The sequence below is a fragment of the Medicago sativa genome, chromosome 8 (genome assembly GCF_051527215.1).
Source record: "Medicago sativa cultivar Bolivia chromosome 8, Bolivia_mono, whole genome shotgun sequence".
NCBI lineage: Eukaryota > Viridiplantae > Streptophyta > Magnoliopsida > Fabales > Fabaceae > Medicago > Medicago sativa.
This window is the reverse complement of record NC_140756.1, coordinates 35,101,746-35,208,675: the sequence shown is the minus strand read 5'-3', so window position 1 is coordinate 35,208,675 and position 106,930 is coordinate 35,101,746. Positions and strand designations below refer to the sequence as shown.

At 34.2% G+C, this 106,930-nt stretch overlaps 10 protein-coding genes and 1 pseudogene across 11 annotated transcripts; 2 read left to right on the top strand and 9 right to left on the bottom strand.

Moving 5' to 3' along the window:
- Positions 1-4,299: 4,299 nt before the first annotated feature.
- On the bottom strand, positions 4,300-5,583 carry LOC146898762 (uncharacterized). Its single transcript, XM_085736612.1, has 2 exons — positions 4,818-5,583; positions 4,300-4,661 (listed from the first exon to the last, which is right to left on the bottom strand). The coding sequence occupies exons 1-2, from the start codon at positions 5,581-5,583 to the stop codon at positions 4,300-4,302; spliced, it is 1,128 nt and encodes a 375-aa protein (XP_085592738.1).
- A 13,374-nt stretch (positions 5,584-18,957) lies between these two features.
- Positions 18,958-25,680, bottom strand: LOC146898761 (uncharacterized). Of its 2 annotated transcripts, none has more exons than XM_085732091.1 (12): positions 25,473-25,680; positions 23,309-23,803; positions 21,792-21,879; positions 21,416-21,507; positions 21,201-21,319; positions 20,984-21,099; positions 20,781-20,908; positions 20,604-20,690; positions 19,719-19,779; positions 19,592-19,632; positions 19,389-19,509; positions 18,958-19,286 (listed from the first exon to the last, which is right to left on the bottom strand). In XM_085732091.1, exons 2-12 carry the CDS (start codon positions 23,662-23,664, stop codon positions 19,227-19,229), a joined length of 1,269 nt encoding a protein of 422 aa, XP_085588217.1. In that variant the 5' UTR covers positions 23,665-23,803; positions 25,473-25,680; the 3' UTR covers positions 18,958-19,226. The 2 variants fall into 2 exon arrangements, with proteins under 2 accessions (XP_085588217.1, XP_085588215.1); XM_085732089.1 differs by having other exon boundaries at positions 21,201-21,324; positions 21,418-21,507.
- Positions 25,681-28,556: 2,876 nt separating this feature from the next.
- LOC146898760 (non-specific lipid transfer protein GPI-anchored 14-like) lies at positions 28,557-29,984 on the bottom strand. The gene is made up of 3 exons (XM_085734439.1): positions 29,592-29,984; positions 29,281-29,382; positions 28,557-28,857 (listed from the first exon to the last, which is right to left on the bottom strand). Exons 1-3 carry the CDS (start codon positions 29,929-29,931, stop codon positions 28,712-28,714), a joined length of 588 nt encoding a protein of 195 aa, XP_085590565.1. The 5' UTR covers positions 29,932-29,984; the 3' UTR covers positions 28,557-28,711.
- Positions 29,985-33,574: 3,590 nt separating this feature from the next.
- On the top strand, positions 33,575-34,255 carry LOC146898759 (uncharacterized). Its single transcript, XM_085734913.1, has one exon. The coding sequence runs from the start codon at positions 33,655-33,657 to the stop codon at positions 34,078-34,080; it is 426 nt and encodes a 141-aa protein (XP_085591039.1). The 5' UTR covers positions 33,575-33,654; the 3' UTR covers positions 34,081-34,255.
- Positions 34,256-37,136: 2,881 nt separating this feature from the next.
- Positions 37,137-37,911, bottom strand: LOC146898758 (uncharacterized). The gene is made up of 2 exons (XM_085736611.1): positions 37,709-37,911; positions 37,137-37,437 (listed from the first exon to the last, which is right to left on the bottom strand). Exons 1-2 carry the CDS (start codon positions 37,909-37,911, stop codon positions 37,137-37,139), a joined length of 504 nt encoding a protein of 167 aa, XP_085592737.1.
- A 2,486-nt stretch (positions 37,912-40,397) lies between these two features.
- On the bottom strand, positions 40,398-42,337 carry LOC146898757 (F-box/LRR-repeat protein 16-like; annotated as a pseudogene).
- Positions 42,338-66,027: 23,690 nt separating this feature from the next.
- Positions 66,028-70,693, top strand: SWI1 (SWITCH1). The gene is made up of 8 exons (XM_085733311.1): positions 66,028-66,081; positions 67,018-67,123; positions 67,385-67,485; positions 67,626-68,341; positions 68,478-68,861; positions 68,964-69,081; positions 69,219-69,302; positions 69,734-70,693. Exons 2-8 carry the CDS (start codon positions 67,084-67,086, stop codon positions 70,343-70,345), a joined length of 2,055 nt encoding a protein of 684 aa, XP_085589437.1. The 5' UTR covers positions 66,028-66,081; positions 67,018-67,083; the 3' UTR covers positions 70,346-70,693.
- Positions 70,694-73,012: 2,319 nt separating this feature from the next.
- Positions 73,013-76,678, bottom strand: LOC146898755 (uncharacterized). Its single transcript, XM_085734822.1, has 6 exons — positions 76,519-76,678; positions 75,464-75,656; positions 75,263-75,347; positions 75,067-75,121; positions 73,659-73,797; positions 73,013-73,447 (listed from the first exon to the last, which is right to left on the bottom strand). The coding sequence occupies exons 2-6, from the start codon at positions 75,638-75,640 to the stop codon at positions 73,346-73,348; spliced, it is 558 nt and encodes a 185-aa protein (XP_085590948.1). The 5' UTR covers positions 75,641-75,656; positions 76,519-76,678; the 3' UTR covers positions 73,013-73,345.
- Positions 76,679-79,160: 2,482 nt separating this feature from the next.
- On the bottom strand, positions 79,161-79,890 carry LOC146898754 (uncharacterized). Its single transcript, XM_085736610.1, has 2 exons — positions 79,782-79,890; positions 79,161-79,648 (listed from the first exon to the last, which is right to left on the bottom strand). The coding sequence occupies exons 1-2, from the start codon at positions 79,888-79,890 to the stop codon at positions 79,161-79,163; spliced, it is 597 nt and encodes a 198-aa protein (XP_085592736.1).
- A 101-nt stretch (positions 79,891-79,991) lies between these two features.
- Positions 79,992-81,236, bottom strand: LOC146898753 (uncharacterized). The gene is given in 1 exon segment (XM_085736609.1): positions 79,992-81,236. A coding segment is annotated over 1 exon segment (1,245 nt).
- Positions 81,237-99,047: 17,811 nt separating this feature from the next.
- On the bottom strand, positions 99,048-99,997 carry LOC146898752 (uncharacterized). Its single transcript, XM_085733683.1, has 2 exons — positions 99,757-99,997; positions 99,048-99,447 (listed from the first exon to the last, which is right to left on the bottom strand). The coding sequence occupies exons 1-2, from the start codon at positions 99,859-99,861 to the stop codon at positions 99,220-99,222; spliced, it is 333 nt and encodes a 110-aa protein (XP_085589809.1). The 5' UTR covers positions 99,862-99,997; the 3' UTR covers positions 99,048-99,219.
- Positions 99,998-106,930: the final 6,933 nt, after the last annotated feature.

Genomic DNA, 106,930 nt, shown 5'->3' with positions numbered 1-106,930 from the left:
CCAAAAACCATACCAAATCCCAAACCCAAATCAAAAAAACCTTTGCTTAAGTTCTGCACAATGTTTGTGATATCCCTCATAGCCAGTTACCTGAAACAGGCATGAAATGAGAAATGTTTTCTATTGCTATACCAGAGGAAGGGTATTAAATAGTCTATTGCTATACCAGAGGAAGATTATTGAATAGGATTGAAGTTCAAGAAATCTCTGTCCAAAGAGTTTTACACCACTAATTGTGGTTGCCTTGTGTGCAAAGTTATGGCCAGTTTGGAAGAACCTAGGAAGATTGGGTATCACCTAAATATGAAAGGGATTTTATGAATTATCTTTTTCCTTTATAGAAGATGCTAACAGTGTTAGATCTGCCGGATCTTGGAACTTAAACCCTGAATTGCTTAAGCTATTTGCATGGACCAAAGAATTTAACCGAAGTATCCAACACAACACTTTAGCTCAAGTATAAATGTACATATATGGCTTATCACATGAATATTGGCGTCTTAAAATCTTATTTTCCATAGATAGTAGTGTAGGGACTGCTTTTTGTTCAGATGCAACTACCAGTAAGCCAAATTTTTATAGAACCGCTGGCCACTTTGTTAGGGCATTTGTTGATATAGATCTCACATTTGAATTGAAATACAAGGTGCTAGTGGAAATAAAACGCTATGTTTTTTTTGTTGAACTTGATTATGATAATTTGCCAGATTTTTATAGCAATTGTAGGATTATTGGACACAATATTAAGAAATGCAGAAGAACTAATAAGAAGGATCATGTAAGAAGACAAGAAAAGCCTGCTATGAAAGAATGGGTTGAAAAGCAAAAGAATGTTGAAATCATCAATATTGAGGAAGAAATCCATCAAGATGGTGCATTGGAGAAGGAAAATCAGGAAAAATATAACTTAGCAAGCAAGGAAGTAGAAGTAGAGAATTTGAATACTGATCTGAACAAGACACCTGTTATGAAATGTGTAAAATGAATATTCTCATTTCTCATGAATGTGAAAGAGTTTACAAGAGGTATTTATAGGAAGAAAGTAAAGTACAACCATCCTATGAACAAGCTAATCCAAGTACAAACTCAATTGTAAAGCTAGCTAACTTCAGACTCTAGTGATTAGAAGCTGTGACTTCAGACTCTAGTGATCAGAAGCTGTAACTTCAGACTCAGGTGATCAGAAGCTGTAACTTCAGACTCTAGTGATCAGAAGCTGTAACTTCAGACTCTGGTGATCAGAAGCTATGTAACGGCATTATTGTCTTCCTCCTTATTCTCTAATAGTCCCCCACAAGCTGGGACATGGTAAATGTCAAGCATTCCCAGCTTGGACAATAAAATATGAAATGGTTGAGGAAGGAGTGGTTTAGTGAAGAAATCTGCCAATTGTTCTTTGGAAGAAACTGGTAGCAACTTCATGATTCCTGCTTGCAATTTTTCCCTAACCAAGTGACAGTCTATCTCAAGGTGCTTTGTCCTTTCATGAAAAACTGGATTAACATCTATATGTAAAGCACTCTGATTATCACAATAGAGCACAGGAGGTTTAATGAGTGAAACATGAAGATCTTTGAGCAGATACAAAAGCCACTGCAGTTCACATGTTGCTGCACCCAAAGCTCTATACTCAGCTTCTGATGAGGATCTTGAAACAGTCAATTGCTTCTTAGTCCTCCATGAAATGAGAGAGTTGCCAAGAAAGAAGCATTGACCAGAGATTGATCTTCTGGAATCTATGCACCCTGCCCAGTTAGCATCTGAAAACCCTGAGAGACATAGAGAAGAAGCTCTAGGGAAGAAGAGGCCTTGACCTAGGCATTTCTTCAGATATCTGAGAACTCTAGTAGCTGCAGCAAAATGTTTCTCTGTTGGAGAAGAAAGAAATTGGCTGAGTCGTTGAGTAGCAAAGGTGATATATGGCCTTGTATTGGTGAGATATATCAGCCTACCAATCAGTCTTCTATAGGAGGGGACATCATTGTAATGTGCACTATTGTCTTGATGAAGCTTACATGCAGGTTCAGAAGGTGTAGATACAGGTTTGCAAGCTAAATGACTTGTATCAGTGAGAAGGTCAAGACAATATTTCCTTTGACACAATGAGATGCCTGTGGAAGAATGTGCCACCTCCAAAGCAAGAAAGTATTTTAGTTGCCCAAGATCTTTAATCTTGAATGCAGAATGCAAGATGGATTTGATGTGTTGAAACTCAAGCAATGAATCACCAGCAATTATCACATCATCAACATACACTAACATAACTGTGAAAGTAGTGGCAGTTTTCTTGATAAACAATGAATGATCAGAGGTTGATTGTTTATATTGATGGGCAAGAAGTAATGAAGTGAGTTTTTCATACCACTTTCTGCTTGCCTGCTTGAGACCATAGAGAGACTTCTGTAATTTGCAGACTTGATTTGGTTTAGAGGTAATGACACCTTGAGGAACAGTCATATATACATCTTCCTGCAAGTCTCCATGGAGAAATGCATTATTCACATTAAGTTGATGTATATGCCAGTTGTTGATAGCTGATAAAGCAATAACAGTTCTGACTGTGGTGAGCTTGGCAACCGGTGAATAAGTATCAAAATAGTCCAGTCCCTCAACTTGATTGTATCCTTTGGCAACCAATCTTGCTTTGTATCTCTCAATAGTACCATTTGCATGATGTTTGATCTTGTATATCCACCTACATCCTATTGGTTTGATGTGTGGTGGTAAATCCACCAGTTTCCAAGTGCCAGTATTCTCAAGAGCTGCAAGTTCAGCCTGCATGGCCTGCTGCCAACAAATGTGTTTGCTTGCCTCATCATATGTGGTTGGCTCAATGTGTGAATCAATGGATTGAGAAAAAGCACAATGAGAAGGAGACACATTACTATAAGAAAGGGAATCATAAATGGGATATTTAACAGTGGCAGATAAAGCATGAAATGAACCACAAGTATTATTGCAGATATAGTCTTGTAAATGAGATGGAGGGTGACTAGTTCTAGTAGATTTTCTGAGAATAGGTGGTGAAATAGGAGTGGTAGGTGGTATAGAGTCATCATGTGGTGGGTCAGGGTCAATAATAGGTGGTGGTGGAGATGAGGAAGTAGGAGGTATAGGGTTGCTTACAGTGCAAGTATCAGAAGAAAAATAGGTCCAGTTAGTAGTTATGGACAAAGGGTTGGATGGATAGGGTAAAATGTGTTCATGAAATTGAACATGTCTAGATATATGAATCTCCCTTGAGTGAATATCTAAAAGAACTGAACCTTTGAAACCAATAGAGTAACCCAGAAAAACACATTTTTTGGCTCTAGCAGATAGTTTGGATCTGTGTGTTTGAAAAATAGAGGAGTAGCATAAAGAACCAAAAACTTTGAATGACTTAATATCAGGGAGTTTATTACGAAGAATGTGGTATGGTGATTTGTTGTGGAGATTAGGGGAAGTTACTCTGTTGATGATAAAGGTAGCATACAAAAGGGCATATGACCAGTATGGAGCAGGTAGTTTGGATTGATATAAAAGAGCTCTACCTACATTGAGGATGTGTTGATGCTTCCTCTCAACCCTACCATTCTGTTGGGGGGTCTCAACACATGACCTATGATGTATGATGCCCTTAGAGGCATAGAAAGAATGAAGTAAAAATTCAGGCCCATTGTTTGGCCTGATGGCTTTAGGGGTTATATGAAACTGGTTTTCAACAAGAGAAATGAAGTTTTTAACATGTTGAGAAACTTCAGACTTAGATTTTAAAAGCACAATCCAAACGTATCTACTGAAATCATCAAGAACAGTAAGAAAATATCTATGATTATGAATAGAATGAGTGGAAATGGGACCCCAAATATCAAAATGCAGAAGCTCAAACTTTCTGGAAGCTACAGATACACTAGAAGGAAAAGACAATTTCTTTTGTTTGGCAAAATGACATATATCACATGTGGCATTGTGATCAAAAGTGAGAGTGGGATACAATTGAGACATATGAATGAGTCTTTTGGGTGAAACATGCCCTAATCTAAAGTGCCACAATGCAGATGAAGGTATGGTTAAATTGGTATGGGTGGAAATGTGATTAACAGACAAACTATTGCACAAAGGCTTATTAAAAGAATCTAAATCTAATCTATATAGACCTTCAATCTGTTCACCCAAACCAATCATCTTCTGGGAGTGAAGATCCTGTAACAAACACTTTTTGTCATGAAAGTTGGCATAGCAATTCAAAGACTCACATATTTTAGAGATAGAAATCAAGTTCATAGTGAATGATGATGAATACAAGACATTTTCAAGCTAAAATTGAGGTGAAAAATGGATAGTTCCAGCATATTGAACTAAAACTGAGGTTCCATTGGGCAAATTAACAGGTTTAGGATCAATTTTGTGATAAGATGTGAACCAGTGTGCAGAGGAAGTGATATGTTCATTGGCTCCTGAATCTAAAATCCATATATCAGACTTAGCAGAAATAGAACAAGAGAATATGGATGATATACCTGACAAGGGAGAAGAGCTGATTTGATTGGCACTGGCAGAAGGTGTGGATGATGAAGGCAACAAATTCACTTGCTGAAGCAAACTTACAAGCTGATCATACTTCTCTTGTGAGATATTGGCATTGGATGAAGATTCTTCATTGCAACTTCCTGATGGTGCTTCATTTGTTTCAAAACTACTTGAAGCATTAATAGAAGGAGTTTGTCGTTGGAAATTATTTGGATATCCATGCTTGGCATAGCAATAATCCACAGTGTGATTGCTTCTTCCACAAAAGGTGCACTAGCGTGGAGGCCTTGAACTAGATGAATGACCTCTCCCTCTGCCAGATGAATAATCTGATTTGTTACGAGAATTAGATGCATTGATCAAAGAAATGGATGCATCAATGCTTGGAGATGCTGAATTATTGTTGCTTTCTTCCTGAATCACCAAAGCATAAACTCTATTGATAGTAGGAAGAGGATCCATCATGAGGATCTGAGTTTTAATAACTCCAAATTTATCATTCAATTCAGTGAGAAACTGGATGATTTGATCTTCTTGTGTGTAATTACGTGCTTCTCTCATAGCAGCACAACGACAAGGATGAAGACAAGTACAATGAGGCATATGCCTATGAGAATTCAGCTCCTCCCATAGAGTACACATCTCTGTGAAGTACTCTAAAACAGATTTTGAACCTTGTTTCAAGCTATTGATATTGGAACGAAGTGTAGCAATTCGAATCCTATCAGCTTTTGCAAAACGATCCTTAAGATCTAACCACACATCAATGGCGGTTTCATGAAAAACCAAAGTCTGAGCAATTGGCGGAGAAACAGAGTTGATGATCCATGACTGTATGAGATGATTGCACTGTTCCCATGCACTACGATTCAAATCCTCTTCATCAGGTACTTCCATGGAACCGTCAACAAACTTCAATTTGTTTTTCGCGCCTAAAGCTCGAATCATGGAGCGACTCCATGAGAGATAATTGGATCCATCCAAGAGAGGAGTAATCTGAACAGAATTCGGACCTTCGCTTGGATGCACATAGAACACAGATTCAGTATCAACTTGATTTTCGCGAGGCATGATTGAAACGAGACGAGACGAGATCAAAGCAAGAAAATGCAAAGAAATAGCAAGGATTCACGAAGGAATCAAAGAATATGCAGAAAAAGGTTGCAAAAAATCAATGGTGAAAGGTTGAAGATGAAGAAGAAGAGTTGTTGTAACTAACTTTGTAACAAACTTTCGTCATGAGGATGAGAGAGAGAAAGGCTCTAGATACCATGTTATGAAAGGCTCATGAATGTGAAAGAGTTTACAAGAGGTATTTATAGGAAGAAAGTAAAGTACAATCATCCTATGAAGAAGCTAATCCAAGTACAAACTCAATTGTAAAACTAGTTAACTTCAGGCTCTAGTGATCAGAAGCTGTAACTTTAGACTCTGGTGATCAGAAGCTGTAACTTCAGACTCTGGTGATCAGAAGCTATGTAACGACATTATTGTCTTCCTCCTTATTCTCTAATAACACCTGCAGGATCCAAGAATATGGATCTTGTAGTTGACCTAAATGAAGAGATATACAACAATGAAGTTGTCAAAGATGGAAATGATGAGGAAAGCTCAAATGTTACTCAGTTTGTTGAAGCTACTCAATACGAGGAGAATTCATCACAACGTTCCAATGACAAAGTTCTAGTGAAAAAACAAAGTATCCCACAAAGAAGACAATATGACATGCAATTTTTATACCAATCATGGGATAATACTGCAGATATGAAGGAGAATAACCCAATGTCGAGGCTTTGAAAGCACACCAAAAAAGTATTGATGAGAAAATTACAAAAGAAATTCAACAAAATTATATGCCCACCAGGAGTATCAGAATCTGATAAACATCTTCGATTGTTTCTCTACTCATTAAGTGGACAGGTGGAAGATTGGTTGGACGCGCTTTCAAATGACACCATTGCTACTTGAGACCAATTGAAGAGACAAGTCCTTTATCGTTTCTTTCCAAACACAAAAAATGATAAAGTACAATAAAGCCCAATCATGTGTTATGCCACTATAAATGATTTTTCAAAAAAACAAATATGATTATATACCAATTCAGCCTTTCAAGTGGTTCTCACTAGAGCTGTCATAACGGGTCGGCTCATATGGACCGGCTCGTTTAGCTCAAATAATTATAGGGTTTGGGCCGTAAATATTGAGCCCAAATTTTTATAGGGCTTTTTAGCTCGGCGCTAAAAAGCCTGGTATCCGTTAGGGTTAGCCCGCATAAAAAAATACTATAAATTATATGTATTTTTCAAATAATTATTTAGTTATTTGATTATAAAAGTAAAAAATAAAAGTGAAAATTCAATGAATTAACACACAAATATAAAAGTAATTTAAAATTATATTTACTCGTTTCATTATTTATAATTATAAAGATCAAATATATAAATATTTATAACCATGACGTATGTTGTTTATTTAAAATTGCTTTCCTCACAATTTTAGTTTACGACGTTTGTACGAAAATGTCTACAATTTATTTTTGTGCTAGGCATTATTTAAATATATTAAAAATATTATTTATAAGAAATTTTATAGGAGTATTTTATAGTACTTTTTTATATAAAAAATGTAATTTTTAATACAGGCCGGGCTCGGGTAGTATATTTCAAGCCCGTTTTTCAACCGGGTTTTTTGTCCCGTCCCGATAAAAGCCCGAAGCCCGTTAGGGGGAACGGGCCGGCTAACCCGTTTCGACAGCTCTAGTTCTTACAATCCATATCTTACTTTATCAGTTTAGTTTTTCATTTGTACCAACCAGCAAGGAAATACCTCAGCAAGAAACAGAAACAACATGTAATATCTTGTCCCAATAAAAAAAAGGATACAAAGTGACTTCTCATATTTCTGGCCCAAATTTATCTTGTTCGACTTAGATATTAGTCGAATATCAAACAAAAAAAATGTAGGGAATCATCACCTAAATAATAAAAAAGATCTATGCAAAGTGACTTCTCATATTTCTAGCCCAAATTTCTTAGAAAAAATTTAACGAAGGTTTCATCATTTGTTCCAGTTAGCAGTCCAGTTTGAAGGTCAAACCTGGATGAGTAGATTGCACATGAGGTTTCACCCGAACAAAGATAAATTTTTATATAAAAAAACGGTGTGGAAAAAAGAAATAATCTTTATTACAGTGACTTTTGGGCCAAAAATCTTATATCCAAAATTGTGGTGGGCCATAGATTTAGTATTACTTTTCCCACCCTGCTGCCTTCTCGAGCGCTAGGGATGGGAATAGGCCAGGCCGACCTACAGGGGCCTACGGCCTAGCCTACGACAGGCCAGACTTTTTTCTTAAATAGAGAAGGCCTAGGCTTTTTTTAAGCCTATTTAGCTTAAAAGGTCAGGCCACAGGCCTCTGAAAAAGCCTCTTAAGCCTATTAGGCCGGTCTATTTAAGTAATATGAATAATATTATTTATTATTATATTATATTTTGTACTTTGAATTAAAATATAAATTTGTAAACTTTTTCAATAATTTAAGCTTTACTAGTATACATAAATTTTTTGCATATATAAATGTATTATTATAAACTAGAATAGAAATATGATACAATATATAGTCGAAATCCTTAAAACCTCGTGTTGATTATCAAAAGAAAGTTTAATCTAATTGAATTATTAGTTTGCTAGTCCATTTAAACTTAGATCACATTGCTTATTTAAAGATGTTAATAAGATATAGGCTTTTAAAGAGGCTAGCAGGACGTATCAGACTTTCAGAAGGTCAGGCTCACGCCTAAAAAGTAGGCCTATGACAGGCCGCAGGCCAGGCTTAGGCTTATAAAAAATATGGCAGGCCAGGCTTAGGCCTTATAAAGCCTAGCTCGGCCTAGCCTATTCCCATCCCTATCGAGCGCCCTGCAAAATTTTCAAAAATACCCCTGGTCCGGATTATACAATCCGGACCAGATTGTTAGTGATATCCGGAAAACAAAATCCGGACCAGATGTTATGCGTTTTTTTGTGTCTTTCTTTGCTGTCAAGGGTCTTTGTTGACCGTTATATGAACCCCACACAAGCTACAATGCTATTGCAGGGTTCATATGAACGGTCAACAATGACCATGACACCACCGACACCCCTAAAAAACTAAAAACATTTGAAGAAAATGGAAGAAAAGAGGTGAAGTGACGAATGAAGGTATTTGTTGAAGATGGAAGCCTATTTATAGCCTAAAACAAGTCCTAGGTCATTAATACAGTCAGTGAAAACGTGTTAGTGGTTGTAACCGTCCAAACCCACATTAATGGCTCTGAATCTTTCCGGATTTTACATTCCGGAACGTCATTAGCCCTACAGGAAGTGCCAACTTTTCCCTCGTTCACCATTATCACATGAATCCGAAAAATATATTCCGAAAAACATATGTGCATTTCGGATTTTATATTCCGGAATGCATCAGTCATGGCCGGTGGTCTGCACCACATGTTTTTGTCGGCGGTCAGGTCAAACAAACGCGTTTTACCACATTTTTTGACTGCAATTATGGCCTCCCAACCGTTTTTGACCACCCCTCCCTATAAATAGCCTTCCAAACCCCACCATTTCTCACACCATCCTCTCCCACCCTCTCCTCCTCTTCTTCCTTCTACAACCATGGTTTTCTATCGTTGGCCTTTCATAGATAAGGGCCTCATTGAAAACTTTCAGGGTTTGTATGAACGGTCAATGAGGATGGAACCGCGCTGCAACGAAGTGCAGTTCATCTGTGGGTCATGTGGGTCAGTGTGGTTCTTAGCTTGGCCTGCCTGGGCGTAAGTTTGAGCACCCCCACCTCCCTTAGGGGCATTGTTTTCTTCTTCCCGCCCTCCTCCTCCCTCCTCCTCCGGTTTTCCTCCAATAGGCAAACTACTGGTATGTCCTATCACATACCAGTGGTTAGGCTCTTAGGAGATTAGAATTAGGTTCTTCAGAGATTAGAAATAGATTTAGGATCTTATGTAATAAGCTTAAAAAGCTTGAAAATTATTGTAATGTATTGTTCATATATTAATAAAATGAATTGCTTTTATGTTTGTGTCTTTTTATTTTTGTTTTTTATTTTATTCGCATTTTATTTTACGAATTGTAAAGCTTAAAATTGCAAAAGTTCTGGTAAAACATTATTCCGGATTTTCAAATCTGGAAACGTCTGCAAAATTCTAACAATACAATCCGGAAAACGAAATTCGGACCATGGGTAAAATTGGAAAAAAAAAGGGCGCGCGAAGAAAGACATAGGGTGGGAAAAGTAATAGTCTTAGTTATTTACATCTGGAAATTTACCCTGTACCCATACCATTATACTTTCACCCCTACAATTTAAAAAAATAAATAAAACATAAATCCAATTTTGCCCTTATTGCCATTTAACATGTTCCACCTTCATTTTACATCCCCACTTTTAAAATTTCTGGATTCAATATGAATTCACCCCACATGCCCTTACATATCTCTCGAAAAACTTTAATATACATATTTTTTAGCACACAACAAAGGACCTTCCAACACCTGAATGCCCCAACTTAGGTCACAAGCTTGCGTTACCAAACCCGGCACTTTAATGTACATTTCCGATTAGCTATTTAATTTGGGAAAACTCATTGACATTTCCCTTTGTTGAATTTTCCAGATTTCAGGTAACACGTATTGATCCTTCGAAAAAAATATAACTCATTGTTCCATCTCACCCAAATCTTAGACTTTCAGTTTCTCAAATTTTCTAGATTTGGATGTTTCCTGCATAGATGTAGGATAAGGCTCCGATGAGCCAACATCAATTCTCTTCATTTTTGCTATTTGTTTATTGAGAATGAGAGGTTCTTTGATTAATTTTATGAGCAAATTAGGTTAATCAGAAAGTGGCCATGACAAGCTTGTCGTTTTTTCTTTTGATCCCAGTTTACATGGAATAGGCCAAACCCAAACTCACATGTTTCTTTCTCTCCTCTTTTAATTTAATTTAATTAAATTAAATTTTGTGTGCATTGCATTTTAGTGTCATTAATCATCAACAAAAATGAATGGATAAATTCAGGGCCGGCCCAGGGGAGGTGCAAACAGCTCTATAGAGCTGGGCCTCCCAAATTTTTGGGCCGATTTTTTTTTTTAATACATAATGCACTGAAAATACTAATATATACACATAACATTGAATCTTTAACACTACTGAAGGCGTGTCCCCGCGAAAATGCACGGTAGAGTTAAGTCTGGTGTCCGTAGTTCAACTCACTGGGGTGGCAGATGTTCATATTTCTTTATTTTGTATTTTTTCCAGCATGCATGATAGGGTCTTTTTGGGCATAGTTTAAATAGATTTGAGGTTTATATGTCCTCAATACACTCTCTTCTTCTTCTAATTCTGTTCAACTAACATATTTACAAATAAAAGAATGACCTTTGTCGTATAAAATCACAAAGTTCTAGCAACAAACATTATAATTATTTTCTAAAAATAAAATAAAAATAACATTGTAATTTTTTTCTCTCTTGTAAAAATATTGTATTTTTTTAGGGGCCTATTTTTACTAAGAGAACTGGGCCTCCAATTTTACAAGAACGACCTTGGATAAATTAAAGCTTGCCAAGTCATTTAATCTTAACTCTCTACATATGAATGAAACAATATTTTTCAAATAGAAAGGAACAAAACAATATACACCAGGACGATGTCCGTTGATTGCGATTGTCGGGAAGAAACTTCAACCAAAAACTTATGGATTGCAGTTTCGGATAACAATCTTCAAAACTGGAAAGAACGATTCCGGTAATCAAGGCAATACCGGAAAATTTTCCAGTACACGCTCATACTCTCTCTCTCTTTTATTTTTTTTATTTCCTATACGAATAGAACAGGGCTTGGAACAAATGAGAATGAATGAAGAATTTTACTATATATAAAAGGGTAAAATGGGTACTTTGAGTAAAATGTTGGGGTGAGGGTATAAATGTAAGAGTGTAAATTTCCTTTACATCTCTAGGGTTTGCCATATATTCATTTACATCTACTAGATTGCCGACCCGTGCGTCGCACGGGTCTTATAAGCTGAACGATTAAATATATAATTGCATGATAACTAAATACAAAGATGAAAAATATAGGTTTTTTTGGAAATATTTTACTTTCAATACTACATACGACAGTAAGAATTCTTGAAATGTCTTAAAACAACATATATTCGATGGATACCTATCGAATATTTCGAGACACTTCTTCATAGATGACGTTGGACATCTCATCTGTATCCTCATCATCTTCGTCAGTTATCAGTATCTTCTGCCCTTCTCTAAATGTAACTCTGTAAACAACCACATATAACTGTCCATGTGAAACGACAGACGGTGGAAGGTATACACCAACGTGTCCTAGTGACTGCCCTTGGTTCTTGTTAATATTTATATGACTTTACACATATTATGATACCAATGTGCAATCAATGTCATACGATGTAGTATTTGTATTACTTTATATACATCTTAGCATTAGTTTACATACTTTGCATATATCACAAAATGATTCATCAAGTATAGTTGGACTATGTTACACGTTTTATATGGCTGCTTGTGTGGTTGTATTTTTTTTTTTTCTTTTCAAACAACATTTCATCATCCTTATTGGTTTGTAACATGGGTCTTTAAAAAGTCAAATGCATTGCCACCTATTAAATTGGTGATTACTAAGCATTCTGTCAAAATGGTTTTGTCAACCGTGACTTATATAACAAAATGACTATACCCCTCTAGCTGGATTTTTTTTTCTTGTAAAGCCATGTTTTTTGTAAACAAAAAAAATGCTTTGGCCATTGTTCGAAATTCTTTATATCTAATTGATATTAACATAAGATCTAGTTATGGATATATCATGGTTTAATATTTGCCTTAACTAAAATCTTTTGATATCACTAATTTTGATATTAATTAGTTTTCACTCTAAACTACAATAATAACTGCAGAAAAATAACAACGGAAAATTACGGTTCGATACATTGCAAAATCCATACATAGTTCATAAACGGTGCATCGCACAGTGACATAACCAAAACATTGAAAGGTACACAATGAACTGAAACTAAAATAACATGCAGAAATGGAAAATTGACAAAAAAAGTAATCAAAGACATCATCACTTGACCAAGGTGTAGTAGAGAATCGCATTATAACCCAAATGACTTGTTCCAAGCCTTATGCCCTGAACAATGTATAGTCGCCGTGCATTGCGGAACAGCCTCCAATCACCTCCAAACCTAACTTCCTTACAGTCATATGTAAATTCCAGTTTCGACGACAAAAAAATGTCCATAATCGTCAATCAAACATGTATCTTTACAGTCCTTGTGGATGATGGCATCAGAAGCCAGCATATGCAAAAGTCTGACGAAAAAAAAAAACATAAGAAATAAACCATGAACAGAAATATAAACAAAGATTATGGGACCTTTCAAGCAAATCAAAGCAAGTAAGCTCTCAAACTCACGTAAAGTCATTTTTTGATACAAAGACGTGATGCTAAGTGAATTTAGAATGAGAATGGCAAGCCTTTCGATAGCACCGCGCCTATATTTATAGTTAGATGACATACTTTATTTGTTGGTGCATGGGAATATCCATGGATAGAGAATAATAGTAGTGCTGAATTAAATGTTGTGAAGAGGGAAAGGGAAAATCAAATGTGCAATCATGATATTTTGAAGAGTACTACGCCATTCTTATTCCATTTAAGCAAGACTATTGATTAAATTAGCTTCAATATCAGCAAATTCCCAAGTTTTTCTAGTTTCAGTGCACTATGATTAATTGTTTACAGCAAAACACAAAATTAATATATACATCTGCAAGAGGAATAAAATCAGGAGAAGATTTTTTTATTTTTATAAAGTTTATGCTGAAAATACAACTTTATTTACGTCACTGCAGCATTAAGTTTTGAACAGGTGAAAGCTTCAGGCACACAAACATGCAAAAGCAAACAACCAAGGACAGTGAAATGTAAAAATCCAACTACATAACAGCCGTCAGATTAGCTTCAACAATGTAAAATAGATTCAACTACATACACACAGCCATCAAATTAGCTTTCTCATTTCTTCCCACGGAGTTTGGCACCAAGAGCGCTCTCTCCAACTTGCCAATTATCTGCTGATTTGGAATGGCTTTACCGGACTCGTACTACTGGATCACTTGAGGCTTCTCATTGATAATTTGACCAAGTTGTGCCTGAGTAAGCTTCTTGTCCATCCTGAGCAAGTTTTGACTGAAATATAAATCATTCTAATGGCAAAAAACAATTTACTGTAATTGAATAGTTCCATATGCTTAGTTCAATTGGATGAGATATTATAAGTGTCCGAACGCAACACTTCACTACCTTAATACGAGTAGAGTTCCAATTTGCCTGGCACGTATATATAATGATAGAAAGAAGTGTAGAGAGCCATGCTTTGGAAACAGCTTGAGGTGTGATGAGTGAGTTTCTGATTAGGTCTGCATGGGATACACAAAAGGTCGTAGTTAATAGCTGCCAAAGCAAAAATTTGAATTTCAAATATAACCATGTATTGAAAGCAAGCGAGCCATAGGGAACTACAATCATCAGAAAATTATTTTGAATTTCAAATAGCAGCCAAATACTTTGGAGCCAAATTATTTTAGGGTTAAGTCATTAGCATTAATTGCTGCTAATTTGGCTCCAAATCTTTAGGGTTAACTTGTTGTCAGACCTAATAAGCTTTAAGAGTAAGTGATAAGTGATGATAGGCAATTATTTACACTAGATCGCCGACCCGTGCGCCGCACGGGTCTTATGAGCTGAAATATGTTGATACTCGCTAAAATGTAATATTTTGGAATGGAACTTAAATAATTAAACTACATAAAGAACAATTATCAAAGTCACAAAATGTATCGTTTGGTCAAATATCATATCGCCAACCAAGAATGTTACAACAAAATACATTATAGTAGGTATTACACATTTCGAAATACTTCTTCATAGACGACGTTAGACGGGGGTACACGGGAAACTTTAGTATTAATTAAATTAAAAATAAAATATTTTATATTTAAATTTATTTGATGAAATTTAAGATAAGATAAGTAAGTATATTATAAACTTGAAATATCAAACACATCATATCAAAATAAGATAATTTTTAAGCTCCATATTGGTGTTCAAAGTTGAAAATACCTAATGCATATAAATTGGAAGGGAGAAAGAATGATCCAAAAGCACAACCGAGAAAATCAAATATACATAATAATCACATATGGGAATATTTATTTATTTATTACATAATAATCACATATGAGAAAATTAAATACATAATAATCAAATACTTATGAGCTGGAAAAGAATTTTATATGGCTTTAAGTCTTTGGAAAACGTTTGGGACAATATTTATTTATTCCGTAGATTAACATGATAGGGAGTGGATCCTCTCCAGTGGAGATACCTCCAGTTTTCTACAGTGTTTAACTATCCACCTTTGATTATACTCTCTCTCCTTTTTATTGTTACAAAAAAATATTCAAACACGCCCACTGTACCATTAATAACATATGGGAATGTGAACAGCCGCAATCATTTATTTTCGTAGTGTTTACAAAGCAAGCAAAAGGCAGTGGGAAATTAAGTTAAACCGATCCCTCTACTGCCTAGTGAAATAAACCTAATGGGCCATTATTTTTATTAAGCGTGAGAATATGTTTAGCCATACCCATTGCATCGGTAGACTATATAATAACACTACTAAATAACTAAATTAAATATACACCTCATATCTCATTAAAAAGAAGTTTATTTAGAGTAAATTTGATTTAATATACAATTGTATATTAGAAGGAATACCTTTTTTTTTTTTATCTTTTCCGAGATGATCTTAACATAATACTCCACTAAACAGAAGATAAAAATTATTGCTTAAGTTTTTTTTTTTTTTTTTTTAAGAATTAAGAAAAAAAAGAAGAGTGACTCTACAGGTTAATTATTGCTTAAGTTTTTTTTTTAAGTGCATTATACCTATAAACTAAAGTTTAAATTGCGACGTCTTTTCAGCGACACAATGTCATTGGTTTTACACATACAAAGATATAAACAACTTCTAATATTAAGGTTTAATAACTTTGCTGAAAATTGTATCAGTTTTTGTTTGTCCACAATCATTACCAAACGTATCCATGAATTTAGAAACTTATCCATGTTCTATATGCACTTGTTTCTTTATACGTTCCACTAAACAATTATGTGAACAAACCATAAAACAATTGACTTAGATAAGTAGCATTCTGCTCACATGTTGGGGTATTGCTCTCAAGATATTGTTAATTAGCATTCTGTGGGTAAATAAAAGTTCAAGCATACAAAAGGCATTGGTCATGATTCGTTTAATTATACACATATCAATGCATTACCCACAGTTAAACATTACATGTATATAATACGATGATTACTTCTTCTATCTTGAAAAAACGCAAAGGAGAATATAATAACCCGGTATTGCTTTACTCTCGAGTCTCAAATGTCATTAGAGGTATAACAGATAGGTAATATAATTGCACAAACCAATTCATTTCAGGATTTTATTGATGAAAAAGATTTTTATCAATGGCCAAATCATATATGCTGGGATTACATAATATGCAGGCTAGATTATATAAAACAATAAAGAAAACAGCGTTGCTGGATTAAAGCAAAACAAATACTTCATTTCATTGAATTTTAGCGATAACTGATAGGTGCCATAACTCATAAACGATTGACAGAAAATGGGTTGTTAAAAACGAAACAATTTTAAAACATCAAAGGACCTGAGACATCAACAGAAGGAAACAACAATCAGACGTGAGGGAATATGTTGTTATAAAACGAAAAAAGATGGGAGATTGAAAATGTTAAGATCAAGCAATGAAACGACAGCAACATCTCAATGTTACGTCCAGCCATGGGAGATTGAAAATAGAGTTGAAATTAAGAGGCAGAATGGAAGTTGAATATAGGATGCATTCTACATATTCCATGCATATCTATCTATCTATATATAGAGGCGTCTGGAAGAGATAAGTGTGCAGAGTTTAAATTTGCCTATTTTCCATGTGGCCATTAAATGGATTGTATTAACTGCATTTAGGATACCAAGCATACAGAATTTTGAGAATATACATGCGAGGAAACCAAACGGTTGTTGTAACACGGTAATTAAACCACAACAATAGGCAATATTATACACATGTGTAAATTCGAATTTCAAATAGTAGGCAATTTGGAGGGAGAAAAATTAGGGCAACAAAATCAGTAGTTAATGCAGGTCATTAGAGGGAAAATTCTAGGTTAAGTAATAGCAATACGTAATAAGCATTAAGAATAAGGGATTTAAAAAGACTAGCAAGGGTTCGTATATATCTGTCGACAGCCTAAAGAATCTCATATGACGGGGAGTTCAACAGCAGAAAGAATATCATTTGGCAGATAGTCAACAAAGCTGCTGAAGATCTAAATCAGATTTCGTGATGATGCACACCCTTGATAGTGTTCGAAACATAGCTCACAAAGTAATATTTATTACTCCAAAGAAGCGTTCAACTATTTATATATTATCCAATAATCACATTTATAAATAATATTTTAAGGAAAAAGGAAGAAATTGATATGAGAAATAGAGATATTTGAACATTATAGACTTGGAAGATCATTATTACAACTTCATGGTTTAGATGAAAAGTCCAACTGTCCATTTTCTTTCTAAACAGTAAGATATCTTATCTATCATATGGTGAGAGAAAATGGTAGAATTTTGCATAAAATGCTGCAAAACCCCTTAACAAAGAGGAATGAAAAGATTCATGCAAGTCAAGAAATTAGCAAATCGATTCACAAGTTTAACTCGAAAAGCACTGAAAACACACATAAAGGCGGATAGCCAAATTAATATTTTGTCAGATAAAGCAAGGAAATACCTAAAGTGGCCTAAAATACCAACCACAGCCGTAGTCATCCCTGCAAAGTATGTATATGTATCACCAACAAAAATTGAAGATGGATACCTAGAACGAGAACAACAGTGAACTGCTCTCAGAGTCTAAGTCATATGTGAGTATAGGGAAATGGCTGCACCAAGTAAATGGAGAATGCATGTGCTAGCTTATATTCCGGATCAGTTGACGCTCCAATTTGCATAATATTGTGTATCAGAATCTGCAGATCCACAGTATGAATCATTTTCTAGGACCAAAATATATCATATTCACTTTTACAAGCTTTTCGACTTACAGCATATGTAATAACCACTGTCTGTCCAAGATCAGGTTTTTCAATTTAATTTTATTGTTGTTGAAAGTTGTATTATTGGTCCTTCATGTATTCTTCCTAATTCCCTTGCAATCTTCCTTCTTTTTTTTTTCTACTGCTACGTCTAAAATCAGGTTGACAAAACAATCCAAATTTATTGCTAGCATTGCTACTTTTGTAACTTCTGAATTACTTCGTTATTTCTGAGACCAGGTTTGAAATTCTCCTTATCGAACTTCTATTGCTACTATCTGCCAACGTTTAAAATTAGAGAGTAACAAATCCTCCTAATTAAACGGGAATACAGACCGTGTTATATATTACCCGTGATATTCATCACGTAGACATGTTATTAACAGAAGTCAGGTTCACTGGGAACCTTCTTTCGAAGGAGTCTATAAAGTTAACGTTGAATCGGTCGCATGATCATATCACTAGTAGTTCGCGTTGTGGATGACTTATTTGTGAGTGTCAAGAGACTTATTTGTGAGTGTCAAGAAAAATTAATCAAATACTTATACAACAACGTAGACATAGCATTCTCTCAAAAAAAAAAAAAAAACATAGACATAACATTATTTGTGCTAAAATGTGTGTGCTCCATATTATCAAGTTGACTTGCAAAATGAATTTATCTCATTCCATTTTTGAAACGGATACCTTGTTAGTGGCGACTTCTGAAAATAGAAGATCAACCTCTATTTCTTAAACCTCTCTTCGAAAAGAGTTTCTCAATCTTCTCTGAGCATTTGATAGGAACACCTCAATTCTACTTTCAATTCTACTAAATAAGTGTACCATGATCCATGGGACAGTTTTGAATGTGAGTCAGACTACTGAAAGCTATATCTTATTCCTGTTTGACTGCTGAAAATGAAAATGCATTTCTCTTGTGATTGTGCCTGATACCCCAACTTGGAAATATCATAGTCAAAATAAATTGATATATTTATTCCCACACCAAATGCATGATTGAGCAGGTTGTACTCCTCTTGACCTTTTCAATTTACCTTCAAAATTATGACCGTCATGGTCATACGGAATCACTGGCCACATGTCTTGCCTCAATCAATTCTGTTATGTCAAGTCTATTTTCTCATATGATGTTTTGAATTATAACACATGATTGAAATATGATAAAGTAAATAATACTATTACTAGGGTGTTACAAGACTAATGATCATATAAAATTTAAAGGTTACTAGGTTATTTGACAACTCCAGACGTTTGTGTATTTGTTGAAGTTGCGATATTTAGCATGCAACATTCAAGTAACAAAATAAATTCCTATATCCAATTACAGTAAAAATGATTTTTCTACAAAAATGATTATACAACAATTCAGCCTCTCAAGTGGTTCTCATGATCCATATCTTACTTTATCAGATTAGTTTTTCATTTGTACCAACCAGCAAGGAAATACCTCAGCAAGAAACAGAAACAGCATGCAATCCCCTGTTCCGAAAAAGAAGAAAAAATGATACAAGTTCAACTTAGATATTAGTCGAATTGAAAACCAAAAAGGTAAAAATAAACAGGAAAGCGGGGAATCATCACCTGAAATATAAGTAGATATATACAAAGTGACTTCTCAGATTTCTGGCCTAAATTTCTTAGAAAGAAGTTAACGAGGGTTCCATCATTTGTTCCGGTCAGCAACCCAGTTTGAGGGTCAAACCTGAATGAGTAGATTACAAATGAGGTTTCGACCAAACAAGATGCATGAAATAAACATTAGGTTACATCCATGCGAAGCCTACCTTGGCAGACGATGACGTGGACATGGAATGTAGCCAGAAAGCTGGAGGAAAATGTATATTCTATGTTAGAAAACATGTTCAGAAGAGATTCAATTTATCGAAAATGGAGATTTCGTTAGTGTCAAACCTGGGGGAGCGACAAGAGAAAGTTCAAAACTTGAGGTAGGAAGAAAATCAAGAGTGTTTCACTGAAGCAAAAAATTGAAAGAGATATCAAAACCAGATTAACACAAATCAAACCAGTATGCAACACACTTTAGAATTCAAAATACCAGTTCATATTAGCTTGATCTCATTTTCTATCTTATGTTCTTGGAAATAACAATTAGAAAATATGAATTACAACATTCCACAACAATATTACACATTATACCAAGATGAAAACTGATCTAAATATTAAAATAATGATTGCAACTTCAAAATTATGCAGTAAAGAAACACATTATAAAAACAGATCAAACAAACAAAAAGCAGAATCAAATGTTTTTTTGGACTTTCAAAAGAAAAAATATAATTTGGGAAAATATAGAATGTACTAGTGTTCCTCTACAGACTTCCATTTGCGTGAAGGTAAGAAAGTTCAGATCTGATTATCGGACCGAAGATTCGCTGTCACGCCAAATAGTCTACTACAATTGGAGAATCCAAAATCGACAGTCTATTTGCAAAGTATGGACTTGGGAGATCATTATTTTAAGTTCATGGTTTAAAAGTTCGTGGTTGAGAAGAAAATTGTAGACTTGGAAGATTATTATTACAACTTCATGGGCGAGATAAAAAATCCAACTGTCCATTTTCTAAACAGTAAGGTATCTTATCTATCGTAGGGAGAGAGAAAATGGTAGAACTTTGCATAAAATGCTGCAAAATCCCTTAACAAAGAGGAATGAAAAGATTCATACAAGTAAAGAAATTAGAAAATTGATTCACAAGTTTTTACTCGAAAAGCACTGAAAACACACATAAAGCGGATAGCCAAATTAATATTTTGTCAGATAAAGCAAGGAAATACCTAAAGTGGCCTAAAATACCAACCACAGCCATAGTCATCCCTGCAAAGTATGTATATGTATCACCAACAAAAACTGAAGATGGATACCTAGAACGAGAACAACAGACTGTCAGCGAACTACTCTCAGTCATATGTGAATATAAGGAAATAAAATGATAGAGATACACTATTAAATACCAATTGTAAGAAAGTAAAGCCAAAGAGGTAGCTAGCAATGGCTGCACCAAGTAAATGGAGAATGCATGTGCTAGCTTATATTCTGGATCAGTTGACGCTCCAATTTGCATAATATTGTGTATCAGAATCTGCAGATCCACAGTATGAATCATTTTCTAGGACCAAAATATATCATATTCACTTTTACAAGCTTTTCGACTTACAGCATATGTAATAACCACTGTTTGTCCAACTTCAAGTCCATTTAGTCCAGCATGTATATTGATTGAATTTGTGCAGAAAACAGCCAATAGTCCCATATATAGTTTATATATCCATCCTGCGTCGTTAAAAAAAAAAAAAAAAAGGTCAAGGTAGTGAGATTTTGTTGTAATCAGTATGTCTTCAAGCGTCATTTGCATAGAGGTATCGAAAACTTACCAAGATCCAAAATCTCTAAGCCGATGTGTGGTACAAGTGGTTTTGGTATAACTATGGTTGTGTGTCCAGCATATGCCATTAACAAAGGGAGTGCAGCAATTGATGGAAGTAGTAATTTTCTGTTCTTTACATTGACATTAAATCAAAAAAGAAACTATTCTATTAGTTGATATGAACAAATCCTAGAAGAAAATAACAAAAACTTGTATACTCACACTCTCCAAGGGACATCAAGGACATCATCAACAAATCCAAGCAATGTCATGAAACAGACGCATGCTAAAGCAGCATTGTACTCTACTAGCCACTGCAAAATCATAATTTCTGACATATATAAATGCTCCATTATTCTATTGATATCATTCTCAAGATATATTGTACTGAGCATGGTTTTAAATTGTGGTACGTAACTGATATTGCGGGCGCAATATAAAGGATTTTGAGGTCTCTGAAACCCCAATTTCAACTGCATTGGTCGAATTTTGTTGCCATATAAAAGTTTGCAGAATAACCACAACCGCAATTTAAAACCATGTTACCAAGTAGTTTGATTTCCATACTTGTTGTTTGTAACTTACAAAATATACTTACGTTGGAATCTGCTGTGAAGTTGAAATACTGAAATAAGATTGCAACAACCAAGAAGACAATACCAACAACTATACCCAATGACTCAGGCCTGCATTCAAAAATGCAGCACAGTCAAAACTTAGTACCAAAAATTTATTTAGTTGAATAGAATTCTATTTCTTGCTACGCATGCATGGCATACATAAACCATATTCACCCTAGCTTAAGTTTTGTTCTCTGATTGAACTTTTTTACTTCAATTTCATAACTTTTACTGAAGAAGATTAATAATATTTCTCCTACTCTCTTCAACTTAATATTTTAACCAAAGGAGATACCCTTTCTTCTACAGTACACCTGAGTGTCTCAATCTCTATGTGCCATGAGTTTCAAGCATATTAGTTGATGATTAAATTAAACCATCAGTTATTGTGACAAGCACGTTCTTATTATTATATGTAAGAAATTAAAATCTAAAATGAAGATGCCACATTCAAGAATTCCAATGATAAAGGGAAAATATAATCATATCAATTCAACGACTCAGTAAAAAAAGTATTCTAACTTCTAAGTGAACAATCTGTATGACTATAATTTACATACCCATGCTTACAGAATTATCAAATAGCATAATTGGTCGGGTAAATAGTAACATCACAAATGTTTTACAATACATGTATCAGAATTCAAAGTTCAAGGAGAGAGAACCCCAAAACGGGAAAGTTTTATTAAAGTGACACTAATGGTCATGTTTTAACTGTCCCAGAGGATATTTAAACTCAGTACCTTGAGGTTACAATGCTAAGCTCTTACCACTGAGAGAACCCCAGACTAATAATCAACATAAAAAAAATCCAAAAGGATATGATGAACAGTTGGTGAAAACAAGCATATGATCAAAAGAGGAGCTTAAACCTCCACATGGAGTTTTCATAAACCTCATATTTTAGTACAGCAATCTCTAAAGTGAAGGAGCACCTATACTTAGGCTTGTTTGGATTGACTTATATGATCTTATCTACTAACATAAGCACTTGTGAGAGTTTATGGAACTAATTTATGACATTTCCATGGGTTTTTTTGAGCTTATTTGCATAAGATCTCCAAAATAACTTCTGAAAACATTATGACTTTATTTTATGTCGTTATAATAGTAGCTCATACATAAATATTTACTAGATACATGCTTATAGCATATTTTAGTTGTTCATTTTGCTTTTGTAAAAAAAAAAAAAAAACAAAGTTGTTTATCCAAACAGGGTCTAAACAAATAAATAGATGCACACTCAATTATAAAAGAGAAAATATACATAAATATAAAACTGAAATTTTGATCTTAACTGAACCTAAAGCCAACCGAAATGCTGAATTTTCAATACATTGAAAACAACAACGATAAAAAAAATGCAGCTAACACATGATTATTAAAAAAAAAAAAAAAGGAAGACCCATATCTTAACTAAAATCTAAGACATACCCACTTCATTAATCAATACAATTAACACAAAAACGATGTAAAGAATTGTAGAAAGACTTACACTTTAATATTACCCTGAGGAGTGCCCTTCTTATTAATATCATAGCCAAAGAGACTCCGTTTAAGAACGTATCTAGAAGCAACAGGGATCATTCTTACAGTAACAAAGAACCCGGCAAGACTCAATCCAGCATTGATGATGATGGATTTTCGAAGGTGGGAATCGATGGTGAAATGGAAAAAGATGAGGTAGAAGTAAGGGATGGAAAAGAGAGAGAGCTTGAAAAGAAAACCCCATTTGGGAGGCACAATTGGTGGGTCGGTGGTTTGTTGTTGTAGAGGTTTGTGCTGTGTGGTGGTTTGTTTTGGATCGGGAGAAGGTTCTGTTGGAGAGATGAGTCTCTTTCGTGTTCCCATCGTTTTTTTTTTCTTCGGAGGTTGTTGTGTCCTGTGTAACCTTAATTGGAGATTTGCATATACTGTTACCAGTGTTTAAAAACCGGTCGGTGGAACCGGTTGAAATCGGTTAACTCAGTTAGTTCGGTTGAATATATGCCTGTAACAGAGAGAAACAGATATCAGCAAAAAAACAAGTGCCTAACCATTGAATATAAACCTAAGGCTGGCCCTGCGTAGGTGCAACCAGGCTCACTGCACAGGGCTTCACAAGATAAGGGGTCTCAAAATTATTTTGCCTTATAGCCCGGCCGAATCATAATCATATCATAATATTAGACAGCAGAAGGAAAACAAAAAAAAAAAAAATGTAAGCACACGTTTTTAGTCCAGCCCAATCAAAAGATCAGGCACTATTGTGTTTCCATTTGGAATTGATTTACTACAGGCAATCCTCCTCCCTATAACTTAAATTTTTTCGATGTGGGACAAGTTATATTTTTTTAGAAAGAATAACCACTGCAGTTAGACTCTTAAAGTTATATAGCTAAATGCATCTTTTTCTTCACTGCTTTTTTTTTTTTTGTTTTTTTGACGCATTTTACTTCACTACTTAGAATGTCCTGAAAACATAAAACCGTAATTAATAACACACATGCTAGAGAACAAATTGAACAAACCAAGAATCTCTTTTGATTTGAGATTTTAAATACCTACCCGGAAAATAAAATATTGGGTTTGATTGTGTAAAGTGTGGTGATTAGAGGAAGTGAAGAAACTTGTAGGTGAATAGTTAGTTACAAGGATAACTATTTTGATAGTTTTTTTTTTTGAATCAGCAAAATTTATTAAGCAATCTAACCATACAAGAAGTATAAGCTCGTGCAAAGAGGAAACAGCAAGAGATGGGCCGGACCAAAACAAGTCCTCCCAGAATACACCCAAATTGCCAAAACAAAGCCAAGAACGATGTCATTGAAGCAAAAAAAGCGCCGGAACACTACACAAAAACACTGCCTCTAGAGACTAAACTGCATCACTCCCAATCCGAAAAGAAAAATGAAACAACAGCAGGCAGCAAGATAAAACTCCACTCCCCTCCACCAAATCAATCACAAACCAAGCCATAATTCCCAAGGCCACAAAGCAAAACAACAATCAAGGCCACCTATTACTCACCACTACCTTATTAGACAATCTTTTGGATTCAAACACCATTCCTAATACAAACACGTTGGAACTTTTAGTCTACTCAAACTCCAACGCCAATAGAGCACTTTGATTTCCTCTACCATGTCCTCCACTTTTCTCAACTCATTTTTAAAAATAATCCCATTTCTAGATTGCCAAATCACCCAAATTGTTGCATGCCAAATTAACCAAAAACCCGAGCGAAATTTCTTATTCCTCCCCTACAAGTTCCAACACTCCCAATGAACAAACAAGTTCGGAGGATTAATGAAAGTGAAGCCCAGCCATTTCATTACCTCCACCCAAATGGCACTTGTCACCTCACAATGGAGAAAATGATGGTTTGACACCTCCTCAGCTTTATCGCACAAAATACATGCAATCAATACAAAATAAGTCACAGATAAGCTAGCTTATAGCTTATTGTACTAGCTTATAAGCTTGTTTGATAAAATTCGATGTGCTTGGTAACAAGCTTTTCTCATTAGCTTATTGCTTTTCTTCATAAACTCAATTGTAAATTATGAAATTATGAATAACATACTAATAACGCCAGAAAAATTAGAAATGAATTAGGTTAACTCTATGCTAATTGCATTGGTGCTAAACAATTTCACAAGTGAATTTTGATTACTAACCTGAAACGCACGGACGAATTGAATTGGTGAGATCCGAATCGGTCACGAAGATTTGGATCTGAGAGTGTTTTTGCTGTTTCTTCCACTTGCAGCAAAGCAAGCATTGTTAATGGAATGAATGAATGCAATTTTGAGAATCCATGAAACAAGCGTTCACTCTGGCTCTGCTGCAGTAAGACGTAGAGAAGATGCAATGCAAGCAAAGAGCAGATCAAATATACGTTCACAAAATAAAATAAAATGAATATTGCTCTTTCCACTTTTCATTTTGCTCATTCTCGCCCCGATTTTCCCTAAATAACCCCGGCGTGAGTTAACTCAACTCACGCTCGGTACCCAGCGTGACTTAAATTTTAACGTGGGTTGCGATCCTTTCCTGTGTGGTTCGTCATTTCTAGAGCCCTGGACATAGTGTGACTTAACTCATGCTGAGGTGCCAACATGAGTTAACTCACGATGAGTGTGAGTTAACTTGCGTGGGGGGTCAGCGTTTGAATTTTAGCACCAATTTTGTTTTTTTTTTGTCCTTATGCTTGTTACATAAGTTATTTATAATTTTCTCCTTTGTAATTTTTTATTTTATAGACATAGTGATGGTTGAAAATGTGCAAAATGATGGTGTTTAGCTGAAACCAGCAATCATTGAAGCTTCTGTTGATATCAAACCTTCATTGAAGCTTCATTGATGCAAATCTTCCATTGAAGCTTACGTTGAAGCGAAACCAACCGGTGTTTCCAAGCTTCGTGATAATGAAGTAAACACTGCGTCATTTTTTTTCACTAAGGATAAATGGTGAGTGCGAGATGATTTGCTTGATTGGGTTCATCAACAAGCGGCAAAGTCAGGATTTATTATATCTATAGATAAATCCAATATAAATAATCCAATGTTGACATGACAATGTGAAAAGAGTGGTGTATACAAAGTTTACAAACCACCAAAGACAATGAAGAAATTGAAACTTGAAGGCACGAGCTCAAGCAAATGTGATTGTCCGATTAGGATGTGTGGTTACTTTAAGAATAAGACAAATGAATGGTGGTTGGCCATTCTTAATGGAGTTCACAACCATGAGTTGGATCCAAGGTTAGACAGCCACCTTCTTGCGGGTAGACTACGAGAGAAGGAGAAGAAAAAAGTTGTTGACATGACAAAGAGCTTAGCGTTGCCTCAGAATATTTTGATAGATTTGAAAGAAAAATATAAAGAAAGTTTAACGAATATAAAACAAGTGTAGAATGCACATTGCAGATATAGAAAGTCAATAAGGAGAAACAAGATGGAGATGCAATACTTGGTTGCGAAGTTGGAGAAGCATAAATATGTCTATTTCACAAGAACAAATTGTGAAGAAAAAAAAAACACTCTTGCAGACATATTTTCTGCTCATCCGAAGTCTATTAATTTGCTCAACACTTTTCCGACCGTTTTGGTCATGGATTCCACTTATAAAACCAACTTGTACATAATGCCATTATTTGAGACAGTTGGTGTTACCTCTACCTACAAGACATATTATGTTGCTTTTGCTTTTCTTACCTCTGAAAAAGAGGGTAACTTTACTTGTGTTCTAGAGATGTTGGTTGGTCTGTTGTCCTCAAAACTCAATATGCCTAAGGCGATTGTCATTGACAGGGACACTGCTCTGAAGAATGTTGTTGCCAAAGTTCTCCTTGAAACTGCCGCTTTACTTTGTCATTTTCATATTGAGAGAAATGTAAGAGCGAAATGCATCACGGAATAAGTCAAACCGAAACAGAAGGATGTAAAAGTTGACGGGAAAGAAGTTAAGGAAGTTAAAGAGGTGAAGGGAAGTGACATAGTTAACAACATCATGAGAGCTTGGGATGATGTGGTTGAATCTCCTACAAATGATTCATTTGCAAATGCGGTAATGCGATTTCGAGATGTATGAAAAAATTCTCAAAGTTCCTTGACTATGTTGAAACTACAATATTGAACACCGATAAGGAAAAATTGTGAGGGCATGGACAAATGGCGTATTGCATCTAGGCTGCAGAACCACCAACCAGATTGAATCGGCTCATGGAAAGTTGAAAAATATTTGAGAAATTGTGTGGGAGATTCGGCAACATGTTGGGGTGCTGTCTGAGATACAAGCAAGTTTTGGGAGGAGTCGTACAGTCTTAGAACACAGATACAAAGACAACTTTTTATAATATGAGTTGGAGGGTTTTCACATTGAGTTTTATCTTTAAGGAAGCAAAACGCTCCAAGACAACCGACATTGTTAAGAAAAATTGTGATTGTGTGATTAAGACATCATATGGGTTGCCTTTTGTGTGTACTCTTGCAATAAAGATCCGAAAAAAATTTCATATTCAATTGGATGAGATAGATCCTCATTGACAAAGGTTACATGTATGTGAAGAAGAAGTTGAAGATGATTTTTCTATGATGAGGGATATAGTGAGTATTCAGAAACGTCTAAAAAAAGTCCCTTACAAAATGAAACTTCGCATCAAAGAGTTAATGCGTCAGCTAGCATTTCCAGAAGACACAATGTTGTCTCCACCTCCAAGAAAGGTGGCAACCAAGGGTGCAAAGATCATGAGACCTTACATTGAAAATATTGTGAATGTTACAGGGGATGGTATACCGAGTTATAGCTAGACACATGGGAATGGATGAGGAAAATCATGTATTGATTTGTAGTGCACTTATTCATGAGTTGAAAGCTAATAAAAGTGATTATTTTTCTGATATTTGGTTCGGAGAAGCATTTTCAATATATAATCAATGGTTTACACCCTCCCACAAATAGTGGTGGAATTGCATACTAGGAGAAGTGATTGACATTACCAGACATAGGTCACATTGTTGCAATTTGTTGCAATAGAGTTGTTGTGATGTTGACAAGTCTCGAAATAAGTATTTGTGAAACTTTTTTCTCAATATGAGGTGTTTCATCACTTAACCCACACACGCATCATGTTGTTTATAGATTATAGGTCATTGATGACTTGGATTGAATCATTTAATGTTGTTATGTTAGCATAGTAATCAAGGGCCACCTTTGAAGAAATGTGTCAAATCCTCACTAAACAAGTGTCCATGAACCATTTTAAAAAACAAAAACAAAATTACACCATACTAGTTGTGATAACTTTTACAAAATGAAAACTTCAATGGTACGTATGTAGTATGTACCAAGAAAAGAGAACAATCTTCAAGGGGGAAAGTGTTTGGAAATGATAATCAATATTCACATTGGTATTCAAATGAAAAAGTTTCCAGCAGCATAACCAAATAAAAACCAAACTAAAACCCCAATAGACAAAACGTCTAAACCAATCAATCTCTTCTCTTTTCTGAATGCATCATTCTTCTGTGTAGTACTTCTTGCTTGGTTGCTTGCTCCATCTACAGCCACATAACATGAATGACACTCTTATTAGCAAAAAATCACAATTAGGGACTGCTGCCCCCACAATTTTATTATTTGTCATTGAATAATCTTATTTTTTATAAAGTTGTTTCCTCTAAAAATTATTGAATATTTTTTTTATAAAGTTGTTTCCTCTAAAATTATTGAGAAATAAATTATTGCATATTTGTTTGGTCACATATACATAAAGAATTTTTTTTTTTATAAAACAGAGAACTATATTTTAAACAGTGTTGAAAATGAAAAAAAAAAATATAAAACAATTTTATAATAGGAAGACATCTAGAGATTATGTATATATAAATTGTAGAGGTTGATGTATTTTCAATTATTTAGTGTATAATAATTAATTTTGTAATCTTAATTTTTTTATAATGATAATAAGCGAAGTTTCATACCTGATGGACTAGGTGCAGCACTTGGACTAATATTGCTGGAGCCATTGTTTAATTGATAAAAAACTTGAGCCTCAGCTGATTTGGGATCCATGTGCAGCAGCTCTAATTCAAAAATTAACAAGAAAAAACCTTTAATGTTATGTTATATCCCATGATCAGTTCTCTTGAGCTTAACTCAGTTGGTAGAAACAATACATAATATATGCAAGGTCCGAGTTCAAACCCCGACTACTAAAAAAAAATCCCATAATCAATTTGACTCATTTCTATATCATAAAAGTATGAAATAAAGTAACATAGAAAAACTTTACCAGGACATTTAGAGATATTGGCAGGGGCATTACAAACTGTTGGAAGATTCAAAGCCAAAGTAACATTAATAACTATACCACCCAAATCAGGATCATTACGATCTTTGATAATTACACACAAACATTTTTTGTTTGTTTTCAGAAGTGTCTTGAGACCATCACAACAATCTGGTGCTGGAGTTTTTCCTTCACCTTCAACATAGGGGAGACATGATGCTAGCCCTGTCAATTGAGCTGTGCATTCTTGTTTGTCTTTGGATGAATCTGACATTCCAATCCCAATTATCATTGATGCTAGTAGTAGAAAATGAGTCATGGCTTTTGTGTTTTGGTAGAACATTTTTGTGTGTGTGGGGATATGTGAAAAAGTGGGAGAGTTAAGTTGTTGAAAGTAATGTGAGATTGGAAGTACTTAAATAAATATTTGTGGAGCAGTATATGTTGTTGGTGAAGAATGTTGGAATATCTTGCATAAGCTATTGTGTAATGTGCATGGTGGAGCCGTATATGTTGTTGGTAAAGAATGTTATTTGTGGAGTAGTGTACATGTATTGTTTTTTTAGCATTGGATCAATAAGTCGCAACATATTATATTTCGTCAAATGGTAAGATTTATTAATCTAACGGTGGAAACAAGTTATTGTGTAATGCAAGACCAATATTAGTTTTGCATTATATATTTTTTTTTGAATCATTACTTTTGCATATTGAATTGGCCATTGTAAAATTTTATAGTTTCTACTTTCTAGACAAACAAAAGTTATGTAAATTTGTATTCTATGTACCACAAAGAGATTAATTGTCAATTTTTTACCTTTTTTTTTCCGAGGGATTTGTCAATTTTTTAGCTATGCATTTAATCAAATCACATCATAGTACCACTTTTATAAATTAATTTCTAAAATATCTTCATAAATATTTATATGTTGTGATTTGATTTGAGGCATGTGTGAAAATATTTTACACCGTCAGTGTGTACAAATTAAATTCATACCACAAATACTTCATACTAAAGACGTATCTGTCTAACAATTGTTGATGTTTGGCATCGTTAATGTTTTATTTTATAAGAAAATATTTAAATGAGTTTAGTATCGGGGACTACTAGGTTAGAACATGCCACAAAATTCAGAGAAACATATGTACGTATATATTACCCACCACCAAAATTCTCACAATATCAAGAATTGAATTCACAACTTTTGTGAGATATTAATCAACTTCTCAATCGTTTCAACCTTTGTAAGCATCTTGTAAGCAAGTCTGGCATGTGATTACATTCGATGTCGGTACGTATTTACGTGTAAGTATAAGTGTCGAATTCAATATCATATATTTGTCATCATTACTTATGCGGTGTTATCTAACTAAAGAAAACAATCTGGCTATGAATTAGGGTGTTTTTTTTTCTTCAATTGAAATTGAAAATGGAAAAGGGAAAGAAAGTAATGGTGTGAACAAAAATGGAAAAGTGCACTAACTGAGTGGGTCACTTCACCAAACCCACTAACAGAAGCAGAGGATATAACAAACAAATTATGGAAAATGATAATTGTAGCTTCCCGTGACATGCATCCATGATGCAAGTGGCTACAAATCGTGACATCATATTACCATCTAATGACTAATTCAGACAAAATTGATCTTCATTCATGTATATGTTTTTTTTTCCTCTATAAATATATCAACTTTTCGTTATAATTCCTTTAAAAAAATTCTTAAACTTTTAGTTATTATAAAAAAAAATTATCACTACTTTTGATTCCTATTTTAAAGTCAATTTTTGTACTTTTTTAATAATAAAATTGTCCATAAATGTGTAGAATATTGTAAAAATCACTATAAAAAAAATTAGTATTTTTTAACAAAACATAAATTAAATATGAATTTTTAACCGTCAAAAATATAAAAATTCATATTTAATTCATTTTTTGTTAAAAAAACTATTTTTTTTAGAGATTCTTATAATATTATAAATTTTTATGCAAAATTTTATTAAAAAATATGAATTTTACATGAGTTTACATTAAAGAATGACCAAAAGTGACGATAAAAAGTTTTGAATGACTAAAAGTTGAATTTTTTTTTAGAGGAAATAAAACGAAAAAAATAACATATTTATAGAGACCAAAAACATATTTAACTCTAAATCATAAACTTTCATTCAAAATTTATAGCCATTTAGAAGCAATTATGTTTTCGACAAAAAAAGAAATTGTGTTTCTTTTAAACTGTCATTTAAGTTGTTGAAAGTGTTATTTTTTTAGGAGTTTTATTTTTCATTTTGAAAATATACCATGAGACTTAATTATTTTAAAAGTTATCGTGAGAATAAAGGACGAAGAGAAAGGGGTGAGCAACATAATATTGCGACAACAAACAAGTTAAGATTGAGGCAGGTTAGCAGTCCGGAGGAGGGAGAGGTAGAATGTTGGTAGGCTCCGTCTCCCGTGCCAATCTTCAAGAAACAAGGCCGCTATGGTGTGGGGATGTGTCTTAGAGGGGGTGAAAGGAGAGTACATAAGCGCAAAAACATGGTATACGGGTTTACCACAATCTCATAAGGCAAAGCAAGAGGATTGAAAAAAGTGATAAAGTGACTTGATAGTAGGGGTTTATTTAAAATGTCCGTCGAACTTGATTGTAAGGAAGTGATTGACGATATTTTCTAGTAAACTCAATACCAATTCCATGTTTGAAACTATTCTTGATATACAAAGCTTCACTTAGATCTTTTCAAAACTTTAAAATAAGTTTCATTAAAAGACAAACAAATAATATTGTTCATTTGTTAATTAGAGCCACATTATATTATGTTAGTTCTCATATTCATGAGTAGATGACTATTTAGGAATTCTTTTTCTTTTTTGTTTCAATTACCTTTGAGAGAGTAAGATCACACACTACAAAGTAGTGAATGCGTGCGTAAACTCTTTAGGATTAATGACCCTAAGACTGCATAGCGCCTTAACTCACGTGTGAATCTGGTGCAACATAACAGCTGGAGGGGCTTAAACACACCCCACAAACTCATCGCTTAAATGGGTACCATTTAACCAATTCCTGAATAACTGATTGATACTTTAATCCAACAAGATAAATAGTGGGTATTCGAAGAATATTAAATACCACTAACATTCTGCAATCAAAACCAGGTTACTAAATTACTGTTGTTCTGTGTAATAGACTTAACTTGTAAAAATTCTCAGCATTTATTTATTATTTTATTTTCTATTTTAAAATAAGTAATGTCAATTGTCTAGTTGGAACAACAACCCTATAAATACCATACCCATTTATCACTTTATTATTCAATAACCATAGTAATATACTTGCCAAAATTGTCATTCAAACATCCTAGTCCAAAGGGATGTTCTTAACTATTTTCGTTTCTTAAGACAATACAATAATTTAAAGGGAAATGCTAACCGGTGTCCCCGGGGCACTTATTAAGGATATGAAAACGGAAATTATATACACCCTCCGGTCACAAATATAAGCAAAAATTCATGTTTTAGATACATTTAATAAATGATGTATGTGGTCTTCATTGTAGACAACATACATCATTTATTGAATGAATCTAAAATATGAATTTTTGCTTATATTTGTAACCGGAGGGTGTAGTAGTTAATGCATTGAAATTGTGTAATTAATTTATAATAAAGTCAAAAACAGTTTCCTTTTATAGTATGCTTAACCAGTGCCCGGAAACACCGGTTAGCGGGATCCTAATTTAAATCTAATCTTTCATTATTTTCAACATATTATTTTCCGGTCATCACACTTCATTTTATATATGGACCTGCTAAGCAATTCAATCTGAGTCTCTTAAAATAAAATAAAAACAAAAAACTAGAGTCTAGACTCTAGAGAGGTGCATAGATTTGAGGAAAAGACGACAGGTATATATAGAATCAAACAAATAGTGACGCGCGTCAATTTTGAAACCAAATAAATGACATAATAATATCACCACCATTCACAAATTTTGCCTCAAATTCAACTTATTCAAATAATCACTTAATCTCATTCACATATTCACAAACACACAGAGAAAAATATGGGAGTGGTAATAATCGACGGCACCACCGTGCGAGATTTCATCGCCGACGACACACATTTCACAAACAGCGTCAACGAACAATTCACCTCTCTCGATCTCAACAACGACGGTGTTCTATCACGCGCCGAGCTTCGCAAAGCTTTTGAATCCATGAGACTAATCGAATCTCATTTCGGCATCGATGTGACAACCCCGCCAGAGCAGCTCACGCGCCTCTACGACTCCGTTTTCGACACTTTCGACGGTGATGGAAGCGGAAGTGTTGATCGTGAAGAGTTTAAGAATGAGATGAAGAAGATTATGCTTGCTATTGCTGATGGATTAGGTTCTTCGCCTATTCAAATGGTTCTTGAAGATGATGATGAGATGAATCTTTTGAAGAAAGCTGCTGATCTTGAAGCTTCTAAAAACGCTGCCGTTTGATCATCATGATCATTCAATGTCGTTTTATATGTTGTGATCATTGTCGTTTTGGTAACCTTTGCTGTATTTGATTTTCTTTTTGCTTTGGATCATTTTATGTTTTTAATTTTTTTTATACTCAAATTTTCCATCTTATACAGCTAAAGATTTTGGACTAGAAACACATTTCTGATACTTACTTACAATCATTTAAATGAATCTCAGTTAAGTTAGCGTGTGTTTGGTTGTCCGGTAAAAAGAATGGATTTTGATAAAAATGATTATGTAGAATTGATTTTGGTTAAAAACAGTTGACTTCAAATAATTTGCGTTTGGGATACATTTACGTAGAAGTGAATTGAACTATAAATGTGTTACAACCGCTAGCTTCAAGTATAATCAATTATGGAGGCTGAATCAATTATATCAGACAACAATCAAACATTCTAGGATCAATTCTACATTTAATTCTGATTCCTCTGGATGTGAAATCAAACACAGACTTATTTTAATGCTATTATGTTCAATGCAAAGATTCTGCACGACACATAATTTTAAAAGTGAAAGTAAAACAGATGTTAGTGTTTTAAAAACAAATTATAAGGAAACTTTAAACTCATTTATTGTTTATCTTATGCCATGAAATCAAATGAATTACTTTTTCAAAATGAAAAACTCTCTCTCAGCAGAACAGTAATGTAATGTTACCAACCTAGGATATGACCAGTTGACCACCACACTATCATATCTGAACCTACACAATCTTAGTTACAAGACACAATCTGAGAGATGAAAAAGCACTTGCTCTAGAAGCTCTATAGTCAATTGCTATCAACTTAAGACCATATCAGTGAGTCAAGAATCAGTATAACCATAGTTGTAAATTTTTCTTGTAAATCCAATAGTACAAGGAACTCATGGCTATCCATCACTCAATGTGCATGTGTACAATTCTCTTGCCCATTTAATGAAAAACAGACATGAACAAGGATATGTTAAGTATCTTTTTGCTTAAGACTTGTGACTTTTACTTCTAATTATGAGTATTTCATGAATTTTTAGTAGATTATTTCATTTTTCAGCAATTAGGTGCATGTCAACATTTTCAGAGGGATATATCTGATCATGATTACAGAGACATATGATATGAGCTACTATCGTGAATTGTATACAAATAATGCAATAATCCATAACCACTAATAGATGATACTATGTAACTAAACTTGTACATTTCTGGCAAAAGGTATGCATGGCTTATCATATGAAACCATATTGAAACCAAGCTACAACTACTGCCTACAAAACATGGAGATCAAATTAAGCATCAAGCAATATAATTTCTCCAAACCTTAATACAAACTGGTTCAAGATTCTACCCTTGATTATATCTCCAAACCTCTCACCATCCTTCTGTTCATACTTTAACTAGACCAGATTATGCTAAAAGATGTGTTTACTCAAGTTGGTGAATGTGTTAGACATTAGTTATACATTCATACAAACTTGGCACTCACAAATTAAGAAATTAAAATACTAACATTAATAATTTCAGCACAAAGAACGGTAACATCAACAAATTTGGCACTTACAAATTCACAATCACATATTACATTGAAGATGTAATTTTAAATAATCAAAAGTAGTATCTTAAATAAACATTTTTTAGTATTGGAAAATCACCTTGATAATGAGCTATGAAGCACGGATACGGACACTGACACGCCAACACCGCTAATAATTTGAGAAAATCACATAATTCAGTGATTAAATGGGCCATTGTCGTGTCGGTGTCACGAGTCTAACACTGGGACACGTCTAATCCGAGAAATGTTCGTGCTTCACCTCATAAAATTAGAACTATATTATTATTAAAAACCAAATTTGTTTTTGATAATTGATATCATACATATTGATTGCACCAGAAGAATGATTATAATGAACAACTCAATTATTTTCCCGATTAGTTGTCATGAGATATGATTTCAACTTGAATAACTAATTAATATTATGAAAACTATTAGAGCTCAGCATGTGCTAGGAGTTTGAAGTACATAAAATAAAAAACACCTAACTGAGAAAGGTTTTACAGAAAAATAAATAGATCACAAAAGAAAAAGGATTGAAATCAAATAGCCATATGAAACTCCAGAAAGCATTAGATTCCAACAAAATGATTTAGCCTCCTGCCAAATTCTTTCACATTCACAAACTTCCCCTAATGTAGCATGACTCAAAATTCAGTAAAACCAAACCAGAGTTGCATTAGCATCATTAATTCCCATTAAGCACCAGTTTACGTTGAATTCCTGCCATCATATGTCAAAGAAGTAAAAATTTCAATTTAGTTCACAAAACAGATTAAAATTGAGTCTTAAAAACCAATTTAAATCAGAATCGTATTTAAACATCAATAATATTATAATATCAACACCAAACCATAGCAAATGTTCACATCTTACAAGTTGAATCAAAATAGAAATCAAGTTTAACTGCTAAATTGTTATCTTTCCAATTCCAACCAACTTAGAAAATCATATCCATATATATCTACATAATCTAGTTATCAATTCATTAATTCAATTCAGCATTCAACTCTTCAACCATGAATTGCAGGTAAAACCAAGATACTTTAATCGAGGACTTACGGGAAACAACGTTGAGTATTCCGGTTCAGAATAGTATTAAGACTCAAATACCACTTTTGGTCCTTTTAGTTTGACAGAATTCCCAAGTTAGTCCTTTGAGTTTCGAAAGTTTCAATTAAGTCCTTTTAGTTTGACAGAATTCCCAAGTTAGTCCTTTAAGTTTCAAAAGTTTCAAATAGGTCCTTTTAGTTTGACGAAATTCCCAAGTTATTCCTTTAAAGGACTAACTTTTGGGACCCAAATAGGTCCTTTTAGTTTGAAACTTAAAGGACTAACTTGGAAATTTTGTCAAACTAAAATGACCTATTTGAAACTTAAAGGACTAACTTGGGAATTCTGTACAACTAAAAGGACCAAATTGAAACTTGCGAAACTTAAAGGACTAACTTGGGAATTCTGTCAAACTAAAAGGACCAAAAGTGGTATTTAACCTTAAGACTTCAAAGTCGGTGGTCTCTCACGGAGAGAAGAAGCAATACCATCATTGGTTATTTGATTACAGTCAAGTAAGATGGCCTCTTCGAGAAGCTTCCAGTTCTTGAACAAGTGGATAAGCGATTGATCGATGATATAGTGATGACCGGTGAGATCAACCTTTCGGAGTTTGGAAAGTGCTAAAGAAAGAACCTCTACTCCATCGAGTAAGCTTTCATTATCTATTAAGTATCTCGGGGAAGGAATGTTGAGTTCTTCAAGGAAAGGGAAACAGTCCGCAATGAGGAAGAGATAGGTGCTATCGAGACATTGAAGGCCAGAACATGTGAGTGAGGTCAAAGTTGTAATATTTTTGGAGAAAACCCGCAACCCGTCCGTTGGAAAGAGGTTATAGTGACAGAAAAAAATGAAGGGATGTGAGATTCTTCAATGGGAGAGTAGAGGTTTGGCAGAGAAGCATATTGAAGTTAACTTTGAAGTGGTATGTGAGGTGAAGAGAGTGGATGTTGGAGAATCTATTTAAGAGGCTTGATAGAGAAGGAACGAAATGGATATTTATTTGATGGAACCATGCGACTTTGCTGACTTTGAGTGAGAATCGAAGACTGTTGGTGACAGTGAGAAACTGTTTAGAGACAACGAATAGAGATTTCAAGCAGTTACGGTGGTAGTAGTATTCGTCTTCCCCGTCGTAGTCGTTGAGGATGAATTTAAAGATAGATTCCCAACATTCATTGGGTAGATGAATTTCAGCTTCTAGAGTTGCACCCATTCCTGTTTTGTGGAAGAAGTTAGAAATTGTTTGATGGTGTATTAGTTTATTTGCTGTTGATGGATGATGAGTCGTCCTGCGATTTGTGAAGAAGGTAAGGTAGCCGCAAATTTGATTTGAGTTAAGTTGAGAGGGTTTGGTTGAGTTCAGTATAATAATAGGATCATGCAGTTACACGCAATAGGCGACTTAGGTCGTTAGTTTAGGATTGAACGGTTCAAAACACACATTTACACAATTAGTTTTAAACAATCTTGACCGTATAATTGCTTGACATATTTACTGCAACAGATGTTCTAAACAATCTTGACCGTATAATTGCTCGACACATTAACTGCAACAGATCTATTTTCGGAAGGAATGTAGTATGGGAGACTTGAATAATATAATAGTGTTTTTTTAAACAAAAGTGTTATTATTTTTTATCATTGATCAAACAATTTTTTTCTCTCTAATATATGATCCAGTTCCTGCTAATTGACACATACATAAATAACCAGGAATACTGCTTCATTCATCTTCAAAATATTTTTAAATTTCGTAGCTCAATTCAACTTACCTGATCTTATAGTGCATCGATTAGGTCACCGTCACTGCTAGCTGTTTTTTTAATTGTGAAATTTGTATTTGTGATTTTGGTTGAACTTCAATTGTCATGAGATTCGTGATTTGATTGGTTTCTGATCTGCATTTTGTGTGAGTTCATGGCAATTTGACGGGAAGGCTTTGATGTTCTGACTGTGTCTCCAAGCGACCCTCGATGATGACACCAACAACTATGGTGGATACAGTTATCATCACCATTACAATTACACATTCACATTCCTTATTGCACCATGAACTGAACACTAAGACTATGTTAGAAACAGTTAGAAGCCAGTTACTTACACATCAAGTAATCTGCTAAATGGCTCCAATTACTTGGCTTGGAATCATTCTATGCGTTGTGCTTTGGAAGCAAAGAACAAGCTTGCGTTCATTGATGGATCAATACGTGTTCCTGAACTCAAGGATCTGAATCTGCAATATATCTAAGCTACAATACAAGACACTATCTGAGAGATGAGAAAACTCTTGCTCTAGCAGTCCTATAGACTGAAATGGCCATATTTTGTGAATCCAAGGTATAAGGAACTCATTGCTATTTTTACTTCTGAATCGAAGAGTATAAGGGACTCATAGCCATTCGTAACTCACTGTGCATGTGTACAATTCTCATAACAAACAAATTTAGTGTTTTTTTTCTTTCATTACTATGTAAAAATCATAAAACAACTGCCAGAATGGTTACTTAGCTAAATGCTTATAAGGCGACCATTAACAACAGTTTCGGGTACCAAGTAAAAGATGCTTGGTATCAAACCTAGTGCGAATATAAATATTACTTTCTCCATGTCTTTATAATTTTCACACCATAAATTTAACAATGAAGATTATACTTTCGGCCTATCTGGAAATGTGTCAAAGGGAGGACAACAAACAGTAAACTTGAAGCAGGTAGTTATAGCTACATGCAGCGGTGATGCAAAAGTTGTGTATCCAAGCATAAATTTAGTATTTAATAGCTAAAGTACACATTTACCACACTGTTGCTACTTTGGAAGCCATAAGAAATGAAACCTGATTAGTTGACATAAGTTGATTGCAAATAACCAAACTACTTTCTGGCATTCAGAACAATCAACTACTAATTTCGGTTTTTCTGCTGTGTTTGTTGATTGAACTGATTCACAAGATGAATTAAAAAGAATGAGTTTCATCGAACCCTACTACACTAGTTCCAGACTTCCATTCTTGTTTGAATATTAGTACAATATGGCATCTAATTAGTTTGTTGTCCAAAATGATACATATTTTTCACCATTCTAATTTACTTTATCATCTGCACATTGAATTGGGCAGGATTATGGCTTGATTGATGATGGAAAACCACCTTCGATAAGGGATATAAGGTAAGAATAATTTGAAGGAAGCTTACCGGTTTAAGATACTAATCTTGATTATATCTCCAGACCTCTCTTACCATCCTTATGTTCATACTTTAACCAATCCAGATTATGCTAAAAGATGTGTTTCGTCAAGTTAGTGAAGGTATTAGAAATTAGCTCTACATTCATACAGACTTTGGCGCTCAAATTTACAATCACATATTACATGGAAACTGGAATTTTAAATAGTAATCAAAAGTAGTATCTTAAATAAGCATTTTTTTTTGTATTAAAAATGAAGGTAAGACTTAAGAACAAATAAGTTAGGAACAAGTTTTGAGTATTAGAAGATCACATTGATAATGAGGCTCGTCCAAATTAGAAGTTTGACTGGACAAACCGCAGCTCCCGATTTAAAGATAAGGTTTACTAACAATCAATTAGAGCTATATTAACAAGGGTTTGTCTAACTTTCTATTGAAAAACAACAATTATTTATTAAATTCGTTTCTTATAACATATTGATAGCATAACATATCGATAGCACCAGAAGAATGATTTTAATGAGATATGATTTCAACTTGAATAATTAATATTGTAAAAACTAATAGAGCACAACGAGTGTTGGTAGTAGTTTGAAATACATAAATAAATAAAAAACACCTAACTGAGAAAGGTTTCAAAATCAAAATGGTCAAATGAAACGCCAAAGAGCATTAGATGCCAACAAACAATGAATTATCCACCTGCTAAATTCTTTGACATCCACATCTGCAAGATTCCCCTAATGTAGCATGACTCAAAATTCAGCAAAACCAAATCAAAGTTGCATTAGCATCTTTGATTCCCGTTAGGTCCTTCAAATGTCTTCCAACGGATTTTGAATCTCTGCCCTCATGTCAAAGAAGTAAAAATTTCAATTCAGTTCACAAAACAAACTATGAAACACCTCAAAATGAGTCTGACAAACTAGATTTTGACCAGTCTATAATATTAACATGAGTGCACCAACTTAAATAGCCCGGTAAACTAGTCGGGGCACCCCATGGTTTAGTAATAGGGAGGGGATAGCAGCATATTTAAACATCGCCACTGGCAGGCAATGAATGACGACAATAGTGTCAGATTTTAATCTAAATGTCATTTTGTTTTGCACCTTAGTTGTGATATGAGATAAAGCAGGGACTTCAGCTATTCAAGCACACATCCTAAGTTCTAATCTTGAACATGAAATGAGCTCAAAAGCACAGATAATATTTTCTCAAGTCTCTAAAGAAATGGAGAGGATAATAAATAATTCAATTTGTAGAATAATATAAACACCAAACCATAGAAACTATTCACAGCTTGCAAGTTTAATCAAAATAGAAATAAAGTTTGACTGCTAAATTGTTATCTTTACTCCTTTCTCTGTGACATCACAACAGCGTTCCAATAACAGTTGCAAAAGCCTACGACAACTCTTTGAGATAACATAGAGTGCTTCATCATCAACTTTTGTATGTGACAAGTTCAACACCTCCAGTTTGGGAACTTCAAAGTTCATTCCACGCAGCTTCATTCTTGAATCACGAGCTAAGTTCAACTGCCTAATCTCAAAACAACTTCGTAAAACTTGACAAATACCTTCTTCAGGTATGTTATCGCAATAGCTCAAATCAAGCAACTGCAAATTGGGGAAAATGGAAGCAAATATTTTGATGCTTTCATCTCTTAACCATGAATTACAAGTAAAACGGAGAGACTTTAATTGAGGGCTTGCAGCAAACAACGTTGCACGGTCTTCCTGTTCAAAGTAACTGGAAAGGGATAAAGACCTCAAAGTTGGTCTCTCACGGAGAGCAAAAGCAACACCGGCGTTGGTTATTTGATGACAGTAAAATATGATGGCCTCTTCGAGAAGCTTACAGTTCTTGAACAAGTGGAAAAGCAATTGATCGTTGATGTAGTAATGATCAGCGAAATTAACCTTTCGGAGTTTGAAAAGTGCTGATGAAAGAACCTCTATTCCATTGAGTAAGTTTTCATGATTTTTTAACTTTTTGGGGTAACTAAGGTCGAGTTCTTGGAGCAAAGGGAAACAATCAGCAATGAGGAAGAGATCAGTGCCATGGAGAGATTGAATGAAAGAACATGAGAGTGAGGTCAAAGTTGTAATATTTTGGGAGAAAACTCGTAGCCCATTTGCGGGAATGGTTGGTTGACAGGAGAGATCGAGTGATCTGAGTTTCAATGGGAAAAGAGAGATTTGACAGAGAATCGTGTTGAGGTCATCTTCATAGCACGTGAGGTCAAGAGAGTTGAGGCTGGAGAATCTATGGAAGAGGCGAGGAAGAAAAGGACGTGTTGCATTATAGACAGCGAGTGAGAATAGGAGACGGTTGGTGATAGAGAGAAATTGTTTTGGAGACAACCGAGAGAGTTTTCAAGCAGTGGTTGTTGTCATATTCGCCATCATCGTTGATGAGGAATTTGAAGATAGATTCCCAATTCCCAATACAGCATAATATAATATTTTAAGCTATGTTTTTAGTTATTTTATTAGCATTTGAAGATAAATAAGATGACTGTAATATCCCTCCATAAGTTTTTTTTTAAGACAAAGGGCAAAATGGTAATCTTGCCACTCAAGATTTTTTAAGTGGCAAAATCCACATTTTTCTCTATTCTTCCACACACTTCCTCTCACTAGAATCAAAATTTCTCTCCTCCTTCTCTCTACACAAAAATCGGCCTCCAACATCACACCATAACCCTCTCAATTTTTGTCACTCAAATCATCATGGGTCATGCTTTAATGGGTTTCTAGTAGAGTGTTAAGCAAGTATCACATTTCAAAACTACTCCCTAATTCCTTTATCTTTGGTGAAACCGCCCCTCATTATATATTTTGGGAAAAATTGCTCTTGGAGTAAATGTTCCAATTCATGTTTTTAAAGTGTTTTAAATGTTATGGGAATGATGTTTTTAACATGTTTGATGTTATAGGAGCTATTGGAAGGGAAGGCACATAACTAGTGGCTTGGAGTTGGAAGTTTTTGCCACAAAGTGTTCAAGAGGAACCTCCACAAGATTGTGAGTTCCTTTAGTTAGTAAAAACTTCCTTTTGGGTAGTTTAATTATACCTTTAGAATGACAATATATGATTATTATACATTAGGACATAATTAGTGATGTTATAACATTAGGTTAATTCCCCTTGCTAGTATACTCTAAAAATAGCTCTTATGATGTTAAATATGTTTATGGTGGTGTTGAAATTGGAGGAAGGATAATTTAATAAGTTTTAGTGTATGTCTGCACAATTTCGGCTAGAACTCTGGAAAGTAAATTTGTTAGATTTTATAGCTTTGACACAATTCTTTGATAGTGTAAATGAAGCTTTTATGGAAATAAATGGCTTTAGCTTGGTTAAGAATTTTAATACTCATTTTATCGAATTTGTAGCCGAAATGTGTATAATGTCCTATGTGAGTATTAATGGGTAGATTAGATGATTTATTAGAGTTTATTAGTAATGATATCGTTACTTGTGTATTGACATTGATAGTTCATGGATTTAAAGAAGTAAGTGGATGATTAGTAATAAAAAGAACATATAAAGTTATATGATATGTGTATAGATAATTTAAGAACTTGTTTGGAATTGGATTAAGATGGTGATTGATGGAATATCTATGAATTATTAGAATAAGTTGGCATAATTATAGCATGTCTATTATGTCATATGAATGGTACATTTGAAACAAAAATGTGAGATAGTAGAATGATTATTTCTGAATTAGGTATCCTTATTAGTGTATCCAAAAATCTCTTTTATGTTAATAAGTATGTTTATGCTAGTATAAATGTTGGAGGGAAATTCTATCAAGACAATTGATGTATAAAAAATTATAGAAATGATTTGAAAGAAAATTTGAAATGCATCCTATGAGTAATATGCTCACAGTGAATTATAGAAAATTGCAGAAAAATGGAAATGAGGAGAAAATTGAAATGAGTAACATGCTCATAGAAAAAGAAAGAAAGAAAGAAAGAAAGAAAGAAAGAAAGAAAGAAGATATGAGAATATTAAGGCAAAAACTCCGTTTGCTGCAACGAAGAGATAATGCAGCCTATGAGTTGAGTGCTCATAGTATTTTAAAATTTATATCCGTTCGCTGCAACGAAGAGAGAATGCAGCCTATGAGTAACGCACTCATAGTAATTATATTTATATTTCCGTTCGCCACAACGAAGAGATAATGTGGTATATTTCCGTTCGACACAACGAAGAGATAATGTGGTATATTCCGTTTGCTACAACGAAGAGATAATGTAGCCTATGACGTACGGGTCATAGTAACGAATATGAAAATTCCGTTTGCTACAACGAAGAGATAATGTAGCCTATGAGGTACGGCTCATAGTAACGAATGAAATGTATAATTAATGATATGAAATTTTAAGTCAAGAATTATTATGTTAATAATTGAAAGAAAAATATACAATATATTCAGTTATGGAACCAAGGAAAAACTCTAAAGACCCTCTAACATGAATACTAACATAGCATATATATATATATTAACATAAAAGTTATGTTTAGAATGAATTAGCTACGGAGCAATGTTTCATGGGTATTTTATCAATAGTTGGAGATGAGGAATGTTAGTTATGGAACTCCGGCTTAGTTAGCCGAAATTAGTTACTATCGAAAAAGGATCAGAGACATACTCAGATAAATATGCCAAAGTATAAGTTATATCAGAATACGATATATTGGATATATGATTGTAATTGATATAATTGTGGTGATTATGATTAAATTTGTTATATGATTTGTTTATTGTTGCTGAAATAAATTTTAGGATTGGTGCCGAGCGGAGCATTATTTCCTCTGATGCTATAAGGGGAAAGGACTCACTTTATCCTTGCCATTGTTAATGGAATTCATGAGGTTCCATTTTATTATATAGATATTGTCATTAGTTTATATTATTGAAATTGATTAACGGTAATATTGATGCATCTTGATGACATAGGAAATAATTATAGATTAATGTCAAACTTTATATATATGATGTATATGATAGAAAATTTGAATCAGAAGTATTTTTCTGATAGGATGTTTTATTTTGAGTTGTGCAAGTAGTATGAAAATAAAGATGTTATTTGGAGAGTCTGGCTGATAGAACAGATTTTTTTTTTAAAACAGGATTTACATCTTGGAAATGTTGAAAATACAGAGGAAACTTTGTCGAAATTTCAGTGAATATTTCTTTGAAATGAAATTCAAATTGGAAATTATTATTTATTTATTATAGTTGTCAAGTTTGATTAATAGGCTTGCCGAGCTAGAATGATCTAGTTCGTGCGCCGGTCACGATTAGTGTTTTGGGTCGTGACAATGACATTTAGAGAAGCCGTCTATGATTTGAGAAACATTTTGTATTGTTTTCATTCGAGTCATTATAATTTAGTTTCTTCCATAATCATGCAACTTCATATGTGTTTTGAGTGTTTTTATTAATAAATCTTGTAATTTGGCAAATCAAAAGACCTCATGAAGGATCAAAATGTATGAAGAATGAAGATCAATGATACTTTAAAGGTTTTTGACGACTATACAAGTAGAGGAAAATTTATGTCAAGTTTTAAGGCATTTAAAAAAGAGCACTGCTAGAGAACGTGAATGAATGCCTCGTGAAAATTCAAGAATGCATACGTGTATAGCATGAATTGGTGTACAGTCCGGATTTAGTGGAATAAAGGAGGTTGTGGTGCCATTTTTTTTTTTTTGTATTAACAAGCCACACTGATCGGGAAAATTTCGCTATACTTTATTCGGGAAGTTTAGCATTTCCTTTTAAAAAAAAGAGAGGATATAATGACCGAAAGTAATATATATATATATATATATATATATATATATATATATATATATATATATATATATATATATATATATATATATATATATATATAGAGGGCTGTTAACTTGCACCCACCTAAAAACACTAAGGTGCAAGTTAACAAGCTGCACCTACTAGTTATTTACCAAAACACCCATGTTTTTCTATTATAAACAAATATTATTTATGCTATTTACAAAAATGTCCTTTTAATTAAAATAAAGTTTAATAGAGACAAAAGGGTGTTTTAGTAAAGTACAAGTAGGTGCAGCTTGTTAACTTGCACCTTAGTGTTTTTAGGTGGGTGCAAGTTAACAGCCCTCATATATATATATATATATATATATATATATATATATATATATATATATATATATAATGACAAACTTAGCACATGGAACTGAGGATGTTGTTGGAAAACAAATTGACTTTGGTGTTTAAATTTTGTTGAGAAAATGAAAGGTGAGTGACAAAAATCAAAATAATAGATTTAAATGATGTGATTAAATAATTTCTCTTTTAATTTTTTACATTTGTATGTGCGTACCTAAATAAATTTGATTTAGGTTGGTACCCATGTAAGAATTGCTCGATATATAGATGAGAAAAACTTTCCCACATGATATATGTGGTCTTTCCTTACAACACATCAACTATTCAACTCTCGTGATAGAGCCAAAGACAACTCTTTTTTTTTTTTTTAGCAAAGGCAAAATTACTGAATTTCATTCATAAATAGAGAATACAAGGTAGTAGGAACATCATAAAAGACATGGGGGCTAGGATACGATAGAGCAGCTCTATTAATGTTATGAGCCACACTACTTGCTTGCCTCCTAATAAACGACACTACATAGTCGAGATTACTTAACAAGAGAGTTTTGCATTCAGAAACTAAATCACCAATTTCATTAAGAGGAAGATTGGTGTTTCCTAGTACCAAGAGCTTACTATCTGTTTTGAATGCAACATGGCGGAGGTCTTTGGAGATGGCCATTTTGAGAGATTCCAAGAGACATAGCTTCAGCTTCCAAAACAGTGGCCAACAAAAGTTTGAAATCTGACTTACCGAAGAGAAGGTTTCCAGAAGAGTCATGGAAGCATAAACCATAACACATTACCGAATTACCATTGAAGAGGGTTGCGTCGACATTGCACTTGATTGTGTCGTGAGGAGGCTTTTCCCAGGCAGGGGGCTGCTCGACGTGGTGCTCCGGATGTTTGGCTTTTTGGTCGCAACTGATAGACGTTTGGCAAGTGCACCAAAAACTATCGAAGTAGTAAAAATATCGATCCCACGAGGACTGTTTTTAACTTCAATAATTCAATTGCGTTATAAAAATAGGATGTATAAAAGTTTATTTTGTTTTGCCACTAGGCAGTAGATTTGGTTTGATTTTAATTAAATCAAGTAACAAAAAATAAAGATTTGATTAAGAAAATATGAGAGAAAGATGAGATCAGATCCTTCGAATCCTCTAAGTTCCCCTAATTGGTCTACTGCACCTATTTGTTATGAATCCTCTTCTAATTTACGATGATTAACAAAATAGCCCTAATCAATCCCTTGAGTTAGGACCCTCTTCTTAAACTACAGCCCCTAATTCCTTAGGTGGTCTAATAATTCTTGAAGGTTTTACCGAACGTTAACCTATTATCACTAACAAACAATTATCTATTCCTAGACTAACCCTGTTTATTAGAACAATTCAATTAGGTCTAAGTCGAAAGCCATGGTCAGTGGTCATTCGTTCTCACGAAATCAAGTTATATGTGATCAAGATATAAAAAACATTAAGAACAATTGAATTGAATAAACTAGAATTGAATTCATAAACAAAATAGAGTTTCACAGCAACATGTGTCAATTAGGGTTACAAAGATTCATCTCGAATCTAATCTCTAAGAGATTTAGCTACTCATAATTGAGTTTACAAATAGCATAATCAATGAAATAATTAAAACATACATGAATTGGTAAAAGGTTGAAGAAATCGCCCTTCTAGCCGGCTCCGATGTCTCAAAATCGCACTTTGCTCTCCAAAATCGTAACCCTTGTTCTTCAGATTGAGTGCAGTATTTATAGAAGTCATGGGCCTGACCCGTCAAAATCGCGCCGCGCCTATATATTGGCGTGCCGCGATTTGCCTCTAACAGGGATGTTGTAATTTCGCTTCCAAAATCGCGGCACGGCTTGAAATTGGCGTGGCACGATTTGCTTCGAGCAGACTTCAATATTTCAGCCTTTTGCACTCCAGAAAAGTATAAATTGCATGAGAACTCTATCAAAATGTCACAATAAGTCCTAAAAATTACGTAATGATAGCATGTCATCACAACCCCAAACTTAAACCATTCCTTGTCCTCAAGGAATTTGCTTGCAACAGTGACAAACGACAGTAAAATAATAGTTACCTGACAAAACGATAGTACCCAAAAGTTCATTCTCCTTCTAGCTAAAGATGAGCTAGTTTGACTTGTTCGCATCCACCAATTCACAACTCCTCGCATCAAATTGAAATAGGGTTCTACCAGTCGACATGCAGGTCTACATATTACCATACGCTTGAAAAGTTTCTAAACATCAATCAAAGTCAATATCATTACACACTTTTGAGGTCTTTAGGGTTATAACGGGGCTTAGGTGAAGGTGGGATATATTTGGATAAGTAGGCTACACAAAATTTGAGTTAGGCATTCCTACACGTGTAAAACAAGATTAAATCCCCCAATCCCTATTTGAAACTAAACTTAGGTACCTAGAGAACATTTTCAATAACTTTATCAAAAGCTTGGGGCACATCGAGTTTGAAGATACTCGGATATGACATTGTGTGCCCCTTTTTCAATTTCTTTCATCTTTTTTTTTGTTTTGATACACCTATTTTTGTGTGTATGTTTTTCATTCTTTTTCATTTTTCATCACTTGTTCTCTAGTACCCCCACCCCAAACTTAGTAGGTTGCAAATTCCAAAGGCAACCCCAAACTTATTATCAAGCAACATCCTACATAGCCTAACTCAAATTAAAATTTCAAGGTAATCATCCTAAAAAGGCTCTAGGCTTCATTTGTAGTTTGTCACCGAACAAAAAGTTCTAATCCTACCGGCTCACAATTGGTTAAGAAAGGATAAATTCAACAAATGAAAACAGGGTAGGCTTCAAAAAGGCTCACAGGACCAAGCACTTTTGCCTCAGCGTGTAATTAACAAAGACCAATCAATAATAGAGAAACAATGCAAGTTCTAGAAATGTAGTTGCATGGAAAACTAATCTAAATATAAGTAAATTGAAAAACAAAATTTGGCAATGAACCTTATGGCTGAGATTTCTGGGAGTATGTGACTACCTAGCAACGCCGTACACTTCGCCTTTGAATCAAGTCACCCCTCCTTTAGAACTTTTGGAATACCGTTTCATCAAACAACTGTTACTAAACTGGAATAGGTCACATGAAACAAAACAAATTCATTAATAATAAACAAGTGCAGGAGCAATTACAATAGGGAAATAAGTTCAACGGACTTTGACAATACAAGAATATAAAAACAGTACGAAACAGAAACAAAGTACTAAAAAGAAAAGTACAACGAAAACACTAAAACAAGCAAAGCTGAACCCTCAGTGGTCCAGTCCCATGTCCACATCCTCATCACCACCAGTCTCAGGTAACCCATCAAAGAAGGCTGGCGGGATTTGTCAAATCTCTCGAAAGAGCCAGTGATCGGCCTCCTATGCATCTGTGCCTCTGCAGCAAACTCAGTGGAAAACCTTCTCCTCTCTCCATTTGAGGTGGCTGCTGCTGTGGGGGTGCTTCAGGTGCACCACCTTTCTTCCTCATAAACTCCTCATACTTCTTCATAAAGACATCCATGGTCTTGTCGGTGATAGGCTGAACAGTAGGAGTATGCAAATCACCCTCAAACTCTTGCAATAATCGAACCATTCTCTTGCGTCATCAGAAATAAACCGGTTAACATTTGATGGTGGGACAACGTTTCTTTTGCGTTTGTTTTGGCTAGATGAAGGTTGGGTGGTAGTTGTCTTAGGCTTGGTTTGTTGTCTAGTTTGTGGTTTTGAAACATTTTGTGGTTTGGGTGCCATTTGTGTGAAAGTTTGAGAGTGTGTGAAAAAGGGTAGGTTGTTTTGGTTAATTGAAATGGATGAAGATGAAGAATGTTGGATGAATTGGTGTTGGGATATGCTAAGGAGATGAAAAATTGATGAAAAAGGGTTGATTTTCGTGGGTTAGGGTTCCTGGAGAAAATTGGGCAGAGTAACTAGGAAAATGGAAAGAGGTTTATGCTGAAACTGCTGGTTCTTTAATAGGCTGTGGCAAAATCGTGTTACGATTGGGAAATCGTGGTGCGATGGCAGTTTGTAAAGGTTACCTTTTTCAAATTATCACAAGGATCGTATCACGATTGTCACCACCGTGACGCAATTTGGCTGAGGCAGAAAGGAGTGCAAAAATTTTCTGAAATCGTACCACGATCCCCCAATCGTAATACGATTTAAGCGGTCAAGTCCAGGCAGTTTTACTTCAAAATCGTATTACGATTTGACAATCGTAACGTGACTTTGAAGACATAATAAAAATTTTTAAAGTTTGCAATTTTTTCTCGGACTTCCACTTTTTTTAAGAAACAAGAGTTTTTGAAGAGGAGATTGTGACACAACATCAGTATTGTATCACAATCTTCTTGGCAGGGCTTGCACACTAAAACTTTGAAAGAAAAATTCCTGCCTGTTTTGTGTTTCGTTGTTGAAAATATTTTTTTTATATTGAAAACAATAAAAATAAATACTACCTGAAATTAAATCTAGTGGGTTTCCTCCCACCAAGCGCTTTCTTTTACGTCATTGAGCTTGACGCTTCAACCACTGTTAGGGTGGCAAATATGTCAGAAAGAACACATCACCCTTCTTCTTCCTCTTGTTAGGCAGGAAATCCATGAACTTGGCATAAAGAAGTAGATGCTCCCATGCGCTCACAGTTAAACCTTTGGAATTTAAGCTCTCCCACCTTAGAGAAGGACATGCATCCATTTGCACACGAGTGATTTCCTTAACCCCTGTTTGTTCAGACTTCGGGAAAATGTCAGCACTCCTCACTTTTGAATTTTCTTCCACCACAACCTTGTGACACTCAATCTCCATCTGAACCAGCTTCCTCTGAGACTCATGTGCTTTCTCAACAAGATCACCACACTGAACATCAAACTTTTCAAATAAAACTTGATTTGACACCAAGAAATCATCTAAAACATTCTGAAGTTGAGTATTGTAATCGATGTTGATCACCTCTTTCTTCCCTTCACCATCACTACCTGGTTGATTCGCCTCATAATGACCACAACTCGAGATTTTGTTGTCCAAAATTTTGATCTTAAAAGATAGCATATATTTTTCATACTGCAACTTAGCAATCTCTTCTGTGTCATAGAGGAGTACCCTGTCTATCATAGCTGCAAAACTTGGATAAACTTTTCAGTAGCACAGTACAATGAGAAGAAAACAAAGAGCATAATATTTTTTTTTTTAAAATATATATACAAAAATATAAAAGACAGAAATCCAAAATAATAACGTAATTGCCTTGTTGAAATAATTCAACAAGCCCCGGCAACGACGCCAAAAACTTGATAGACGTTTGGCAAGTGCACCAAAAACTATCGAAGTAGTGAAAATATCGATCCCACGAGGACTGTTTTTAACTTCAATAATTCAATTGCGTTATAAAAATAGGATGTATAAAAGTTTATTTTATTTTGCCACTAGGCAGTAGATTTGGTTTGATTTTAATTAAATCAAGTAACAGAAAATAAAGATTTGATTAAGAAAATATGAGAGAAAGATGAGATCAGATCCTTCGAATCCTCTAAGTTCCCCTAATTGGTCTACTGCACCTATTTGTTATGAATCCTCTTCTAATTTACGATGATTAACAAAATAGCCCTAATCAATCCCTTGAGTTAGGACCCTCTTCTTAAACTACAGCCCCTAATTCCTTAGGTGGTCTAATAATTCTTGAAGGTTTTACCGAACGTTAACCTATTATCACTAACAAACGATTATCTATTCCTAGACTAACCCTGTTTATTAGAACAATTCAATTAGGTCTAAGTCGAAAGCCATGGTCAGTGGTCATTCGTTCTCACGAAATCAAGTTATATGTGATCAAGATATAAAAAGCATTAAGAACAATTGAATTGAATAAACAAGAATTGAATTCATAAACAAAATAGAGTTTCACAGCAACATGTGTCAATTAGGGTTACAAAGATTCATCTCGGATCTAATCTCTAAGAGATTTAGCTACTCATAATTGAGTTTACAAATAGCATAATCAATTAAATAATTAAAACATACATGAATTGGTAAAAGGTTGAAGAAATCACCCTTCTAGCCGTCTCCGATGTCTCAAAATCGCACTTTGCTCTCCAAAATCGTAACCCTTGTTCTTCAGATTGAGTGCAGTATTTATAGAAGTCATGGGCCTGACCCGTCAAAATCGCGCCGCGCCTATATATTGGCGTGCCGCGATTTGCCTATAACAGGGATGTTGTAATTTCGCTTCCAAAATCGCAGCACGGCTTGAAATTGGCGTGGCACGATTTGCTTCGAACAGACTTCAATATTTCAGCTTTTTGCACTCCAGAACAGTATAAATTGCATGAGAACTCTATGAAAATGTCACAATAAGTCCTAAAAATTACGTAATGACAGCATGTCATCAGCAACTCCATTCATGAAGGACTTCTTGGGCGCGACTGACTATGTGAGTTGGAGTAGTGTCATTGTCTTCCCAAAGTAGCAAGTTTCGACTCTTCCATAAGCTCCAAATAGTCATAGCTGCTGATGGTCTTTGGTGATCATGAAGTTTGTGCAGCAAGTCAAAAAGCATTTGTTGAAAGAGCCAAAGATAACATACAATTTAGCTTACAGAGTGTAATTATTTTGTGCTTCCTACAGAGCTCATAGCACAAAGAGACACAATACATATACTTTTAAACTGGATTAATACAATATATTAATTAACAATATAATCATTCAATACCATTCTTATTTTCTTACATTTACAATAATAGGCTCAGATGGGTCTTTCGTTCCTGCAAATATAGGCCATTTGAATTTTCGTCCCCGAAGTTATTAATCCTTCCATTCTGCCATTACAAATATTAATCATTTGAAAAATGATCATAATTACATCTGATTAGTAACTTCATGGACAAAAATTCAAATGACCTATATTTGCAGGGACGAAAGACCTATTTAAGCCAACCACCTCGCCCAATCATCACTTGCCACATGGGCACCATGTCGCTAATGACAACCCACCTCAGCAAAAAAACCTAATTAGGACCAAAAGTCAAAAGATTAAATTTTGCAGTGGCAAATTAGAAGGGTTAGTAACTTCATCGACGAAAATTCAAATGGCCTATATTTGTAGGGAAGAAAGACCTATTTAAGCCTAATTAATAAGCAATGACCCTTAACATAAAAAGTTAAAATGAAGCAAAAGATACGGAAAGAGACTTTTGTTAGTTACTTAGTTTGAGAGGAACAATTCGAAGGGGTTGAGCCTTTTGTAGAGTAATCCCAAATTTATCATCCATGTTTGTATCAACATTAACATCCTATTAGCCAACACTAACATCAACATCCTATTAGCGAATTGCAAACCAGGACAAATTCTCCTCCCACCACCAAATGGAGCAAGTTCAAAATTGCTTCCTTTGATATCAATATCCAATTCCTTCCTTCGCTCAAATAGTCTAGGAGAGTAATCATATTTTCGGGTAAAATGATCTCCTTTCCGATCCACTTAAAAATTGAATAACAAATGTCTCCAACAAAGCTACATTTACAAAACAAGTGGTCTTCCACCTCTACCTTTCCCGGACACCACACACAAACCTCAAGATAAATTCTCCCAAGTAGGGATTCTACTAAGAATTAATTGCCAAGAGAAAATTTTAACTTCATGAGGTGCTAAACTATTCCAAATTTCCTTAAGCCCCCTTCTTAATGCTACACTCAATTCCGAAGGAGGAGGAAGTTTTGCGTTCAAACCAACATATAAAGATTTCACCTTAAGCATATTTGATGGATCTATGACCCAATTTCACTTATCAATCTCCTTATTGACTCGATTATTGGAAAGAAGACTCATTAAAGCCGAACACTTGCTCTTCCCTACCAAAAAGTTTCCTCCTTCAAAACAGTAAGTACTGAACAGAACAGTACAAGACAGAACATCACAACACAAGGTAGAACAGCACAGAACAAGTTTTTATAGCATTAAATATATTTTTTGTTTCATATGATTTTTGGGGGACGAGATGCCATTTTGGTATTTTAGACAACTTGTACGTGGGACAATTTTTTTTTTTTTTTGACAAAGCGTGGGACAAAAAGTTGTGTTGTGGTTTGGTGAGGGACAAAATATCAGTTTTTGTCCTGTCCCTTGCCTCCAGTTTGTCCTGTATCTGAAACAGTTTTACAAATCAAACACTGAACAACTGGAGTTGTTCTGTCTTGTCCTTCATTTTTTAGCAAATCAAACACACCCTCAACGTCATTCTTCATCAATCCATTTATCGGGGATGTTGTTGTGATTGTAAGATTAGAATCTCTTTATTTTGAAATATCTCTTTTTCTTTCATTTAAAAAGAAAAAGATACAAAGAAGTTTAAAAAAATTATAATAATTAATAGTATGTATAATTAGTATAATAGTAGAATCCAATGTCTACTTTTATGTCAATCTCTTTTCAAAATAACATCGTCCATTTATTTTGATAAACCGAGATAATCCTAACCTAACTCGTGATGTGGTGTTGTTTATAGGCATATGAAATTTGATTATTTAATTCATCTTATCTTATCTTATTAGAATGGTTTTGGAAAACAAATTTACTTTTGGTGGTTAAATTTCCTCGAGAAAACGAAAGAAGGGTGACAAAATTAGGACTCTTCTTCCTTGCGTTTGTGTACAGATCTGTCGAAATTTACCAATAAGCCCCTATTTCAACGTTGGTGTGAGAGTTGAGACACATGCTAATTTCGTCAAATTCCTTCACCCGCAAGTCACAGTTTCGTTTGGTTTAGGAACATACATAAGTAGTATAGTAGAATTTTGACACGGATAATATAAGGTTAATGTTTTATTTGTGTGTTTTTATAAGAAAATAATAGTAAACAATTTAATTAGTCATCTAATAATTTTTCTTTAAAAAAAATAGTCTCTAATTTTGAAGTGTGCTCTTTAATAAATCTTGAGATTAATTTATGTATCGGTGTATAAAAGTTTTGTACACTAAACTTGCCAATTGTTGATATTATGAATATTTTAAAAAAGTCTATAACTCTAATAAATCTAATTAATTGTTAAATTGATTTTTTTTTTGACAAAAACAAAATGATATTCATTCATTCAAATCGAGAGATTACATCATTCAACACCGCTAAAAACGTAAAGGATGAAACTGCGAACAAACTCACAACATCCAACTTAATAGCATATAACGGCATAATGCCTACAAAAATATATGATAAAACTAAAGTGACCGGAATATCCATGCCTCCGGATCTGCAACATTGACGACCAAATCTTTGATTGAATAATCGATATTTCAATATGAATCAAATGAACACCGCAAGAAAACGGGAAATTCAAACAACGCCGCACAAGACGACGAACAACAAAACACCACACTTAGATGATGAAATCACAAAGAAAAAACCTAGATATATGTGAAAATCACTTATTTAGATTGAAATAGAGAGAAAAAGATGGAGAGGGGTGATTTCGGGTCAAAAATTGACCCAAAACAACCCCCTTAATGAAGAAATTGGAAAAAAAAAACTAGAGAGAAAAAACTAGGGCCGGCTTGTTGGAGAGGGAGAGGATATGTGGTTTATATAGAGAAGATGTTAAATTGATTTCTATATATTTTTTTAACAAATTATTGATTTCTATATTTAACAACTTACTATCAATTATATGTTAAACGTTTCGAATCAATTTAGTCTTTTATAAAACAAAAAAGACAAAATTGATTTTAAATGGTTAACATATATTTAACAATTTACTATCAATTTAATCTTTTACATTCTTATGAAATTTCATCCTGCACTTTTAAAAGACGAATATAAGTAAAATTCGACAAAATCAATAACACTTTAAAAATATTTATTATCTTTTTATTTTTTTTATAGAAAATATTTATCCTATGCACCTATTTAAAAGGGAAAATGTTAAGTAGACACCTATTTTTGTGTGGATGTTAAGAGATGTATTGTCAGATAAGGTTGTCTATGTATCATAACTCATTTAAAAGCGCGTGTCTGTATAAAGCGATAGCCAAATTTGACGGGTTAATGAAAAGAAGAAAAAAACAAACATTATAGACTATACTCAATGGGCTACATATCAATTTACAATATAACGTGAATTTCAGAAAAATTGCACTAAAAAGTAACTGTTGAGTAAAAAAAAATGTGGTTTTATTTTAGATGTGAGGGATTTAGGACCGAACATGTTGAAAGTATTCGGATACACACAAGGTAATAATAGGTGTCTGCAAAATATAAGAACAAGTAATAATCATAGCTTAAAAAACAAAATATAAGAACAAGTAATAATCATAGCTTAAAAAACAAAATATAAGAACAAGTAATAATCATAGCTTAAAAAAACATTCACCACATGTTACTTGTTTATTATATCCACCTGTAACATAACATCCAGATTCCTGTTAACTACCAGTTTCAGGCTTAACCTAGGTTTCACAAATTGGAAGCATATTCGTTGATTTTCTTCATAGCATCATCAGAAAATTCTTTAATCTTTACCATCTCTTTAATTCTTTAATTTGAGTTTGCACAACTTCTGTCATTCAACTCCATCCATGAATCAACCACAACTCTAAGCATCTCAATAGCGGAAGATGAGATTATTATTGAAACCATGGGCAACTAATGATTGATAGCAATTTATAGAGATTCCAAACCCTAACTTAGCCATTAGAACCAAAATTTGGCACACTTGCGGCATTGCGTTGATTTTACAAAAGGAAATGAGAAGGTTGTTAAAGCCATGATTAGTACTAGGATAACAAGACATCCTCAACATGTGGATAAGAACATGAGAAGTATTGGCAATCTCATTATTCAAATGGGAAAGGTGAAAAAATGCAATGTCGAAAGTGAAATAATTAGGGCAATTAATTTGTTTGAAAACATTCAAAGCAACACGGGCTTCACAAGTTCTAAATACAGAATCCAGCAGTAAGTTTGAAGCGAAGGTATTAGGAACAAACCCATGTGATTTTACCATGAGGTGATAAGCATCAACCAGCACATCGTGCATACCTGCATGAGACAAAATCCTTAACAAGTGTAAGGACTCTGAGTCTTTGTATGAATCATCAACGAAAACACCGACAGACTTTAACTTTGCGATAACAGTTTTAATTGATTTGGGACGGGGACCGCCCAATAATCTGTAGATCTTTGGAATCATGCGATCGATAGTTATACCGGGTGGACAGCTATCCTGGATGAAATCGGTTATAATATTAATATCATATTTTTGTGTTATACGTCTGGGGGGTTTACGGAAGAGATAATGCACAAGATGTTTCGGGTATGGAAGTTGGTTGATAAAATCCTCATCTGCAGTTGTACTATTGTAGTATGGACTTTCGGGACTTTGGGGTGGCTCTATAGGGATGATAAAATCCACATGCTCTGTGGTTTTCATCTTGTTGAAGGGAATTTGGGGTCTGTGGGTTTGTGTTGTGATTTTCTTTGAAAAGATATTGAGGATGCGGTGTGATGATGACCGCAATAACATCGATAAACTGGAATTCATGCTTGCGAGATAAAGGAGAAGACAAAGAGACCCTGTGTGTTTTGTTTTAGGGTTAGATTAGATACAAGTACAACCATACATACCGTCGGCTTCACGTTACTAAGATTGCTTTTTAAGCCCCTAAAATCTCCAAAGGCCCCCTAAAATATCGAATTTGCCCTTTTATACAACATATGGTAGATATATATACCGAACCAGTTAGGAAGATAACTACGGAATGCTCAATTACACGATCAGGTAGATATAATCCGGATTCGTTAGGGAGATAACTTCATAACAGCATGTTACGGAAATTGTGGCGTTTGACAATGGTTATTATATAAGACACAACAGTTATATAAGACAATACACAATTTATCAACTCTTATTTCCTTTTTTGCACTCCAATTGAATTTTATTCTAAACTTTGCAATTTTCCATAAGAATCATACCAACTAAACAGTGTTAACTTCACCCAATTGCAATCAATTGGCAGGTAAATCAAATTTCTTCCTATCACATTGAAAGTCTGCATAATTTTCATTCTTTTGACATGAACACATGCTTAATTATAAGAACAAGACTTTTTCTTTCTTTTTTGTTATAAATATTTTCAGAAAGCAATTCATTTGCTAAACATGACATAAACATCATGTTAATTAGCAGTAAAAATAAAGTTAAAGATATATGAATCGTAAGAGTTGCTATGATATGCTAAACATCATAAACATATTGATCGTACCTGACTAGAAGGTGGTTGCCGGCTCTAGGTTGAATGAGGTGGTTCACGGTGGTGATTTATACTTCCGGTGAGCATAAGACCGAATGTGGGGTGTGTACCTGCAGACACTCCGACGCTCAAGTCAGTAGAGTTCAGAATGGGGGGTTTGAGAGTGAAAGAGATTCTACCTTGGAGGCTGCGAGGAGCCTCCTATTTATAGAGGTGGGTGAATGCAGAGCCGTTGTGAGGCACACGTGTGATCGGCGGTTATGAAATCGTAAGAAGTGTAACCGCCAGTGAGATATTCGCAGGAACGTGGGAAAAGAGTTCCGAGCACCTCCCTCACGGGGAAGGGATGTGTTTTGAGTAATTTCGCCAAATGCAGCATTTGGGCTTGGTTTGTTATTGGGCCTAAGCAGTTAAGCTCAGGTATTTGACCGGTCCAGAACAGTAGCCCCCCAAGTTGTTGCTCTGGTATAAGAATGATGACTTAAGCCATGGCGGGGGAGCTGACCGTGGAGGTCTTATATTGTGCTTTGGAATGATGGAACTGGGAAGTCCCGTTGGAGTGCTTGTTTGTTTAGAATTTTATCACGGGCGATCTTCTTACTCGACGTTGGCGGGCATATCATGGGACTTAGTGTTGAAGCAAAATCCTTTTTATTATTTTAAGGATTACAAACATATTTATTTAATTATATATTGTTATCTACTAATGATTTTTTTGTGAAGAAAGTGTTATAAGAATAATCTCAAGAATGATCTTGGCACATAACAAAAACCACCAACATGAAACTCACGCTACTGGACAAGAGCAAACTTTATGAGTAATGGTTTATGTATCATTAAGAGCAAGAAAATTAATATGGAATATTTGTCTCACCAAGTTAAGGAAAAGATCATATGACTTGAGTTAAATGTACATTTATGGGCTTTAAAGGCTTTTTGATCCATTAAGGAAAATGACCCATAAAGAAGAAAGATATTTCTTACATGACATACACATGAGATCACATTGTGACATCATCTAGTCACATCCAAGTAGTTGTTGCAAACTCACAAGTTGCTGGCAAAACGCGTGACTCTCTTCCAAAGCTTGCTGGATTTTCAAGAACGTTCTGGACAGGCTCAAGAGCATTCTGCAAGTATATTTTTTCATACCTTTCCAACAAGCAAAAGTTTGGAGCGCAAATGGGATTTGAATTAAAGCAAGGACAACTGTTTTCTTTCAAGTGTGGGCAGCAAGCATCTCACTTCTATAAATAGAGGAAGGCTTTCATGTTCTAAACCAAGAGTTTGAAATACAAAGCAAACAACTTTCTCAAAGCAAGAAAAGCTAACAATCTCTTCATCATCTTTAGTTCTACATCTTTAGTTCTACAATCACAAAGCAAACTCCATAAGCTTTCACTATATTTATTTTCCTTATCTCTTTGAGATAACATTTTTAGTTTGTGTTTGTAAAAGTCTCTTTTGTTTGAGACATTTAGTTCTAAATCATCATCCTACAAAAGTGTAACTTAGATCTCAAGTCTATTGGGCTTAATAGTTTGAGATAGGTGTTCTGGACTGATCTGGTGTGATCAAGACCTTATAGTGTTGGTTAGAGGTTTCTACCAACTGTATACTATAGTGGATAATATCACACGAGGTGTGTGGGGACTGGAAGTAGCCGGGTTTGGTGAACCAGGATAACTCTCCTGTGTTATTCTTCTTTCTCTCTATCTCTTTTAATTTACACAATATACACACACTATCACACGCATTTATTTTTAACTATCTCCAGAACATTCTGGTCCTAATTAACTATAATCATATTAATCAAGAGTTCTCTGGTCCTAACTTAATTCGTACTTTACAAATTAAACTGCCTCCAGAACATTCTGGTCCAAGATAAAACAACTGCTTAAATATTTAACTAAAGTTTAAATTCAGTCTATTATATTGTTTTATCATTCTCCAGAACAATCTGGTCTTAACTAAATTAACTTTATAATTCAGCTTAATATCATTTTTCTCATTCTGCTTATATTATCACTCTCCTGAACATTCTGGTCCCTTATATAAAATCAATTAATTATCTATCTATTAAACTAATATTCACCAAGAATTTTTTCCTGAGTATAACTTAAAGTTTCAGGAATAATTTTAAAAAGGGTCACAATTCAAACCCCCCCCTTTCTTGTGACGTTTATTGCTACTTCACTTAGCACTTATGGTTACTTTGAACAAAGGTGGGAGAAATGCAATGTTTTTCAAAGGCTCAGCAAGAAGAGTAGAAAACGCACAGTTCAAACTTCACAGTTTTGTTATTTGGAAGAGGTGAGATAAAAAATGGAAGATGAGTCGAAAAATTTGTAGAATGAAACTTATATATAGTAAGGTGCAACTGAAGAGAGTGAACTATTTGGGTGGGAATAAATCTGTTAGTTAGTTAAGTCTGTTAGAGATGGGTCCACGTAGGTTAAAGAATCTGTTCCCACGCTTATTATTATTTTATCAATGTTTTTTTTTAAATAATAATATAAACTACCCGATATAGTGAGAATATATTAGATCGTCCTACAAAGGCATATGATTTGATTTATGTTTAGGTTTTTAATAACTCAAGTTTAGACATATAAATAAGTTTTTCTTTTTGAGAGAGAAATATGAATAAGTAAGATAACTTAGCCTTATATATAACTAAAAATTAATACTAATATTATCAAAACATCTATGTAATTAATATTTTGGTTTAATTGCAGTTTTGGCCTCTTAAGTATCACAATCTTACGATTTTGGCATCCTATAAATAACAATTCTTGGCCTAAAACCCTCTAAATTTATCCCTTTTGCACTTTTGGCCCCCTAGACCAATTGTGACAAAGTCAACGTATATGTGACACCCAAAAAGGACCTTCTTTTTCTTATACCACACAAGACCAAGAGTAGTATTAATTGTTTTTACTCAGAAATTTCTTTTTGGTGTAATTTTCATAATAAATTGTAAACGTTATGTATGAACCCCGTTGAGTAGTCTAGAAGAGCAACTTCAATGGAGTCTACATTGCTATTTATTTTTTTCTCCAATAGTGTAACTTTAAAATACTAATATTTGGTGCTACAACTTTACCCCATATACTACTACTAGTAGTATTTAGACAATCCAAATGTATCTCTTAAATGAAAGTTAATTATCAATAAAAAATATCTTTCTTTTTTTTTTTTTTACAAATATCAATGGCCAATATTTTAAAATACAAAATTAAAATATTTTCGAACTACATAAATACCCTCGCAAATATTTTTGAAAAGTGATTTGTTATTAGTGCAGTAGCAAATGATGGAACATTTATGGGTATGCTCATAACATAAGCAAAGTTTATAAAAAAAAAAAATTCTCTTCTTTTTGACAACTCTTAATATAAAAAAGAAAAAAAAATCTCCCAAAGACTTCTTATTAATGCAATAGCAAGTGATGAAGCATACATGATTATGCCCATGAACAAAATACCTCCCGGAGGTGCTCTAATGTTTTTTAACACAGACAAAGCAATAACCTTAGATGAAGTGGTAAACCACTAAAATTAAACTCACACACAACTGTGAGGTACCGGATTCGAACCCGGGTCACGACGTCCGGCCTTGCAATTTCAGCATTTGTCAGTTGAGCTAGGACTTTTAGACAAAGCAATAACCTTGGCATGTAATCACGGTGCATTTAAAAGTCCATTCCACGTGTCACAATTTTATATTAGTTATTTATGTGTGATGCTGTAACTTGTGAGTGAGGGTATTTGATGAAGTTTGCATGTTTCTACGACGAACATTGAAACAAGGGTTTATTGGCAATTCAAGCACGAGAGAGAAGAAAAGAATCATAATCGTACACCAATTTTCTCACACATCTTTTCATTTTCTCAGGGAAATTTAAACACCGTTTTTTTTCTTCTTCTTCCCTAATCCATTTCAGCTAAAAATCAACAAAACAATGTTCGCCAACGCTAATGCTAAGAATCACATTTTTTGGGGGGAAACAAGATGATATGAAAAATTATTCCGAATTCCTAATACAATTAAAACTCTATAAATTAATAATGTCAGGACCAGAGAAATTTATTAATTTAGAGAGTTATTAATTTATCGATAAATTAATAATTATTAATTTAAAAAGTTTTTAAGTAATTATACTGTACATACCAAACAAAAAGGCAAATTAGTCTATGCCTCTTAGAATTACGTTGCAGCAAACCTTGAGACTCAACGTAAATTAGTAACTACTGTGTTCATATGCATTAGAAATCAATAATGACTTTTGAATTACAGTAAATGTAAATAAGAGGAACAAATGTGTTCAATGTATTCTTAATATATTTTTTTCAGTTTCTATGAATTATTAATTTATGATTTTCTTGGGACCGAAAATTATAAAGGGATCTCCCGAAAAATTATTATCTTATTATTTTATCTAGTTTTTCAATTTTTTACATTGGCCCAAGTCGGGACCAGACAAATTTATTATTTTAGAGAGTTTATTAATTTACCGAATATTAATTCAAAGAGTTTCTACTGTACTACACCACTGCGTTGTCGTATAATTTATTTGAAGAACTATTCAATCAGTGTTGCGATTTACCATATATTGCAAAAAATTATGGTTAGTTTGTAATTTTGAAATTTGGGCTAAATATATTTGTGTATAAGGAGATGGAAATTTTTGACATGAACAGTTGGCTGCAATTATTAAAACAATAAAAAAAATTTGAAAATTGCATTATTTTCAAAAATGCATCATCTTTCTATCTCAATGATTCAAAATCTCACATCTTCTTATTGTGTCTTTTGTTTTGCAATAGAGATATAGTAAAAAATATTTCAAACACCTAAAATTGATTTCGACATTTGATTCTAACTTGAAGCTAATATTTCTAGCTTTTAACCCCAAAATTAGTTTTTACTCTTAAATCTATTGTTCAACTAATTTTGAAGTAAGTGTAGTAGCTTTGCAGCCTTTCATAGATGGTTGATAGTTATTTTTTTGCTAGAGTAATGCTCTCAACACTCATTTTAACACGTTATTTGTAACATCCATTCTCCATTTTGATGAAATACATGTGGGTCACACAACTTTAAGAATTTGTCTCATATAAAGTGATGAGACCCACATATATTTCATCCAATAAAAAGTGAAGGTTAAACAAAGTGTATTAAAATAAGTGTTACCAACATTATTCTTTTCGCTATGATGCAAGTTACAAACCTAATTCCTTATAAGTGTTGAAATACCCTACATACTCCATTTAAAACTAAATCATGTCACGTTTAACCAGTTTTTTATCGCTGTAAAACCAAACATATACTTAACAAGTTAAATGACATGTGTTCAACAACTTATATGAATTACTAAAGCAACAACATTATATTTCAGGTGTCAAAATTATATTAATTCATTAATAATATATGCTGCTGGAACAAACAATAGTGTGACTTGCGGGTGAAGGAATTTGATGAAGTTAGCATGTTTTTTCTCACACTGTCGCACCAACATTGAAAATAAGGGCATATTGGTAATTTAAATAATATTGTGCACAAACGCAGTGTGAGAACAATATGTAATCATGATCATCGTCGTTGTGCAATATCCGTTTGCACGTACCATAACAGATTTTTTCGTTCCACTAATATCTTTCATTTTCTCAAAAAATTTAAACACCAAAGTCAATTTGTTTTCCAAAATAATTCTCATAAGATGAATTTTATGATCAAATTAATTTCACATGCCTACGAGCAGCACCACCATCACATTCACAACGACATCCCCAGTCCCACGTGCTAAGCATGTCATTAGTTATTTATTCATTTGCTAATATATATTATTTTTAATTGCAAAGAGATATATAAATTATAATAGGTAACAAAATAGTTCACAAGCATTAGTTCAATCAATAAAAATGTCGAAATTGTTAGATTAAATATTGTGATTGAAATTCTAATGGTGGTTCATATGTTTGTGTGTATGAGTTTTCCTTATTTACTATTATCTTTTCGTATATCTACCATAAAAAAATTATCAAATGTATACATTGACTATTGTCATTTCGTATATGTACCATAAAAAAGATAACCAAATACAAGAAAAAAATCAACATCGTTTGACACATGTGGTAGATACTTGGGTGACTTAATTGTTTGATCGAAATTTCGTTTTTAGTTGATGAGTATGAAAAACATTTATAAAATGGCAGCTCGATGCATTAAAGCTCTCGCATACGCAGAGTCCAAGAATGCGCCCCACGATAAAAAAGATAACCAAATATATACATTGATTATTGTCATTTCGTATATCTATGATCATAAAAAAAGATAACCAAGGTCACTTAAATGATCGATCGAAAGTTCGTTTTTTAGCGAGTACGTATGAAAACCATTTATCGAAATACTTTAACCTTTTTAAACGAGCCTCAACTACATCGAACATATTAGTCTTTGTAGTTTCGCGTGAATGCTATTATTCATCACTTCAATTTTCTATTTTTATTTTGTTCACTATTAATAATTTACATGTATTATTTAAACTAATCCATAAATGTCAAAATACAGTCTAATTTTAATAAGTGAAATGTTTTTGACTCCAAAGCCACTACAACTACTACTACTTTTTCTTTCTAGTGCAATTTTCCTAAAATCACGTCATATTGTAAATTTGTAAATGCAAACCATTCAAGTTAGTCTATATATTTTCCCTTAAAAAAAACATAAATAAAGTAATATATGTATATTAGTTTAAATGTTACCAATCAGTGTACGTGAACTTCACGCACCAATCAAAACCCGCCATTCAAAACTCAACTCCACGTGTCACAATTCTATTCGCTATTCACCACAATACTATGACTTGCGAGTGAGAAAATATGAAGTTATCATGTTTCTCATTCCCCCAACATTCTAACAGGGGCATATCCGTCATAATGAAAATATTGCATTTCACACACCCACATGCGTAACGAGAAGAGAATCGTAATCATGAGATATATTTAACGAATCCGTTTGCACGTAACAAATTTTCATTCCTTCATTCCACGCTAATTTTCTCTCTCACTCTTCTTTCTTTCTTTCTCCAATTTTCTCGAGAAAATTTCAAACACACAAGAAAATTCTCTCTCCAAAAAAACAACCTTCTCATCTATTTATTCTTTCAACTTCGATCCATCGATCTTCACTCTTGCATTGTAACGTGTGAAGTTTGTGTTTCTTTTTCTTCATTAAGCTTAATCAAAGTGAGTGTGAAGTTTTTCACTAAGATCTGGTTTTGATTTTTCATCTTCATTTTCAGAAGCATTTAATACTTGTGCAGTTTGTGTTTTTTTCTCTTTTTTCAAAGTTGCACAAATTTGGAGTTTTTTCTTTGCTTCAGTGTTTGTTGTTGAACTTGATTCTGTGCAATTTTTGTTTCCATTTTTGCACAGTACTGTGAAAGTGAAAGCGATTCTCTGTTTTGCATTGATTGATTGAAATTTTTGTTTTCATTTCATCGATTTAGTAACAAAATTATACTTCATTCATTTTTTTTGTCACATTCATTAATTACACTTGCTTGGTTTGAATGAATAAATGAAAGAACGGTACTTGTTAATTATGAATGCAATTTTTGCGATGAAGTTTTTTGATTTTTTTTGGTACAAGTTTTGAGATGAAATTTTTTACAATTGTGAGTGTTGTTGTGCAGATCATGAAGGTACGTGCTTGTGATTTGGTTGCTGCTACCAGTGGTGGTGCTGAAGATTTGGTGTGATTTTCTCTCTCTCTCTCTCATGGATTTTTTGTTCATGCACAAAAAAATACTCACCACTACACACACGCGCTTGATTCTGTTATGACATGTTGAAAAAGTGAATAGTTGAAAAAGTGAAATTACCAATGCCATGCACAATGCGTTCGTTACTTGGTTGAGGATAAATGCAAATATAGCTAACTTTATGATATATAATTTATCTTTTGATTCATAGTATATATTTGTATTTAAATATGAAGAATTTAGTTGACATTCTTAGGAATTTGTTTGACATTTTTTTTATTAAATCTATTAGACATGTGATTATATGATTGATTGATTAAATTAAATAATTGATAAAATGAAATGCTATAAGATTGTATGGAAAAATTAACATGTGGTGAATGTTATTATTTCAAAATTCAAATAAATTATTAAATTATCCCCTAACTTTGCATAACACCTTCAAATAGGTCTTTTTATTATCAATAATTTAAAATGATCCCTAACTCTAGTAAACCACAAAATGTTATTATTTGTTAAATTTCTTTAAATTATTTTGTTTTCAGCCGTGTGACTTGTGTCTAATATGTACTTATTGCTAGTGTACCTCTTTTATTTTATTTTTTTCATATAAAGAGAAGCATCCATTTTATTCCAATTCATTACAAAATTTGCTTACTGAAAAAATATATGATGAAGGGTGTTATTTAGATTTAAATTTCAGTCATCTTTCAGAAATAATATTAATTCATAACATAGATGTACTATATATGATAAAGGCTACTGTTTAAATTTATTCAGAAATAATATTAATTCATAACACAGAAGTACTATATGATAAAGGGCATTGTTTAAATTTAAATTTGTGTCATTTTCAGTAACAATATCAAGTACTATGATGATTTGATTGGGATTTGAATAATTTGTGTCCCTTTTTTTCTATACCAGGAAGAGGACTATGTCCACGTCAACAAGGGGAAAAGCAAAAAAATCTCTTTTTTGGACAAACCAGTCATGCTCTTCCCACCCACCTCTGATTCAACTTATATCTTAGGTAATATCCCTGAAATGGCCATTTTGTATCCTTTTTGCACCATCTAAAAATTGTATCTCTCACATTTTCCAACTTTTTGTTGCTAACAAATGATGACTTTCATTATATGGTAATAATTATATGTAATATAATTACAATTTACATTTGTTTGTATTTGTTAATTTTGTTATGTACATCTATTTACTTTGTCCTTACCCTAAGTTGTTTCCACATTTCTGACCAAGTGTCACTTTTTGCTATAAACTTGAACAAATATTGCAGGGACTCCTGTGGACTTTGAAGTGGGTCGATTTTACCAAATTAATCATTCCTACCTTCCACCAAATTGCCCAGTTCAAATCAAATGTGTGAACCTTGTAATGGTAATATAAAAAAGCTCACTCTTTTTCATTTGATTTTAAGTATTACATGAAAAGCTCTCTCTTTTATTTCAAACACTCTATGAAGTTCTAAAAATGTCATCTTTGTTGGGTTTCATATAGTAGATGTTGATATCTTGTAGGTCAGTGCCAAAGGGGAGCAAAAAGTATATCTAAGGTATCCAAGCCTCAAATCTCTTAGCACTCACTTTAACGATCAAAGCTTTGGAAAGCCAGAGGGGAAGAAAATCCCTACACTTGACGAGAAATACGTGATGGGAATGGAATTTGCAATCAAAACACTTTGTAGAAGAATCTCAGCTAATGAATTTGCAGAGAAAGGAAACTCATGGAGCTTCTGGGCCTCTCCTCCTAAGAGCCCAGTTATCAATGATGCTGCTACTAGTTTGGTTCCCAAGCAGGGTTCATGTTTGTCTGAGATCAAGTTCTCTGGTATGATGCAGTGGGGACAACGCCGGCAAGTTCGGTTCTTGGGCCGTCATGAGGAGCAAAAGGTTGAACCTTTACCTGTGATTCAGAAGGAAAAAGGTGTCATTTTTAAGGCCAGAGTAGGGACTAATGTGAAGAAGAGAAAGAACATTGAAAAAGAAGAAATGGAAGAAGCTGCCAAGGTAGCTCCTTTTGAGGTAAAGAGGATGACTCGTCAATGCAACAAAAATCAACAAGGTGTGAGTAGTAGCAGCGGGGCTAAAAAGTCTAAGAAAAATCACCAAGGTGTGAGCAGTGGCAGTGGGGATAAAAAGCCTGAGAAAGCAGTGAATGACACCAAGAAGCAAGAACTTGTGGTTTATAGCAGAAACAAGCCAAAAATATGGATTGATAGATGGGCTGCTGAGAGGTAAATGGTTATTTGTATTCAAAGATGTAACCTTTTTTTAAGTAAGTTTTCCACTTGGTTTAATAGGTGTTAGTTAGTTAGTGTAGTTATTAATTTGATATTATATACTTATATATGTTACCTTGTACATTTGAAGGTATAAGTTAGCAGAGGAGAACATGTTGAAGGTTATGAAGGAAAAAGGAGCTGTGTATGGAAACTCAATAATGAGGCAAGAGCTGAGATCAGAAGCACGAAAGTATATTGGTGACACAGGTTTACTTGATCATTTGCTGAAACACATGGCTGGAAAAGTGGCACCAGGAGGAGTTGAAAGATTCAGACGGAAACACAATGCTGAAGGTTCAATGGAATACTGGTTAGAGAGTGCTGATCTTGCTGATATTAGAAAGAAATTGGGTGTTCAAGATCCTTACTGGACTCCTCCCCCTGGTTGGAAGCCTGGTGACAGCATTTCACCAGAAAATGTCACTAGTAATGAAATCAGAGTGATAAAGGAGGAAATATTTAAGTTGAAACGGTATTGTCAATTTCATTTTCTTTTTTTATGATTGAATGACTAGTGTTATTGGTTATTCTATTGATTTCAAGTTATTGCTTACTTTTCTTGTTCTGCAAACAGAGAAATGAGGGAGCTCACATCAAAAAGAGAAGAGGAAGCATTTGCTATTGTGACTACTCCTAGTTCTTGTATGTCAAGTTTGAATTTTGAGGACTATGGTTCCCAGGTTTCTAAGCAGGTGAGGGGAAGCATAATAGTCCCAGCTCATTGCTAACGATTAATATGAATAGTAATGTTGGGACTGGGAATTTGGGAGGTTACATGACATATAGACAACAGTAGCTTTTAATAATTCTTCTATCTGTTGTATTGTAGGATATTTATTTGGAGCTGGTTCATAAAAAGGCTAAAATTGAAGAACAGCTAAAAGAAATTTCTTTGGCATTGAATGGCATGGAGGTAACATATATAAACTTTCTTTTATTGAGTGCTCATTGAATGAATGTTTTCATTGCAAAATAATTATGCTACCTACCTTCATCAGAATACAATAAAATAATGATGCTAATGATTGCTTTGTAATATTCTATTAAGAGCTCATAGGATTGAGCGTTTTCATTGCAAAATAATGATGCTAAGATTGCTTTGAATTTTCCCCTTAAAAATCTATATTTATTAGTCCAGCAGAGTGTACCATAGAGTATGAACAGAACTATAAGAAATCCCATTATGATATTGTGTGATGTTACTTGTTATATTTTACTTTATATTCTCATCAATCTATGCCAATAAATGTTGAAGACTGATGAAAATCAATACTGTAATTACTGTCTTTCAACCTATAAATGAAATGGATTTTTCTTGCCACTGATGAAAAGCACTTAATGCAGGATCAAATGGGAATGCTGAAACCAACACTAGTAGAAGAACCACAAATGTCAGAATCATTAACACCACCAGCGTTATTGCTTGGACCAACATCATTGGCAGTAAACATTGGAGAAGAGACAAGGGAGGAAGAGAAAGGTACTAATGTCAAAAAAACAAAATCAGCAGACACACAAATGGTAGTAGGAAGCAGAGCAGCAGAGGACAAAGCAGCAAAGATAGAAAGGCTGAAAAGTGGTTTCAAACTTTGCAAACCAAGAGGGACCTTCATGTGGCCAAACATGAGCTTGTCTCCACATGCTGTAACCAACCTTGATGAACACACTGTGGTCCCAACCCCAACCTCAGCTTCCTCTTCTACCACCTCAGCACCCAAGCTTGTCTCAAATTCCAAAACTAACAACTTGTCACTGTCCATACCTATCCCATCTTCTCCTGTTAAGCCATTAGCTGAGAGGCGCCCTGTGAGCACAACTACTTTGACACATGTCACTGGACCCTTTTCCACTCATCTTTCTCCTCCACTAGAGACCACAAAAACCAAAATCACTACCACCATCACCAAGAATGGTTCATTTATTAACCTTAATGAAACTCCTTTTGGCCAAGAGTAATGTGGCAAAGTCCTGCTACATACATATATACTTATATAGTTATATATATTTGAAAGAAGCCACACCATTTTGAAACTCTGTTGGTAATAGTAGATTGAGCCAACTTTATAGGCAGTGGGGCGACTATTTTTACTTATTTGACATTTCATGATTGAAGTTATATTACAATTATGTTGCAAATGAGATTGCAAATTGAATGTTAACATTAAACAGGTCAATTGCTAATATTATGTTGCAAACTTAATGCCTGGATGTCATTTATGATCAGCTGGTGTCCCTTGGTGTAATGTTAAAACATCATCCAAGTGGAGATTTTAGAAAGGGGCAAAGTTTGTGCAAAGTTTATAATAGTAGTGAAGATAGTATTTTCAATTGCATATATATAATGTGTGTGCTGAAATAGGAATTCGTATAATGTTTACTAGAACTTAATATATTTTACTTAAAAACTCTTTATTACTTGACAAATGGACTGTAATGTTATTTCAAGATTGATATTCTTGTGATATAGAAATGCTGATTCTGCTAGAGGATTTTTTTTTTTTAATGGCAAATCACATATACATTAAATAGAGAAATGAGTATAAGAGATGCTCAGACCTATTTATAAATAAAAGTAGCAGCAATGAAAGCTGGGACCTACAGATAAAGATTAGAGAGGACAACAAAGGACAAAGAAAATAACCCAAAACAAAAGGGACCACAAAAACAACTAAAATCAGAAGCAGGCATTCTACTAGGTTGTAATGAACTTTTTTGATTGAAATCATGTTCTAATAATTTGCTATTTCTAGAAGTTGATATTAAGATGCAGGTGGTTTAAATTGAAATTAACTGTAATTGCAGCCACAATATAAATAGCAATATAAAATATTCACGATATAACAATAACTGCAGTTTAAAAGCATGTTTGCATGTTTATAATCCATATACTAACCTTCAAGGTTCCAAGCTTACACATTATGTTTAAAATTATTTCGATTTTCCTTAACTGGCCAACCGAGCTAGTAAACTACCTATATGGAACCATGGTCCTGAGCTGAACTAAACTATGTAATCCAATCCCACACTCATACACGAACACTTTAAGGTGTGTTTAATCTGCTAAGTACTTGTTAGAACAACACAACTTAAGATAAAACAATACATGGACAAAATTCCATGGTATTGGATAATTTTTGGTCTTGTACGATTTTTTGTGGACAAAGCTATTTTGGTATTTTACTTATACATGAGACAAAAAATTGTGTTATGGTTTAGTGAGCGACACAAATTTTCATCGTTGTCTTGTCCCTTGCATCCAGTTTGTCATGTCTCTGAAACAGTTTTACAAATCAAACAATGTACAATTGAAGTTGTCATGTCCCTCATTTTTTTAACAGATCAAACAAACTTTTAACTGTTATTTTGCAAATTAGTATTCTTCAAAAATAAATAATATACAAATGGTAAACATTTGATGATATTTTTTTGACCAACACTTGTTCTCCACAAAGGTATGTAGTGCTTTTTTAATTAGAAGATTTGTCGATTATGGTTTATCTTTCATACTACATACTAGATAAGGTTCCAAATGGCCTTCAATTTCCAGTTTTACTTATTAATTTAAAAAATAATTCGTTTACCTCTTTTTATAAGAAATGTTGCCTTGCAGATCAGCATTACAACATATAGATCCAGTTTGTTGTTATGTTTTTTTTTTTTATTATTATAATTGTCATTTATTTTTTTGAACGGCCAACGTTAAAAATTTAATTCATGAACTCTGATTCCAACAAATAAACAAGATGATCTACTAAAGAGTTATCTGTAAGACTCGTTCACTAAAAAAATTAAGGTGTTGATTAAAAAACATTAGTACTAGTTAAATACTACTATTAAAGTCTCGTGAGCATGGCTCAGTTGGTAGGACAATGCATTATTATATGCAGGGGCCGGGGTTCGAACCCCAGACACCCCAGTTATTCACCTTATAAGGTGAATTCTAGCCACTAGGCTACCTGACCAAAAAAATAAAAAACTACTATTAAAAAATAATGATCGTAAATATGCTATGTGTACAAACAAAAACAAATTAAATACCTAATGACAATAGGTTTCTTCGATGAGGATGCTCTGATATCATATTCGTCCTTTTTTTTCCCCAAAAAATTATAAATAGTTGTTTCTCTTTGTTGAGATTTAGCTTTAATGCCTTAACGTGGAGCAATGTATATAAGAAAATGTCATATCGTAAAATAATTACTTGAATAAGCAGGCAATTTAGTCCATAAACTATAACTTCTCGCCAAGTTAGTCTTTAAACCATAAAAATCAATTAAAAGATCCTTAAACTATAAAAAATACATCAATTTAGTGCTCAAACTATCATGAAAATCAACCAATATTGTTAACCGAGGGACTACGCAATTGGATAGAAGAATAGGTCAAGGTCGTTTTAATCGATTTTAATAGTTTAGATATTAAATTGGTAAGACTGATAGTTTAAAGACTAAATTGACTATTTGTTCCATAATTATTCTATAAATACACGATTAATGGAAATACATACACATACACATCAAAATCATAACTCAATTTTGGTTTAATAGTCCTTAAAAATAAATACTTTCATCTTTAGTCCATAGTAAATTTATCTTCAACTCTGAAACTCATTTAATATTTATCTTGCACTGTAAAATCAATTATAAATATCTTCACTTTAAGAAATTCTTCTTCAAAATGTAAAAGACGCACTCTTAGCAAGGAATCCAGAAGGTAATGTTACCAACCTAGGATATGGCCACTAATCACTATCATGTATGAACCTGCAGATGCAATATATCTTAGTTTCAAGACACTATCTGAGAGATGAGAAAACACTTTATATAACAGTCATATAGTCAATTGGCCATTACATTCCAAACTATAAACTCAAGACCTTATCAGTGAGTCCAGAACCAGAACCAGTATAATCATAGCTGTAATTTTTCGCTAATCCGGGAGTATAGGAACTCGTAGCTATCCATCATCTACCATTGTACAAGTCTCTTCTTTATTATCAGTTGCAGCACACAAGGCCTTCCAAACATGAACTAGCATTTTAATTGGTGGTCGCAAATTCTAGCAAACAAATTTAGAGATTCTCCATTAATAGGTAAAAAACATAAAACAGTTGTCTGAAATCTGAATGGTATCTCAGTTAAATAAATGCCTTATCATGTTACCATGAAATCTTTATACATTTAGCATTCCAATAATAAGCAATAGTATTCCAGAACCATGTAAAAAGACGCTTAGAATGAAACCTAGTGCGAAAAATATATAGCTTTACCTTGAAAACCAACACCATTTCAGATTCCTCGCAAACAATCAAGGATAGAGTCCAGTAGCATGTCACTGGAGTCACACATTCTAGTAAAACAGGTTTTAGAATCTTGTCAATAGGGACAAAGTTTCGGATGACTTCTCCACTGTAACAAAGCATCAACAACAAAATAAGCACATCATGGAATTGAATATAGGAAAGGCATGCTGGAGTTAGAAGTGTCATTGTGAAAGCCAAACAAAATAACTAGTTAAATGAGCTTAAAAATCTAGAAGAAATTTTCATGACCAACGTATGGATGTGGATTTTATACAAAGTAATTCCACATTCATATAGTGGAGTATTCTTCCACCATTTGATTCACCCAAAGGCCCATATCAAGTCCTTTACTCCTTTTTAGTTTTTAGTTTTGAGCCGAAAAAGCACCATTAAATTTAATGAAGACCCATGATTGAACAAGCATACAGTTCCCATTGACAAATCTGATACAATAAATGGAAATGAACAAATTGAATGAATTTAGCATAAACAAATCTGATACAATTACAAATCTAATACAATTTGAGCTACAGGTGTTGGTAAAGCAGTTGCTTTCCCTTGTGAAAATGGGACCCTTGTACTTCAGATGGCAAATTTATCCATTGAAAGTTGAAACCCCAAAGCAGAGAGCATAGTTTATCACACACTCAAACCTTGGTCTTGAATCTGAAATCCCACCGAACCCAAAAGCACAATTTACTATCCATACACAGGTTGCTTTCTAATAAGACCACAAAGCACAAATTCCTGAATCATTTCAACGTATCCAGCAGAAACTTGAGTCCATGCAAATAATTTGTTGCCATCACAATCACGGGAGAGGAAAATGTTGAAATTTGTCCCAAATACTGGAGCATATGTTCCGCCTATACTCTGCCGTAGATGATGATGGAATCCATAACTGTATATCGGATTTTCTGGAAAAGACCACTACCGGAGATGCAAGGTGTGCTTGAAAGATGGTGCTGTTTTTGTGATCGAACAGAATCCAATCCTAGAGTTGGCCTCAACACGGCCTCATGGGTCGGAGGAAAAAGTTGTGCGTTTGAGTAAATCAAACAACTCCTTTGTGGTTTAAGACTTTGAAGTGAAAAAGAAATAAAGTGGACCTTTGGCTGAATCAAATGGTGGAAGATATGTTGACTGTGTGATTACGGTATTTTCCTTACTTCAAGGAATCCACATCCCACAAACAAACTAAAGAACCCTGAACTAGCAACAGCATTCTAATGTCCCAACCTTTTCTTCAAAAGACAATATTTATTATGAGTGCACAATTCTTTATAAAAAAGCTATATAATTCTACACTAAGCTTTTCATACATCCTAACTTAACGTTGATTGTTGAGTGAGTAACTGATCAATAAAAAGATTACCTCATATAGTGAGTCTCAAGTTGTACTCCAAAACCCGGCATAATCACGACAGACTCTGCAAGCAAATGCTAACCTTTTTAAAATGACTAAAATAAGTTTCAAAACAAAACATACATTAGATTTATTTTCTCTGTTCTACAATGAAAATAACAATTATCTTTCAGAGCATCACATGCCCTGTTAGTCAAGTACTCACCTTTATTAACAGGCTTCCGAAGTAACAACTTGACAAGAAATATGTCAAAAAACAAGCTGTAATACACAAGACTGATCGATTTTTCCTGTTAATAGAAGGGATATAACCAAGCAAAAAAGAAAGAAACAAGGAAAAAGTCACAGAATTTTCAAATTCAACATCCTCAAGTCACAGACAAGGAAAATTTGTTGGAAGACATACCTCAAGATAACACAGATAGATTGCACATGCTAACACAAGAAGTGCTGAGGCATACACAAAAAAATATTTTGAACAATTCCTCCTCAGAACTATATGGTGCATGTCAGCATTTTGAGAGGGATTTTCCTGGTCATGCACATAAGTATATCTAGCGTTACTTACTGAGAACTCAACCATCCTGAAATGCCAATACCTGCAGTTGATATGGTCCCAATGTTATAAAACTCACATCAATCATCAACTCGATCAAAATACAACACTAGAATAATGGGTCATCAGTAGAATTATACTAGAAATTGTTTTCACCGTGCAAATGATGCTTGGTTTTTACCAAATTTTACACGAAAATTAGCAACATATATATATATATATATATATATATATATATATATATATATATATATATATATATATATATATATATATTCCACATGTTTATTTGGATTTCATCCTACTAAAATTTATCTAAAAAAATTCATGCCAACTACTGTCTCAGTCCAGAACTTTCTAGCACCATCTTATTTGCACAACATGCAATCCAGAATTTTTTTCACACACTAAAACTTACAAAAATGCAACCAATTTTTATACACAACATCTCGACACATAGAAACAGCGAATTTTCACAAAATCATCACCAATAAGTACTGAAAATTCACTTGACTTTCAGGTTAAATACAGAAAATTTCCAACATGCATTTTCTAACATGTTCAATATCTTTGAAGGGTGAACAGTCAAATAAAAATCACAAAGGTAAATAGACAAGTCCTAACGTACATATGTTGGAAGATGTGTCCAGTGTCAGACACAAACACAAGACCGACACATGTGATTACGTTCAATTAATTCATTTGATGACTCAATGTATCCGTGTCAGTGTCGTGTCCAGTTTTCGTAGTAGTGTCAGTGCTTCATAGTGCAGCATTAACGATATATACAATTGATTCTAAGAAAAACATATGAATTTGTAAATGAAGTTGAAATTATAAATTTAGGGTTGGATAGAATTTGTGGGAAATGGATTGGTAAAGTAATTAGGTGAGTGTTAACTTACCAGAGCAATGAAAGGGACGACAATGGCAGCTCTATAATCTCCGACACGGCGGAGAATGGCGGAGGGAACAACAAATCACTTACGTTTTGTTATGGTAATTCTGAACAATTTAATATGTGAAGTTTATTAAACTTAATTGTTTGGTTAATTTCTAAACAATATAAATATTTAGGGATTCTTTTTTTTTTGTACAAAAGAGGGCCAAAGGCCCAAAAGAAAACTAAGAAGCTATCCGAACATTCCTAGCATAGAAGCGCCAGAGATGTCATCAAAAAGAAGTCTACAGAGCTCACTGGATGGATTCTCCATTATGATACAATTAAAAGAGTCTAGAGAAAAGCTAAAGTTAGCCAACCAATCAGCACATCGATTACCCTCCCCCCAGGTATTTAGGGATTCTAAACGGTATAAATATTAAAAGTGGCGAACAAAGTATATCAATTATTTTTGTTAAAAAATGTATATCAAGATACCAAAAAAAAATATATATCAATAATCACTTCAAAAATAAAAGTGTATAAATTATGTTAATTTAGCCTTGTCATAAGGGATGATAGACTCCCTCAAAAAAAAAAAAAATAAGGGATGATAGACAAAGAATTAAATTGATACTTTATTTTGTATATATAATTTTTAAATTAATTTCAGACTTATTTATATAGTTTTTTTTGTACTCAGACTTATTTAAATTAATTTCATACTACGAATAATTACTTACTCTTTTCTTTTTGGTTTAAATGTGTCATTGGTCCCTGCACTTTCATCAGATTTTGGCATTGGTCCCTGTACTTTTTTTGGTTTGGCATTGATCCCTGCACTTTGTAAAAATATTGGTATTGGTCCCTCTGTTAACTTTCTGTTAAAAAAACACAAAACTAACGGAGTGCCACGTGGCCCAATCATTTCAAGCCACGTGGCACCAATACCAATATTTGTACAAAGTGCAGGGACCAATACCAATATTTTTACAAAGTGCAGGGACCAATACCAATAGTTTTGTGCTTTTTTTTAACAGAAAATTAACAGAGAGACCAATACCAATATTTTTACAAAGTGCAGGGACCAATTCCAAACAAAAAAAAGTGCAAGGACCAATGCCAAAATCTGATGAAAGTGCATAGACTAAAGACATATTTAAGCCTTTCTTTTTTGAGAGGAAGAGGGTCAAAACCCAAAAAGTTGTCGAAATTTGTTAAGAGATGACAAGTCTAAGTCTCAACACATCAACTAAGTATAAAGACTTAATTTGAGCATGACATTCCTCATAAAACATCAAAATAGGTTTTTGATCATATCTCATATTAGTCCACGCGTTCGCGCACGTATTAGCTGCAAAGTAAGAGAGGTAAAATTTGATTTCTCAATGCATAGCTAACAAACTCTAACTTAGGTTTCTTTTAATTTGGACCAGTGAAGGTTGGGGTCCAACTTGGACCAGTTGAAATGTGGCCTTTGATATAATAATAATTAATATAGACGGTCGTGATTGATAGTCCAGTACCTGATGTATAAGTTAAATAATATTCAAGCCTTGTCTAAGACTAACTGCACAATAGCAATTTTGTCATTTTGTGAAAATGATTTTCTAGGTTAGGTCAATACATAGACTTGTAAAGTCTATAACTTGTATGGATCGGGTCATAACCTTGTCATTTTGTGAAAATCGTATTATGGACCGGGTCATAACCAATTGTATAACATTTTAGTTTTTGTGCAGCTTAAATATTTTTTGGACAAGAACAAGTTAACTATTGGTGCATCCTTAAAAAAAACTTAATTATTGGTGCAGTTTAACTATTGGATTCGATAAATAAAAATTCCCCTTTATTTCATTTTTAAAACTCTTTTAACCAAAAATAAAACTTGACTAACTTAAAATAGATAAGATTTAGTTAATTACTGTTATATACACACACACACACACACAATATATCTGTGTGTGAAAAGATTAATGTGAAAATAACTATGGGTGAAAAAAGTTTCGAAGGAAAAAAATATTTTATCAAATTTTATCGAGTTTGTTTATTTCAACAATTTTTGTATAATGAGCTATTTTGTTTAGAAATAAAACATTACTAGATTGTCTTTTTGTATAATTTCAACCAAAGTTTTGACTAATTGAAATTTAGTTCAAATAGGGTTTGGACTAACTTGATCTTTCTTTCGATTAAGGTTTTCAGTAATTGAAATTTAGTTCAACTAGGGTTTTGACTAACTTGATATTTCTTTCAACTAAGGTTTTCAGTAATTGAGGTTTTGATCAACTAGGGTTTTGACTAACTTAATCTTTAGTTCAACTAAATTTTTGACTAATTGATAGTTAGTTCAAATACGGAATTGACTAACTTAATCTTATTTCAACCAAGGTTTTGACTAATTGAAGTTTAGTTCAACTAGGGTTTTGACTAACTTGACCTTTCTTTCAACTAACTTAATCTTTAGTTCAACTAAGTTTTTGACTATTTGAAGTTTAGTTCAAATACGGGTTTGACTAACTTAATCTCTATTTCAAATAGGGTTTGGACTAATTAAAGTTTAGATCAACTAGGTTTTGACCTAACTTAATCCTTAGTTTAATTAGGATTGAACTAACTTATTTTTTTAGTTCAACTAGGGTTTTGACTAATTGATGTTTAGTTCAACTAGCGTTTGAACTTATTCCAGGAACTCCTAACCATATTTTCACACCTGTCATCATCCGCCCAGCATTTCTCAAACCAGAAGACATGTGGCTTCTTCCGTTGCGCATCCTCTAGACAAACATCCAACTCAAGGGCTATGACAGCATGATCAGAACCAAAACGAGCAAGATGGTTAACTGATAGCGGGGAAAACCTGTTTATGAACTCAGTTGAAGCAAGAAACCGATCCAGTCTGCATTGAATGTTCCCATCTCTCTGTCTACCGTTTGACCAGGTGTATGGATAACCGATATAGCCCAAATCAAGGAGGTTGCAATCTTCAATTGTATTTCTGCTCAGGGACAACTGCGCAAAGCTTCTAAGGTTACCCCCAATTTTTTCCTCATTTGCTAGAATATCGTTAAAATCTCCACAGCAAAGCCACATAGACTCCTCATTCGGATTTAAGCTTCTAATCAACTCCCAAGTAACCTTCTTATTAGGTTCTTCTAAGTGACCATAGATTCCAGAAAAAAAACCAAGATTTGCAACTTTCTACACCTTCAATCCTCCCCATAATATGGTTCAGAGAGTAAGACATAATTGACAGATCCAAACTATCCATCCAAAATAAGGCAATACCACCTGCCCTCTCTCTTCCATTACCAATACAGGGAACAATCAGACCACAGGAAAAACCACATCTGATTCTAACTCTATCCATCTCCTCAAACTTCAACCTAGTTTCCATTAAGAAAACTATCTGGGGATTTAGAATGCGGTTGAGCCTTAACAAGGCTCGAATTGCCCGAGGGTTCCCCAACCCCCCACAATTCCAACTTTAAATTTTCATTAGGGTAGGAGGTGTTGGTCATCCAACACCCCCTCTGGTACATTTATGTCAACCTCCATAGCTACAAGATGTCTCTTCTTCTCAACTCCCCCCAAAACCTCCAGAACATTGTCTGTTTTTGTAAGTTCACCAATCTGCCTCTTCCCACTATCATTTTTCTTTCTAGCTTGGGTTTTTACCTGGTGCATCTTGGGACCCTTCTGCCTACTCCACTTCTTTCGCCCCTTTGGTTCATCTTTCTTGCCATCCACCCCTGCTGCGAACTCATGTGAGATAGAGACCGAGCCTAAGGTTTCTGCCACACCTTCAATAGCTTTACTTGTTGCTTCAACTCCCTTATCACATTTATCAGCTGGTTGTTCCGTCACAGGAGTTTCTTTATCTGCAGTCACCAGCGCTTTGGAAGTTTTTTCCTCACCAGGTTCAGAGCATTTACTTGAGCTAGTTGAGGAGAATAATGTTTTGCTGCAAGTTCCAGAGTTAGGTTCCTTCTTCACCTCCATATGGGCCTTTGGAAGGGGAGAGGCTCTCAGCCATGAGCTATATGCTTGATCCTGCTCTTCAACATCAGTATAACCTTCGCTGTCATTTCCTGCTTCCTCTTCGTACTCTTTCATCTGGTGGCCAATCCTACCACACTTGTAACAAAAATTGGGTAGCCTTTCATATTTAAAATAGACCCACAAGCTCCTACTTTGATACTTCAAGACAGTTCCCCTCTTTAAAGGCTTACACAGATCTATAATGACTTTAATCCTGATCGACTTTCCCATCCTATTGATGTCCCTTGGGTTAACTTCCAAGAACTTCCCTACAAGGTCCCCAAGCTTCTTTGCCATTAAATCTGATCTCATCTTCAGAGGAAGGTCATATATTCTTACCCAGAACGGAACAGAGTGTAGGTCCAACTCCGACGGTTGTTCTTCGCCAGAGATCTTATCAAATATCAGCAGGTTCCGATCGAAGCTCCACGTACCAGACTGAAGGATGTTCTCAGCATCTCTACGTGTAGCGAACTTAGAGAGGAACAAGTTCTTGTTCAGATCTTGAATCTCAACAGTGATCTTCAACCTCCAAGCTTATATCATAGTCTACTTAAAAGCTCTAACATTGTACGGGACATCAGTCCAGATCTTCCCCACTAATGTTCGACCAAAAGCCTCACCTTCAGTGATAACATCTTCCTCCACCGTAATACCTTCTCCTTCCTCTTCCATCAGTAGCACCACCCTCTCTTTATCCATCTTTGAACCAAAACCGAAAGAACACACAGGAAAAACATCACCCACACTAAGGAAAGGAACACAAACCAGTAGTCAAGACTAGAGAGAGGGCCACCAAGGAGATGGGATCAGCCAGAATAGATCTGGGGTTTTCCACCACATAACCCTAGATCTGGTTTGTTGGGTAAAATTAAAGCGATGCAATCCTTGGACTCTGAATTTAAAGAATACAGGACCTCAGAAATTAGAAAGGAAGTGTTGAATATTGAAACTCAACTTAACAACCCTGCTTTGTGGGATGGTTCTGTTGAAAACTTAGCTGAATTCAGGGGCTTGGAAGCTAAACACGCGGAACTGCTCCAAACTGAGGAAACCATGTGGAGGCAGAGAAGTAGAGCGTTGTGGCTTAAAGATGGAGACAAGAATTCTAAATTTTTCCATGCCAAAGCCAAACAACGGGGAAAGGTCAACAATATTAAGAAGCTTAAGGATGATAGGGGAGTTTGGTGGAATGGCAGAGATAAGGTTGAAAAGGTTCTGGTGGATTTCTATGTTGGGCTTTTTACTTCCTCAACCCCAGCTAGAGTTGAACAGACATGTATGGTGGTTAAGGACAGATTATCATCAGAGCATATTGAATGGTGTCAGCGCAGCTTCTCTCCAGGTAAAAGACTAAAAAATCCAGCGGTAGTTAACTGTTGCTGGTGGTTTTCTAGTTATAAGCTAGCAGGAGTTAAATATCGCCGGAGGTATTTTAGTATTTTACTTGTGTTTTTAGGAATATTTTGATGTTAAAAAAACAACTGTCAAGAATCATTGGTGGGGTGGGCTATAGGTTGCTGGCTCAAAATCTAACCTAACCGGGTTTGGCCCAAAACTTGACTTGTTTCCCTGGTTAATAATCTATCTTTGCTTTTACAACTTCATTCATTTTTTTTTGAAGGACAACTTCATTCTTTAATTCTTTCAATTTGATTCCATAGCTAGTTTCAGTATACCGCTCTCCATCCCATCGTCGCTTCAATTTTTCCATTACTGCTTTTCTGAGTTCACATCCCATCTATTTACTTCATTCCTTCAATTTTATTCAACCACCTATCCACCCTATTAACTACCCATTCTTTTGTATAATTTTTCTATATATTTAGTGTCCTCAAACGTATAGATTAATTGAATCTTTGCGCATGGAAAATAACACAACTCCAATTATCAATCCAAAGAAACGACCTGCAAGTTCTTGTGCTTCCAATACATACAAACCAACAAAGAAAAACAAAATTGAAATGGCTGGAGCATCAGGAAGTAAAAAAAGTGCAAGTGTAAGTTTGTCCAAATCTATTTAGTAATTTCATATGAATCTATGGGTTTGTCCAAATCGGACTGAGTCTTAGCCGAGGATCACATCTATGCTAGTATCTCATATGTCTTCTAGATTATGTTTGCTAGTTTTTTTTTTTTTGATATATTTATTTTTGTTAACATGATTTCTTTTGATTTTCCAGTTTAGAGCAAGTTTGGCTGACTTAGTATGGGAAACTGATATTGACATTTTTCTCGTGGACCTGTTTAAAAGAGTCGCACGAAGGTTTCGCAGAGTTGCCCATTTCGATCTCAAAGGACAACAATCTTGGGATGATGCTGATCAGCTTGTGAACGACTATATGATGACTAATGGATTTGGTCATCTTCCTTTGAAAACTGGTACAGATGTGCGGGATAGGATGTTAAAGATCCGAAACAATTATAGACGTGTAAGTTTCTTTTTTGTTTCATTCCTTCATGGCACAAATGACACGCTGTTTTCTGGAATTTAACATTAAGTTTTTTTGGTTTGTTTTATTCTTTTAGGCTCCGAACAGCTGGCCGGTGAAGGCTGCAGCCACAAAATTGTTTTCTAAAGAGGAAGGGAAATTGAAATTTATAATCCCTAAACTTAGAGATGCCCATCCTGAAAGAAGCAGAAGCAGGTCTCCAACCCGAGAAGTTTCTTCACCAGCTAGAACCCGACAAGTTTTTACGGCAATGAATGTATTGATCGCTGTTGGTCCTCAGGCTCCGATGATGATTCAGAATCTAGATGATGGACCTCAGGCTCAAGGTTTGATACCAAAGAATGAGATTTTTTTATAGGCGAAATAGTAAATAAAATAAATAAAACGAAAGTGATACAAAGACCGGGGGGCATGAGACCTGACCCAGGAAAACTCAAACGGGGATACATTGTGAAAAATCAGTCCAAGTGGATCAACTCTAATCTATCCTAACCAAAGTTCACTAATCACAGGCGCAACCCAGCGAACCCGCGTACGGGCGCGAAACCAGGTTACAAAAAAAGAATGAAAAGTGAACCTCCGCACCGGACAGTTAGAGTATAAAAATGGTGAATGGATCGACCGCCAACACGGTAACAAAATCCAAGTGCCAACAGCTCCTTGATTAACAACAAGTTAAAAGGCTCTTTCGAGCCACACAACGCGTAAGAACTAAGATCGAGGGATGAGTCCAATACGTCAATAATCAGACCCTTTCGAGTTAAACGAACCACCAGACCCTTTCAGGTTTTAGAACACACCAAACCCTTGAGGGTTTACGAAAACACTCCACATCAAAAAAATCAAATCCAATCCCACCAGTCTATGATCAACAACGAAACAACATAAATAAATACAACACAAAACAGAAAAAAAAACAAAACAAAAGCAGCTTCCAAACACTCCGGCGTGGTGACCGCGAGACAACAGCCAGGGAAACTGCAGATCTCAACAGATCTGAAACCAACCAGAGCTCCAAGACCGTCCAAAGGTGAAGAAAAAGAAGCCAAACACGGTTCAGCAACGACCCACCACCGAGGAATCTGCAACCACCAACCGGAAAAACTAAGAAAGCAAGGCAAAACAGCGGCGTCGCAGCCGACCACCTTCACGAACCACGCCCTCCTAGCGCTGCCACCTCGAAACAGAAAAGCAAAAAACGGTCAAAGCACAAGATCTAATGTGAAGAACACCAAATCGCGGATCTGACAGTAACATGGCTAAACCGTAAAGAAGGAGAGACGAACAGGAAAAGGGGGGCGCAGGTTACATGGTGAAAAGAAGTTTTGGATTGAGGAGGAAGATGGCTAAGTCGGTTTATGTGTTTTGCTAGAGAGAAGGGAGAGAAACGTGAACCACCAAAGAATGAGATATGATGTCAATTAGTTTAGAAGTAATATTTATTGTTTAATGTTGATTATGTTTAATTTATGTCCTTATGTAATTTTTGTTAAATATGTATTGAAGATGCAAATGTGTTGGTGATGTTGGTTATTATTATCATTATGGACCATTTATTTTATCATTAGTTGTGTTATTATGATTCTGTGTAATTGTAGTTGTACCATTGTTGTAAGCATTAAACGAATGCCATGAGTCAGAGATTCTTTATTTTATCACCATTTGTGTGTGTTGTGATTATGTTTAATTGTTTGAGACTTGATGTAAGTCTTAAACTAAGATCTTGATCCAGAGATCATTTGTATTAATATTTGTCTGTGAATGTTAGGTGTGAAAGTCATGTACATATCAATCCAGTTCATCAACCAAACAACAACATTGTCACTAAACATTTAACCTTAAGGAGTAGACTCTTGTATATTTTGATCCTTCCACCCGAGCTTCTTCGACCTCCAGAAGTTGATTTTTTTTTCCATTAGATGATGTATCATTCCTCTTCTTCTGGCTGGTTGGGGAAAGGCTTTGAAACAGTTTCTTACTTATATGATTAAACTCAACAAAGCTTGAAGTTGATCTCTTAACATTTTAGTTTGATAGAGCCATAACATTTGATTTGTTTTCAAGACCTCTCAAGTTTGTTGTACTTGTCCATTCCTCAAGGTGTGTTGGTTTTTCAAGTGTTGGATTGTTTAGAAACTTATTGTGACCTATAGTTTGGTGCAATCTTTTGTGCACAATGTCCTGTACATTATCAGAAAGGTCAATGTGTTTGAAAATTTTGAGGTCTTCTATATCTCCATGGACATCTGTCTCGGTACACTTTCTTTTTTCATTTAGGTCCATGTGTTCATGATGTTCAATAATGTTCTCCTTCTCTCCAACAACAACTTCAGATACGTCAAAAGTCTTTTTTTTTTTGCATTTTCAGATGTACCTTTGGACGCAAAATTAGTAGAGAAAATAGCCGCTTCTACCAACTTAAGTGAATCTTGGATGCTTTTAATAGAAGATTGGTTCTCAATGAATCTTGGATGCTTTTAATAGAAGATTGGTTCTCAAGCACAATTTGTTGTAGTTCACCAAAAACAACAGAGTTGTTTGACACAATAAAACTATTAAGATCCTAATAAAATAAATATGTAACATATTATAGTTTATTGTTGTGTTAAAGAATAATAAAATAATGTGAAAAGACTATATATAGATATGTATACTTACTACAATGTTTTTAACTGCAATCTTTACTACATCATTTAGTTGTTTCATTTGTTGAGCAAGGTCATTGATTGAGGTTTTATTTTCAGCAATAACATTATTCTCACTGAGTGATTTACATATTAGTTTGTAAGTATACGCAAAAACTTCAAAATAAATAAATAAAAGAGCTGAAAGTTATAATATAAGGATAAAGAGCCTCACACCATATCTGTTGAGTTGGAGTTGTTTTCACCATTAGGATTTTCCATTTCAGTTGTTTGCTCCATTCTTGAAGACAACTTTTGGTAGACAACCCAATGCTGAGTTGAAAATGAAAGAATGGTTCAACTCTACTACTCTATCAAATTTTCAAAGTGTAGAATTCAGTACCCACTTTGGTAATTCCAACTTTTAAAAAAAAAAAATTGAATAATGCAAATTTGGTGAATGTGTATACTAGATAAACTTTTTGCATGGCAGTCTCACAATGTCCATTTACATGACATAGGATAGTAAAAAAAATGTAAAAATGCAGTATAGTAGGACAAAAAAAATAAATTGACCTATTCTATGATGAAAGGACCTCAAATATGTTATTAAACTTTATTGTTTGATGGATAAATACATTCAAGAAACATTGTCATGGATAAATACACATTCTAGCTTGATGGATTAATACCTCACCTTGTCATTTACGTGACATGCCAGTAATGAATTGTGTCTTGATGGAATTAACATTTAACCCTTAATATTAAAAAAGGTGTAATTTTCCTTTTTTTTTTTTTGTTCCCATTCTGATTTCTATCAATATACATCGGTTTATTGTCATCTGTTGGATACACAAGGAAAACATGGACATTAAGGACAACAAACTTAAGAGCTTTCATTTTTTGAAAAGTTGTTTTGAAGTCTGCCACACATTTTGAAGCCTACCATAGGAAAATACAGTTTGCAAACAAACAAAGTTGTTTTGCAAGAAGATAGAATGTTTCCGCCGTGCCCAATAGAAAAAGAATTCATGACATTTTATGTACTTTTTGTATTGAATAATGACATTTTACGTACTTCTTAAAGTTGTTATGCGACTGTTTGCATTTGTTTTATTAAAGATAAACAATCTTAATTAAATCAGGAATCATTAACAAAAAAATCATTTCATTAATTCATAGTTAACCTGGTTTCGCGCCCGTAAGCGGGTTCGCTGGGTTGCGCCTGTGAAAAAAATAAAAAATAAAAGAATTAGGAAGGTTGTTTTTTTACATTTGAGCACAAATATAAAAAAAAGTATAAAAAAATATGGTTTGAAATTTACACGCAAAATTTCTAGAAAATATTGTTGATAATCTACAAGCGTTAGCCCTATAAAAAAGCGTTTGCTAGTATAATATAGATTTTGTAGCATAGTAAAATAAAAAATAAAAGAATCAGGAAGGTTGCTTTTTTGACATTCAATAGTTTCTAGAAACACATGTAAAAGATTAAAAAATCCAGCGGTAGTTAACTGTTGATGGTGGTTTTCTAGTTATAAGCTAGCAGGAGTTAACTATCGCTGGAGGTATTTTAGTATTTTACTTGTGTTTTTAGGAAGATTTTGATGTTAAAAAAACAATTGTCAAGAATCAGTGGTGGGGCGAGTTATAGGTTGCTGGCTCAAAATCTAATCTAACCGGGCTTGGCCCAAAACTTGACCCGTTTCCCCGGTTAATAATTTATCTTTGTTTTTACAACTTCATTTTTTTTTTTGAAGGACAACTTCATTCTTTCATTCTTTCAATTTGATTCCATAGCTAGTTTCAGTATACCGCTCTCTATCCCATCGCCGCTTCAATTTTTCCAATTCATTACTGCTTTTCTGAGTTCACATCCCATCTATTTACTTCATTCCTTCAATTTTATTCAACCACCTATCCACCCTACTAACTACCCATTCTTTTGTATAATTTTTCTATATATTTAGTGTCCTCAAATGTATAGATTAATTGAATCTTTGCGCATGGAAAACAACACAACACCAATTATCAATCCAAAGAAACGACCTGCAAGTTCTTGTGCTTCCAATACATACAAACCAACAAAGAAAAACAAAACTGAAATGGATGGAGCATCAGGAAGTAAAAAAAGTGCAAGTGTAAGTTTGTCCAAATCTATTTAGTAATTTCATATGCATCTATACGTTTGTCCAAATCGGACTGAGTCTTAGCCGAGGATCACATCTATGCTAGTATCTCATATGTCTTCTAGATTCTGTTTGCTAGTTTTTTTTTATATATATTTATTTTTGTTAACATGATTTCTTTTGATTTTCCAGTTTAGAGCAAGTTTGGCTGACTTAGACTGGGAAACTGATATTGACATTTTTCTCGTGGACCTGTTTAAAAGAGTCGCACGAAGGTTTCGCAGAGTTGCCCATTTCGATCTCAAAGGACAACAATCTTGGGATGATGCTTCTCAGCTTGCGAACGACTATATGATGACTAATGAATTTGGTCATCTTCCCTTGAAAACTGGTACAGATGTGCGGGAGAGGATGTTAAAGATCCGAAACAATTATAGACGTGTAAGTTTCTTTTTTGTTTCTTTCCTTCATGGCACAAATGACACGCTGTTTTCTGGAATTTAACATTAAGTTTTTTTGGTTTGTTTTATTCTTTTAGGCTCCGAACAGCTGGCCGATGAAGACTGCAGCCACGAAATTGTTTTCTAAAGAGGAAGGGAAATTGAAATTTATAATCCCTAAACTTAGAGATGCCCATCCTGAAAGAAGCAGAAGTAGGTCTCCAACCTGAGAAGTTTCTTCACCAGCTAGAACCCGACAAGTTTTTACGGCAATGAATGTATTGATCGCTGTTGGTCCTCAGGCTCCGATGATGATTCAGAATCTGGATGATGGACCTCAGGCTCAAGGTTTGATACCAAAGAATGAGATTTTTTTTATAGGCGAAATAGTAAATAAAATAAATAAAACGAAAGTGATACAAAGACCGGGGGGCATGAGAGCTGACCCAGGAAAACCCAAACGGGAATACAACGAGAAAAATCAGTCCAAGTGGATCAACTCTAATCTATCCTAACCAAAGTTCACTAATCACAGGCGCAACCCAGCGAACCCGCGTACGGGCGCGAAACCAGGTTAAAAAAAAGAATGAAAACTGAACCTCCGCACCGGACAGTTAGAGTATAAAAATGGAGAATGGATCGACCGCCAACACGGTAACAAAATCTAAGTGCCAACAGCTCCCTGATCAACAACAAGCTAAAAGGCTCTTTCGAGCTAAACAACGCGTAAGAACTCAGATCGAGGGATGAGTCCAATACGTCAATAATCAGACCCTTTCGAGTTAAACGAACCACCAGACCCTTTCAGGTTTTAGAACACACCAAACCCTTGAGGGTTTACGAAAACACTCCACAGCAAAAAAATCAAATCCAATCCCACCAATCTATGATCAACAACGAAACAACATAAATAAACACAACACATAACAAAAAAAAACACAACAAAAGCAGCTTCCAAACACTCCGGCGTGGTGACCGCGGGACAACAGCCAGAGACATTGCAGATCTCAACAGATCTGAAACCAACCAGAGCTCCAAGACCGTCCAAAGGTGAAGAAGAAGAAGCCAAACACGGATCAGCAATGACCCACCACCGAGGAATCTGCAACCACCAACCGAAAAAACTGAGAAAGCAAGGCAGAACTGCGGTGTCGCCGTCGACCACCTTCACGAACCATGCCCTCCTAGCACTGCCACCTCGAAATAGAAAAGCAAACAACGGCCAAAGCACAAGATCTAATGTGAAGAACACCAAATCGCAGATCTGACAGTAACAAGGCTAAACCGTAAAGAAGGAGAGACGAACAGGAAAAGGGGGGTGCATGTTACATGGCGAAAAGAAGTTTTGGATCGAGGAGGAAGATGACTAAGTCGGTTTATAGAGAGAAGGGAGAGAAACGTGAACCACCAAAGAATGAGATATGATGTCAATTAGTTTAGAAGTAATATTTATTGTTTAATGTAGATTATGTTTAATTTATGTCCTTATGTAATTTTTGTTAAATATGTATTGAAGATGCAAATGTGTTGGTGATGTTGGTTATTATTATCATTATGGACCATTTATTTTATCATTAGTTGTGTTATTATGATTCTGTGTAATTGTAGTAGTACCATTGTTGTAAGCATTAAATGAATGCCTTGAGTCAGAGATTATTTATTTTATCACCATTTGTGTGTGTTGTGATTATGTTTAATTGTTTGAGACTTGATGTAGGTCTTAAACTAAGATCTTGAGCCAGAGACCATTTGTATTAATATTTGTCTTAAACTAAGATCTCTTAACATTTTAGTTTGATAGAGCCATAACATTTGATTTGTCTTCAAGACCTCTCAAGTTTGTTGTACTTGTCCATTCCTCAAGGTGTGTTGGTTTTTCAAGTGTTGGATTGTTTAGAAACTTATTGTGACCTATAGTTTGGTGCAATCTTTTGCGCACAATATCCTCTACATTATCAGAAAGGTCAAAGTGTTTGAAAATTTTGAGGTCTTCTATATCTCCATGGACATCTGTCTTGGTACACTTTCTTTTTTCATTTAGGTCCATGTGTTCATGATGTTCAATAATGTTCTCCTTCTCTCCAACAACAACATCAGATACGTCAAAAGCCTTTTTTTTTTTTTTTTTTTTGCATTTTCAGATGTACCTTTGGATGCAAAATTAGTAGAGAAAATAGTCGCTTCTACCAACTTAAGTGAATCTTGGATGCTTTTAACAGAAGATTGGTTCTCAAGCACAATTTGTTGTAGTTCACCAAAAACCACAGAGTTGTGTGACACAATAAAACTATTAAGATCCTAATAAAATAAATATGTAACATATTATAGTTTTTTTTTTTTGAAGGAACATATTATAGTTTATTGTTGTGTTAATGAATAATAAAATAACGTGAAAAGACTATATATAGATATGTATACTTACTACAATGTTTTTAACTGCAATCTTTACTACATCATTTAGTTGTTTCATTTGTTGAGCAAGGTCATTGATTGAAGTTTCATTTTCAGCAATAACATTATTCCCACTGAGTCATTTACATATTAGTTTGTAAGTAAACCATACACAAAAACTTCAAAATAAATAAATAAAAGAGCTAAAAGTTATAGTATAAGGATAAGGAGCCTCACACCATATCTGTTGAGTTGGAGTTGTTTTCACCATTAGAATTTTCCATTTCAGTTGTTTGCTCCATTCTTGAAGACAACTTTTGGTAGACAACCCAATGCTGAGTTGAAAATGAAAGAATGGTTCAACTCTACTCTATCAAATTTTCAAAGTGTAGAATTTGGTACCCACTTTGGCAATTCCAACTTCTAAAAAAAAAATTTAAATAATGCAAATTTGGCGAATGTGTATACTAGATAAACTTTTTGCATGGCAGCCTCACAATGTCCATTTATGTGACATATGATAGTAAAAAAATGTAAAAATGCAGTATAGTAGGACAAGAAAAATAAGTTGACCTATTCTATGATGAAAGGACCTCAAATATGTTATTAAACTTTATTGTTTGATGGATAAATATATTCAAAAAACATTGTCATGGATAAATACACATTCTAGCTTGATGGATCAATACCTCACCTTGTCATTTACGTGATATGCCAGTAATGAATTGTGTCTTGATGGAATTAACATTTAACCCTTAATATTAAAAAAGGTGTAATTTTCCATTTTTTTTGTTCCCATTCTGATTTCTATCAATATACATCGGTTTATTGTCATCTGTTGGATACACAAGGAAAACATAGACATTAAGGACAACAAACTTAAGAGCTTTCATTTTTGAAAAGTTGTTTTGAAGTCAGCCACACGTTTTGAAGCCTACCATAGAAAAACACAGTTTGCAAACAAACAAAGTTGTTTTGCAAGAAGATGGAATGTTTCCGCAGAGACCAATTGAAAAAGAATTCATGACATTTTATGTACTTTTTGTTTTGAATAATGACATTTTACGTACTTCTTAAAGTTGTTATGCGACTGTTTGCATTTGTTTTATTAAAGATAAACAATCTTAAATTAAATTAGGAATCATTAACAAAAAAATCATTTCATTAATTCATAGTTAACCTGATTTCTCGCCCGTACGCGGGTTTGCTGGGTTGCGCCTTTGAAAAAAAATAAAAAATAAAAGAATCAGGAAGGTTGTTTTTTTACATTTGAGAGTCACAAATATAAAAAAAAGTATAAAAAAATATCATTTGAAATTTACACGCAAAATTTCTAGAAAATATCGTTGATAATCTACACGCGTTAGCCCTATAAAGAAGCATTAAGTTAGAGATATTAGGACATTAATGTTGTATAATTTAGTCCTTAACGTTGGACACTTAAGTTACAAACGTTATATAATTTAGTCCTTCACGTTGGACACTTAAGTTAGAGATATTAGGACATTTTGGTCCCTGATAAAAAGGACCGAACTGTTTAAAGTTTGTAATTTAAAGGATTAAATTATTTAATAGTTTTATGTTACATGACCAAAATGAAATGAAAAAAACATAAGGGACTAAATCGTCTAACATTTGCAATTTAAATTACTAAAATGAAACGAAAAAACTCAAGGAATCAAAGAAAAACTTAAAATTAACTTAAGGAATCAAAAATATAATTTAGCCGAAAAAGTATATCATTAATGTTTTAATTCTTAGTACAAATAAATCATGGACTATTTAAAGCGAACAATGAAATAGAGTAATTGATGCTGGTTTTAATGATCTTGAGATTATTCCTTTAGGGGCGGACAAGGTTTTTATTCATTCGGTGTCTGGCTTGGATGCTTCTGAAACAGTTGGGAATGCAAAACAATTTTTTGATCACATTTTCTTGCAAACTGTGCGTTGGAATAAAGTGGTTTTACCTTTTCAGAGAGGAGCTTGGCTTCGGGTGTATGGGATTCCATTACATGCTTGGAATGAAAGTTTTTTCCAGATGTGCATCTTAGATTGTGGAAGGTACTTACGTTCGGATAATTGTTCTTTAGAACGTGAAAGATTTGATTTCGCACGAGTATTAATATCAAAGTCTTCGTTGGAGTTGGTGAATGTGACTGACAAAATTTTAATGGATGGTATTATGGTGGAAATTAAGATTGTGGAAGAATGGGGTTTCAACTTAGGTGAGGACGCTTATTTGTTTGAAGAAGATGATAAATCGGTGGTGTCTAGACCGGATTCAGATGAGATGTGCGTGGATCATGAAACAAATAAAAATGTTGGTGATTTGGTTGATAAAATTGTCAAAGATTTAAATACCGATGATGAACAAGACCATCATGTTTTTCAGGAAGAGCGGGATGAGTTGGTAAACTTAGAGACTACAATGCCAAATGTGGAACCCGCATCTGATGTGCCTCATTTTGGTAGGTCGGATAGTCCTAAGATTGTGCCTCAGGTGAATATAACTCAATCTAGTGATGCAGCTTCTCTGGTTAATAACGATTCTCCTATTGCGGACAATGTCTCTGTTTTGAATGGGGCGAGCGTCGCACAATCATTGGAGGGTCTCACTAATGGTGGGGCGGTTTTGTCTAAGAAAAGGGGTATTAAATCGATATCTTGTTCTAACGACAATGCTCGGTCATCGAGGTATGGTCCGTGGAGCGTAGAATGGTTACGTAACATTCAACATGGTGATGTGGGATTGATATCCTCAAAAAATAAGCGTTTGAAGAAGGCTAGAAGAGATAGTAAAGGCAGAGGAGGCTCCCAACTCGGTGGTAAGAAGAAAGCGGAGGGTGTACTTCGACATCCAGTTATCACTCTTAAGAAAGTTGCTAGGTTACCGAGTAAAGATCGTGCAGAGGTAATGAAAGTGTTGAAAAATAGGAAAGCACTGAAAGGGTTGAAAAATAAAATTTGCAAGCGCCAACATCAAAAAGATAAAGTTATAAAATCTTTAGAGGTTGGAAACCAAGGATCGTTAAATGAATCATCTTCGGCGTCAGTAAATAATGATTGGACAAACTGGGTGGCTTTACAAGGGAATGGTGCGGAAGCAATTGATGATATGGTGGGTTTTGGTAAAGCTATAGGTGTTTCTTTCCAAGGTGATACTCAAAACAGGTTCAGTGTGTTGTCTCGCCCTAAACAGCCTTTCAAGGGGCCGATTTTGACACATGTGGACGATGTGGTTGGTGCAGTTGGGGGAGGAGAGTAGGTCTGGCTGGCGGTTTCGTTGCGGGGGTGGGTGGTGTGTGTGTTATGAAGCTGTTATCCTGGAATGTAAGGGGTCTTGGGGGACCTGAGAAGAGAAGGGAGGTGCGGTTGTTAGTGGAGGAGAAACGACCTTTTATTTTGTGTCTTCAAGAAACAAAGTTGATGGATTGTGATATGTCTTTGTGTTCTTCTCTGTGGGGAGATTCAGGTCATGCTTTTTCTTTCAGACCCTCTGTAGGCGCATCGGGGGGGGGGGGGGTTGTTGTCAGTGTGGGATACCTCAGAGGTGGAAGTGTGGTCTACTGTTAGTCGGGAACATGTTCTTTTAATTCATGGTAGATTCATCAAGAAGAATGAGGAGTTCTTTTTGTTTAATGTGTATGCTCCCTGTGACAATAGAGCGAAACAAGAGCTGTGGGTTTCTTTATCAGACCGGTTAGTTCAGTTGAGAGGTCAGAATGTTTGTGTGTGTGGGGATTTTAATGCTGTCAGAAATGTGGGGGAAAGACGTTCGTTGCGGGACACATTTGCTTCACAGGATGCTACTCCGTTTAATCTCTTTATTGAAGATAATTTGTTGATAGATTTGTCGTTATGTGGTCATAGATTCACGTGGTTTAAAGGTGATGGTATTTCAATGAGTAGGTTAGACAGATTCTTATTATCAGAGGAGTGGTGTTTACAGTGGCCTAATTGTCTCCAAATTGCTCTTTTTCGTGGAGTCTCTGATCATTGTCCTCTTCAGTTGTCGGTCGATGAGGAAAATTGGGGTCCGCGTCCTGTCAGAATGTTACAGTGCTGGCATGACATGCCGGGCTATAATCAATTTGTGACTGAAAAATGGAATTCTTTTACTATTGCCGGATGGGGTGGCTTTGTTCTTAAGGAGAAGTTAAAGTTGATCAAGGGGGCCTTAAGAGAGTGACACTTGTCCCACTCAAGCAATATTCCTTCGAAAATTGCCTCTTTGAAGGAGCGGTTAGCTTGGTTAGATGGTAGAGGGGAAGTTGAGCCGCTGTCTGTGGCGGATACTGAGGAAATGTGTTGTATTACATATGAAATTCACTCTTTATCAAGGGTTAATACCAGCATTTGTTGGCAGCAGTCCAGGTTGCTTTGGTTAAAAGATGGTGATGAGAACTCCAAATTTTTTCATAAGGTTCTTGCGAGTCGACGAAGACGTAATTCTATTGTCTCTTTTGTGGAAGATGGGCGTGTTGTCGAAGGAGTTCAACCTATCCGGAATGTCGTGTTCACACATTTTAAAAATCATTTTAAGGCTATTAATAGAACTCGGCCAGGGGTTAATAATCTACAGTTCAAGACGCTCTCGTACTCTGACAGGGGCGGTTTGATCAAACCTTTCTCAATAGAAGAAGTAAAGGTGGCTGTGTGGGATTGCGATAGTTTCAAGAGCTCGGGTTCGGACGGTGTTCATTTTGGTTTCATAAAATAGTTTTGGCTGGTCTTGAAAAATGACATTATGCGTTTCATTTCGGAGTTCCATCGGAACGGAAAATTGGCTAGAGGTATAAATACTACTTTCATTGCTCTCATTCCAAAAGTTGATACTCCGCAGAAGCTAAATGACTTTCGGCCTATATCATTGGTAGGGTGCTTGTATAAGATCCTGGCTAAGGTTTTAGCGAACAGGCTTAGAATGGTGGTTGGTAAGGTGGTGTCGGAGACTCATACATCGTTTGTCAAAATTAGACAGATTCTGGACGGGGTACTTATAGCAAATGAAGTGGTCGGCGAGGCACGGAAATCAAAAAAAGAGCTTCTTTTATTTAAAGTGGATTTTGAAAAAGCCTATGACTCGGTGGATTGGGATTATGTAGATGCTGTGATGGGTAAAATGGCTTTCCCAGTTCTTTGGCGCAAATGGATAAAGGAATGTGTGTCAACTGCGATTGCCTCAGTTCTAGTGAATGGCAGCCCTACAGATGAGTTTTAGATGGAGAGGGGCCTCCGCCAAGGAGATCCTCTTTCCCCTTTTCTTTTTCTTTTGGCCGCGGAGGGACTCAATATTATGATGTCTGCAATGGTGAATTTTAATTTGCTTGAGGGCTACAAGGTTGGAATGACTAACCCCTTAGTCGTTTCCCACCTACAGTTTGCCGATGACACCTTGTTTCTGGGAACGAAGAGTTGGGACAATGTTCGTGCATTACGGGCGGTGTTTTTGTTGTTTGAGGAGATGCCTGGTCTCAAAGTGAATTTCAACAAAAGCCTATTGGTGGAGGTTAATATCTCTGAGTCGTGGTTGGCTGAGGCAGCTTCAATTCTGCAATGTAAAGTGGGTAAGGTTCCTTTTGTGTATTTGGGTCTCTCTATTGGTTGTAATCCTCGAAGGTTAGCATTCTGGGAACCTGTGATTCATTCTATAAAGTCTAGATTGTCTGGGTGGAAAAGTCGTTTTTTGTCTTTCGGGGGCCGCTTGATTTTGCTTAAATCCGTCCTGACCTCTCTTCTTGTCTATGCTCTTTCCTTCTTCAAAGCTCCGTCAGGTATAATCTCTTCCCTTGAATCATTATTTAAGAATTTTTTTTGGGGTGGGAGTGAGGATCATAGAAAAATTTCTTGGATTAATTGGTATACTATTTGTCTTCGTAAGGAGTATGGAGGGTTGGGGGTGAGGCATTTGAGGGAGTTTAACTTATCTCTTTTAGGTAAGTGGTGTTGGAGGATGCTAATTGATAGAGGAGGTTATTGGTATAGAGTGCTGGTTGCTAGGTACGGTGAGAAGGCAGGGAGGTTGGAGGTTGAGGGCCGGAGTGGTTCTTTTTGGTGGAGGGAGGTTGCGAGGATTAGGGACGGTGTTGGCGCGGCTGGTGAGGGTTGGTTTGCAGAGAGGGTGACTCAGAAGGTGGGGAATGGGGCTGATACTTTGTTCTGGTATGATCGGTGGTTAGGAGGAAGCCCTCTTTGTGAGCGTTTTAGCAGGTTGTTTGATCTAGCGGAGGACAAGGCGATTTCGGTTGCGACTTTGTTATCCCTAGGTTGGGAGGAGGGAGGTGAGGCGTGGCAGTGGAGAAGGAGACTGTGGACGTGGGATGAGGAGTTGTTAGTGGAGTGTAGGAACCTATTATCTAATGTTACTTTGCAGGCTAATGTTTCAGATAGTTGGCAGTGGCTTCCTGTTGCGGGAGGTTACACATTGCGTACAAGTTATCAAATGCTCACTACGCAGGTTACCCCTACCTTGGACGACTCAGAAGACTTGATTTAGCATCCTCATGTGCCATTGAAGGTCTCCATTTTTGCTTGGCGATTGCTTCGTGACAGGTTACCGACAAGAACTAATTTACATAACCGTGGCATCATTACGGTAGCAGATACAAATTGTTTGGCTGACTGCGGACATACAGAAAGCGCACAACATCTGTATTTACAGTGCGCCACTTTTGCTAATATTTGGCAGCAGGTTCGATCTTGGATTGGTATTTCAGGTGTTGATCATTATAATCTTCGTAATCATTTTGTTCAGTTCACTAATTGTTTGGGAGTCTCACGGTCGCGAAGATCTTTTCTTCAGTTGCTTTGGTTACTCTCTGTTTGGCTTGTATGAAATGAGCGCAATTCTAGGCTTTTTGATAGTTCTCATACTCCTAATGTGGAGCTTATTGAAAAGGTCAAATTTCATTCATACTGGTGGTTAAAGGCAAATAATGTCTCTTTTGTTTTTGGTTGTCAGCAGTGGTGGTCGAACCCTTTAGTTTGTTTGGGTATTGGCTGACCGACTGGCTTTGCTTTTGGTTTTGTCTGGACAATTGTTTTTGTGACCGTCCTCTTTAGTACGTCTTGTGCTAGAGAGGTGTCTTTCTTAGTGTGAATATATATACCATTTTTTATTCTTCAAAAAAAAAGAGAATTTTTAAGTAAACAATTGTCTTCATTTTTTTTAAAGAAAGAAAATAATAAAAGAATAACTTTTATTGATTTTAAAAAATGCATTATCACTGGCCAGTACTACATCTTCTCTCCATCACATCTTATTATTAGCAAGTTCAGGTGAACCTTTTTTTTTTTTTAAATGACAGTAAAAATATTTTTACAAAATAAACATGCCCTAATGTTTTCATTGGTATATACTTTCTCCGGTCCTATTTATAAGAGAAACTTGGGTCAACAAAAGTTGATGTATCTAGTTAATAATTCAGTCTAAATATTTTAACTTTTGTTGACATAACTTTCTCTTATAAATATGACCGGATGAAGTATATAGTTTTTCAAAGTTCGTGTCAAGCTGAATTTTTTGATTCTCTGATATATGATCACTTGAAGCACATTATATCACAGCATTAGTTGTTTCACTATCGATTCATTTTTGTATACATCAAAGGTCTAGAAAAAAAAAAGAGTGAAAGTTGTATTACTTCTCTCAAAATTCAACATAAAAGTACCAAAGAGTGACAATTATTGTTTTTTTAGGGGAGTTGTCGTTTTTCTTGTTTGTGGTACTTAACATAGTAACAATCATATTCCTAAATAAAACATTTTCAATCATATTCCTAACACAAAAAACATTTTCAGTCATATCGTTGCCTGACATATAATATAACATGGCTTTCTCCCAAAAATGCATAAGATAACTTTCAACATTGACTTTGAAGTTATCCTTATTTATTAATTTTGTTACGTCTGCAGCAACTTAATTTAATTTTTTCCCGCTCATTTGCTTTATTAGGTTTACAATTATTTAACCTAACAAATTTCATCTAAAAAATGCATTGCATACCAATTTCATTCCTATCCGCTTGCCTTTTTTTTAAGAAAATATTTTCTACCATATCAATGATCTTACGGGTTAAAGATTATTTATTGGTCTCTATTATAGTCGAGAAAACCCGTGCGACGCACGGGTCAAAAGTCTAGTTACTTAATATAATTACTTGCCTTTGAAGTTATTACTTAGGTTTTTTTCTAAATTACCTTTGTATTGACATTTTTTGACTCAAATATCACTTATACTTTTTAGTCTATTTTTCCCAAATTCACGGCATATTACAAATTTGTAAGTGCTATGTACCCACAAAAATAGCAATGAAAAACTTTCACCTGTACATTCAGTTATATTGTCATCATATATCACTTTACTATATTATTTTTGAAATATTTCTACAATTTCCTATATGCTCAGATGTGACTGGATAAACGTATAATTTTTTTTAGATTGAGAGTGCATACGAAATAAACTCTTTTCAAATATCATACCAAATAATTATATAAAATTATAGATAGATAGTTACATACATAATTTTCGATGATTCCTGTTTTAAGCTACAAATATACAACAATCTAAGATGATTAATTTAAGATGTTGGGAGATAAAAGAATGGCTGGGATTCAAATTTCTTTTCTATGAAAATCAAAGAAAATCAGTTGTGGGAAGGAGGACGTGTCCTAGGTCTAGAATAATCCGAGTAAAATCCTGGATTTTTACCCTCTTTATTTCTATGAGGCACTGACCAAGAAACTGAAACACCTGAAATTTTTGGATCATGGTCTGAAATCTCTTGCTTTATGCGGTGTACTTCCACAACCTTAATGTCTGTTTTTGTTGCTCCATTTGATTTTAAAGGTAGTTTCTCCACATTCTCTGACTCCTGTTCATAAATAAATCATTTGAAACATTCACAAAGAAATTAGCAAACCTTATAATGATGAAATGAAAAACAGAAAAAAAAAAATATAGACATTAATTTATGTGGTTGCAATGTGTCTTCTTCAACTTGATTTACCACTACTGCATGTGAAAATTAGGTTTTAAAATATAGTTTTTTTCCTTCTTTTTTTATAGAAAAAGATGAAAAAGTTTAAAGCATTTGCATGGTTTTCTTTTTTGGGAGAATACTAAACTTATTAATGATGATAAGTATATATTTTGTATATATAATTATAAGTATGAAACTAACCTTTTCAGAAATGTTGATCTGGGTATATTTAACACCTAAGAGAGTTCGAGAAGTGCAGACATTCAAGGAAAGGAACAAAATAAAAATGCACAATTGAAGGTACATTGAATTTAAATTATCATAAGCTAGCGGGAAGATTAGATGTGAGAAAAATGGAATGTGAGATTTATATGTGAGTAGACCAAAATCTAATACTAATGATTTTAAAGGAACCAATGAGGTAATATTAAAGAGATGCAACTTTGGTTGATCCTTTAGTAGGATGAATTGAAATGATTATGTAGTTTGTGCAACCTTTCAATTCCTTTCTAGCTGGCTGAAAGTACGTTTTGCTAACAAAAATAGGTTTGGGTCCCTATATATATAATAGAACAATAATGAATCCTTAGGTTGTGTGAGTTAGGATGGAAAAAAGAAACTTTGAATTTTGAGAAATATAAGATTGACTACACTTATGGATAATATAAAATGAGATTAAAAATTGAAGGAATATCACCTTTATTGTCTACTATGGATGTACATTCCAAACTTAGGATATAGGAGTAGGACCCTTAATATAATCAACCTTTGTTTCATTGTCATGGTTTCAATCAAGTCAAGGAGTAGAAACAAAAGTAATAAATAACATATTGGGACATTGAAGATGCATGCTTCCGTTCCTTGCGGAAACTATGTTCATTGGCAACACTTTGTGGGGATTTGTGATTGTTTTGAAGACAGCTACATAGATGTTGGTGTAAAATTGTCAAACTAATTCAAAGTGTAATTGTTATTTTACCTTTGAAAATCACAAGGGGTGTTCAAATCCAAGGAATGTATGTATTGATAAATTAATTGAGTATGTGTGAGATTTTTAGGCATGAAAATCACATAAGTACACCTTTTTCGTTGGTGTTAGTATTTTATAGTTTGATTGTGCACTTTTTACTCTTGGGTTGTACGCCACTTGGGGTGCAAGTCACATTCGCATACTTACCGAAGACCGAAAACAAAACTCTGGTAACGACTAACGTGTTACTTCATTCCAAAATTTAAGTGCTACAAGGTTTTTGTACGTATCCAATATATAGGAGGTCCAATTATATATGAAGAGTCACGCTTACATCTAGGATCAAAAAGTGTGAAGAGTGAAAGAGGTGAGAAAGAATGTGAGAATAGAGAGGTGTTGATGTTGGTTGAAAATATACATGTTGAAGAAGTCTTACATTGTTTAAAATATTGTCAAGAAATAAGAAACTCAAGGCTAATATATATATATATATATATATATATATGTATGTATATATATATATATATATATGTATGTATATATATATATGAGAAGGGATCCATTGACTCCAAGAGTAAGTACAAATAGTTACTCCAAATCTTAACCATTGATTATAATATTAATTGATGGTTGTGATTAATCACTAGTGATGACTAGCATAAGGTTTTAATGCTCCTTCTTCCTAAATAACAACTACACGGCAATCTTGATTCTCAAATTAATGGCTTACGGAACATGTCGTTATATGCCTCTACCTCAATAAGAAACAATGAATGAATCACAAGATGAAAACTACATACTATTTGTTGGAAATTGAAATTCTATATACACTTCTATCATAGATTTGGCTTAAAAAATCATGCAATTCCTTGATCATTTTTCTGCATATTTCAATTTTAGGTTATCTATATGAATAGGCAAAAGATCTGATTCAATCAAAATAAAATTGATTTTCTATAGAATAAAAAAAAACTGATTCAATTAAATTCATTTTTTTTACAGGATTCAATAAATTGTATTCTTCATCCTTAAAAAAAAGTTTTATTCTTCAATTCATCTTGCAGAGTTCACGATTGTAAAAGTTCAAGGTTGAATAAGATTTTTTCCTTTAATCTTCTATTGAATAAAACGGCTGGTGATTTACCTTTTTATTTAATTTAACAGCAAAAGTTCAAAATTGCAATAGCCATTATTTGGATTGTTTTCACGTGTATTCAGGTGGGATGTTTAGGAAGAAGGAGTAATAATACCTTATGCTAGGGATTATTGGTGATTAATCACAACCATTAATTAACATTAAAATCAATGGCTAGGATTTGGAGTAACTCTTTATACTTACTCTTGGAGTCAATAGATCCCTCCTCTATATATATATATGTATGTATATATATATATATATATGTATGTATATATATGTATGTATATATGTATGTATATATATATGTATATATATATATATATATAGGGGATGTATCAAATGAGAGGAGTGGTTATAATGAGAGGATGAGAGGGTTAAACCACAACCATCAGATCTAATTAAGTGGCTCAGATTTAATAGCTCTACTCCCTCCGTTTCAAAATATAAGCAAAATTGACTTTTTTGGTTCATTCATTTAATGATGTATGTGGTCCATATTATGAACCACATACATCATTAAATGAATGAATCTAAAAAGTTATTTTTGCTTATATTTAGAAACGGAGGGAGTATTTTAACTCGTCACGTGCCTCCTTCATGTACTTTCCCCACTCACTGAAATCCCCTTTTCAGTTTCCATTCGTCATCTTCATCTAAAAGTTCCAGCCGCCGCCACCTTTATTCATCATGTCAAGTTTAAATTGAACACGCTGATTTTTTTCTCCGATGTTCATTCCTTAATTTAAATTATGTATGAGTGATTTTTTTTATTTGTCAAAATTAAACAACTGAGATTTTTTTCAAATAATATTCGGGATCTACAAATAAATATATATATGTTGGATTAAAGGAACTTTTAATCTTCGCTCGTTTAAGAGACCATTCACCATTAATCTTGAATAATTAAGGGGTTTCATGAATCATTGATGAAGAAAATAACTCCAAAAATTAAGAGACCAATTAATTTTTTATTAAGTAAAAAACTCCATTTATTTCAAGAACCCATTAATCTTTGATATTTGATGAAGAAAAAACTCCAAAATTTAGAAGGGATTTCTTTGAGAGTGGTGATTGCAGGAAGAATCAAGGGGTTTCTCACGATGCTGGAACAAGGAGATATAATTGATGGAGAAATGTTGTATGAAAAGGATCTTAACACACAGATTGAGATAACTAAAACCATTACAATAATTTTGGAAGATATTAGTGTTTTCGTTGATTATCCTAATTTGTTGAGAGGAAGAATCTGGAAGTAGACACAGTCAGGTCTCAGGTATGATGAGAGAATAGAGGAAGGAGAAGCGGTAGAGATGAAAGGAAAGAAAAGCGCCGGAAAGAAAAACAAGAGGCACATGACATTTTAAGTGGAGCTTTTAATCTCTCCCATTCATTTTGATCCTACGGTTAATATTTCATCCTCTCATCCTCTCATTATAATTAACCCTCTCATTTGAAACATCCCCTATATATATATATATATATATATATATATATATAGAGAGAGAGAGAGAGAGAGAGAGAGAGGGGTTAAATAAGTTTTTCGTCCCTATAAATAAGTGTAACAATTTTTCCAAGATCCATATTTTTTGTAAAACCCATCTTTCGATAGTTTTCAAAATACGATAACTTAGATTATAATTGTTTTATGGTAGCGTCAATGCACATAAACTTATATTACAATTTTTTGCAAACCATATCGATAGCAAGCAAAATATTATACCAAAAAAATCTTATGATGCAAAAACTCAACTTTCTAGTGCATTAATCAAACTCTCCATCCCACTCTTTGTCTTTACATCATTATCACATCATAAATTCCGACAAAGCTAATCTTCTTTGGGAACATTAAAATTTAATGACTTTAACACTCTTAATTCAACTTTTTCAATCTTATTTTTTTTTTCGGGTTTAGGTTTTACTTCTATATTTTGTGTTTTGGCAAATGAAATATCAGGGGTGTAAACATAAAAGCGTTGGGGTGTGTAAAAGAAATTTTGCTTAGTTGTTAAAAGGATGGGTGAAAGAGCTACTGGTCTATGTTTGGCCCTCATTGTGCTTTTTGCAATATGCACGCCCTGTAAAAACAAGAATTATTCTATGCACCACCTCTACAAAAACAAAGGCCCTCTACAGGCATGAGCTCTAGGTCGTCGCACACTGAGGCTATGCCTTGGGTCGGGCCCTGGAGATTACAAAATGTAATTGAAATATTGTTCTTCTCCTATTTAAAATTGCTCATTCCTTTAATTCAACTGAAACCTTTGCGTCATTGATCTTTAGCTCTTTTGCGTCATTTTTATTCTTTTATGTAATAAAATCATTTTTGTTTGTCGTGATTTCGTCGTCTTAGTGTGACACTATTTTGTTTGTCGTCTTTGTGCGACATTGCTTGTTTTTCCTGTCTTGTTCAAGTGTTTGTTCAGTTCAAATTGTCGGATCAACTTCGATCCAGGGAAGATCCAACCAATGACTTTGACGTCGTCAATATTGCAGATCCGGAGACATCGCTATTCCGGAGACTTTAATATAGTCATATTTGTAGGCTTTTGTACTTTGCTGCTTTATGTTATTAACATGGATGTTGTAAGTTTGTTCGCAGATTCATTCTTTTTATTTTTACCTTATTTGTATTATATCGATATACTCTATCGATTTGAATGAAAGAATATAGTTTATTTTCTTTGTCACAAAGAAACTTTCATAATTAAAAAATAGATTTATTTGAACGTAGTCTTTTCAAGAACATGATCAAACGATCCACGTGATATATGCTTCTAATAAAGTAAGTTTCTCCAAATCCCTCCAAAATTCATGGAAAAAAAAATGGATTTGACTTCATTTGCACGTACCAAACCCATGAACCACAAATTAAATTGGTGGGTGCATTTTTTCCCTTTTCACAAAACTCATGCCGCAACTTTTCCTTTAGTGGAACTATCGATGGAGAAGTTAAGCCACAACTTTAGGGTTGGACCAGTACAGTGTGTTCATGGTTTAATTGAAGTGATAGATTACTGCTTATTTCAAGTATATGTTGGCTACGCTGCTTCAGGAAGGTCGTGAAAATACTTCAAAAGCACACGTTGACAAAGATGTATATATGGACCATCACTTGAAATAATTAGTAGAGTATATATATGAGAAATTTTTACTTGAACAACTTTGTTGTTTTTTCAAGATTGAATATGTATACGGTGTAGAAACGATTTTGTTGTATAATTACTATTTTATAGTTACGTTAAATGATGTGCTTTTATACGTATCGAAATACAATATCAAATTTTTTCACATGGAATGGGAAAAGCATTATAACACAAATGGATTCCTATATGGGTAATGTTCTATTTGCCTTTTTCTTTTTTAAAAAGAAATTCATTTATGAGAAAAGAAAAAAAAAAGACCGCAAGGCATAAAACTAAGGGTTAATTATGTTTCTAGTCCCTATAAAATAGCGACCTTGTAAGTTTAGTCCTTACTTAATTTTAATAGCATTTTTAGTCCCTATAAAAGAAATTTACTTATAATTTTAGTCCCTGCTAAAACAAAGTTTGATTAATTATCCTTAAACTCTTAAATTTTTGAACGATTTTTTTGAGACAAGATTAGAACACTATGAAAGGTTCGTTTACTAAAATTTAGAATTTTCTGACATGAAATGAATTAAATATGAATTTTTTAAAACGACAAAAGTTAAAGATAAAAAGTAATAAAATCTGGATGTAGAAATCAAATTTTGCGATAATTTTTTGCGGAGGAACTTTTAGTAATGTTCTAAACATGTCTGCAAAAAATTGTTCAAAAATTTAAGAGTTTAAGCATAAATTAAACAAATTTGAATTGAGTAGGGACTAATACTCAGTGCAGAAAAACAAAATTAGGGACTAAAAATGCTATTAAAATTAAGTAAGGACTAAACTTACAAGGTCGCTATTTTATAGGGACTAGAAACATAATTAACCCTAAAACTAATCCAGTCGAGTGAAAAAGACGAGACCAATAAAATGGAAATTTAAAAAGATCTTTATATAAAGATGTCATTTATATATTTTCAAATATATTATTTCTTTGTTACTATATAACTTCAAGAACCAATAACACACATATCAGAAAATATATTTTATCTTTAGTTATTCCAATAACAAATATTTAGATACTTCAAATAAGTTTAATTGACAAAAGTTAAAAGAAATAAGATATTCAAAAGACTACCACTTGTTTGATAAATTTTTTTGTCTTGTTTTGTTACTTCTTCTGATATCTTCAACCAACTATAAAGAGAGTTTTATTAGCAATGAAAATTAAAAAGACGAAACTCAAATATGGTTGTTTTTCACTGTTTTTATTTTTGGTTGTTTTTTAGGGTTTTGACCTAGTCTTTCCCTCTTGTACAATTTTTTCCTTTTTTAATAAAATTTTCGAGCAGGTGGTATAGGATGAGAGTTGTTCTTGGGTGTCAACTTAGTTGAGATATATAGCTTTTCCTCGATGTCTTCCCTTCTCTCTTGATTCATAAAAAAGTACTAAACAACCTTATTAGTTATAGTTAGTGGAGTAGTTAAGTTGGATAAATTTAATAAATAAATGTATATTAGTGAAAAAATAATAAAAGCAGTATTGATATTCTAAAATGACAATTATTTCGGAACATAAACAAAAAAAATGTTAAAGTAACAGTTAAAATAAGAAAGTGTCAACTTAGTTGAGATATATAGCTTTTCCTCGATGTCTTCCCTTCTCTCTTGATTCATAAAAAAGTACTAAACAACCTTATTAGTTATAGTTAGTGGAGTAGTTAAGTTGGATGAATTTAATAAATAAATGTATATTAGTGAAAAAATAATAAAAGCAGTATTGATATTCTAAAATGACAATTATTTCAGAACATAAACAAAAAAAATGTTAAAGTAACAGTTAAAATGAGAAAGAGAGTATAAGTTGAAGGCATTTCTCACGTAGGTTGATTTTGAGCTTAAGCTAAATTTGTACCATTTAGGGAAGGGCTCTAGAGGATCCTAGATCAATGGATCCATTGAGAAAGTGATTCTAACAAGTATCGAGGTTGATTTGGAGCTTAAGCAGCCAGGTACAGTGCTACTTTCTTTTTTGGAGAATTTAAGGTGGGGTTGTGAAAACTAAACGTAATTAAAAAGGGAAATGAAGGATAATGGTTGTAAGAGCTAGGACAAAAGTTCTGTATGGCTGTCAGGTTTTCTGCTTTTTAACGAATTCTTTTTTTTACCTCCATGCAAGTTGGTTCAAATGTGGCT

Bases quoted from the DNA above. Each gene is read 5' to 3' on its own strand.
- LOC146898754 (XM_085736610.1), bottom strand. From the start codon at position 79,890: ATGGAAACTAGGTTGAAGTTTGAGGAGATGGATAGAGTTAGAATCAGA. The intron at 79,649-79,781 runs GTATTGCCTTAT...ATGGTCACTTAG, and splicing joins TGGAAGAGAGAGGGCAGGTG to AAGAACCTAATAAGAAGGTT.
- LOC146898759 (XM_085734913.1), top strand. From the start codon at position 33,655: ATGGGAGTGGTAATAATCGACGGCACCACCGTGCGAGATTTCATCGCC.
- LOC146898761 (XM_085732089.1), bottom strand. From the start codon at position 23,664: ATGGGAACACGAAAGAGACTCATCTCTCCAACAGAACCTTCTCCCGAT. The intron at 21,100-21,200 runs GTAAGTTTTCGA...TTAACGACGCAG, and splicing joins CTTAGAGATTTTGGATCTTG to GATGGATATATAAACTATAT. The intron at 19,287-19,388 runs GTGATGATTCCC...TTTTCGGAACAG, and splicing joins TATATCTACTTATATTTCAG to GGGATTGCATGCTGTTTCTG.
- LOC146898760 (XM_085734439.1), bottom strand. From the start codon at position 29,931: ATGTTCTACCAAAACACAAAAGCCATGACTCATTTTCTACTACTAGCA. The intron at 29,383-29,591 runs GTAAAGTTTTTC...TTTTTGAATTAG, and splicing joins CAATATCTCTAAATGTCCTG to AGCTGCTGCACATGGATCCC. The intron at 28,858-29,280 runs GTATGAAACTTC...ATGTGGCTGTAG, and splicing joins TGCTGCACCTAGTCCATCAG to ATGGAGCAAGCAACCAAGCA.
- LOC146898755 (XM_085734822.1), bottom strand. From the start codon at position 75,640: ATGGTTGAGTTCTCAGTAAGTAACGCTAGATATACTTATGTGCATGAC. The intron at 75,348-75,463 runs GTATGTCTTCCA...TTCTATTAACAG, and splicing joins TCTATCTGTGTTATCTTGAG to GAAAAATCGATCAGTCTTGT. The intron at 75,122-75,262 runs GTGAGTACTTGA...ATTTGCTTGCAG, and splicing joins TCGGAAGCCTGTTAATAAAG to AGTCTGTCGTGATTATGCCG.
- LOC146898758 (XM_085736611.1), bottom strand. From the start codon at position 37,911: ATGGGTGCAACTCTAGAAGCTGAAATTCATCTACCCAATGAATGTTGG. The intron at 37,438-37,708 runs GTTCCATCAAAT...ATGTCTCGATAG, and splicing joins AAAGTCAGCAAAGTCGCATG to CACCTATCTCTTCCTCATTG.
- LOC146898752 (XM_085733683.1), bottom strand. From the start codon at position 99,861: ATGTACCTTCAATTGTGCATTTTTATTTTGTTCCTTTCCTTGAATGTC. The intron at 99,448-99,756 runs GTTAGTTTCATA...ATTTATGAACAG, and splicing joins AGATCAACATTTCTGAAAAG to GAGTCAGAGAATGTGGAGAA.
- LOC146898762 (XM_085736612.1), bottom strand. From the start codon at position 5,583: ATGCCTCGCGAAAATCAAGTTGATACTGAATCTGTGTTCTATGTGCAT. The intron at 4,662-4,817 runs GTCATTCATCTA...AAACAAATGAAG, and splicing joins TTCATCTGGCAGAGGGAGAG to CACCATCAGGAAGTTGCAAT.
- SWI1 (XM_085733311.1), top strand. From the start codon at position 67,084: ATGCTCTTCCCACCCACCTCTGATTCAACTTATATCTTAG. The intron at 68,342-68,477 runs GTAAATGGTTAT...GTACATTTGAAG, and splicing joins GATAGATGGGCTGCTGAGAG to GTATAAGTTAGCAGAGGAGA. The intron at 69,082-69,218 runs GTGAGGGGAAGC...GTTGTATTGTAG, and splicing joins GTTCCCAGGTTTCTAAGCAG to GATATTTATTTGGAGCTGGT.